Genomic DNA, 135,885 nt, shown 5'->3' on the forward strand with positions numbered 1-135,885 from the left:
CTGCATCATTTTTAAAAATAACCCTAACAGGCAGGCAGGCAGGCAGCTAAGCTTTCTCGAAGGCATGTGCAGAGTGTTTCCACGAGGTGAGTTATTCCAGGCAACTTCTTCTCTTTAGCACTGAGATGATGCTCTGTTTCACTTTTCTCTATGGGGGCGGCGGTGAGGCTGAACATCGGTTGACTTTAATAGGGGATGCGTCCCATTTCCCTCGGTCAGGTGAAAGATGCTTCGGGCTGTGTTGACAGAGACAAAGAGAGACAGAAGGATTGATGATGATGATGATGAACTGAGCCAGTTGGAGGCAGTCCGGGTCCAGCCCGCGTTCCTCTCCCTCCGAGTCCCGACCCCGCACCCCACCCTCGGGTCTTCGGTGCTCCCCCGAGCTCAGGGATTGCGCATGCTCGCCCGTGGACGGGCGGAACCGCACCGCGAACTCCGAAGCAGCGCGACGTGCAGGGAGGGGGCGAGGCGACCGCGGCAACCCCGATCACCGGCCGGCCGAGGAGGAGGCGCCGTCCGGGAGGAGAGCGCGGGCAGGGGAGAGCCTCGTGGGGCCGGGAGAGGGGAAGGCAGCTCGCCTCGCAGCCCCGGCGCCGTCGGCCTCGCTCGCTCGCTCGCTCGCCCCCAGCCCAGCCCTCCCGCTCGGCCGTCGGGGCGAAGAGCCTCGGGGCCGGCGAGGGCGGGCCAGGGGGAGGCTCCGCGAGGGCGTCGGCATGCGAGCGACGGAGGAGGAGCGCCGGGCACCTGCCAGGGACGCGGGCAGCGGGCAGCAGCAGCAGGCGCGCCGGCGGAAAGGGGCGCGGGCGGGCGGGCGGCGCGCTCGACGGCGCTGAGGGACGGGCCGGCCCGGGGGAACCGATGGGGCCGAGCGGAGCGCGCTGGAAGAGCCAAGCGGCGCCCTCGGCCGGAGGAGGAGCGGGAGGCGAGCCGCGGCGCCGGTGGCCATGCTGCAGGCGCCCTGGAGCAGGAACGCCACGCTGCGCGGGCAAGCGGGCGCCCCCCCGACGCCGCGCTCGCACGGGCTGCTTCCCGGCGCCACGGAGCCCGCCGCGGCCGGAGCTCCTCCCGGCGGCCCCGGCGGCCCCGGCGGCGGCGCGCCCATGGTGGCGGCGGGCAGCCTGCTGTCGCTGCTGGTGGTGTGGACCCTCCTGGGGAACGTGCTGGTGTGCGCCGCCATCGTGGGCTCGCGGCACCTGCGCGCCAAGGTCACGCACATCTTCATCGTTTCCTTAGCCGTCTCGGATCTGCTGGTGGCGCTGCTGGTCATGCCCTGGAAGGCGGCGGCCGAGGTGGCGGGCTACTGGCCCTTCGGCGCCTTCTGCAGCGTCTGGGTGGCCTTCGACATCATGTGCTCGACGGCCTCCATCCTCAACCTGTGCGTCATCAGCGTCGACAGGTACTGGGCCATCTCCAGCCCCTTCAGGTACGAGAGGAAGATGACCCCCCGCGTGGCTCTGGCCATGGTGGGCCTGGCCTGGGCGCTCTCCATCCTCATCTCCTTCCTCCCCGTCCAGCTCAACTGGCACAAAGGCCCCGACCCGCGCGCCCCCGGGACCGCCAGCCCCGAGCCGGGGAGCTGGGGCAGCAGCAACAGCACGGCGGCGGCGGCGCCGTCGGAGCAGTGCGACTCCAGCCTGAACCGGACCTACGCCATCTCCTCCTCGCTGATCAGCTTCTACATTCCCGTGGCCATCATGATCGTCACCTACACGCGGATCTACCGGATTGCCCAGGTGCAGATCCGTCGGATCTCGTCGCTGGAGAGGGCGGCCGAGCACGCCGAGAGCTGCCGCAGCGGCGGCGGCGGGGGGCGCCTGGACTGCGCGCACCCTCTGCACCAGCCGCCGCCGCCGCCGCAGCAGCCCCACCACTCGGGCCTCAAGTCGTCGCTGCGCAAGGAGACCAAGGTCCTCAAGACGCTCTCGGTCATCATGGGGGTCTTCGTGTGCTGCTGGCTGCCCTTCTTCGTCCTCAACTGCATGGTGCCCTTCTGCGACCGCCCCCCCGGCGACCCCGCCGCCGGCCTGCCCTGCGTCAGCGACACCACCTTCGACGTCTTCGTCTGGTTCGGCTGGGCCAACTCCTCCCTCAACCCCATCATCTACGCCTTCAACGCCGACTTCAGGAAGGTCTTCTCGCGCCTGCTGGGCTGCAGCCGGCCCTGCTCGGGCTCCCCGGGGGAGACGGCCAACCTCAGCCACGAGCTCATCTCCTGCAACCAAGACACTTTCTTCTTCCGCCGGGAAGGCGCCGCCACCGACGCGGACAGGATCCCCCACCTGGGGGGCGGCGGCGGCGGCTGGGGAGGCCCTTTCGACGGCGCGTCCCAGATCTCTCCCGACCCAGAGGGCGCCACCGAGTCGGGCGACTGCGAGGGGGACATTTCGCTGGGCAGAATCTCCCCCCTCACCCCCACGTGTCTACTTTAGACTTCACCCCACTTGGGAAGAGCCTTTAAAAAAGGAATCCTTTGGGCTTGGGGCAGACCCTAGTTGCGGCTGTCGATTATTCCTATTGCCATTATTTAATGCTAACCTGCAGGAAGTTCATAAACCAGCAGTGAACTGGGAACAGAGAGGAGAGGGGGCATTCCAGTCCAGTGGACCGTGGGGTGAAAGGCTGGGCTTACAAGGCCTGTCCAGAAGTGCCAAGGGAAACTGACACGAGCGCATTAAAAGGACAACTGTCCTCTCAGAAGACTGCTGTTTGGCCACAGTTTGGATTTTACTCTGACCAAAGTCGGAAGGTGTCTCAAGCTACTGTTTTTCTGTTGTGTTTCTGTTCCTGCAACTCACACTTTGGTGGTTTTCTGTTTTGGGAAATGGATTTTCTTGCTCCTTCCTGAGAACCAAAAACATCTAAATTATATCGGCAACCAGATTTGAAACTTGCAGAGTTGAATCATTGATAGTTAATTGTCCAGCTGCTACACCTTAGATTGAACCAGGGAGGGAAAAGAGTTTGACACAATACTGGTCCTGAGAAAGTCCCACTGAAATGAAGGGGGTATTGCGCTCAGGAGTGTTCTGGAGCAGCCTCCATTCATTTCAATGGAGGTGGTGCACTTCATTAAGGGGGCAATCCTGCTTTCCTGGGAAAGAGGCCCATCAAATTCAATGGGGCTTACTTCTGAGCTTAGTATTTATTAGGACAATCTTATGCACACTTACCTGGGAATAATTCCTGTTGAATGTGACAGGACTTACAAGTAAGTCTGCAAGGAACACATCACCTCCCTTTGTGCCCAGGAACGTTCTCCTCTAAGTGAACTAGCACTCATGTCCAGGAATAAAGCATACAACCTTTTTTTATATAAAATAAATGGTCAGTTGTCCATTAAGGAAATAAGAATACTACTGAGGCAAATCTGACCTACTCATTTTAGTATTCATACGTCAAGGTTCAATATTTATAATAAGAGTAACTTTCAGATGTTATAGCAATTGCTCAGTCATTTTTAGATTTGTAGTGTATATTACTGCTGCATTAATATTTCTCAGAACTATCTAAAGACATGAAAGTCTATAGCCTTTTTGTTTTTTAACATTTTGGCATTTTCATTTTACATTTAGCCCTTAGGAGAGCTCTTAGATGAACTTCTGGCTTTAGGAGGGGCTTATATTCATGTTTTGAGAAACATTATTTCAGAGGGTCTGGTTTTTTAAGTGTATTCTATTGATGTAAATGTTGGACACATATCAGCCAATATAAAGCACTTCTAAGCCCCACTGAGAGATTTAGGCAGCCGCCCCAAACTCCCTTGAAAGTTGTTGTAAGTAAGTATGTATAGGGGTTGTGCTGTTGGGCATGTATTTAATTTTCTTATTAAGATATATGGGAATTAGCAGTTATTACCTTTAGCTGTGTCAGACCCATTATAAACAATTCCAGCATTATGTGGAATATAATTGGTCTCAAGACCATGAATTAAGGAACAGTTTTTTCTGTACCTCTGTGGGAGTGATTCCTATTACCCACATTCATCGTCAAGTTTCATGGTGCTGTTTTGTGTATATGAATCGTGTTTTATTGTAAGCCACTCTGGAATTGTTTCTAATGGAGAATGTGATCAAAATATTTAAAACAAGTGAGTGAATGATTAAATAAATAAACATTCACACGACTGAGCTGCAATCAGACACATGTTTACTCTGAAGTAAGTTTCACTGTAGGACCACAGTTAAAGGTACTCAGAAGTAACTCTAACTGAAATGAAGAGTTGCGTCCTTCTGAGTGAGATGGTTGTTGGCCCATAAGTGGTATACCAAAGTAGCATGAATGCTGTATATTTTTTAAAAAATAAAATAAAAGCACAATGCCCACTGTTCATTTGCCACTGGAAGTTGTGCTGTGTGTTAATGTGTGTTAAGACTGATTATAAATAAGATTAACCCAACAGTGTTCAAATAGGTAGCAATGACAAACCATATTCTGGAGAATATTTAAAGGTCACAAACCTTTTGTTGTCTGCAGCACAATATTTATAGTTTAGTACCAGATACTAGCAATTTATTTTGAGATAATTAAGTGGGGGAACCAAATGCTGTTGCAGAAATAATAGTCTTGCCTTAAAGCGGCACAAAAATCTTAAGTCATTAATACTGCAGTTGTATATCTGCTTATATGGTAATCAGCTGGACTGAATTCATGGTGACAGTGCAATCCACACTTGTCTACTCAGAAGTAAGTCCTATTGATTTCAATGGAACTTACTCTCAGGTAAAGGTGACTAGGATCAAGGCCTTAAAGTGTGTAACTATTTGTGCAGTATTTTCAGTTTTACTGTCTTTTAAATTTTCATTCCTTACGTGATTCAGAAAACAGTCTTTTTTCCTCTTTTTTTTTTTATATAAAAAAAACTGCTCTAAGTAGCTGACGTGCAGGATACATGCTTTCTGCCATAGAAGGAAAATGGAAGATATAAAGCTGCATAGAACTCTCTGTGAGGCAGAATGGCAGATATGTAGCAAGGGATATTTTGGAACCCACATGTATCATATTTTATAAGTCAATATTAAGTGTGCCGCTATCTTGAAGGAAATAGGGGCTGTGAGGATCCTGCTCCCTTGAGAAGGTTCAGGGCCTTTTTAGACCAATATGAGGAACATTCTTTGAGCATCCCACCTGTAGCCATCTTTGAACTTGAGTTACCTCAGTCTAAGCTTTTAGCTACTAGGGATGCGGGTGGCGCTGTGGTCTAAACCACTGAGCCTAGGGCTTGCCGATCAAGGTCTGCGGTTCAAATCCCCGCGATGGGGGCTCCCTCGCCCAGTAAACTGAGATGAGCGAGTGAACTTAACTGTCAGGGGTCCTTTACCTTTACCTTTAAGCTTTTAGCTAACAAGGGATTATTGTTGGGTATAATGCAGAGTGGGAAACTCATCAAAAGACAATGGGGCCTCAGCTTGCCACCCCCCTCTGTAGGGAGATGGAGCACAAAGAGGTGTCCTGGGCCAAACAAGTGAATGTGGGGCTGTACTTTTTTTAAAAAAGGCAGCCACCCCTCTTATGGGCTGGAGGTTCTGCTTGAACAGAGCAGGGAGAGGAGCAATAGCAATGTACTCATGGGGCTCAGAATGGGCATTGTTAGGAACCATCTCTATGCTTCCTGGGGCAATGACAGCAGTGGGCTGATCCCTCCCCTTTGGCACATTTGGCACCTCCCTGGCTCCCCACATGGCTGGCTTCTCTTGGTCCTGCTAGGAGAGATGGCTTTGTGGGTTGGGAGGGGCCTGGGGGGGTTCTTGGGGCTCAGTGGCTTGTGCTCCACTCCTCTCCTTCACAGCATTCAAGGTCCCAATTCTAGCAGCAGCAGCAGAGGGCTTGTGTGACAGGCAGACATTCTCCCCTTCCTCCTCTTTCTCTTGCAATGGCCAAGGGTGGGCTGGCTAGGGGCTGCCTGTTCAGTCTTGATATCCACCCATCCTGGTTCTGGTGGGATGCAAAGAGGTGACATGGTTGGTGGAATAGCACCCTGGGCAGGTCCCTGCAGAGGGTTATAACAAGGTATAACAGGGCTGGGCTAGGGCTGTAGGAAGAGTCTTGCTGGCCAATGAAGTGCAGCATGTTTCCCAGTGGCCAAGCAGTTGCCTACAGGGCACCAGCAAATGCAAACCAAACACATGCCTTTCTTGCCACAGATATTCAGAGGTCTGCTGGCTCCGACTGTGGAGGGAGCACGTAGCCATTGTAGCTAGAAGCTTTGCTCTCCATCTTTTCTGCTGGAGTCACTGCAGAATCGTGGCTCACTGTGTAACTTGGGGAACATATAGACTGTAGCATTGCTGAAGCTATGCAGGTGTTGTCTAAGTCAGAAGTTCAGATAGTAGCTAATAAACATGCCCTATTCACCATCATATGCTTTTAATACCCCAATTATCTTACCATTGACCACTGACTAAGTCCCACTCCCAATAACTCGTTGAAAATTTCCATTTACCTTCTCCATGCTGTGTTCCCTGTTATAGTAGTTCCCCTCCCACTGGCTAAAAAGCCAAGAAGGTAAGGGAACTTTCAGTTAAAGGTATGTTAAAAAACTAACTATCCTACAATGTGTTCCCAAGTGTTAAAAACTTGTTTCAGCAGCTGCATTACATGAAATGGCACGAAGCACGTGCCTTGATATGACGTGCCCACTCTTTGTGGAAGGAGTTGAATCCTATAGATTGATAAATCCGGTCTCTCTTAGAACAGCCAAAACATCCAGCCAAGGCAAGACTTGAGGCAAGGAGAGAACCTTGCTTGGATAGGAGCAGCTGCTCAAGGGTGGGGCAGTCCCTAATGAACAGTGACATTCTTAAATTGAGAAAATAATGATGCTGAGGGCCTTTGAGTGGATTTGACATATTTCCATGGGAGAGTTACCTCCCATATGTCCTTCTCGACATGTGCATGCTGGCAAGTGGTGATGCACATGTACGCCCAAGGGACACATGTTGGGATTGTTAACTGAGAGCCATGGCCTGCCACGGAAAAACTGGGTCTTCTGAGAGAAGGCCTTAGCAACGAGACAGAGATGGGAGAAGCCGCTTTGGTGTCCTCCAGATGCTGTGGAGGCTGGCCCCGCAAGACTGATGGTGTGATGGTGTGATTGTGAATGGTTGTAAGTTGCCCTGAGTAGTACATAGCAGAAATGTTTATATATATAAAAAGCAAAAGCAAAATATTTGGAAGGCCGAATAGATCACCCCTGCCCGGTAGATCACACACTGACACTTCCAAAGAACTCCAAAGACTGGTGAGGCAGCAGTTCCCTTTTTAGGAGTGGGCTGACTTTTCCCTCAGTGTTGCTTGTTCTGCAATCTGCTTAACAATTTCCCCTTGAAGAGTGATTTCTACTGCACTGCCAGGAACATGGTCTGCCCTTTTCAGGAACTTTGGATTCTGTTGGCTGATTTCCTGTCTTCCAGGATGGAGGCTGTCTTTGGTGCTGTGGTGTCATTTTGCTAGATTATCAACAATTATCACTGGAATTCTCAAGTAGGCAGCCCCCAGACCTGGTGGCTTGTTCATCTGGACTGTTAATAAGTCCCAGGATCCAGTTTTTTCTCAAGATGGGTGAGTCACCTAATAAGCAGAGGCATTTTCAAAAAGAAAAGGAAAAAAGGGAGTTGTCTCAGCTCATTTCTGGACCAATTGATGGCTAGACGCTTGCAAACCTCCAGATCCCTTGGTGTCAAATGGATAATCATAACTAATTCAATTAACTACAATGAGTTTCTTCAGTCCAAATCCCATGCCCTCTGCTGATTAATATTCCACTACAGTTTTTTTCTAGAGGCACAAACATGGACTTTTACTGCAATCTCCTAAACACCATTAATTACTATGCAGACAAATTTTCTCTTTTCTTACCTTCCAGATCAATCAGTTCCTAAGACACTTCATTTCCAACGGATTTCTCTCCCCTCTCCTCTCCAGCTTCCTTGCATGTGCACATGTATGGTATATGCAGTGACAAGCACTTCGATGTGTGCAAATATGGCTATTTTAGATGTACACATAAACCTGTGCATGTGTGACACGATGTATATGGGGGACTCTTTGGATGAACTTGAGGTGTGTGGCATTTCTTCATATTGTGACTCACCAATGATCTTTGGGAGGAAAAATAATTTCACTGCAATGGCATAATCCGATGATAAAACCTGACTCTTTTAATAAGAGCAGAAACAAGCTTGTTTTAAATACAGATGGCATTAAATGAAAATAGAGCTTTCGCTATGTCCTGTGTTCTCACAAATCACCTACAATACATAGCCAGCCCAGCTATTTTAAGAGCCTTGTGCTTGTTAAGCACATCTCAGAATAACTAAAGGTAGATTATTCCACATGGGTGGAAAATAATATGCAGAAGAATTCTGCTCAATTATTTTTTAATTGAAAGCATTTTGAGGTAAAATGTGCAAATAGAGTTCAAACCAAAGCAGCTGCCCTGAGAATTCAAAAATGGGATAAAGTCATTTTTCAAGCCCATCCTTTTAGCTTTGAAAAACAGGCTTTAAGGAAAGCATTTTAAAAATATACATACAAGGTCTACCCAAGGCCTGCCCATTTCCACCCACAGTAGCAGACCAGACCAGCAGCTGAATGTAACTGGCAATGGGATAACACCTTCCTGATGACAGCAACTGAGTCTGGGGGGATCCTCTCCCCTCCCGATATCTGCTCTCCCTGAGGCAGTTGCCTCACTTTGCTTCCTGGCACAGCCAGTCCTGTCTTCTGTTCTGTCTGAAATGTGGAACTGTGGCTTAGTGTTGTTTCACTAATCAGGATCTGAAAGCATGGTTTGAGTCTCGTTTCAGATCCTGGTTATTCAATTGAAACTACACCTCAGCCCACTATATTTCATGTAACAGGAAACTGGTTTAAAGGGACTGAGATTGCAGTCATGTAGTTGTAACCCTAATGGTTGGGGAAGAGAGTGTCTGGGCCTCAACGCTCATCCCTTAGCTTAAGAAATCAGGAATAAACCATGGTTTATTAAGCCAGAATTGTTGCATCCAGACCAGTTCTGTGTCATCCAGAATCCTGCATCCTGGATCTTCAGGACTTCTTCTGGTTTCTTTGTTGAGTGAATTCACATTTTAAAAATTAAATAAAAAATAAAAATTGCTGTACAGGTAGTGTCAGGTGCAGAAGGGTGAATCTGTGTAAACGGAAGCTTCAAAGAAGGAATTGGGACGAAAAAGGAGAAACTGAAATGAGACACAAAATTGGGAATGCACACTTTAGAGTTTCGTAGACTCAAATTACATGTTAAACAGAATCTTGTGATCAGTGGGGAAAGGGTTAGGCAGCCTTTCTCTACTTGCTCTTTATTTGCTCCGACTGTGTATGCTTTTTAAAGATATTTTTTTTAAAAAAAATCCAAGGCGAGGCAGGCACCCTGCACCACTCAGCAGAGTCCCTGTGCAACTCCTTGCATTCTGCTGCTTTGGCTGCCTTTCGACAGCTTCATACAGAAAACACACAGAAGGTGAAGGAAAAATCTGGCGTGTTGGCAGGCTTCACAAGTCTGGGTGCAAATAATGATCAGCGCTACTTGTCAGAAAGAACAAAGCACCAAGTGTAAAAGTTTCCCTAAATCAATAGGCATTGATGAGTGATATCAAAAGCTTTGAAGAAAATGGCTTCTGCCATATTTATTTGCTGACCTTCAGGAAAGCATCTGTAGGAGATAGTGCAACATCAGATAAAAAAATTTGAGAAACAGAAAGACCAGCTGCACTATATGTGTGTGTGTGTGTGTGTGTGTGTGTGTGTGTGTGTGTTTGTGGTGCGTGTATGTGAGAGAGAGACTTATTTAGGCCACGTTGATTTATGAAGGCTAAGTATTACTGGTAGGATTACTGGTAGCATTTTCAGCAGTTCCCCAATTCGGCATTTTATGTATTGCAGTGTTATTCTACTGTTGCACGAAGTGAGAAATAAAATGCTGGTTCAAAGCAAGACTTTCTCTCTTATCTGTTACATAAACATAAGCAGCATAAAGTTTAAGAATCGTAGTTCTTTTCCAGGGTATGGATTTAATTGCATCATGTTAAACATAGGGTTCACATTAATAATATCATAATTTTTTTGGGGAGTCACCCCCTCAGTAGCACTTTGGGGGAAATGAAAAGGACAATGACAAGAGAAGGTTTGCCTGGTCTATTTATTGCCTGACTTCAGGGTGATGTCTGTTCAGGGTGAGGGATTGAGCTGTCTCCCCCTTAGCAGCTTTCTTCCCTCTCCCCAGTGACATCCCTCAACTAATTCTTTTAACTAGGAAATTAGCCCCATATTTCAGCTGTGCAACCAGGCCTCTCATCTCTCATCAGCCAAGAGCATAAGGTCAAACAGATTCCTCACTGGCCTTGCAGACAACTTCATTGTCCAGAAAGTGGGAGAAGCAACAAGAGGAACAGCCATTTTAGATCTGGTCCTAACCAATGTTGATGAGCTGGTTAGTGGGGTAGAAGTGGAAGGATCATTAGGCGCGAGTGATCATGCTCTTCTGAAGTTTACTATACAGCGGAAAGGAGCAGCCAAGCATACTAGGACTCAATTTCTTGACTTTAAGAAAGCCGACTTCATAAAACTTAGGGAAGTGCTGGGTGAGATCCCATGGACAGTAATACTAAAAGGAAAGGGAGTTCATGATGGCTGGGAGTTTGTTAAGAGGGAGATAGTAAAAGCACAACTTCAGGCAATACCAATGAGACGGAAACATGGAAGGTGCCTAAAGAAGCCAGGGTGGCTATCTAAAGAACTTTTAACTGAGTTAAGATTAAAAAAGGATGTGTACAAAAAATGGAAAAGGGGGGAAACCACCAAAGAGGAATTCAAACAAATAGCCAGCACGTGTAGACACAAAGTCAGAAACGCTAAAGCACAGAATGAACTCAGGCTTGCTAGAGAGGTTAAAAGCAACAAAAAAGGCTTTTATGGGTATGTTCGTAGCAAAAGGAAGAACAAAGAAACAGTGGGGTCACTCAGAGGAGAAGATGGTGAAATGCAAACAGGGGACACAGAAAGGGCTGAACTCCTCAATGCCTTCTTTGCCTCAGTCTTCTCCGATAAAGAAAACAATGCCCGACCTGAAGAATTTGGAGCAAATGATTCAGCAAAGGAAACACAGCCCAGAATAACTAAGGAGATAGTACAAGAATACTTGGCTAGTTTAGATGTATTCAAGTCTCCAGGGCCAGATGAACTGCATCCAAGAGTATTAAAAGAACTGGCAGATGTGATCTCAGAACCACTGGCAGTCATCTTTGAGAATTCCTGGAGAACAGGCGAAGTCCCGGCAGACTGGAGGAGGTCAAATGTTGTCCCTATTTTCAAAAAGGGGAAAAGAGAGGACCCAAATAATTACCGCCCAGTCAGTCTGACATCAATACCAGGGAAGATTCTGGAGCAGATCATTAAGAAAACAGTCTGTGAGCACCTAGAAAGGAATGCTGTGATCACCAATAGTCAGCATGGATTTCTGAAAAATAAGTCATGTCAGACTAACCTGATCTCGTTTTTTGACAGAATTACAAGCCTGATAGATGAAGGGAACTCAGTGGATATAGCCTACCTTGATATCAGTAAGGCATTTGACAAGATGCCCCATGATATTCTTGTAAAGAAGCTGGTAAAATGCGGTCTTGACTATGCTACCACTCAGTGGATTTGTAACTGGCTGACTGACCGAACCCAAAGGGTGCTCATCAATGGTTCTTCTTCATCCTGGAGAAGAGTGACTAGTGGGGTGCCACAGGGTTCTGTCTTGGGCCCAGTCTTATTCAACATCTTTATCAACGACTTGGATGATGGACTCAAGGGCATCCTGATCAAATTTGCAGATGACACCAAACTGGGAGGGGTGGCTAACACCCCAGAGGACAGGATCACACTTCAAAACGACCTTGACAGATTAGAAAACTGGGCCAAAACAAACAAGATGAATTTTAACAGGGAGAAATGTAAAGTATTGCACTTGGGCAAAAAAAATGAGAGGCACAAATACAAGATGGGTGACACCTGGCTTGAGAGCAGTACGTGTGAAAAGGATCTAGGAGTCTTGGTTGACCACAAACTTGACATGAGCCAACAGTGTGACGCGGCAGCTAAAAAAGCCAATGCAATTCTGGGCCTCATCAATAGGAGTATAGCATCTAGATCAAGGGAAGTAATAGTGCCACTGTATTCTGCTCTGGTCAGACCTCACCTGGAGTACTGTGTCCAGTTCTGGGCACCACAATTCATGAAGGACACTGACAAACTGGAACGTGTCCAGAGGAGGGCAACCAAAATGGTCAAAGGCCTGGAAACGATGCCTTATGAGGAACGGCTAAGGGAGCTGGGCATGTTTAGCCTGGAGAAGAGGAGGTTAAGGGGTGATATGATAGCCATGTTCAAATATATAAAAGGATGTCACATAGAGGAGGGAGAAAGGCTGTTTTCTGCTGCTCCTGAGAAGCGGACACGGAGCAATGGAGCCAAACTACAAGAAAGAAGATTCCACCTAAACATTAGGAAGAACTTCCTGACAGTAAGAGCTGTTCGACAGTGGAATTTGCTGCCAAGGAGTGTGGTGGAGTCTCCTTCTTTGGAGGTCTTTAAGCAGAGGCTTGACAACCATATGTCAGGAGTGCTCTGATGGTGTTTCCTGCTTGGCAGGGGGTTGGACTCGATGGCCCTTGTGGTCTCTTCCAACTCTATGATTCTATGATTCTATGATTCTATGATCTATAAGATGAAGCAATTTCTTCCCCCACAACCAAGCATAACCTCCTCCAACCCATGTTTTCCTAAATATCATCTCAGCATGTAACAATGACATCTATACATTCAGTACTCTTCTTGTTTCACTACTGAGGCTTATGTGGGGAAAGAATCCACGAGGTTAGCTTCCATGGTGTCAGTAGTGGGACTTAAAGCATCGACGTGGGCCTGTACAGCCACCGGTCCAAGATATTTTAGCACCTGAGGTGAACCATGACATGGTGACCTCCTCTCCACCAGGAAATAAGGGGTGAATGAAGATCTACATCAGGAACAAAGGGGGAATAAAGATCTACACTGGGATCTGCTGCCCCTGTGCTTTCTGCTGCCTAAGGCAGCTGCCTCAACTCGCCTCATGGGTGGGCTGGCCCTAACAGCAGCTTTCTTCAGCTTGGAGCTTTCCAAGAGATAAACAGCTCAGGACCACAATACCTCAAGGACCACCTCTCCTCATATGAACCAACCTGGACCCTGTGATAATAATCTGAGGTGCTACATTATGTGCCTCCTCCATAAGAGGAGGACAACATGAGAATGGGCCTTTTCTGTGGTGAAATGCTTTTCCCACAGAGGCCCACCTGGCACCTTCGTTACATATCTTTAGGAGCAAGGTAAAAATGTTTTTCTATAACCAGGCCTTTGGCAAATTAAGCTTTCTTCTGCATAATACATAAGAAAGCCCTGTGTCCTTTGTTTATTTACAAAAAATTAACAAACCAAAGCTTGTCAAAGTCATTGACTGTTAATGGAGCCAAAGGCAGGATTTTGGACCTTCTTTCCACCCTGACACTTCTGGGTATAGGATGGTATATAAATAAATAAATAAATAAATAAATAAATAAATAAATAAATAAATAAAAATATTATAATCTGATTGGCACCCCTAATTTTAAGGTCCCCCCCCTGGAAGCTTTAAGGTTATGCTTGAAAAGTATGAACAAGAATTATGCACCACATTTCTCATACGCAGACACTCATTAGGGAATGAGGATTGGTTCAGACTCTATAGCTGAAAGCCCTATGTCCTTTGTTGCTTTAACAATATAATACAAAAACATTAACAGACCAAGGCCTGGTTTAACAAACCAAGGGCAGGCTTTTGGACTGTCTTTCCACCTTAAAATCTGAATGGCACCCCTAAGTTTTGAGTCACCTGAGTTTTCTTGCACATGTCTAGAGTTGCTCCACTGCCCCATCACTGACTTCTTGCCATCACATAGCGTTTTGTCCTAAGCTTAGTGACTTACCCTCAAACAAATTTCCATAGCGTATTTTGTAAAATTAATGTCTCACAAAGTGGCAGGTCTGAGAGATACAGGCCCAGAAAGTAGCAACCTCATATGTTCAAAAGCATGTCAGGTGGTAGGGAAAATGATATTGGCTTATGTTGCTCATTTTTAAAATGAGTACTTTTGCAAAGTGGGCCTTTTGATTTCTGAGAACTACCGGGACTCAGTGTTGTTGCTTTGTGCATTTATAGCATGAGAGAGTTCTGTCGAGTTCATCATCTTTCCAGGTATTTCTTTCAATCATTTTCTTGGAACAGCAGTGCTGGGAGAGGAGTGCTTGACTTTCGCTTCCCCTCACAGAATGTCCCCACTGAAGTTGCTTCTCCTTCCCAAAGCTGATCTTCACCTCACTGCTGAGCTTGGCGGCAGACAATTCTCTGCATTTCTCTCAACAAGGGCAAATCACCGGGGGTGGGGTGGGGGAATAAGCACCTCACCTCCCAGCACTGTTCCTGTACTCGAATCCAGAGTTCCCCACAGCTTCGTTAAAGTTCGAAACATAGGGAAATCTACCCACATTTATTTTGGCCCTCAGCTGATTTTGTCATGTTGGTCAATAGATGGGGAATGCTGAGTCAATAACTTTAGAACAGTTTATAGATATGCGTGGAGCACTAGCTGTCTGAAGGAACACAAGGAAACAAGGACAGCAGCTTTTGATGCTTCTTGGATCTGAGGAAAGATCCTGGAAGGCAAGTTGGAGCCCTGCTATGGCCAGGGATCCCTCCCTCCCTCCCTGACGCAGCAGACTGTTTTAAAGCAGGAGGGTCATGGCAAGACCCGTTTCTGTGCTGGCTGCTTAGAATTACTGCCTTGCCTTAGCTGATTGTGTGGAAACTTCAGAGAGCTCCCCCTCCCAAAGGTGTTTTTATTCAGCCTAATTAATGAAGATAATGGCTTTCAAAATGTCATATGTAATAATATCCCCAAAATGTGTTAGCAGTCACATCTAGCAAATCCACCGAAGTACCGTATTTTTCGCTCTATAAGACGCACCAGACCACAAGAAGCACCTAGTTTTTGGAGGAGGAAAACAAGAAAAAAAATATTCTGAATCTCAGAAGCCAGAACAGCAAGAGGGATCGCTGCGCAGGGAAAGCAGCAATCTCTCTTGCTGTTCTGGCTTCTGTGGTAGCCGTACAGCCTGCATTCGCTCCATAAGACGCACACACATTTCCCCTTACTTTTTAGGAGAGAAAAAGTGAGTCTTATAGAGCAAAAAATACAGTAATTCCACAGATTAGTGATCACATCTTTTTCCACTTTTGCAATGCGTTAGTTTGCAGTCCAATGCAGCACTTAACATCCTGAATCATAAACCGGGCAGATACCCTATAGATCAGTGAATTTCTAGCAAAAAACTCTTTTCTTCAAACGAGGAAAAAGTTTACAAATGCTGGAATTCTTCTCTTGTTTGGATTAAAATCTGGCCCAGTGAAGAATTAATGGTTTCCCAGGCTGGCTAATGTTTGGTTCTTCTTGTGGGGAATTTGGGAGCAAACGATGCAGCTGACAGAGCTGTCAGTATACCTCATATTTAGCTGCCAAGGTCCCTACAAGCATTTCATGTATCTCAAGTTGCAGAAGGTGCCTCTGCATGATTCCTGGCAATTCTGCATTTCCACTATAGCCTCCAGCCCATAATGTTCAGGAAAGCACCACCCCAAGCCTCCAGAGAGAATTTCTGGGAGCCCAGGGGGCTGAGGAACTCCTGGAGAAAACTGGTTGCATGAGCGACCTTTTGCTCTCACAACTATATGCTATAAGCCAATGGATGAAAGCTCTTTTCTACTGCCTAAATACATCAGGAATGCCACAGATAGGAATGCAGTCTTTAAATATTGAAGAGGCAATAAAAATTCATGAGAGTAATTCAGTGAAACTGTGAGAATATCTGAATATATTTTATATATGGCAATCTAATATAAGCATATATAGAATAAGTCAGGAGTTGTCCCCCCCCCCCCTACAGGCTTTTTATAGAGTCCTAAATGTTTTATGTTGGTAATAGCTATTATTCTACTCTGGACAGTTTGAGGTTTATCTGTTCCTACATTTATGTAAATAGCTCCTGCATACAGTGCAAAATTTTGCTAGTGGATAGAGACTGATTGCCAGGCCAAATGTTTTGCAAGCTGGAATGAGGCACAGAGCACCCCAGCGAATAACTGATGGTCAAGGGCCCATCTACTTTGATCAACAGCATCCCTTGTGAATTCCAAGAAGACAAGCCCTTCTCAAACATCACCTACAATGCCTGCATTCACTTACCCAAGGCCAGCCGAAGACATTTTGTTTCTGGAGTAAGGTAAAGGACCCCTGGACAGCTCAGTCCAGTCAAAGGCGACTATGGGGTGCAGTGCTCATATTGCTTCAGGACGAAGGAGCCGGCATTTGTCCACAGACAGCTTTCTGGGTCATGTGGCCAGCAGGACTAAACTGCTTCTGGAGCAATGGGACACTGTGAAGGAAACCAAAGCACATGGAAACGCTGTTTACCTTCCCACTGCAGCGGTACCTATTTATTTACTACACAGGCATGCTTTCGAACTGCTAGGGTGGCAGGAGCTGGGACAGAGCAATGGGAGCTCACCTCGTTATGCAGATTCGAACCTTCCGATCGGCAAGCCCAAGAGGCTCAGTGGTTTAGACCACAGCACCACCCACTCCCTTCTGGAGTGAAGGACAAGGTGGTACCCCCCCCCCTTACAAGTACCAAAGCTGACTGGTCTAGCCAGTGCTTTTTCCCCTTTAAAAAATGTCTAGGGGTACTCTCATTTTGACTCAAGAAAATCACCATTTTATAGTTCAAATCGGGAAAAATAAATACAGCAAATGGACAAAAGTACGAAGATTCACAAAATGTTTAGGGGTGTGCGTAGCCCTGCATCCCCCCAGAAAAAAAAGCACTGGGCCTAGCATTACTTTACTGCTGCCAATGGAAAAGCAGCAAACTAGCTTAGGAAAAGCAGAGCAAGTTGTGTGGCAAACAAAACTCCAGCACCAGGCTGCCTTTCCCTTCCTCCTGGCATCAGCTGTCTGAGGGGACCGACTCACATTGCCCAATGGCAGGGCCGACCCTGGTCTCGTCTTAGCAAGCATATTATGAGATTGTGCCCCACACAGTTCTGTGAACTACTGAGAAAACGTTGCCATTTATGGCCCCATCTGCCCTATGCATTTTAAGCAGCACCATATCACTTAGAACAGCCACGGCTTCCCCCAAAGAATCCTGGGGGGCGGCAGAGTGTGAAGGATGCCAGTTGTCGTTAGGAGACCCTCTATTCCCCTCATGCAGCTACAGTTCCCAGGGTGGTTTAACACCCAGCCTCTCTTCCTGGGGAACTCTGGGAAGGTACTCATAGGCCTCATGTAGCGTTTAAAAATTCCGATCAGGCAATTTAAGGGCACAATCAGCAAGCGGGAAGTTCTGCCATGCAATCCTAACTTAAATTAATCACAGCTATGTAAGGCCATAGCAGTATTCTTGCAGGGCACCCATTCATTCAAAACCCATTCAGAAGGGTTGAGGACTTCAAAGTAATTACCCGTGAGTAGAGCTGAAGTGGGAGAATTGGATTTTTAACGTTTAATTTGGTATCGAAACGGGGAGGTTCAATACAGGAAGTCCGCCTTCCCCTTTTGTAAATAGACTGAAGCAATGAGGCTGCAAGCTGAAGTCTTGGAAAGCCTTTTGTAAAAGACTAAATCTCCATCGGCAAAGAACATTAAACCCCCCCTTGGAGGCAGGAGGGGGGGGAGTTGCGGACTGAGTATGCCTGTAGGAGAGAGCGAAGAGAGCTAAAATACCGCCGCTCTGACCCTGGAAACGGGCTGCTAGCAGGACTGACGTCTTTTTTTTTTTTTTTTTAATGTTCATTGACAGTGTTTAGAATGTTCATTGACAGCTAGCAAAATAAGAGAAATACATTGTTTCTACTGTCTCCGGTTGCTTTTAAAAAAGGATTAAAAGTAACTGAAAACTGAAACTAATTTTGGATTGTATGAGTTGTGTTTAAAAGAGGACATTATTGACTATTATAAATAGAAACTGTTTTCCCCTAGTGGAAGTCTTTGAAACTGGCTGCTTTACAAGAGCTGGGCTAGGGGAATTTCCAGCTGCAAGATAAAAAACTGTGAGTCTCTGGGACTGACCTTGAATCTTTTAAGTGTTATGGCAAATGGAAAGGAAAAAACAGCCAACTGCTGAAAAAACATTAAGGTCTGGGAAGACTTGGCAGCAACCCAGGAGAGGTTCAACATCAGGCCCCCCTGCTTCTTCTTCTGCTGCCTCTGTACCAGTACATTCAAAACCAAGAGGAATGTCGACAGAAGAGGCCTTAGCAGTTGCATTAAATAAGATAAATGATTCATTGGAACAACTTAACAAGAAAGCAGATGCGACAAATGCGAAAGTGGATGCGACAAATGTGAAAGTGGATGCTGCAACTACTAAAATCGACTTAAATACAGAAAGTATAAATAATCTTGGACAAAAGGTGAATACTAATACAGAAACCATCCAGAAATTGATACAGGAATCTACTTTGATACGGCAAACTGCGGAGGAAGCCAGGGAGAAAGCTGTTGCTGCTGAATGTAAAGTAACACAACTGGAGAGAGAGTGAGTCCCAGAGGCAACTTGATGAACATAAGTTGACGTTTGCTATGATTGAACTTAAAGAAAAACAGACGAATTTGAGGATCAGAGCCCTACCTGAATTGGAGAAGGAAAGCTTGATAGACTTTCTCACACAGGAACTTGCTGACTTTTGGGGCTTGGACTTGGGCCAAGAAGAGTTTAGAACTGTGAGGGCCTTCAGACTTGGAAGAGGAGGGAAAAAAGAGAAGAACAGAATAAGAGACTGTTTGATCACCCTTCGAACTAAAGAAGAGAGAGATAGAATTTTGGGTTGGCATTACCAGAAGAACTTAGAAGTACAACAGTCAAGAGTGGAAATTTTTAAAGACGTCCCGAAATACCTTTTGGATCTTAGGCCTAACTACGGAGATATTGTTGCCCTGCTGAGAAGGAATAAAATCATCTTTAGGTGGGAGTTTCCCCAAGGTCTATCTTTCAGTTTCAAAGGAAGGAAAATAAAAATAAGATCAGTAGAAGATAAAGTAAAGTTTTTGTATAAATACGAAGAAGATCTGCAGAAGGAACTTGGAAAAGAGCCAAGAGCATCGGATAGAAGATCACCAAACAGGGGAATATTGGATATATCAGCATTATCCTTTGGATTGGATCTCCCAGTGAACGTGTCACCACCACCACCAACAGAAGAAGAGCAAGCATTGGGTGCAGTTGGAGGAATGTCAGTGTAATTACATGATGGCGCTGCAGGTTTCGAGCTGGAATGTGAATGGATTGAACTCTCCAGAAAAAAGGCGGAGAGTCTTTCATTTATTGAAAAAAAGAACATTTGGACTTGATTTGCTTACCAGAAACACATGTGATAAGGCTACACAGGAAGATATTGAGTAATAAAAGACTGGGCCAAGAATTTATATCATCAGATAAAGTTAAAAAAAGAGGTGTGGTCCTTTATGCAAAGGAGAGCCTACAACCGTAATTCATATTCAAAGATGACCAAGGAAGATTTGTTGCAATTGAAATTCAATCACAAGGAGAGAAATTCCTGATTGTAGGTATTTACGCACCAAATGAAGGAAAATCGGAGTTTTTTAAGAAGCTACATGAGACTCTGATGGATTATATGGACTATAATATGATCTTGATGGGAGATATGAATGGAGTGGTGTCTACAAATATGGATAAGGCACAGAGACAGGTAGTCACCAAAGATGGTAGACTACCAAAAACCTTTTTTGACATGACTGAAAGTATGGACTTAGTTGACATTTGGAGAATGAAGAATCCTCTGGGAAGAGAGGGTACTTTCTTCTCTAAGGCTAAAATGACATGGACAAGAATTGATCAAATCTGGGTAACCAGGGGATTGGTTCCGAAGATCAGCAAAGTGGAGATTTGCCCCAAAACTTGTTCTGACCATAATGCTGTGAAGATGAAAATGAAATTGACGCCAATTGGTTCCTTTAGATGGAGGATGAACGATACTTTGTTCAGGAACGAAGAGGTGACCAAGAAGGCCCAAAAAACTCTAAGAGACTATTTCGAGATAAATATGAATACTACAGTGGAAAAAAGAGTAATTTGGGACGCAAGCAAAGCGGTTATGAGAGGATTCCTAATACAACAGAATGCAATTAAGAAGAGAACTCAGAATGAAAAAAAGGATAAAAACCTGGGGAAAATAAAGGAAGGAGAGAAGAAGCTGAGAGCAAAACCAAAGTCACAGGAGATCCTGAAAGAGATAAAGTTATACCAAGCACAATATACGAAGCTGACGAATCAGGAAATAGAATGGAAGATTAAACAGATGAGGCAAAAGACATTTGAATCGGCAAACAAGTGTGGAAAATTGTTGGCCTGGCAAATGAAAAAAAAAGACAAAAACTTGATACTATTACGAATTTGGAAGTGGAAGGAAAGAACATACAGAATCCAGTGGAGATCAGGAAGTGTTTTCAGAGGTATTTTAAACAACTTTATACACAGGAGAAGCAGAAAGAAATGGACATTGATCGATTTTTGAAAATAAATGGACTACACAAATTCTCTCAGGAAAAACAGCTAATGTTGAATTATAAAATAACGGATCAGGAGGTGGAAGGGGCTATCCAGAACATGCAGTTAGGTAAATCTCCAGGACCAGATGGTTTGACTTCAAGATATTACAGATCTTTGAAAGAATGGTTAATACAACCATTGAAGGAAGTCTGCAATGAAATATTGGAAGGGAGACAGGCACCAGAGTCGTGGAAGGAAGCTTACATCACACTTATACCGAAAATAGAGACTGAAAAGACACAGCTTAAGAACTACCGCCCTATATCGCTGCTTAATGTGGACTACAAAATTTTTGCAGATATTTTGGCTAAAAGATTAAAAAAGGTGTTAGTAGAAGAAATTCATAAAGACCAAGCGGGCTTTCTCCCGGGCAGACATTTGTCTGACAATACGAGGAATATAATTAATATTCTAGAAAGATTACAAGTGAATATCAATACTAAGGCAGTCTTGGTATTTGTGGATGCAGAGAAAGCCTTTGACAACATTTCTTGGAGTTTTATGAAGAAGAATCTACAGGGGATGGGGGTAGGTCAAGGTTTTGAAAATGGTATAGGTGCAATTTATTCAGAACAAAAGGCAAAATTAATTGTGAACAATGTGGTGACAGAAGAGTTTAAGACTGAGAAAGGGACACGACAAAGTTGCCCAATTTCTCCATTGCTCTTTATATCGGTCCTTGAGGTTTTGTTAAATATGATTAGAAAGGACCAAGAGGTTAAAGGTATACAAGTGGGAGCTAAACAGTACAAACTGAAAGCATTTGCTGATGACTTAGTATTGACTTTAGAGGAGCCAGAACCTAGTACTAAAAGGGTATTGGAACTGATTCAAGAATTCGGACAGGTAGCAGGTTTTAAGTTGAATAAGATGAAAACTAAGGTTTTAGAAAAAAATTTAACTGTGAATGAGAGAGAGAAGTTTCAGGAGGAGACAGGACTAACATTGGTTAAGAAAGTGAAATATTTAGGGGTTAACATGACTGCCAAAAATGTGAATTTATTTAAGGATAATTATGAAAAATGTTGGATTGAAGTGAAAAAGGATTTAGAAGTATGGACAAATTTGAAGTTATCATTGTTAGACCGAATTGCTGTGATAAAAATGAATGTGTTGCCAAGGATGTTATTTTTGTTTCAAACATTGCAAATTTTGGATAAGATGGATTGTTTCAAGAAGTGGCAGAAAGATATTTCTAGATTTGTTTGGCAGGGCAAGAAGCCTCAAATAAAATTTAAGATATTAACTGATGCCAAAGAAAGAGGTGGATTTGCCCTGCCAGACCTTAAACTTTATTATGAATCAGCTGCTTTTTGCTGGCTGAGAGAATGGCTGCTTCTTGAAAACACTGAGGTGTTGGATCTAGAAGGTTTCAATAATGCATTTGGTTGGCATGCATATTTGTGGTACGATAAGGTAAAAGCACATAAAGCGTTTAAAAATCATATTGTTAGAAAAGCATTGTTTAATGTTTGGATAAGATATAAGGATTTGTTAGAAAAGAAAACCCCAAGATGGTTGTCACCAATGGAAGCGAAGGCACAGAAAAAACTCAATATGGAGGCCAAATGGCCGAAATATTGGGAAATTCTGGAACAAGATGGAGACAGAATAAAATTGCAGAGCTTTGAAAAACTGAAAAACAAAGTGCGAGATTGGCTCCATTATTATCAAATAATAGAGGCATACAAATTGGACAAAAAAGTTGGTTTCCAGGTGGAAAAATCAAAATTGGAAACAGAATTGTTAGATCCAAAAATCAAGAATTTGTCAAGAATGTATAACTTGCTGTTGAAATGGAACACTCAGGATGAAATGGTGAAATCAGCTATGATTAAATGGGCACAAGATGTTGGACATAACATAATGATGGCTGACTGGGAACAGTTATGGACCACAGGTATGAAATTCACGGCATGTAATGCCCTAAGAGAAAATTTAATGAAAATGATTTATAGGTGGTACATGACACCAGTCAAGCTTGAAAAAATTTACCATCTGCCCGACAATAAATGTTGGAAATGTAATGAGACTGAAGGTACATTCTTTCACCTTTGGTGGACATGCCCAAGGATTAAGACATTCTGGGAGATGATTTATAACGAAATGAAAAAGGTATTTAAATATACCTTCCTGAAGAAACCAGAGGCCTTTCTCCTGGGCATGGTCGGCCAATTGGTGCTAAAGAAGGTTAGAACTTTTTTTATGTATGCAACAACAGCCGCAAGAATACTCATTACGAACTATTGGAAGACACAAGATTTACCCACCAGGGAAGAATGGCAGATGAAGTTGATGGACTATATGGAACTGGTGGAAATGACTGGCAGAATCTGAGACCAGGGAGAAGAGTCGGTGGAAGAAGACTGGAAAAAGTTTAAAGACTATTTACAGAAACATTGTAAAATTAATGAATGTTAGAAGAATGTTGGAATGAAGTGATATGGCTTTAGTAGAAATGCTATAAGGAATTAAGTACAAATAGATTAATAGAATATTAAGGGAAAAATAAGGTTAGAATGTGTTAAGACAATTATAGGATAGAAAACAGAGGAAGATGGAAAGGAATTGCTGAAATAACTAATAGAAGTGGAATACAAAAAGGGAGGTGTGAGGAGGTCGTGGAAATAAGTGAATGAAAGATACTGAAATTGTTTGATGTGTTTTAAACTGTTTTTGTTTGGTTAAGTTAGTTTAATGTGTCAGTGTTATGTAGTGTTTTTGTATTGTATTGTATTGTTCTGTTCTTTTTTTCTCTCTGTAGTGTTGTGTTTAAATTGTTGGAAAAGTAATAAATATCATTTAAAAAAACAAAACAGAAGGGTTGAGGACTTTGGCCATGGGGTGTGAACTCTTTCTCTCCCCCCCCATCCCCCTCTGAAGCTGCGATTTGGCGCCAATTACGCAGCTTTGGGATGGTGCAGGAGGAAAAAGTTAACCGACCCCCTCACATCATCCCAGTACTGAACGCCTCCATCAGCTGACAATTTAAAAGTAAAAAAACAAAAACCACTCACACTGTAAGCTTATCTATTAAACGGTTAAAATAGCACTATTTTAAAAGCATTTAAAGCATTCCTATCCAGTTAAACCACTTTCATGTGTTAAGTGGCAGTTAAAGGTTACCTTCTGCATCTGTTATACTCACAGAGCTCTTGAAAACAATGTTTTCTTTGAAACTGTTGTATTTTAGTCCCCACATATATTTTTATATCTCTCTATCTCTAATAATATTTTTATTTCTAATTCCAATTGCTTTACACACCAAAGACCACAGTGCAGAATATCTCCATAATTTTCTTTTCCTTATATATGAAACCGATCATCATCTCTTTTGACCAACTCTTATTTTTATCAGCATTTGGTAATGCTGAGAGCCAGATAACAGGCTGGCCAGATATATTTCAGTACTTGCCGTACAGCTTCCTCCGCCCCCCCCCGCGCATACATTAATAGACACAGAGGCATGATCTCCAATAGAATGTTCTCTTTTTGCAACCCTCACAAAACAAATATACCCTAGTTCCATTTTGTTGAACCAGGGCATGAGATGGGGGGGGGGGGGGAGAGATTGTATTTAAAAGATTGCAATGACACAAAACTGTAAGTAGCTTTAATTAAAAAGACTGGAATGCCCTATGGAAGGCATGGTCAGCTAGCAGAGGGTCCCTTCTGTCTCATGTTATGTTATAGGACACCCTTGAGAGCTGTCATCTGGGGATCTGGAACACAGATCCATCAGTATTTTGATGACATGCCACTCTATTCCATTGGAATTGGGAGAGCAGTGATGGGAGAGCACTGGAAGCAGTGATGGACTGGAAGGGGGAGGCAATAAGCTGAGGCTAAATCCTGATAAGATGGAAGTGTGCTGAGTGGGTCCCATGTCCAGGAATTAATTAGATGTGTGACCTGTTCTGGAAGGGGCTGGACCCCCCCCCCTTGAAGAACCAGCTTCATAGTCTGGTCCTGGATTCCAACTTGTGAGTCTCGAGTGGCTTCTGTGCCTAGGAGTGCTTATGCCTAGACTGAGACTGCTTTGCCCACTACAGCCATTTCTAGAGCAGGAAAAGTTGGCCTCAGTTGTCCATCCCTGAGAGACCTTCCACTTGCACTACTTGAAGATGGCTGGGGGGCAGGGAGGGGGAACTAGTGCAGAATGCAGCCCCCGGGTCAGTCAGCACGGCCGCCAATGAGACCGTGTCACTGTTCTGGAAAGAACTGCCCTGACTGCCGATGAGCTACCGGGTCCAATTCAAGGCGTTGGTACAGCATTAGCATTTAAGGTCCTAAATGGCTTGAGACTCAAGTACCGAAAATAACATATTCCTCAATATCAACCCATCTTGGACCCTACAATAAGCAGGTGAGGCCTTCCTTGGTCTGGTGAATTTGTTTCCATCATTATTAACTTTCAGGGGGAATTAGAAAACATTCCCTTTTACCCGTGGCAACCCTGAGATCACTGGATGGAAGAATGCTATTAACTGTACCTCTTTTTAGATGTTTTAACTATTTTTAACTATTTTTTAAATGCTGTGTGTGTGTGTGTGTGTGTGTGTGTGTGTGTGTGTTTGCCACCCAGGGCTCCTTGGGGAGGAGGAGTGCAATACAAATTTAAACAACGCCACCACCAACCTATTCTTTAGATGCACACATTAGGAATGAGGAGCATGATTTCAGCCTTAAAGTCTTGGTTTTATCAAGTCCATATCTGACTGTCACAGTAATTGAATGCAAAAACAAAAAGTCTTAATAATATAAGAACAGAAACAAATTTATTATGGCATGAGCCTTTGTGGGCCAGAATCTGCTTCATTGGGTGTGTCAAGTGTTATCTGCAGCTGTGTGCATATAAACACACATGCACACACACCAGGATGGGGTGAAGGACGGTAAGACATGAAGTCAAAGACAAATGAAATGTAGGAAGTACAAAACACTGGCAATTCAGCCATAGTCTGGATGCATGCAAAGAATGCACAATGAGCTTTCACAACTGCAGAGTCTTTTAAAGTGTCACTAAATGCCTTGCTGTTTTTTCCTCCAAAACAGAATGGAAATAATTTAAAGGTGTGTCAAAGGAAAAAGGAAAAACAAAAACAGGAGAAAACATGCACCATACAAGTGAAAATTAGCAGCTATACTTTAATGTTTTCTGGATTACAGTCATATAAATAACCTGAATCACACATGTAATATTGATCAAATAAAAATATTGACCCAATCATTTTTGGGCTCCAGTGCTACGGTTTTAGTTGGCTCCTGAGTAGCCTGGAAGCTAAGGAACAGAGAAAAATCAAAAACCTGAACGGGCAGAATCCCATCTGCTCAAAATGCAAGTCTTACTGAGTGAAATGGTGCTTACTTACATGTAAGCAGAGATGTAGGACTGTAGCCTTTCAGAATTTTGCGAAAGATAACCGAACATAAAAAACAAACATTCATTGGTTCCATTGTGGTCTATTAAGCACACCCGACAAGAATACCCACAACACATTCGTCCCTTTTTGTTGAAGTTACGTCAGCAAAAGAGTAAAACCAAGTAAAGCTGCAGGCTGCCTACTCCACAGGAACAGGATGAGACCTTAGAAGGTTCTTTATAGATATTGGGTATTTCCAGCATACCCAAAAATTGAACATAGCTGAAATGTGTAGCAAAATGAGTAACAATGATTATTATTGGGAGCCTGTGAAACTCTTGCTGGGTGACCTTGGGCTAGTCACACTTCTCTAAAGTCTCTCAGCCTCACTCACCTCACAGAGTGTTTGTTGTGGGGGAGAAAGGGAAAGGAGATTGTGAGCCGCTTTGAGACTCCCTAGGGTAGTGATAAAGCGGGATATCAAATCCAAACTCTTCTTCTTCTCCCCCCCCCCCCTTAATTATCTGGACTGCTGCCTGGTACCTACCTGGTCAACTCTAGGGCAATATGTGGGGAGGGAGCATTCACAGGGAAGTACAGAGTTTGACAAGGTACGGAACCTTGCTTTAATCTAGCTTCCCCACAACTATGGGGAAACAAAACAATTAATTTGACCTGGAGGAAAAAATGGCTTTCCACGGACCACCAGCTTACCCAGTACAAGACTGCCAGTTGAGTCTGGTAAGGGAATCATCTAATGTTGGTAACTGATGCTGAAGTTGGCAAGGCCAGCACAGCACCAACACCCATTAAAAGTTGGGCAGCTGCCCAAAGCTTTGGGAAATTGAAGGATCTGCTGCAAGCCCTTACCTGCCAGCTCCACTTCTCTTGGGAGAACAGGTCTGTTAGTCTTTAGGGAACTGAAAAGGATGCTACACACTGGTTTCAACGGAGGCTTATCTATTACCCACATAAGTTATTTTTACCATTGATCTTACCCCTCAATAGAATTGCTGTATTACAAAACCTAATTACCCCAGTGGCCTTAAATGGATCCAGGTATCTTAATATATTGGACACACATTTCTAATCAAGGCCCCAACCTGGTCACGCTGGGGCTGTTTTGAACTCTCAAGGCTCAAGGCATACCAGGTCCCAGTAAACGAACAAGCCCAGCACTGACAACACACACACTCGAAAAACAACCATAGATGGATGGAATGAAGTTCCAGCTCCAATCAGCAGTACTTTTCAAACAGGATGAATCTACTACCATCATCCTAGTTTTATATCAATATGATTCAAAGGAAGACAACAATACAATTGAACGTAAAAAAAATCAGAAGTCTTTCTCTCTCATATACAAACCACTTCCTTGGCAATGCTATTTCAGGCTAGGGACACACCTTTCATCTAGACAAGGCACCTATTGTGGCACCTTTCTTCTGAAATGCTGGGCTTCTTAGATCTTGTGTCTGTTATCAAGCTTAATATATGATCTGAGAAATTCACAAAGCCTAAATCAGATACACCGCAATCATGAACTATTTACATGATTAAACCTGGACTGGCTCAGGCTGAAGATAAGTGCACATGCTATACATTGTTGGTTAGATTTCAAAATATATACAGATTCAGTTGGTTTTATTTACAAAACAGCTGCACTTCATGAAAACTATTCTGATATACTAAAAGTTCTAATCTGGCTTGAATAAAAATAGCCCACAAAAGCAGAGTGGGGCCCTGATTTCGTTTAAAAGTAGGAAATGACACGGATTAAGCAGGTGGTAAAAAACCTGAGATTCAAATAATTCCTTAAACATGAACTTGGGTGTAAGAGTCCAAGAAATCCTTAGCATGCACAGTGCATATAAAGTCACCTGTTTAACAGTTCTTCCTTGAACACGACTACAAACTCAATCAAAGAGGTGAGCAGCTGTTGATCAGATTGTATACCATCAACATGGAAAATGCCACTTTTCCCTTAATGGAAGCACCAAAGTAACTTTGCATCTACAGGACTTCTTTGGGAATTACTTTCAGAGTAGCTGATCTCCCCACAGAACACGCAGCTCCACACTATAGAGAGGCAGCAGGAAGCTACTGGCTGCAGCTACCAGCCCCCAGTAGCCAGGCAGCCAGTTCTAATAGATCAAATTAATCCTTGTCTAGTGCCTTTGAAGCTTCCACTACAGCAGATTCTGCTCCTTCAGATTTTGAGGGGACACTGGATATATTACCAGGAAACATTCAAAGGCTTCTTGCCCCAGAAGTGGCAAGTAAGTGGCCAGGTCCAGCGGACAGTATCAGCAGCAAGGAAGCAGAGTGGTGAGTGATTCCTAAAAGGGCCCCCTGTGGCAAACTCCAGAGCCTGGAGCCTGGAGCAAGAATGATGGACCCTGCCTCCTATCGCTGATGCGCATGGAAGGTCCGAAACTGCAGCCAATTGGAAATGCTGATATGCCCTTTGACCAACTGCTTCCCACTCACCACCCTCTGCCTCAGAAAATAATTATCCGTTTTGAATTTGCATACATTTAAACGAATCAATGACCAGTTTCACTTCCTTGAGCAACCCTCCTCTCCATTATTTCCTTCTGTTAATTTTGAATTATACTTTGCCATCTCCTGTACCACAGATCAACCCTGGTTATGACCACATTGAGATCAAAAAATTGTCCAGGCTGAAGGAAGGATTGTGGTTAACAATACATAAGATGCAAAAATATTCCTATTAAAAATAATTTTAGACTATCCTGTTTTTGGATTCTCCATTTTCCAGGGTAGAAGACAAGTTGTGTTCTTGTTCTTGCATTGATTTGCTCTTGGCTTCAAACTGGTCCATTTCACGGATTTCTAAAGGCACCTTCTTCCTGGCAAATGCCTGGTTGATTTCAGCAAGAGTCTTGTTTTTTGTTTCAGGCAGAACAAAGAAAAGGAAAGTGGCACCAGCAAGACAGACGACAGCAAACACCAGGAAACAGTATGTCTGCAAGCCTTTCTGAAAAAACAAAGCAAAACAGACACCCCACCAGCATTACTAATAGTTCAAAAACCACAAACAGAAATCATTTTGAGAACATGTGAGGGGTACAATATAAATAAAAGAGCACTTCCTTTTTTAATTAACAAGGAGCCACCCCTGCACCTCAAGTCTGAGATTAGAGCTTGTAGCGCAGAGACCTCGACTCTAGAAAAGCTTCAGCCCCAGCTTCCTCTCATTTTAGAAACGGAGTCCTGTCAAAAGCCATGAGGCTCTTAGCAACAAGACCTATAGAAAACCACCCAGGAGTGAACTAAAAGGTAATTAATGCAACTAGTTTGAAATAGCTGTCGTTATTATCAACCACTGACTGGTACAAGCCATGCTCTTTTAAAACATGAATAATTCAATTATGAAGGAACCAACCAGGCAAGGGCAATCGTAGAATATTCTGGGGCACACTAAGGTTTGCCACTGAGTTAACAGCCAACAGGGTGCCACAACAAATCACAGCTGCCTTCCACTTATGAGATGCACAGCTGCAGGGAAATATTCCAGTTTTGTCACCCTATTTAGCAGTGGCTAAGGGCGGAAACTTCAATTATTTTTGGGGTGAAGTAACATTTGGGATGTGTGTGAAAATTACCAGTGCCCTCCTGATCCTTCATGCTGCCAGCTGACATTTCAAAAATCCCCACAATGCCCTGGAACAATGTGAGGTCATGTCAGCTTTTTATTATCTTAGGTTGTATCCAATGCTGCGCAGTGCCAGGTAGCTCACTGGGGCAAGACGGTTTGAGCATATGACACCGATCCTGGTCCAATTGCACTGACTGCCAATTAGTTTCCAGGCCCAGTTCACAGTGCTGGTTTTCACCTATAAAGCCTTAACAATTCAGGACCACAATACCTCCAGGACCGCCTCTGCCCATATGGATCCTGTGATCATCATCTGAGGCCCTTCTTTGTGTGCCTCCTCTGCAAGAGGTCCAGAGAGTGGCAACTCAAGAACGGGCCTTTCCTGCAGTGGCTCCCCACTTGAGGGATGCTCACCCCATAGAGGCTCACCAGGCACCGGCAAATGCACTCCTCTTCTCCCAGGCCTTTGGCTAATTAAGCAACGGCCTTTTATGTGTGTGGTGGTGGGGTTATTGTTATTGTTTGTTATTATGCTACGTATTTCTGTGTTAATTTTATACTGTAAACTGCCCTGTGATCCTTGGATCAAGGGCAGTATATAAAATAAATAAATAAATGATGATGATGATAATAACAAGCGAGATTCCACTCACGAAATGAAATGTCTCCCTCCCTGTCCTTTTCTTGCAGTGTCCCGCCCCCCCCAAAAAATCTGTTCTGGAGGATGCCCCAACCCACTGGAGCAGATTTTGAAGGTGCACACAGAGGAGGAGGGGGTCGACAATGAGAGAAAGACGTCCCATCACATGAATGAAAGTCTGTCCCACTCCAACAATGGCAGTGACGGGATACAACCCTCTGCTGGCAATTTTATGTTATTGGCTGCCTCAGGGGCCTGATTTTAGGTAGATCTGTGCAGGTGTTGAAGTTGCTGCTGTGAGCGTGCATTTTAAGCCTGTCTATAAGTAGTGCAGATGTAGCTGACACAGAAAGTCAAAGAGTTACCCAGTTTATCCCACCACTATGTGGTATACAGCACTCCTACATTTCTGCATCACGCTGACTGTGTGAGATTGAAGGAACAGGACTCCTGGTCCTCCCCCCCTGAAGGAAAGGGAGTCCTGGTCCATTAATGCATTGGGGGAAGTCCTTCCTGAAATTCCCTAGAGAGCATCTGCATCTGACACTCTTAGAACCACTGTCCAATTGTGTGGTGATGGTAGGAACTAGGGAGAGGGCAATTTATAAAGCGTTGGCAAGGGAGATGTTCCGTCTCTGTAACCAGATTTGTCATCCTCAAAATGTTCCACACTACAGCTGACAGAATGTTCTACTCATGCTGAAATACAGCAACGAGCAAGGAACTACATTAATTAAGGCAGCAATGCCTTGAAAAGAGTAGGACTTGCTTCTGAAGCATAAGACTTCGCGGCAAAATACAATCACACTGGCAGTGCTACTTTCGCAAGTTTATGGAATTACAAACTTTTAGGACACTGACCAAATGTAGCAAAGATCCTTGGAGGCTCCTTGCATTCTTTTCATAATTCACAGGGGGGAAGTGGATAATCTACTTCCTTTTTGCAAAATGAAAGTAATCTTTAAAACAAAATTCATCCACTTTTTAAAATAGCAGATTTCAGCAGTGAGCATCTGGTGCAAAAGGCGCCTTATTACTCATGCCTGGATGGTATTCCATTTGCTATGGACTATAATTTGCAGGGCCAGACCTTTAGAGACCCTAAGCGCTGAAAATATGATGGTGTCCCCATATAAAATTAAACATAAAACAATACTAAACCAGAAAATAAAATTACGTAGCAGAGTGTAAGAAAGTCTAAGTTCTGTTTTTTGCCCATGAGGATTAGTTTGATGCATTTTTTGAAAATGAAAAATAAAATTATGTCAAAAACAATCTCCTCAATTTTTTGGTGCCGCTGCTTTGCTGGCGCCCTAAGCATGTGCTGTTACTGGGCAATCCAGCACTGTCTACATGGCAAAAAGGGGAGGAGAAACACATTCAAATGCACTGCTTCACTTTCAGGGAAAGAAAAGATCTCAATAAAGAAATCCTGCGGTAGACAAGAGAAGAAAACGTGTGCAGAAAATGAGGTGTGAAGCAAGCTGTTAGTGCTTGGAGACAGATCAATAATAATGCTGAATTATAAAAACAATGCAAAAACCACGCTATTTGTTATTTAGCATGTATATCCTGCTCTTCTGCAGCTTATACAAAAAGAATAAGCAGAAATGTTAATGTGTCTATTTAATGGACTGTATATTTTTGCATTGCTTTAAAGCCCTATACGGCTTAGGACCCCCGTACCTACGGGACCGCCTCTCCTGGTATGTCCCACAGAGGAACCTACGGTCTGCAAATAAAAACATCCTGAAGGTCCCAGGCCACAGAGAGGTTAGGCTGGCCTCAACTAGAGCCAGGACTTTCTCGGCTGCTGCTCCAACCTGGTGGAACGCTCTGTCACAAGAGACTAGGGCCCTGCGGGACCTGACATCTTTCCGCAGGGCCTGCAAGACAGAGCTGTTCCACCAGGCCTTTGGTCAGGGCGCAGCCTGACTCCCTCCTCTGGCAATCTGCACAGAATCTTGCTTAACAGTTGCCATCAATTTGATTTTAATTAATTTTTATAATGAAATGTTTTTAGAATGTTGGATTATTTGATTGTTGTTAGCCGCCCTGAGCCCAGCTTTGGCTGGGGAGGGCGGGATATAAATAAAATTTATTATTATTATTATTATTATTTATTGCACTTGCTCTTACTTCACCTTCTGACCAAACTATGCAGTTTCAAAGACTCGCTTGTGAAGGAAGGCAATGACCAAGAGATACCCAGATGCCATAGAACAGGTGCCCTCACAAACCAGGGTTCCTGCTGCCATCTAATGATGAGAGACTGAGCCTATTTAACTCCTTGTTGGCATATGGAGACTTAAAAAAACAACAATCACATCAGGAACATCATGATGTGAACTGCCCCTTTATTTATCTGACCATTAACACTGTGTTTTGGCAGGTAACCAGTTTGAGGGGCTGAAACTCGCCATGTTGACACATTTTCAGAAAGAGACTGAAATACATTTGTGACTATGAGCTCATGCTAAACTCTGATCCTTTGATTTTCATAGATGCTCAGCCCATCTCTTCACTGCCCACATGCATCAGGATCAAAAGAGCCTTTATGCCTTGGGCAGATACACCTTTAAGCAGGATACCAAACAAATGTAAATATTCACTAGTTCATGAGACCTGAGAGTCCCTGGAATGTACTGTCAGGATTCATCACATCAGTTTCGATCTCAGCACAAGCTGAGCCTATGTATTGTTAGCAAGAAGCTCCACCGTTAGTGGATCCGAGAAGATCTGGAAAACTGGCTTATTACAATTCCTCTCTCTTCTGAATAAGAGCTGGGTCAACATGCCAAAATGAATCCTAATTGCATGTAGGTATAAAAATATTTAATTGTTTTACTTTTGAAAAACAGGACCCGGGGATGGGTGCTTCTTCTGTCTGGTGTCAAAACTCTGCTCTTAATAACTGGGTTTAATCTCAGCAAATTTAAGATATGCTACTCGGGTTTATGCCCTCCTTATCTGATAGGGATGACAATGTGTATCTGATGCGCAGGACCGGCCCAAGACATTTTGGCGCCGGAGGAGCCAAAAGGAGTCCCCCACCAGGAAAGATGCGGTGAGCGAAGTTCTATATCAGGAACGGAGGGCAGGGGAATAAAATCAACCTTATGTGATGGTTGAAGTGGGAATCAAAGGTTGTTGCAGTGGGGGAAAGGGCCCAGGAGACCCTGGAGGTCAGCCCCCAACATTTCCTCCCTAGGGGTGGAAAGAGACCAGTAGCACCTCCTATTTCCTGACAGGCCACTGTAGAGACAGCATTGGGAAGGAGGCTGATCCAGCCTCCAACGCCGGTGATGCAATCTTTGGAAGCCAGATCAGCTGCCCCCATGGATCCTGCCACCTGAGGCAGTCGTCTCCCCTTGCCCTGTTTAGGGAAGCTTTTAATATTTAATAGACTATTGTATTTTAATATTCTGTTGGAAGCCGCCCAGAGTGGCTGGGAAAACACAGCCAGATGGGCGGGGTATGAATAATAAATTGTTGTTGTTGTTGTTGGCCCTGCTTATCTGATGCTGACATGTGTTCCTTCTGTGGGGTGATCACAATCCACCTTCATCCATCCCAAGAAGCAGCCATGCATGGAGCTGTGGAGCTCAAGGAGCTGATTTGAAGTATATTTAACAGTATTGTCCAACAGTAGAACAGATTTGAAGTAATCCATAAGACGTCCTTAAGGGCATTAACTCAATGAGTTAATTGTACTTTTTCCTCACTGAAACCAGCAGGTCTTATATTTTGTCTAATTTGCCTTATTGATTTCAATTAAACCTAAATTTGGATCCAGTCCTTTGTCACACACATCCGAGTATTCTGTGCAGCCATAAGGACTAGACACTTTAAAAACAGCACTAACACTTGAACAACAGTGTCCAGTATTTGGGAGAGGAATGAAAAAGGCTGGCCACCTCCTTTACTCTACTTGGCAACATACAGAAGCTACAAATGTGGTAAATTTAAATCATCCTCCCTTGTGGAGGCTGAGCTGAATCAGCGGTGAATCTGAGTAGCCATTCTGTTCAGGGCATCTTCGCTTTCCTTTAGACTTTTTAGACCTGCTGCCTTTAAAAGCTGCAGGGCTGGAGCGACAAACAACCAGACAAAAGAAAGCCAGTGCTAGCTTGTATGGGTTTGGATTTGGTTTCATTCATTATCCAAAAGTCTTTGGGTTTATGGTGAGAATTAAGGCACTTTCCATTTCTGGCAACAGTCCAAACAGCTAAGTTAATGTTAAGACTGCTCATACCTGAATGTAAGGGAAAAGAAGTCCAACAGCAAAGTTACAGAGCCAATTTGTTATTCCCGCAATCATGAATGCAGCGGGCCTTTGAGACTGAGCGAAGAACTCTCCCGTAAGGACAAATGGGATCCCACCTGCAACAAAAAAGACAAGGGTACGATGATCAGTAAACATGTCTCTAATCTGTAAAAACCTGCACAAATTTTCATGTTTCAGCTCACCATCTCTGACTTCTTTTCACTAAAATACATTAGTAATAGACTTGGCGTTGGTGCAGAAACATCATTTATATCCCACATGTCTGGTCTGAACAAAGGGCCATCAGAATGGCTAACAAAACACCTTAAATCATATTAAGACTGTTGCATTGGGGGCTAAAAATACTAGCTAAAAATCTAAAGCAGTAGTGTAGTTTTAAAATGACATGACATGTAAGGAAAACTGAGATCCTTTTCATATTAGGCCCCTCTAGCCCTGCTGAGGCCCTGCTTTTCTAGAACCAGCTGAGAACATTAAAACTTTGATTCCACAGTACGTAATGTAAATTTGGGGGAAATATGTTTAGGATTGCAGCATTCAGTCAACAAAGCTTCCCTTTTACGTTGAAATATCACACATCAACTGTCAAAATAGGGTAAAATTTGCAAAACAATGCGTAGCTGAGCATGATGAAAGTGCCTTCTGAATGGGCTAACTGCATTAGGGCTGAGGGCTGTCTTCCCTGAATTTGCCACCTCATTTATCCATTTTTTTGGAGGATAGCAGGGAAAGTCTTGGAGCCCTTTCACTGCCTTCACAGGCTACAGCAGCAGTGGTTCCATCTCTCATTCTCTCCCTACTCCCTTAACAATTTGTTGCTGCTGTTTGCAGCAGCTGCTTGTCAGGGGGTCATTCGGAGGAGGCTTCTACAGGGAAAATGGAGACTGCAATGGGGGGGGGGGCTCCTACCCCTGAATGCTTCACAGAACGATGCTATTTCATGATGTAGTTCTCTGATTTCAGGAGCATTCGGCTGGCCACTGGGTAGGTCAAAGAGATCTGCTGCCCCTACAACCAGTAGCTAAAGTAAGTTTAAAAAGAGGAACTGTTGCTGCTGCCAGGTGCAAAAGTAAGGAATCGTAAGGAATGCAATGAAACATTTCAACCCTGAAAGTTCTGCTTGGGGAGTTTTCGGTTCAGCTTCACTTAGTGCCATCTTGCCAAGGTAAATGGAGAATCTTACTATACATCATATACAGGAATATGTCAAAATGCTTTCCCCCCTATCTAACCAAAGGCTGAGCTTCCTTCTCACATGTGTATCGGTGACCTTCATTAGGTTTTCTCTTCCTTTGTTTCATTCCTACCACCTACTAGCTTGAAACACGGACACACACACACACACACACACACTTTTCAATGATTACATAAGGATTACATACTATAAGTTCCAACTGCAATAACTGCAGTCTCCACAGTGTCGATTATTAGGGTGGGTGATACTGATTCACCATTCTTCTAAATTATGCGGTCTCCCACTCAAAATGAGCCACATATGATCATTAGATCAAGAGGTTTGTGCAGACACATTTTTAAAAGCTAAAACACTTCTTTCTTTCTTTAATTTTGTTCCAATCGTTGGAAAGTACAGTGGAAAGCTCTCTTGTAGGAGTCTTATAGCAAGATGGCTTCAAGATGAGTTCACAAAGTTAATGCAGCAAACGTAATTATCAGAGTGATTCACTTCAATCACATTGTCTTTTTCAGTATAAAGTTGAGCACAATGGAAAGAGGAACACAAGCCGAGGCTTCAAGGAAAGACAATCACGTCAATTAGGCTGCAGCTGTCATAAAAATATCTGATTTTAATTTTAAGCCTAAAATTCAAAGCATTAAAAAGACAAATGCACACAGAAGATAAAATGTGCACCATTTCATTTGCTGTTAGCTGCTGGGTAAATTTATTTTAAGATAACATGAAGTTGTATATTTAGCCACTGAGCTGGTTTGCACAACACACCGTGGCTCGTGGTTAGAGAGGAGACAGCTTCACTGCAAGCCTCAGTTGGACTTCACACTATGAGTAAAACATCAGGAAGCAGCAAAACAGCTGCAAGTTCCTTTTTGGGAGCTCCCAGGTTCATGTGGTCTTGCTAAGCCAAAGTTTGGTTAGCATGTCATGCAAACCACGTCACTGCAACAGATTTATAAATATCAATATCTGAAATCTGCACATTCATATAGTCAAAGATTGGTTCATACATCATCTGAGGCCCTTCTTTCTGTGCCTCCTCCATGAGAGGCAACAAGAGAACCTGCCTTTTCTGTGGTGGCTCCCTGTTTGTGGAATGCTCTCCCCAGAGAGGCTTGCCTGGTGCCTTCATTACATACCATATCTTTAGGCAAGAAGAAAACATTCCTCTTCAACCAGGCCTGTCGCTGATTAACATTCTATGTCCTTTCAAATGTGTTTGTGGGAGGGGGGAATTATGGGTTCACTTTCTGTTCTTGTTTTTATTATGCATTTTGTGTTTTTATTTTGTATTTTTATGCTATGAACTGCCCTGAGATCTTCAGATGAAGGAAGCTATACAAAATAAATAATAATAATAATCATTAAATGATAATAATAGATGATAATAATAATTATTGATCTGCATAATAGTAAGCTCACAGGTGAGAGTGAAAACAACCACCATTATTGATGTATCAAAAAAGAAAAGAGCAGCTTGTCTCATATATAATAGATGTTGTTATGAACTGCTTCCTAATAACTGCATAAGACGCCTGCCAGGTAAAGGGACCCCTGACCATTAGGTCCAGTTGTGGACGAGTTTGGGGTTGCAGCGCTCATCTCGCTTTATTGGCCGAGGGAGCCGGCGTACAGCTTCCGGGTCATGTGGCCAGCATGACTAAGCCGCTTCTGGCAAACCAGAGCAGCGCATGGAAACGCTGTTTACCTTCCCGCCAGAGCGGTACCTATTTATCTACTTGCACTTTGACGTGCTTCCGAACTGCTAGGTTGGCAGGAGCTGGGACCGAGCAACGGGAGCTCACCCCATCGCGGGGATTTGAACTGCCAACCTTCTGATCAGCAATCCCAAGAGGCTCAGTGGTTTAACCCACAGTGCCACCCGTGTCAGGCCAAAAGCCCATGTTCTCCATATTCTTGTTCCCAGATTAGCCAACCAGATGCCCCTACAGCAGGCACGTCCAAAGTCCATTTCGGGGGCCTAATCCCGCTGGTCGATTTAATCTGGTGGAAGTATATGTTATATGTCCTGGGGCAAAATCCTAAAAAAAGCTCAACAACTTTCGGAAAAAATTGTAAAAAAACAACTTGGATCGGCCCTCACGCATGTTCACTTCATCAAATCTGGCCCTCCACCCCTGCCCTATAGGAAGCAAGACCTGAGTGCAACAGCACTCTCCCCATTTATAATTTCCAGTAATTAAGTGGCATATAAATAAGTACGTACGTACGTAAATAAATAAATAAATAAATAAATATTGTCTTTAACTGTAGAAGTAGAACATTGCCACCATGATTATCAGTGCTTGATAGCCTTATTGCTGTCTAAATCACTTTTAAAGCCATATAACTATGTATTTTACTTAGCGATAGCTAGTCAAGCAAGAAAAATAGCAAAGTTTTCACTCTGATATATTTCTGCTCAGATTGCTTCAATGTGAGTGCAAAACACATTAGGAAGTTATGACTGACAGAGTCGTAATGGGAGAAAAGCTGTGCACCAAAATAGACTACCATTTGGAACAAAAGAGAGAAAACTGTGTATTTGCTTTTTAAAACTATGAAAGTTCTAAACTGTAGCTGGCATTAAATGATAAAATAACTTTCAGTAAGGGATTAAACTGCAGTGTCAAATGTATTTCTGCAGGTTCTATTAGAAAAGTGTAAGCTAACATTAACATGCATACTTTTTGCACCTCAGGCCTAAGGTTGTTAACGGTCCAGTTCCTACCCATATAAACTTCAACTACCTAAATGCATTAAAACATAACTACCTCAAGGGACCATTTTACACCAAACCCAGACAGACTCCAGGCATTGCTGCTTTTGCCAGAACTACAACCAGAGCTGGGTGCAAAATAATCACTTGGAAGATATGAAGCTGCCTTATACCAAGTCAGATCATTGGTTCATCAGGCTTGGTAATCTCTACAATGACTGGCAGTGGTTCCCCAGAGTTTCAGGCAGGGCGGTATTTGGGGGTGAAGCTAGATGCAAATTGGTGGTTTGGGGGGAAGAGCCATACTGCCCCCCCATGAGGAACTTATACAGATCTACACCTGAGGTCAAAGACTCTTTAACATCCTAATTTAGAAACTATATATAGCCATTTAGTTGCTTTTAACATGTGGTAAGTTCCCTAAAGCATTGCGCTTAGGCTGAAATGGTGGAGTATGAATCCACCTAAACAAGCATGTTGTTGATTGCTAAATGAAATTTCCATTGCTAAACTGGGAGTCCAAAACCTTTGTCAATCTGGGGCAATTCATCTAGCGATCCACCTGTAGATCTGCCTTCTTTCTGTCCAGCCCCAATTTATATCAGATTAAAATTCATCACTGATGTCTTGTGGATTATTCCATGAAGTACATGTAAATTACAGGAGGGTACTCAAGTTTGTCTATAAGTAGAACATTGGGTTTAGGAACATTAGATTTTATCTAACACTCTGTGAGCAGAGTTCCGCTCATGCAACAGGATTTCGTCTTCCTCTCCTCTCCCCTCCTGCCCCAAAATCTGTTCCAGAAGGTCTCCCAGCCCTCCGGAGCACATTTTGATGGTATGCAGTGGGCTGTAGAGAAGAGGAATTGGATACAACCCATTGTGAGCTTACAGCTAAGAGAGGGAAGAACCCACAGAGTTAGATCAATGGTGCCTTCCAGTGCTAACCTAGGTAGATGAATGTATCTACAATACACCATACTTCATATTGTCATTATAAACACTGAATTCTCATCTGTTTCACCACTCCCACCCTGATGGACATTCACAGGCTAAAACAGGAAATATACTGCCCCTAATACAACAGACTTCACCATGAGTGGCTGATAGTTCACTTAAATGCATTTGGAAAAAAAATGTTACCTGGTCCAATACAAAATGATGCAATTATTGCAAGAATGCAGACTATACTGAGGTATCGAAGCCAGACTGCTTGATCCTGGAAAAAAAATACATTGGAGAGGTATTACTAATGTGCGAAGTACTGATTATAGTAAGTGCAAACAATCATACAGGTTTTCTGTACTCTTGGATTCTGTAGTCATGCACACAGAAATGAAAGATCTATAGAAATAGATTACTAAACATATAGTAATAATATACTGGTATGTTTTAAACAGATTTTATATATGTGTCTTGTATTCATTGGTATTTTTATTATCGATTTCTCTGTGTTTGTATTTGATTCCTGTTCGGGGGGGAAAGATGGAGTATATATAAATATATAATATTTATAATATATAATAATAAAAAAGATGAACTCCTTGGTTTGCAAAGTAACACAGACCCTAAAGTGTGGTGACAGGAGGTTTATTGTTTCTGTGCCAGCGAATAACTACTCAAAACGGCATTCACAAACTAATACGTTCCTATCATGTCAGAAAGGCATGCAAATAAACCCAGTATATATCATTGGGTTCAAGAACTCTTTCCACTTGACCGCTTACTTCAGTAACAAAAAAGCAGGAAAAATGGAAATACTGTATGGATCACTGTAAGTCTCAAAGTAGAGATTCTGGCATCTCAAGTGGTGGAAATGAGTCCCCCAATCTCTGCTGCGCTGCAGCACCATCCATACAGTGGCCATAACTGGTGGAAGTATGGCTCTTCAGTCCAGCCATGACCTGAGGAACCAAGAGCCGTCTGCTTGGGTCTAACTCCAGGCTGGGTTCTTCAGCAACTCAATGGACTGAGAACCATATGGATGACCTCGCCTCACCTCCCTCCCCAATCTAGTGCTGATCGCCAGCCTGTCTTTGACTATAGTTTTTGCCTGTGGCACCTGCCTAATTTGATATATGACCCCATGTCTGCCATTCACCCTGTCTTCTGCCTCTGACCCCCTTAATCTTCTGTCTGTGCTGAAATACAACCCTGTCCAAGAAAGACATTTCAGCTTGGCCTATCTGCTTCTATTTTTAATATATCTGTATCTAAATGAAACAGAATGGCAGCTGATCTGTACTGAATAGTGAGTCTGATGACAAAGGTGTTACGCCACATGTGGGGAAGAGCTGTAACTCAGTCATAAAACACATAATGTGCATTTACAAGATCCCATCTTAAATCCTCAGCATCTTTACCTCAAAAGGGTGGCCTGAAAGTGGCCACTCTGGGAGGCTTATCTGGGTGGACTCGGTACAAGGCAACTTACTACATCCATGCTCTGGCTGAAAATGTAGATATGTTCATGTTTGCACACTACTTGAAGCAACTCTTTCCTGGGAGATAAGTGTTAACCTTTGTGTGAGGAATGGAGATCATGACTTTGCCTGGAGAAATACAATGTACTGAAAGTTCACCCAAAGCCTGCTGTTTTAACCTGTCAGAATTATAGCTTTCATCAGTTTGAGAGATGCCCTCTGGAGCAAAAGAAGCTGTACAATAATCGATGCAACAGGAGAGAAACAAATCAGGGATTAAAATGACTTCTACTTAGTTCTGTGACCTCCTTCAGAACCTTCTTTTGACCATTTAAAAAATAGCCACTTGGAAAGTAAATGTTAATAATGTCAGGCTCCTGACATTTACAGCAAATAACACATCTTCACATTTTTGAATCAAAATATTTAAAATGAAATTGCCAAAAAGCAACAGGATATCTAGGAGCGATATAATGTTTCAGATACACATATTTAAAACACAGAATTAGGGCTGCTGAAGAATGAATGCTGAACCATGGTTTAGGGACCATGGTTGTGTTGGGAATCATGCATTACCAACATTAACCTCACAATTCAAAGTGAATTGGAGTTATGCAATCTCTTCAGTCAGGGTTAGCAGCAATGCTCACACATAATGCAAGCCAGAATAAAGGAGGATAGGGAGAATACGTTTGATCTCAGATAGTTTTTACTAATCCTAGTTCAAACAAACCAGAGTTTGGAGAACCAAGGTTAGTTTAAAATAGTATTATATAACTCTAGTTTCCTTTTATACAAAGGATTAAGGATTAAGAGGGAAAAGGTTATAGCCCCTCGTTTTTCTCTTACACAATTAGGTAGTGAATGAAATACTTTATTGTTAAATCACTTAATCCCTAAACTGTCTCATCTTGAAACCTGCAAGAACAATTTCAGTTGTGAAGCTTTTGGTTTTCTCTTGGCTAAACATAATTTTAAAAGGACAAAAATAACTGACAGTGTAATAGATTCACAGTTAACCCACACATGACTTCAATGTCAAAGTTGCACATTAAAGATCACACACTGTGTACAAGAAAGATCAATGAGAATGGCCCGATATTTAAGCTGAGCAGGGCAGGTTTACATACCTGTAAAGTCATACACACAGTGAGTACTACAAAGAAGAGGACCATCAAGCCAAACCCCCCAATCAGAAGAGGTCTGCGTCCGAGTCGTTCTATCACTAGGCCCTGAGGAAGAAAAAGAAACAGTGTCTTATTGTCTAACAAAACCAGAGGCATCCTGGATTTATGTGGTCAACTCTTGTAACTCCTCATGGATCAATCTAAGGGCAATGGGGATCCATGTCTCTCAGGGAATCCTAAAGACGCTAGGATTAGTCACTTGGATCACAACGCTATACTTTTTACAACACAAACAAAAACTCTCCAAACTGGAACATAGATAACTTTTTTTCATATTCCAAGTGTTTTAACTGTCTATATGTAAAACACACGATTAGACCTGGTCTGCTGCATAAGCTGCACTGAAGTGGAATAATGGTTTCTGCCCACCATTTACAACCAAATTAATATACCATTAAGTCACACTAACAACAGTATTAATATTCTAAATGGTGCTCACCACTGTTTGTCAGAGTGAATTTTCAGAGGCTCTACACACATGGAGCAATGAGGACCCACTTTGTATTACTTTGGCCATTAGGCACACAGTGTTTTTGTTTTATCTGTGCATAAACTATTTCAAAAATTCTGCATGTTTTATATTAGAAATATTTAATTTAACCATGCATTTAGAGAAGTGTCATGGAAGCATAAGAGAGTATTAGGGAGAGTGTCAGCAATTACGGGCATCGGAGCCTCTGCCAGGGGGTCAATTCACACATGCCTGCACATCACATACACAGAAAACCACATTACATTTTTGGCTCCATGGTAAGTTGGTTGCAACTCCACTTTTAGTGGCCCCTGCAGCACACCCCTCTTATTAAGCATGTGTTCAAGCATTAATTAATTAAAAGTTGAATTAAACTGTGCAGCTTTTTCATTCCTTCTTGCTCCGATGCTCATGACCTCACATTCCATTTTTAGCTTTGCTGCTATGGGAACTTGCCTTCTGTCGGAACTGTATATAATATCAAAGACAACAAAGCAGCAGAATTTTCTGCATGGAAAGGACTAAAAAATGTCAACACAATAAATGGCATCGACTTCAGTGTTTGCTTTGCCTAGCTTTGCTCAGCTGCACTGATCTTACAATTTATTGACAGCAATGAATATGAATTATATTTATCAAGGCTGGTCTAGTCAAATGAAGTGCAAAAGCAAGCATGCTTAGGACTTGGGTAATCACTGAGCAGCCCATTTGAATAAATTCATCAAGTTGATATACAAACAGAGAATATGTCGTTCTTGGATCTCCCCCCCCCACCCTTGGAGGCTGCAATCCTATGCACCCCGACAGGTGAATGAGGCTCACATTTCATTTATTGTAGTTGCATAATCCCCCCCCCCCCGCTAAAATGAATGAATTAAAAGCACCCAAGGTAAGCAAAGAAGTCCCCACAACATCTTTCATCCTCAGGAAGAAAGCCAGCTGTGTGGCAATTTTGATTGTGACATATTTGTAAATTACATGTACACTTTTATTTTTATTTTTAAAAATATTTTTATTGAGTTTTCCACTTAAATCATATTCACATTTTGTTACATAATTCTATGACTTAATATATTACTCTGCAAGAGTACTCCTTCCCTCCCTTCCTTCTGACTTCCACATACCTTTCTATATTCTTTGCATTTCTATAATCGCTTATTTACCCTTTGTCAAATTATAATTTTTCACCTTATTATTGGTAAATTAGTTCCTTATGTGTACATTACAAAACATTTCAATTCAGGCCTACAAACGTTTTCAAATGCCTACAGTTTTCTTTTGTATAAAGTATAAATTTGTTCCAGTAAATGTACACTTTTAAATATATGACATGATCCAACCAAATTCCATCACTCGCGTAGCATAGTCTTAGGCAGGCTTTCTTACAAGCAAGTCCCACCATTTTCAGGATTGGAACTGTGAATGTTACTGATTTCAGTGCGGGAAAGTTATTCATATGCTTTTAAAATAAGTAAATGGGTCTGGACTGTGCATCCTTTCAATTGTATATGGCCCCTACATTTTAAAAGTAACTAGTTCTCAATGGTCGTGGTCATTTTCTAACATGAGGCCTTTTGTACCACAGAAAACAATGTCTCTCTCTCTCTCTCCTCCCCCCCTCCCCCCTCTTTCTCCTTTTGTGGCAGCATAGGCTAAAATAAACATTGGCCTAAATTCAATACCAAGGAAAAGAACTAAGTGCAAAGACCAAGAACTAAACTTGCAATTCAAACTATAACATATTTATTCACTGTTTACCACCCCCCTACTCTTCTTCCCTGTACTGGATTTTAGATAGTAAGGTTCACAGTACTGATGAGATGACTGCAGGACTCATTCCAACTCTGCAGTTTTGTGATTCTATGAGATACACACATTAATGGTGCTATTTAAATAAATGAAAAACTAATACAGCAATAAACCAGATTAATCTAATTTATTGAGAACTCATAATGACTGCAGACTTGAAATTTCCTGCATCCCAATCTCTTAAAATTATTGAGTAAAGTTGAATAAAGTTTATAAAACATAGCCCTTCTGTCTGCTTTTTACCTGAAAATGTCACATCAAATTGAAAGAGGAGGGAGCTAAAAGGATTCTACAGGGCGCAGAAGACACAGTACTTACGGAGAAAATGGCAGCCAAAATCTCAATCCCTCCTGTGCTTAAAGTAACATATGGGATTATTTCTGAACTCAGTCCAGCTCCCTTGAAAATGTCATTTGTGTAGAACCAAATCTGTAACAAGAAACCATTTTTTTCAGTTATTTGATTTCAAAACGGTTTTTAGAATCTAATTAAAATGTAAGACTACATACATATAATGCCTCAGTAATGATGGACTGGCCAAAGGATGCAAATTACTGTGTTGAGCATCTTGCCCAGTGACATCCAACCGGACGTTAACAGCACAACCCTATGCTCCAATTGTGCTGGAGCACTTTAATAAACCAAATTAGAAACATGCGACTGATTATAATATGTCGAGATTTTGTTGAACATTGTGGTGTTATATAAATACAATGAGCAGGGTATACCATTGCAACAATGGAAAACATTATGGCAGCCTTCCACCCCACAAAAAAGAAAAGTGCTTTTCTGAGGAAAGAAATCTGAATTTCACACAATGTAGGAGCAGCAACATTTGCTCTCTAAAGTGATCGTCTGGAAAGTCCCTTGACTGTAAATTTAAAGAAGAAGAAATAGTATGCTGATATATTATTTTTCAGTTTACCCTAGTTGGGAGCTCAGGAAATAAGCAAATGGCTAAATCTGGAAAAAGATATATGCAAACAACAGGAAAGTGTTATTGTTTGTGCTCTTAACACTCTCAAAGCTCCTCCCTAACCCTAAACCTATGATTTATCACCCTCTTCCAACCTAGCCCACAAATTTTCAAAAAACTAACCTCTCCCAGTTACCCAACCATTTATGTTCAGTTCTTTTTGCAACTCTCCACCCTCACAGGGATGCTCCCTCACAGCTTTTTCAAAAGTGCAGAACCCCACATGAAACGCACCAGTTCTACTGAGTCTTTAAACCTGAGTAACTCTTAGAGGGAATCAATACCACTTCATTTCTAGATTCCCCCCCCTTCTCCAAGAAGAAATCTTGCCATAATCCCAGATGTTCCCATTCTATTTCCAGTACTGCAAGTGCAGGACTGGGGGGGAAAACCCTGCCTTGGTTATTTCACTGCACATGGCACTTTTCTATTTCTTGTAAGTATAATTATAAGAAGAGCTGTAAACCGAATAGATGACAAGATAATTCCATATCTTTTCTCAGTAAAGTATCCACAACAAGGAACAGAACAAGCCTGTCATTAGTACTGAAATCCTGCAGTTAGTAGAAAGCTATACTTTTTGTGGGATGTCTTTTGTAGGTTTATTGAAGGTATGATGAAGTGCGATTTTCATCTTATTCACAGCAGACAGCGAAGAATTTCTCAGTAACATCTAATTAACTCTTAGAGAGATACTGCAAAAAATCGTTACAAATTGCTTTGGAAGGTGCAAAAGGTTTTCCTTTTAAAAAAGATATTACACCCATCATCTGACACAGAGTAATTTTCAAGTTATCCATTAATGAGATGTGGTCATGCCATCATCCCAGGCAGCTTATTTAGAGAGCAACAGAATTCATTTGGGGTGTTTGATTTCCTCCACAGATGTCAGTCTCTGTGAAAGAATGTTTTCCATGCATTTCAAAGTGAAGCATGATGATCCCATTTCATCTGAGCAACATGGACTGGGCAAATGCAATATATTGGGGCTGCCTTGGCTTGGTAGTTATGATGAAAAGAAGGCATCTACTGCATCTAAGAACATAAGAAGAACCCCCTGGATCAGGCCATTAGACCATCTGCTCCAGCATCCTGTTCTCACAGTGGCTGAAAGGAGGGAGACTGGCCAGCCAACAGCTATTCTGGAATTGCTGGCAGAATAAGACTGAAATCAGGTTGTTAACTTAGTGATCAGACTTGGACTTGAATTTGCCCTTCAGGAAATTTAATGGGTCAGGGAGTAAGGCATAACCAGAGAAAAAGAACAAAGATTAAATATTGTAACAGGAAAAATGAGTTAATGCATCTCTCTCACACTCAGTCACATACCAACACAACACAACAAAACACACCCCTACTTACCTACAAACATTATTACTGAGCTGAAGACAATGGCATTGATTCAGTAACTATGAGATCTATCCCCCCCAATACTAGGAAACTTAGGAATGTGTTTTGAAGAATTGATGCATCACATTTTGCCTTATGTTGCTGCATCTTTCTTCAAAGTTCATAGCATGAAGATAAGGGGCTACGTGGCATCGCACTTGTGCAACGATATCTGCTTTGGCAAATGGGACTTATCCTTCCACCCCTCCCCCTGCAGCCTCAAAGATCTGCTAGAAGGATAAGAGGAATTATCCAGAGGATTGGGAGCTGCAGGAGAAAAAGGAGTGAGTAAAACTCCCATCACGCCCACAGGTGTAAAGTTGCCCAGTGTTACTTGCTGAACATTGTGTATCAATAAAAACGCTGATTATTTTCGGTAACAGTGCTAAGTAGCAATGCTTCACTAACAAAACTAATACATGCAATGGTGTTTATCACCGGTTTTGCTCTACCCTCTGATCCACTGGGGGGGGGGCTGGCAGGGGAATGATGGTGCTGGATTAAAGGTCCTCCCAGGCTGAGCCCAAGCTTTCAGGGGAAGGGGGCTTTGGTCTGAAAGAGGCATTGCAGGGGGTTGGACTGGATGGTCCCTTCCAACTCTACAATTCTGTGATCCTATGATAGGACAAACCCTTTTGCCTTTCTAAACGCCCTTCCATTCAGAGATTTGAGGCCGTCGCCAAAACGTTCTAGAAATATCTTGAAACATTGGAGCAAACCATAGAAATGTATCTTTTACACATTATTTGCCGTCATCTCACTTACAGCATTAAGACCACAGAGTTGGTAGCAGGCCATGGTTACAATTACGGTGAGGATCTGCCATCGCTTACTGCTGTCACACAAAAGCTGAAAGATAGATGCTATCTGCATGTTTCTCTGCACGCGACTCTCTTCCAGCACGTCTTCTACTTCATACGACACATCAGATTTGCCAAGAAAGGTCTGAAATGCTGTAAACCCACAAGTCATATGTTTGTTTAGAATGCAAATTGTGGTTGCGTTCAGACCAAGCAGACACAATGGATCAAAGAGTTAATTTGCATCAAACATTTCCTTTTTTTCTGGCTAAAAAAATGGTTGTATAGATCTGCCTCCATGTAAATTATACCAGGCACTTCATATGAATTTGGTTCATCTCCTAGACTTTGTGTACACTTGAGGTCCATGGGAACACAGATGTAGTGCTGAATATGGTATTGATTCAGCTTCTGGATACAAATAAGTTAAAAAACAACACACACCTACAAATACATGCTAGGATTATTACTCTGTAGATTTGGAGAATGCGAACCTGTAGGCATAGCCATTGCCTATTTAGGTACTAATGTCAAAATAAAGGTAAAGATAAAGGTAAAGGGACCCCTGATCATTAGGTCCAGTCGTGACCGACTCTGGGGTTGCGGCGCTCATCTCGCTTTATTGGCCGAGGGAGCCGGCATGCAGCTTCCAGGTCATGTGTCCAGCATGACTAAGCCACTTCTGGCGAACCAGAGCAGCGCACGGAAACGCCGTTTACCTTCCCGCCGGAGCGGTACCTATTTATCTACTTGCACTTTGACGTGCTTTCAAACTGCTAGGTTGGCAGGAGCTGGGACTGAACAACAGGAGCTCACCCTGTGGCGGGGATTCGAACTGCCGACCTTCTGATCGGCAAGTCCTAGGCTCTGTGGTTTAACCCACAGTGCCACCTGCATCCCTGCAATGTCACAATAGAAAACAGTATTTAAAAACATAAAGCAACCCTCAAGTTAAACTCCATCATAAAAATTAAACCAAACCAGCAGAGCTAATAGTAAGTTGAAGAAGGCCTTTTTGAGCAGTCCTGTCAACAGTCACCTGAAAACATCCTAGGGATGAGGCCTGGCACACCACACATAGCAAGGCATTCCATATGGTGGGGCCACCACCAAGAAAACCCTAGTTGTAGGAGGCAGATACTTTGCATGAAACAGAGTTGAATGGTGGAAAAGCAGACTGCGACTGCCTCGAATGTTTTGATATTATGCAATTTTTGTAGGACTCTTGGAGTTAAAGAAAGTAGACTGCAAAACGAAAGGATATTTGCACTTTCAGGGGAATTCCTGTCTTTTGAGGCAAACAGACAAATGATGAAAAACAAAAGCACAGCACCTTTTTCTGCTGCTTTTGTGTCGTGTCTTTCAAGCAGCAAAAAGCGAGGACTTTCCGGAAGAAAAGGCAGGACTGCCATTTGGATAAGTGATGGGACAATTATCATCCCAAATAAATAGGGCCACATGGATTCCTGCAAGAAACAAACACAAAACAAAATGTAAAGGTAATGCTGGAAGAAAATATTGATACAAATGTAATGAAGAAATAAACATAAACATAGGGAACATTCATAATCCAGCAGCAGGCGCTCCTAAATTCAATCCCTGCATCTCTTTTTCTCCTTGGCTAGGAATATCTGCTTGATGACTTGGAAAGCCCCTGGCAGTCAGAATGAAGCACACAGAGACCAACTGCCTATCTTGTATCAAGGCACTTATTTATAAGGCCAGGCTCTGGTGGTGTTTTCTCTGAGAGGGAATTCCAAAGAAGTGACACCACAACTAAAACAGCTGCTCTGGATGCGACCACTGATGTGACGCCATCAGTAGGGTTGCCACCTTTGGTCAGGCAAAATATGGGACAGGTTGAGGGGGGAATCAGGGAGCTAAAAATCACATTCCCCGCTGCAGGTATGACTTCAAAGCAATCCATTACAAAGCTACTCGGGGTTTACATGGGTTTATTCAATGAATAAAAACAACAAAAGCACTATGATTTACAACTGTAAGAAAAATCCCACCCCCACTCTCCACTGAATGGGCAGACCAGGACAGACTGCACCCCCGCCATCTCTGTCTCTGACCCACTTCTTCCAGTGTGCCCATGCAAAAACTCTCTTTCCCTCTCTCCGACCCATCCGCTGCCCCCCTGCCCATGCAAAACTTCCACCATAGCAAGCCAGTGCACAGCAACTTCCTGTGACCCTCCCTCTGCCCATGCAAAAACTTTCTCTCAAAATCCTCCTCCCAGCCCCACCCTACCCCACCCTCTGCCCGCACCCCATGATAACTCTTAATCTCAGTGCTCCTCCTCTGCCCCACAAACTCCCACTCAGGCTCTCGCTCTCCTCCTCCCACTGGATCCACTCTCTGGATGTGCAGTTTGGAGGAGGAGGAGACTGAATACATGAAAAGATGTGTTATATTTGAAGTCTGAACAGGACTGGGGACACTTTTCTTAAAAAAAGAAAGGACGTTTTTCTAGAGATGGGTGGCAACCCTATTCACCGGTCCTAAAAGTGTACAGGCATGGAAGGCTACTTTCCCCAAGATAGGAGAGCCTGCACACAGAGGAAACTGCCTCACACCGAGTCAGACCATGGCATCCATTTTGCTCAATACTGTCTATGTCAGGCATGGCCAAAGTCCGTTTCGGGGGCCTAATCCGGCCCACCGGTCAGTTTAATCCAGCCCCTGTAGCAGTTTATTTCCTGGGGTAAAATCCCCCCAAAACCTCAACAACTCTAACCCTAAATCCTAAAAAAAAGGTTGGCCCTTTGGTCAGCCCCCACGGCCCTTCACTTCATCAAATCTGGCCCTCTTTGAAAAAAGTTTGGACACCACTGGTCTACGCTGACTGGCAGAGGGTCTCTGGGGTTTCAGACAGGGATCTCCCCCATTCTGGTACGGAAGATGCCAGGGATTAAACTTTTGGATGCAAGGCTGATGCTCTGTCACGGAGCCCCTAGAACTGTGACTGGAAGCAAATGGATAAGAATAAAATTGGGAGAGCCGCTCTTTGCTGGAGGTGAGCACTAGAACTTTGCACCGATCCAGCCTTGCTAATGTTACTAGCCCAGCCCCATCTGCTTTAATGCTTTGCAACACAGCAATAGCCACAGCACCCTTTCCGTTTACATAACCTTCTGTGTCTGAATGCCTGGAGGTTTATCTTAGCGAACAAAGCCTACGTGAAGGGCTATTTATATACCTGCCCAACTGCAGCTTCCACACACTTTCCAAGGGCAGCTGCGCAGAGAGTACATTGCAATATCTGAACCAAGAATGTCAACAGGATTTCCTGGGCCCAGGACACAGATGTGGATTGGGTCCTCCTCCCTTCTCTCGAAAGAGAACACAAATTTGCATAAAACTTTGAGCTGCATGCATTTTGTGTCATGTGCAAATCTGTTTCCTCTCTTGCAGGTGGGGGGGGGGGGGCCCAGAAGAAATAATGGGCCACACGCACGCAATACACTACCTCACAAGCAAAATCACACATCACACAAAATCATAGTTAAAAACTGTGGGAATGTTCAGGGATGCAGGAGAGGACATATTGTTTGATTATATCCTTTCCAACTTGTGTTAACAAGTTCCACAATTTAGTAGAGTAACATTTCCCCTTTTTAAACTTGCACAGCGGATGCGTTTGCTCAGGCTCGCTAAAGCCTCTAAAATGAGTTTTCCTTTCGGTAATTCCCCATTTATTTATTTTTTTTTAAAAGCAATTTATTAGGTTTTACAATAAAAATAAACATAATAAGCAGTGTAACTTTGATCTTAACATATTTTCACATTTTCTTTGGACTTCCTCACATCTCCCGCTCCCACCTTCATCGTTATAACATTTGGTCAGCAATTTATCATCTTATTTAAATTCTTATATCCCTTCTATATTTCATAATCTTATAATTCTCAGAAGGAGCAAAATTTCACAATCTTACTTATTTTCTTAAAAACTTCTAAATTTAGTGGTGCTCAGTTATTTTGATCTAGCATCTTATTTAACATTCACTCAGATTACAATACTTTTGTAAATAGTTCTTAAATTTCTTCCAGTCCTCCTCAATCCTCTCTTCTCCCAGGTCACGGATTCTGCCGGTCATTTCAGCCAGTTCCATGTAGTCTATCAGTTGTATCTGCCATTCTTCCAGTGTGGGTAGATCTTGAGTTTTCCAATGTTTTGCAAGAAGTATCCTTGCTGCTGTTGTTGCGTACATAAAAAATGTCTGGTCCTTCTTTGCCACCCCTTGGCCGACAATACCCAAAAGGAAAGCCTCTGGTTTCTTAGTGAAGGTATATTTAAATACCTTTTTCAGTTCATTATAAATCATTTCCCAGAACGCCTTCACTTTAGGGCAAGTCCACCAGAGGTGGAAGAACGTTCCCTCGCACTCTTTGCATTTCCAACACTTATTATCAGACAGGTGGTAAATTTTGGCAAGTTTGACTGGGGTCATGTACCATCTATAAATCATTTTCATTACATTTTCTTTCAGAGCGTTACATGCAGTAAATTTCAATCCATTACTCCACAACCTCTCCCAGTCCTCAAACATGATATTATGCCCAATGTCCTGTGCCCACCTTATCATAGCCGATTTAACCGTTTCGTCTTGTGTATTCCATTTCAACAGCAAGTTATACATCCTTGAAAGTACCTTAATCTTTGGTTCTAGCAATTCTGTTTCTAATTTCGATTTCTCCACCTGGAACCCTAGTTTCTTATCATTTTTAAAAACTTCTTTAATCTGAGCGTAATGTAACCAATCTCGCACTTTGTCTTTCATTTTCTCCAAACTCTGCAATTTCCAATTGTCTCCATCCTTTTCTAGTATTTCCCAATATTTTGGCCATTTAGCCTCCATATTGGGTCTTTTTCGGGCCTTGGCTTCCAAAGGTGAAAGCCACCTTGGTGTTTTATTTTCCAGCAAGTCTTTATATTTTGTCCAGACATTAAACAATGATTTTCTGACAACATGGTTCTTAAAGGCCTTATTTGCTTTAACCTTGTCATACCATAAATATGCATGCCATCCAAAGGCATTGTTAAACCCTTCCAAATCTAACACATCAGTGTCTTCAAGAAGTAGCCAGTCTTTTAGCCAGCAGAACGCTGCGGCTTCATAGTACAACTTTAAGTCTGGCAGGGCAAAGCCCCCTCTTTGTTTTGCATCGGTTAATATCTTAAACTTAATTCTGGGCTTTTTGCCCTGCCAGACAAACTTAGAAATATCTCTCTGCCACTTCTGAAAGCACTCCGTTTTGTCCAAAACCTGAAGTGTTTGAAATAAAAACAACATCCTTGGCAATACATTCATCTTGATAGCAGCAATTCGGCCTAACAAAGAAAGTTTCAATTTTGACCAACTATCTAAGTCTCTCTTGATTTCTGTCCAGCATTTTTCATAATTGTCCTTAAATAGACTTAGATTTTTTACTGTTATGTTTACCCCTAGGTATTTTACTTTTTTAACCACATTAAGTTCCGTCTCATTCTGAAACCGTTCTGACTCTGTATCAGTCAAATTTTTCCCCAAAACCTTGGTTTTCTGTTTATTTAGTTTAAATCCAGCCACCCGACCAAAGTCATTAATCAGTTGTAGTACTCTTTTTGTACTGGGCTCTGGCTTCTGCAAGGTCAAAACCAGGTCATCTGCGAAAGCTTTTAATTTATATTGTTTCTGACCGACCTGGATTCCTTCCACCAACCGATCCCCTCTAATCATGTTCAATAGCACTTCCAGAACCGAAATGAATAACAAAGGGGAAATAGGGCAACCTTGTCGTGTCCCTTTTTCAATTTTAAACTCTTCTGTAACCACATTATTAACTATCGGTTTAGCTTTCTGTTCTGAATATATCGCCTCAATCCCATTCTCAAAACCCCGTCCCACTCCCATCTCTTTTAAATTTCCCATCATAAATTTCCAGGAGATATTGTCAAAGGCCTTCTCCGCGTCTATAAAAATTAAAACTGCTTTTGTATTTATATCTGTTTGCAAAAGTTCCAAAATGTCAATAATGTTCCTTGTATTAGCAAACAGATGTCTACCTGGGAGAAAGCCGGCCTGGTCCTTATGAATTACTTCATTTAAAACTTTTTTAAATCTATTTGCCAAAATGTCTGCAAATATTTTGTAATCCACATTTAAAAGAGAGATGGGACGGTAGTTCTTAAGTTGTGTCTTTTCAGCTTCCGACTTTGGTATTAATGTGATAAACGCTTCCTTCCAAGACTCCGGTGCCCTCTTCCCCTCCATAATTTCATTGCTGACCTCCATCAAAGGTTGTATCAAATAGTCTTTTAATGTCTTATAGTACTTGGAGGTCAGCCCATCTGGTCCTGGAGATTTGCCAAGTTGCATGTTCTGGATGGCTTGTTCGATCTCCTGTTGTGTTATTTTAGAGTTCAGGATTGTCCTATTTTCTTGTGACAATTTAGATAGTCCATTTTTTGCCAAAAATTGTTTAATCTCAACATCGTCTTGCGGCCCTTGGGTGTATAATTTTTTGAAATATCTCTGGAAGCACTTTCTGATATCCACTGGATTCTGAATGTTTTTTCCATCAACCTCTAAATTTGTAACAGTATTTAATCTTTGTCTTCTCTTCAACTGCCAAGCTAGCAGTTTTCCACATTTATTCGCCGACTCAAACGTTTTTTGTTTCATTAATTTAACCTTCCATTCAATTTCCTGATTTATCAATTTAGAATATTGTGTTTGATAAAGTTTAATTTCTCTCAGAGTTGGCTGTGACTTCGGATTCACTCTTAATTTCTTCTCTAATTCTTTTATTTTATCCAGGATCTTATCTTTTTTCTCATTTTGTGTTCTTTTCTTTACTGCATTCTGTTGTATCAAGAATCCCCTCATTACAGCTTTGCTTGCGTCCCAGATTATTCTTTTTTCCACCATATTATTCATGTTTATCTCAAAGTAGTCCTTCAAAACTTTTTGGGCCTTCTTGGTAATTTCCTGATCTCTAAACAAATTGTCATTCATCTTCCATCTAAAGGATCCAGTTGGTAATAGTGTCATATCCATCTTTACTGCATTATGGTCGGAACAGGTCTTTGGGCAGATTTCCACTTTTCTGACCTTAGGTGCCAGGCCTCTAGAAATCCATATTTGGTCGATTCTTGTCCAGGTCAGTTGGGCTTCAGAAAAGAACCTCTCTTCCTAGTGGGTTCTTTGTCCTCCAAATGTCAATCAAATCCATATTGTCAGTCATTTCAAAAAAGGTTTTAGGTAGTCTGCCGTCTTTTGTAACATTTTGACTTTGTGACTTGTCCATGTTAGTTGATACGACCCCATTCATATCTCCCATCATTATGATGTTGTTGTAGTCTAGATAGTCCAGCATTGTCTCCTGCAACTTCTTGTAAAATTCCGATTTCCCTTCATTAGGTGCATAGATTCCTAATATCAGCAGTTTCTCTCCTTGATATTGTATCTCAATAGCCAAAATTCTTCCATGTTCATCTTTAAATAGGAATTTAGGTGACAGGCTCTCTTTTGCATATATCACCACACCTCTCTTCTTAACTTTGTCCGACGATACAAATTCCTGGCCCAATCTTTTATTTATTAACACTTTTCTGTGGAGCCTCGTCACATGTGTTTCTTGTAAACAAATAATGTCCAATTGTTCTTTTTTTAATATATGAAATATTTTCTTCCTTTTTTCCGGAATGTTACAACCATTAATATTCCAGCTCAACAGTTGCAGAGACATCCTGAACTATCTGGTTATTTTTCAAGGGGTGGTATCTTGTTCTCAGGATCTTCAGGTTCCACAGGTGCTGATGTTGGTACTGGCGTTGCCTCAGGCCCAGAAGGTAGTTCAATTCCTTTTTGAAGGTCCTCTCCGTGTGTAGATAGAAATTTGTCTCTCTCTTCCAGTGTTCTTACTTTAACCTTTCTCCCTCTAAAGGTAAAAGATATTCCTTGGGGAAATTCCCACCTGAATGGAATTGCGTTGCTCCTTAGTAGTTTAGCAAGTTCAGAATAGGCGGCTCTAAGATCCAGCAGTAGTCTTGGGATATCTTTATAAATTTCAATTCTTCTATCCAAAACCTCCAGTGATTTTACAAAATGTAGTCCCAAGATCTTATCCCTTTCCTCCTTTGATCTCAATGTTATCAAACAGTCTCTGGGCCTCTCCTTCTTTATGAATCTTCCAAGTCTGAAAGCTGACACGATTTTAAAGTCCTTTTCTTCCAAATTCCAGAACTTGGAGATTTCTTTGGTCAAAAACTCAGTTAGATGTCCTTCTTCTGCCTCTTGTAGAGATCTAATCCTCAAGTTATTCTCACGATTTCGCAGTTCTATCATGGAGAGATAAATCTGATGTTCCCCAACTTGTTTAGTGAGTGGTCTTACCTCTTGCTCTAAATTTTCTAATTTTTGTCTGGTGTCCTCAGTCAATTTCCGATTTTCTGCTGAGGCCTCCGTTAACTGTCCAATTGCTTGTGCATTCTGTACCACTTGTGTAGTTAATTTATTTAGACATTCTGTGTTTTTGTCAATCTTTGCTGATTGCGCATCTACTTTCTTGTCCAAAGCTTCCAATTTTTCAAAAATTTTGTCTAGAACAGAAACAGATGCTCCTGAGGCCATATCTTCCAATTGTAACTGCTCTGCTTCGCCCTCTCCCTCCACTTCTGAGGGCAAAGTAGGTACAGATGATCTACGTGTCTGTGAGGCTGAGGTTAGAGTTGTTAAAGTTGTTTGTTTAGCTCTCCCTCTTTTTCTTGTGCCACTCATTCCAACGTTATCTGTCAGTCAAGGTCACACTGAGTTATTCCCATGGGAATGGAAAGGTCCAGAGCAAGCAGACAACAAGGGAATCGAAAGTAAAATGTGCATGTAAAGTCACTGTTTTAATCCAATCCTCTAGAGGGAGCTTAAAATGTCTTTCAGAGTCTAATTTAATGTCCAAGAACCTTCAAATACAAATGTTTAGCAGAGTTTATAAATGGTCACTTTGTTACAGACAGTGGTTATTTATCTCCAAAAAGAATGTTTCAAATTTAAAAGGTCTCAATACCCTCAGATTGTTTCAAGTTCCAATATCAGTATCCAAATCTGCAGTACTGACAGCTCCCTTAGTGCTCAGGCAGCTCCTGACTCTGGGTTTCACCTTCTAATTTGTAATCCAATAAAAGGAGGAAAGTCAAGTGCAAGTAAAAATCCCAAATCTTTAGCTTAAAGTCTTTACTTTAAGATGCAAGTTCAATAGATGCTTAGATCTGTAAAACTTAGGGTCTTTCTTTCAGCCTCCACTCCTCCAGCTGATTGCTTTTTTCAAGTTCAATGGCTGCGGAAGACGGACTTCCTGCTTCCACGTCTCTCCGCTTTCAGCCAAGTTCAAGCCAATTTAAATTTTCCCTTTAAAGTCTCTAATTTCGAGTGACTCAGTCTTTTACTCACAAGTTAATTGCTTTTCGTCCGAATCCGTAATTTAGCAGGAAAAGGGATCAGCGCTCACCGACAGTAGCAGCGCGGCTTCGCTCCTCAGGCTGTGAAGCAGCTCTCAGCGCCGCAACCCCCCTCCGCGCTCCGGAGCCCCTTACGGGGTTCCTTCTGCGCTTGGAAGGTCGCTCAAGGCGCCCACCGAGCCTCAAGACCCCAGGCTCTTGCCGCCTGGGGTTTTCCAGGATGGGTCTCCGCTTCGCCGTAGCGGACGACCCGTTGCCTGCGGAGCCTCCTCTCCCATTCAGAAGAGGACCGCCATTGCCGTTCGCGCCGCCCCCGGAAGTCCGGTAATTCCCCATTTAGTCCCTCATAAAAAGATAGACACAACACAGTCTTCTATAAAAGTATAAAAAGAGTTTACTCACTCACATTCTGTTCACAATTGGATTCCAGAAGGCAGACTTAAGTTAGAAAAGTAATATCCCATAAGGAGACAGCCCCTTTGTCCTCTCTGCAAGCCAAGAGAGCATCTTAGGCTAAGCAGATGTTGCTTCTTAGATGAATGTGGTCAGAGAGAAAGAGAGATATGGCTGACCAGTCCTGCTCTTTTGTTACCTGGGCAGGTGAGGTCACGTCCACCTCTAGTCACATGCAGAGGAAGCCTGTCCCAGCCTAGGAGAAACAAGAAGTTCCGACTGGCTGGTCCAGACATCCCCTTTATGTCCACTCTAGGGATGCTGTGCTGATGCAGGGGAAGCAGCAGGATCGCTGAACTCCAAGAAGGGTTGCTGCTGGTGTATTAGCGCTAACCAACAGAACTTTGTGTCCATGGATCTGCAAACAATCTGGATACCTCCCAAACAGGGCTTCAACTGTCAGGTCACTCTGATTATCAGCCACTTTTCAGATTGCATTTTACATCCCCACATTTGAAAAAGATAGGAGTTGGAGAAAATATATAAAAAGCTCACCAACATAGTCGAGGGCTGGAGCAGAAGGAAAGCGGAAATTGTTTGGGATTTGCTTTATGGGGCGTGGGGCAATAAAGCAGATATTAATTCTATAAATTAAGAGTGGACTAGGGGGAGCAGAGAGATATTCTTTTTTCTCCAACTTTTACAATAGTAGAACCGATCAAACTTAGTGGCAAGGAAGGTTCAGGGAAAGATTACCTTCAAACAACTTACTGGGTCAACTGCCACAATGTGGTGATAGAGGCAACTAAACGGTTTTAAAACAGATTAGGCAAATTGATAGAGGGTTGCTCTATCAACAGCCACAATGCTCTTTTAGTAACCGTGTTAGTAAATTCATGTATCTGACTTCAAGGACTGGTATATTGCCCACACTTCTCTGTCCAATAAATGTTAATAGAACTTACATATAAATGAGTGAATTCACAGCACTGTTGGAGGACGAGGGGGGCGGGGGGAGCACCCTGCCCCCGGCAGTGCGATCCCGGTGGGGTTCCATCGCAGCTGCCCCCCCCCGCGCTGGGCACCCTGCCCCCAGAACATGCGCCAGCCCGCCCCCGCCTGCTCTCTGCCCCCGGTGCCGGAGCATAAAGCTCCGCCCCTGATTCACAGCTGGTTTGCATATTGAAGATGCATTTTTTTTCTTTCAACCCAATGATTTTTAAAAATATGATACAGACTTCTCTTTCTAATCAAGTACACAAGGGCCTATTTTCTTGAAAACAAAAAAATCCTGTTATTTTGATAGTATTACCCTAATAAATAAAGCACTCTATAGCTTATTTGGATAGCTTACTTTGATTTTCTAGCAGTAGTTTTACTTACTATTAAAATGCAGGAGGAACGATCCTTCTCCCATTCTTTTATTTGTTTCCCCCCCTTCTGACAGGTATTCTATATCACTTTTTAAAAATACTCAAATACTTCTACCAGTTTAATACATCTGAGACACAAATTAGAAATATGCTATAATTTCAGCATGCTTTTATTTCTTTATCTAAGCAGTATTACTCATGTGTGACAGATTCAACAATCGGACAAATTCATGCGATTCAATTAGCATAATTTCATCCTTTGCAAAGGCATAAAGTGGCAGCTGAATGTAAAACACTAAAAACGATGATTTGCCAGTGTCTGAAATAAAATAGTTTTATTTTCTCATTTTATTTTATAAAATGAGACTTTCTCATTTGAAATCAAGACCCACTATTCATTTTCTTAGCAAAATATTCAAAATTGTGTATGTTAAAAAACCCCCAACTTGGTAAGACTTAGATGACACTGATCAACCTGAACTCATGTGTTGAAATTTGTGACTCCAAAGTTCATACTTAATAGTATCCCAGTTATGCACTACTAAAAGGAAAGGAAAGGAAAGGTCAAGGTTCAAGGTCTGCTATGACAGACATATAGCGTATGACAACCTTCCCTACCCTGGCGGTCCACAACATTCAGAGGGCACAAATCCCATCATCTCTGACCGTTGGCCATGTTGACAGCAGCTGTGGTACAATGTGGAGGACAGCAGGTTGGAAAGGTTGATGCAGGACAAGAAATCTACCTGTGCGGACCATATATATGCTGGTTCTCCCCATTCTGCCATATGCATGCACAATACACATAAAAAACAGGGCTGAGGGTGGGCTGACCACATGAATAGGTGGGTCTACAGACAATGGCTGGGGCCACAAGGAGCAGCTTTCTCCCCCATCTCCATGATGTTTCCAGGTTAAACCTCTTTAGTTTCTCCTATATGGACACTGAGATCCAGTGCTGAGGGCCTTCTGGCGGTTCCCTCATTGCGAGAAGTGAAGTTACAAGGAACCAGGCAGAGGGCCTTCTCGGTAGTTGTGCCCGCCCTGTGGAACACCCTCCCATCAGGTGTCAAAGAAATAAGCAGCTATCTTATTTTTAAAAGACATCTGAAGGCAGCCCTGTTTAGGAAAGTTTTTAGTATTTAATGCTGTATTGTTTTAACACTTAAATGGGAGCCGCCCAAAGTGGCTGAGGAAACAGATGGGTGGGGTATAAAATAAAATAAAATTAATAATAATAATAATAATTTACTATTATTCACTTATACAGTGGTACCTCTGGTTGCAGACACGATCCGTTCTGGGGTGTCGTTCGCACCCCAAAAAGTCCGTAACCAGAGTGGAGCGGCGCTTCTGTGCATGTGCGAGGCATGATAGAGCACTTCTGCGCATGCGTGAACTGCACAGACGCTTCTGCCCATGCGGCGAAACCCGGAAGTAAACACTTCTGGGTTTGCCACATTTTAAACCTGAAAAAAACGCAACATAAAGCATTCGCAAGAAGAGGTATGACTGTACTTGGAGGTGGGAATAAGCGAATGCACACTGCCAGCAGCTGCCCTCCAAGAGCCCGCAAAATGTTTATTTTAGTGTCTTATTTCAAAATGAAGGCGTTTACATAATGATCTCTCACAAAGCATTGCGAGCTTTTGCATCTCCCTCTCTCTCTGTGTATCACAACATTTTTTAAAAAACCTTTAAAAGCAATACTGTACAGACCTTTCCTTAAATTGACTGGCTACGTGTCAAAAGAGCCGTTCTTTCCTCATTCTTCACAGGCTAAAGAGCCATGTCATCTCAGGCTCTCTTTCAGGTCCACTGACCTTCCTTCAGTAAACATTGCTCTACAGCTTTCCCCCTCTGGCTTAGAAACGGTGAAAAACTGCTGATATTTCCCTCCGTGCTGCCTGCTTATGCGCAATGTGGGGGTGGGGGGTGGGGAGGAGAGAAGCTGATGTTGAGGCATGGATTAGCAGCAACTGGGAGGTCAGCCCTCTGCCAACTCAGGCTCAGGATCCATGTTGCAGGCTACACTGATGGGCCAGTGGCATTGGGTCTCCCTTGTTGCTCCCACAGCCTATGCAAACCTAAGAAGAATGGGATGGAAACGTATTGTTTTCTTTTGATATCTGAAAATCAAGATAGCAAGTTAGGACGGCACTAAATTACTAGAAAATTGGGAGCAGGGGAGAAATATTTGTTGAGCTTTTCATTTTTCTGATCATATTTATTAATTGGGCAAATACAGAAGATCGTTTGACCTGTTGTATGAGAACGTAAGCGCTCCGAGGTCAAGCCAGAGGCCCATTTAATCCTGTACCCTGTTCCCAGAGTGACCAGCCAGGGGGAAGCCAGGGGGCAGGACCTTTGTGCCCCAGCAACACTCTCCCCAACTGTGATTCCCAGTGAATGTCGCCTCTGACAATGGCTAGTAGCAACAGATCTTCCACAAACTTGTCCTGTTTAAAAGCCACCCAAACTGGCAGTGGCCAATCACTACCAGGGCAGGTCTGAACCCTGCATGGAATTTTCATTACCACTTGTCAATATAATGCAAGGAGAAAGAAAGAAAGAAAGAAAGAAAGAAAGAAAGAAAGAAAGAAAGAAAGTCCAATGATTTTTGGCACCTCATACATTTAGTACAAGTCTTTTAAGGTTCCACAGGCTTATCTGTTATTGTTTTCTTGACACAACAGGCTAACATGGTTAATCTTCTGGAGCCATTTAGCTCGTTAATTGCTTTTTGCACCCTCATTCTTATGCGTCTGGTAGAGATGCAATGTTGCCAATTACTTAACCGCAATTAACCCCACCCTTCCAGAGTGCAAACTCCCACCAGCACTCTCAACTGAATGGCATTTTGGTTAAGGCTAACCAGGGAGTCCCGCTTAACCCGGGCTCTGAAATCAGAAATGGAAGCCATTTCGTGGAGGTTTTCTCCTGCGCCTCCTTCCAAGATGTAGCTTTAATTCTACAAACATGCCCTTAAGTGTTAATAGGCTTCCTGCTCCATTACGCTGCACTATGCTACAAATGACTTTTGCTGATGCCCTATTCCTTAACCAATTTCTGTACTGGGTATGTGTGAGTCAAGTTTTCCTCCAACCCCGAGATTCTGCACCTCGTTCTACGACCTTCTTGAGTTATTGGCATAATCATGAAAAATGTCTGCTCTCTGCTTGTGGGTCAAATTCAGGCAGGCTAGAGCAGGGGTCAGCAAACCTTTTCAGCAGGGGGCCGGTCCACTGTCCCTCAGACCTTGTGGGGGGGGGGGCAGACTATATTTCGGAGGAAAATATGAACAAACTCCTATGCTCCACAAATAATCCAGAGATGCATTTTAAATAAAAGGACACATTCTACTGATGTAAAAACATGCTGACCATCCGCGGACTGGATTTAGAAGGCGATTGGGCTGGATCCGGCCCCTGGGCCTTAGTTTGCCTACCCATGGGCTAGAGGGTCAAAGTCGCCACACAGTAGACTGGGGGAGCAGGAAGGACTAACCTATAATTTCCATTGAAGAGGCAGCTAATAGTAGGAGCAAGAGTTTGTAGGGCTGGGTGATATCTGGTTTCCAGCATCATGAAATATCACCAGCTAAACATTGTGATATACTGATATATCATGATGTCTGAAATAAGGATGGAGCTATAGAGGCACTGGCTGGCTTCACAGGTTTTCCTGCATCGTGATTTTTGAACAGCACACACACACACATATAATGATCCACAATGTATTGCCAGGTCAAAAATTAGGAAACCAGTTTCATGATATGGACTTCAGACTGGCATTGGATGACATATTGCTGTTTCACCCAGCCCTAGCAGTTAGCTCTCAATGCTATATTATTCACCATTTATCTCTACTAGTCTGTCTTTTTACAACTTGCCTGTGTGTTTCCCTTCACTAACGCTGTCCCCAATCATACTGTGTTTTAATTTGTTGGAAGCCACCCAGGGGAGCCAGGGGAACCCATTAAGATGGACAGCATATAAATAATAAACTGTTGTTGTTGTTGTTGTTGTTATTTCACCCCTTTCCCAGGGCTGAGTAGCCGCCCATGGCATTCAGTATACATTCTAGCTGAGCTTGTAATATTGTGGTTCTAAACAACTCTCAAGCATTTGGGAGACCCTCATGAGTCATGACTTTCCCCTGTCAACTTTCTGCTTCTCAATCCCCTCACATTTGGTATCTAAAAACTGTTTGGAATTTTCTTGGCAATTGCCTACTCTCATGCAACTATGATAGCGCTACAGTCACTGTTTCCAACTGGTTCAACAGCACCTACATCACGTACCAGGTCTGAGCTCCACTTAAGATTACGTCAAGAGTTACCCACAGTCTTTTAGTGCGACAGCCTTTACAACTCCATGCCTATTGACTTTAGATGTTTGCTGTACTCGCCTCAGCACCTGCTAAACCCCTTTTTGTTTAGGCAACCTACCTAGACATGTGAAGATGACATGTATTTTAATCTCTAATTTTAGTTCATAATGTATATGTTAGCTTTTGATTTTATACATAATTGTATTTTTTAAACAAACAAACTTATTTCTACCCTTGACCAAAAAAGCAGTGCAGTTTTGAAATTAAAATCAATGAAGTTTTGAAAGAGTCGGAAAATGGTACCCAACTGCATACCAACATAGACAAAAACCTGCCCTTCCATCTCTGGAACCATAATGCAAAATTTGGTTATGATATCTTAAGAGGGGTCCTCTTAAACACAAAGTGAACAAACAGCTTTCCAGAATATATGGGTTTGTATTCAGAATAGACTTTCTCACATTTGTGTTATTCATATCTATTAAACTCAGTGAGGACTCTTAGTAGGACTAGCATTGAATATCACCCATTGCTAATTTTTGCTAACCTGCTTAGAGGCTTTATTTACAATTAAGCAGTATACAAATCCTGTTCAATACATAATGTGGTTGACCTCCAAAATCTCCCCACATTCCAAAACAGTTACCCCGCTGCCCCCAGCCAACAAATTACGCCAGTCCAAACATTCTCCTTGGTTGCAAACTGCAACTTCTACACTTTTTGCCTGGCTAAGGAATGAGTTGAAGTAGCTGCAGAGGTTTGCAGGAGAGTCCCCTTGTCCTTCAAGGGCATAGCTTGCTAGCTGTGAAGATGAAGAATCTGAGTGAAGCACGAAAAGGATGCTGTGGCTGCAGAGAGGACCTCAAAGCCCCTGATAAAAGCCTCCTCTTTGGGGGGACTGTCTTGCCTTGAAGCAGGGAGCTGCATTTAACAGATTGTTTTTGATCCCTTTCAACTTCACATCCCGTTTCAGATGTCTGCCTAGGGCGCCACTTAATCTCAAGCTGCCTCACGCTTTTTACCCTTTCCAATTCCATGCATCTGCTATATATGGACACTAAAGATCAATGTCGGAATAAATGAATAAAGAATAACATACTGAGATAAAAAACCGCTCAAGGTATCAGATGCATTTACTCAGAGCAATATCGCCATCATGTGGTCATAACACCTGTTATCCGTTGCAGTCTGAAGTTAGGCTTGCTATATCCAAGACCTGTGGGCTCTTCCAGAAGGGCAACTCCTAACCTGATTCAGACCTTTGTTGCACTTCAACTGCTTTGCACACTTATCATTTATAGTTGGCCAGAATAGTTGCTGTTTGCTCCAAAGGTTTTAAGGGTGAATTTGCAGCTGATGACCTGCACCTTCAGTCACATGCCACTGTTACTGGGGTTTCCCTTTCCATGCTAATGGCAGGTTGCACCCAAACTGAGAAAAGTTCTGTGGCCGCTGTCACACCCCTTATGCGCCCTTGTGTTCCTCTAGTCAGTAAATATTGAACTTATGAGCACATGCATGGGGATAGCTCTTTTGCAGCTTTCTTATTTACTGTTTGCCTAGTACTGCAGAATTCTATCCTTGTGGGAGTTTGGAAATCGGAAGAGGAACTATGTGTCTGTCTGAGCTATGGAGAATCTGGTTATTGGGGGAAAAATTTGTCTGTGGCTAAGGACAGTTGCCATGGACAATACTTTGTCTTGAGTGCTGTCTGGTGTATCTCCCCCCTGAGCTGAGCGTGCCCTGGGATTCCTGCATTGCAAAGGGGTTGGGACCAGATGACTCCCAGCTGCGCTTCCAACTGTACAATTCTAGGATTCTAACTCAGCCTCATTACGACAGTAAAAGTGCAATTCAGAATATTACAGACCTTTCCAAATATCTCAGGTAGTCCTAAAACTTGTCCACTGAAGACACCGACGCAGATGAGGATTGCTGTAATTTGTCCTAACGAACCACGGATCTGTTTGGGTGAAATTTCACTCAAATACATAGGGAGGGCACTCAGAGATACACCTGTGAAAGGGGGCAGAGATAAAAGACAGCTTTTCGGTAAAAGAAGTTTAAAATCTAAAATATTATCAAACATTGTTAAATCTACTATCTTCATATAGGTAAGTAGGAAGATATGAAGCACGTTATATATTTTTAGCAGTACTTAATATGATTTTTTCCACTATTTTTTATTCATATGCAGAAGCATTTACCTGCAAAGTAACCCATGTGTTCCTAAAGAACTATATAAGCAAAATTAGAAATCTTTCCGGTATTTTTAGAAAGTGTAAGAAGCCACTATTGAAATTTAGTCATGGAGGCCCACCTTTGCATACTCTGTTGTATACTCTGCTGTAACCAGGCCATAATTTGCAGAACACTTTTTTCTCAGTTCTCCTGGAAGTGCTCATTCGTCAGAGCACTTTAGGTCTTTGCAGAATGTTCACAAAAAGATTGCAATGCCCTGGATATAATGTTATGAGGTACTTCTTGAGATCAGGAAATCCCCTTTCCCACGCAAGGGATAAGCAGAGAAATCAGCTAACCTACTCTGTTTTGAGAAGGATTACAATGTTCTGGTGATTGATATATCCTCTGCCAAGAAAACACATCCCACAGCCTGGCTCTTGCAGATACATTCTGTTTTTAAGCATTTGGGGTCTCTGACCCTTCTTCGATCTCGGCAAGTTCAACTGAAATATCAGGCTCTGGGGGAACAGGGATTGCTCAGAATATACTTGGCATGCAAATGCAACAAATACAAAACCATACCTCCATCAATGCCCATTATGAATCGGCCCAGAATAATCATTTCAAGGACTCCTGCCAGTTGAGAGAATGCCATCAGCAAGGCAGCCACAATGGCAAACACATTATTTAGCAGCAGTGTATGCTTCCTAAGAGAAAACAACATTACATGTTTGCAGCATCAGATAAACAGCAGCTTTTCACATACACAGTCAACCACATTTGTGATCAAAATACTTCAGTAGCAATTGCAAACACGACAGAAGTCAAAGGTGGCATGCTTTATGCAACATACCAAAGATGCACTAAACAGGCATTCTTCACTGAATCAATGGACAAGGGCATAGCAAGGGTGAAACTACATGCTGCAAGAAACACCAGTCACTTGACAAAATGGTGGCCTTATGCCCGGTCCTTCCCTCGCCCTCTGGAACATCTGCTGCACCCAGAACAAGTCTTAGGACATCAGTCTGTGTATTTCTCCACACTGCCATCACCGGCATCTGCTGGCATGGGAGGAGAAAACACATGGCACAAGGATATCTGGATGAGGTAATGGTGGACTCAAGAGATCGTGGGCAAGCTCAACACAGGACAGCCATTTTGGGTGGCAGCCCCATGTTTCTGTAGTGCATCGTTGTGCCTTTAAAGACACAGCTGGTTCTTAAATGCAAGGCAGCTGCACCTACGACCTCCAGGAACTATCCAAACACAGGCACGAAAACGGCTGAAAAAACCCATGCACTTCAAAGATACCGTTATGTGGCTAACAAAGTACATAACATAAAGTACGGTTTGGCCCTTTGTGAACATACTCCAATGTGCATGTTTATTAACTTAGATGGAAAGGTGCAGCCAGCCATCAGTCACAGACAGATCAATTGGGGGTCAGAAATCCTTGCTAATCTTCTTCAAAATCACCTGTAGATTCCAGTGTACCTTCTGCCCACGACTGACTACAAAGATATGAGTACTTCAGTACCAGATTGAGGACGTAGGATGTATGGTTTTAGATCTAGACAGTTTCTTGGAAACAACTCTTCTTCATTTATCACTATGTGCACAATTTGTCACCGTGTTGTCTGACAGGCTCACCACTATGTTGGATATTGAACTGTAAATGCTGTCAAGAAAAGACCTGGATAGAAAATCTCTCACTACGACTCATCTAGGCGTTTGGAAACCCCGATGCTATGAGGGTGCATCCATCAGAGAAACCTTACTGGCTACTGTTCCCTGTTGATTTAAGTGGCTAATCCAGGTTTGTTGTTGCATAATGTGTGAAATGGCCTCACTCGCTATCTGAACAGGGGATGAAGATCACATGCTTTGCATTCAGAAGGTTCAATCCTGGCATCTCCAGACACAGTGGGGCACAGATAAACTTTGTTAAACTAGATCAAGTCTCTCTGATTCAGCTGAAGGCAGCTGCATATATTCGGATGACACATTTTAAAAGGTGATTTTCTGATGTTCCAATAGGGAAGTGGTCAACTGAGCATCTTCTCACAGACATACACAATATGACAATGTTCAGTGCAGCATGAAAGATACAGCACAAAACATGCAGCTTTCCACTTTTGCGTTATTGGTAACATTTAAATGATAAAAATTAGCTCATTAATAAGACCAAATATCCAAGAAGCAGCATGACCATATAGGAGGGGGAACCCTTCTATTTCGATTTTTTAAAAACCTCATTCATTTCTTCATATAAGTTATTACTTGGTGTCAATGTAACCATAACTATTTGATCTTGGGAAGTACCTAGATTACATTTTTAAAGGCAAGAGTCTTGCATACAGAAGTAAAAAGAAGTGCAAAGTAGAGAAAAGCATTTGTTTTTCTTGCTTTTGAGTCATCATATTACAAAAGAAAAGAAAAGAAAAGGAAAGGAAATCACAAGACACATTTATTTGCTTACCGGCCAAAATACTTGACAGCTGGAGTAACAATTAAAGCCCCCACAAGCCCACCAATGGCAAAAATAGAAACAGATATAGTCCAGAGCAGGGTAACCGTTTCTTCTGGGATGGACTGGTTATATCTTCTTTCCCAAGTTTCATTGTAAAACTTCTTTACAAACTACAAACAACAACATTTAAAGTGATTAGAACCATGATGTCCAGTACAGATTAATATCATTTGAAATCTACCATTTAAAATTTTAAGTCAGGTTTATTTAAACTGATACTTGCGTTTTAAAAAATTTCAAGTTATATTTTGTGTCCTTAAAAACAACAACTAAAACCCTAATTTAATACAAACTAATATTGGTGCACACAATGAATGAGCACAGGGCATAGATGGAGGGCTCTTTCCACATGACCAAGAATCCTGCCAAATGAAAAGTCTGGAGACGCTAATGAACATGGACACTACGTGTGTTCTGATGACTGACATTTTGCCAGCTCTTATTAACTGTATTGAGATCGTGCTTTTTTCTACAATTGTTTAATGGAAGCAGTTTCTGAAGGGCTGATCCTTGAGCAAAAACATGCCAGAGCTCTTTGTGAAGCTGCCAGTTATCTTGTGTTTAACGTTAACAATATAGTCCAATATTATAGTAAAGCATTTATACTAATGAATGATCCTGGCAACGCACCCAGGGTAGCAAACCAAACAGCCGTTTACAATAGCATGGTGCTATTTGCTATTTTGTGGTATTTCATGAAACTCACAAGCTCCATACTGAACAAATCATGACTTTTATGAGCGGCTGATGTTTGAAACTTCTGTCCCCTAAGAGCGATGCTGATTGTATCATTCCCACTGCTTGAAGGTTATATTCTTAAAATTGTTCCAAAATAACACCCGGAATGTGCTGATAGGGGTTATGTAATTACCTGCAACTGCCTGGGGCTGACAGGAGTTATAGTCCAAAAAAACAGGTTGGCAAAGGCTGCTCTTGGGAGCGGCTTGAACAAATACTTTTGGGTGCCCGCATTTCACTTCCAGACAGAAAAGCACTCATCCCCTCAAGTTGCTACTGGAGGGAATGGTGCTGCTGTGGGTAGCATGATAAAAGTCCTGTACAGTAAAAATACCTGCTTCTTACAGCCACCTAACCTGCCACAATTCTACAGAAGAGAGGCCGAAGATATCACCTGCTGAATGTACTACTGCCAATGTTTACTGGATAAACTGTTGAAGCATGTAATGGATTTCACCAGCAAGCAAAGTGCAAGTAATGGGGTCAAAGGTGCGAGATAAACACAACTGCACCATGACTAATTCCAGCATTCCAGCTGAATAATAGCAAACTATACTATGTGCTACTATCAGAAACAGCTGGGCATGCAGAACCTGGCACACTGCTTCTGGCAGGTATGTGCTAAGCTTTAACTGCTGTGATGCAATGCAAGACTGACTGATTTCCATCTGAAAACCCATATGCTCTCAATTTGTTTCCCAACAGCAGGCTACATTTCCTAGGGAAGATTCCTCCCAAACCAGATGTTCGCCAGCTTCTGTCCGCATTCCCCCAGGGGTGAGTTTAAAAGTTGCTCCACAAGCTTTTCTTGATGTTCAGAGCCAGCAACGGAGAATGGAGTCAGACTGCTGGTACTTATGGAAAAGGTTGCAGAGCAGCTGTTAAACTGACCTCTGAGAGAAAGCCAACAAGCTTGGGAACATCCCGTTTGGCTCCCAGGGTCTGAGGGTGAAAGTGTTTTAATTGCTTAAATGAGGATGGAGTAAAAATAAACCATAGCAGAACACAACAGCCAGTCAAAGAAGCCAAAACCACAGAGGAAAAGGCATATGTCAGCTAGGCATTGGGAGAGGGACCCCACTTCCAGGTGTTTCTATGCGAACGCTAGAAGCCTGGGAGTCACTGCCGTTTCAACGATGGCCTCCCATTTTATTGTTGTATTTTACAAGGTGCTATATTTTATGGAAGTGGAAACCACCCAATGGTTTTGATAGGCAAAGGGCAGGATAAAAATGAGTAAGTAAATAATAAAGCAAACAAGCATCTGAGCCAAGACGGGAGAGCTGAATAATTGTTTTTAAAGGAGAACATAGAGTAAGCATTAAGTGAAGCCTGGTGGACTGCAGAGAGCCAATGGGTATGAAATCCATAGAAAGGGCAGAAAGGGACATACAGGAAGTGAGGTCATTCCATACTTCCAACTGAGCATCGTTTAACATCACTAGAACTCCCCAAAGTGACAGACTCTGCCACAGGAGCAATGAGGGTGAGAATATGAGGCCCAAAGCAGAGCGAACTCTTCTATCAGTTCTCCATTTGCTTCCTGGTAGCCGTGGAACTACTGAGGCTTCCAGAACAAGTGCATTTTGCAGCAATAAGATCTGCTAAATCAGCTTCCGTAGCTGCAAGTTTGAGAACAACATCTATTAGGCACTTGTTAGAAGGATGTGTCAAAGGACATTTTTTGCCCACTAATTTTTTTGGGGGAGTGGGGTGTCTCCCAGGCATAGAAGCAATCCTGGAGCTCCTGGATGAGCCAGTAACTATGGGACAATCCATCTCACAAATTGCTTTGTAGGTCGTTTGTGTCTTCATCTTTTCCCATGGAAACATATTCACATTTCTACTGTGACAAGTCAACTTATGTGAAACTAAAATCTGCTTTTCCACTACACAATCGTAACACAAAAAGGGTTTCTAAATCCATTACATGCCTTTGCACCGCTGTATTTGCAATGTATCATGGGTTCTGGGTTATCTCATTCTCCCCTGTCTTTTAACTCCTCTTCTGTGCCTATGTCCCCCCTTCCACCCAAATTCAGCCCTCCCCTCCCCACTGTTGCTGTTCTTCATTCTGGGGTACAACTTTCTCTCCTTTCTGTGTGGATTGACCTGGAAGTCTCTTTGTACTCAGGAGTGTCCAAGACTGAGTTGTTAGTTGTGTTAGTCAGTAAAGGTTGGCTTTTCCTTTATTGATGGGGGGGGGGAGTCTGTTCTGAGGGAATGACAGTCCCACCCTCTGCACATGATGTACTATTCTGCTGCCTATGAGCCACTGTCACAATCTGCCAACAGCTTCACCACCAAAAACAACTCACGGCAGAGCCACTGGTGCCTGCTTCTGTGACTGCAGAGAAACACCAACACCAGACCTAGAAGTTTATCTTCTTCTCCTTTAAAGGAAGAAATTATGCAGCTGACTCTCCCATGATGGGGGAAATCGTAGGGGTCAGCATACCTGCAAGTGCAATGGATGAGCCTCACCCTAGGAAAACCACCTTTTTACAAGGGCAATGGCATCTGCCCTGCCAGGGATTTCCTCCTCCTTAAAAAGAATCAACGTACTCACAGCAAACCACTTGCATGGCTGATAGAGCTGATAGCAGGGCAAGACAAGCGAGGCCGATTGCCGAAACCCATTTTTAGCTAGACATGGAAAATAAGTTTAATCAGAGTATAGTAGCAATCTAATGGTGCCATGAAAATATGTGGGGGAAAGAGAAGGAAGAAGAGTGCATATGGGGTTGGGTGGCAGTGTTTCTGTTTTACTTAATATATGTGTGGGGTTTGGTGTCAGCGTTGCTTGTGCAGGTTCTCTGCTGTTCACTTGTGTTCCTTTGGTGGTGAGAGACTTTGGGGTTGGCCTGGGGTGTGGTTGTTTATTTGTGGTTGGTTGTGGTGGTCTTTGTTTTCGTGTGTGAGTGGGATGGGTGGGTGTTTTGGATCAGCTTAGCCATATTGATTCGTATGCTATTGGTGGATTTTTGTTGTTGTCTTGTTGGGCTGTGTATGTGATAAAGGGGAGCCATACCGGGGTGAAGGCGTCTTCTTCTATTTGTCCCCGTGTCAGTTTCAGTTTATTGGTTAATTTTTCTAGTAAGGCTGTTTCCCATACTGTTTGGTACCATTGATCCATGCTTTCTCCTGACAGGTCTCTCCAGTGTCTGGTTATGATGTTTCTGGCTGCTGACAGTAGGTGGGTTATGAGTTCTTTGTGATGTAAATGGGCATTATTGTCTTGGAAGATGTTTAGTAGGGCCAATTCTGGGGTGATTTCTAGTACTTGCTTAGTTATTTTACAAATTTTTGTATGGCCGTTGTCCAGAATTTTGGGGCACTCCCACCACATGTGGAGGTATGTGCCTGTGGAGGTGCACCCTCTCCAGCATTTAGGTGAGGTTCCTGGGCATATTAGTGTTAGTTTTGTTGGTGTTAGGTACCACCTGTAGGTCAGTTTCAGAGTGAGTTCTTTCCTTTTTGTTGATATGGATTTAAAGGGGGGTTTAGACCATATTCAGGTCCACTGGGTGGGGTTAATCTCATAGCCTATGTTGTCCTCCCATTGTTTTTTTGATTGCGTCTAGGGGGTTCGTGGGGTTTTGGAGTAGTATTCACCACCAAAAACACCACCAAAAACATCAGTATATTGCTGATACCATCGCTTTGCCGTGTCCCTTTGTTGGCAAACTACAATTAATGCAGAATGTGGCAGCTACACTGCTGACTGGCAGTGGTCACTGGGACCATATATCAACAGACCTAAAGCATCTACATTGGCTCAAAATATATTTCTGAGCACAATTCAAAGTGTTTGTGCTGACCTTTAATGCCCTAAATGGCCTCAGCCCTGTTTAAACCCCCATCACTTAGTCCAGATACAGTGGTACCTCTGGATACAAACGGGATCTGTTCCAGAGCCCTGTTTGCATCCTATAGAATAGAATCATAGAATCATAGAATCATAGAATCATAGAATCATAGAGTTGGAAGAGACCACAAGGGCCATCGAGTCCAACCCCCTGCCAAGCAGGAAACACCATTAGAGCACTCCTGACATATGGTTGTCAAGCCTCTGCTTAAAGACCTCCAAAGAAGGAGACTCCACCACACTCCTTGGCAGCAGATTCCACTGTCGAACAGCTCTTACTGTCAGGAAGTTCTTCCTAATGTTTAGGTGGAATCTTCTTTCTTGTAGTTTGGATCCATTGCTCCGTGTCCGCTTCTCTGGAGCAGCAGAAAACAACCTTTCTCCCTCCTCTATGTGACATCCTTTTATATATTTGAACATGGCTATCATATCACCCCTTAACCTCCTCTTCTCCAGGCTAAACATGCCCAGCTCCCTTAGCCGTTCCTCATAAGGCATCGTTTCCAGGCCTTTGGTTGCCCTCCTCTGGACACGTTCCAGTTTGTCAGTGTCCTTCTTGAATTGTGGTGCCCAGAACTGGACACAGTACTCCAGGTGAGGTCTGACCAGAGCAGAATACAGTGGCACTATTACTTCCCTTGATCTAGATGCTATACTCCTATTGATGAGGCCCAGAATTGCATTGGCTTTTTTAACTGCCGCGTCACACTGTTGGCTCATGTCAAGTTTGTGGTCAACCAAGACTCCTAGATCCTTTTCACATGTACTGCTCTCAAGCCAGGTGTCACCCATCTTGTATTTGTGCCTCTCATTTTTTTTGCCCAAGTGCAATACTTTACATTTCTCCCTGTTAAAATTCATCTTGTTTGTTTTGGCCCAGTTTTCTAATCTGTCAAGGTCGTTTTGAAGTGTGATCCTGTCCTCTGGGGTGTTAGCCACCCCTCCCAGTTTGGTGTCATCTGCAAATTTGATCAGGATGCCCTTGAGTCCATCATCCAAGTCGTTGATAAAGATGTTGAATAAGACTGGGCCCAAGACAGAACCCTGTGGCACCCCACTAGTCACTCTTCTCCAGGATGAAGAGGAACCATTGATGAGCACCCTTTGGGTTCGGTCAGTCAGCCAGTTACAAATCCACTGAGTGGTAGCATAGTCAAGACCGCATTTTACCAGCTTCTTTACAAGAATATCATGGGGCACCTTGTCAAATGCCTTACTGAAATCAAGGTAGGCTATATCCACTGAGTTCCCTTCATCTACCAGGCTTGTAATTCTGTCAAAAAACGAGATCAGGTTAGTCTGACATGACTTATTTTTCAGAAATCCATGCTGACTATTGGTGATCACAGCATTCCTTTCTAGGTGCTCACAGACTGTTTTCTTAATGATCTGCTCCAGAATCTTCCCTGGTATTGATGTCAGACTGACTGGGCGGTAATTATTTGGGTCCTCTCTTTTCCCCTTTTTGAAAATAGGGACAACATTTGCCCTCCTCCAGTCTGCCGGGACTTCGCCTGTTCTCCAGGAATTCTCAAAGATGACTGCCAGTGGTTCTGAGATCACATCTGCCAGTTCTTTTAATACTCTTGGATGCAGTTCATCTGGCCCTGGAGACTTGAATACATCTAAACTAGCCAAGTATTCTTGTACTATCTCCTTAGTTATTCTGGGCTGTGTTTCCTTTGCTGAATCATTTGCTCCAAATTCTTCCTGAAGTAAACGCAACCCGCGTCTGCGTGTGCTGCGATTCGCCGCTTCCACGTGATGTCATTTTGACCATCTGCGCACGCGCGAGTGGCGAAACCCAGAAGTAACGCATTCCGTTACTTACGGGTCACTGCAGAGCACAACCCGAAATCGCTCAACCTGAAGCAACTTCAACTTGAGGTATGACTGTACTGAGATCCAGCTCCAAGGGCCTTCTGGTGGTTCCCTCACTGTGAGAAGTGAAGCTACAGGGAATGCGGCAGAGGGCCTTCTTGGTAGTGGCACCTGCCCTGTGGAACACCCTCCCATCAGATGTCAAAGAGAGAAACAATTCTACGACTTTCTGAAGGCAGCCCTGTATAGGGAAGTTTGTAATGTTTGATGTTTCATTGTGTTTTTATATGTGTTGGAAGCCACTCAGAGTAGCTGGGGCAAACCAGTCAGATGGGTGGGGGTACAAATATAATGATGATGGTGACAAATATTGTTCTTGTCTTATAGTTTGATTATGCTTTACTTTTTGATTGTATTTTAGTTCATGTAACTTGTCCTGGGAAGTAAGAAATACGAGAAATAAACATACAGTGGAACCTAGGTTGTCAAACGCTTCAGAAGTCAAACGTTTCTGCTTTTGAATGCTGACAACCCAGAAGTGAATGTTTCCATTTTTAAACATGCCTCAGAAGTTGAATGGCTCCCGAGGTGCGTTTCTCCATTTTTTCCAATTGATTTTGTCAACCGTCCATTGAGCCTCGGCTGTTGAATGTTTTGGAAGTTGAACGGTCTTCTGGAACAGATTAGGTTTGACAACTGAGCTTCTACTGTACTACAGTGTTTTTATACATGTGAAATGTTGTGGTTATATTGCCCTCTACTGGACTTAGGGCATGGTTCCTTTTAATTACAAAAATAAAAATGAATGAATGGCTACAACAAGGTTAGCAGTTTATTTAGTTTTGAATATTAGAAGATATTTGGTATGATACAAAGTAAGCGAGGATAAATTAATCATAAAACTATGCTTGTTCTTTGTCAAAAGTCCAAGAAGTGATGTATTTGCTATTTCAACTCATTTTACAGATATTTGTGGAAAGAGCTAATTACTCCACTATAATCATCTCACTGGGGCATTTAGCTGATTTTGACGTGGCTTTTCTCCCTTGCAGGCTGAAACAATGAGGTGACAATCAGGTCCACAATTTTTTCAGCAGCTGACGTGAAAATAAGGGTCACTATGGCACTTAAGACTCAAATTTGTATAATGGTTAACTTGGTAACTTTCAAAGTTTGATGTGCTATGTATATAAATTGCAGTGGCTGGTGGTTGATAAAGTATGATTCTGTTTCTCCATCAAACTAACAATCCCATATGTAACAAGAGAGATTGCACCAAACTGGGCCAACCTGGACTTAGAGGTTTGAGAACTTTTATTCACTCACCACGGTTGGAGCATTCACTACCGAAAGGTTGTAGCCGTACAGGAAGGAGGACCCAAAGGCTCCAGCCAAAGAAGCAACAATGAGACTAGCAGACCAGTCCTAACATGAAAAAAGAAAAATGGAAACGGTTGAGATATTCTAAATCAATCAATAATAATAATAATCATTATTATTTATTTATATGCCGCCCCATCTAATTGAGTTGCCCCATTGACTCTTTTCAAAGGAAAAAGAGGAGCCCATGTGAGGGCAAATCACACATGGCTTTTAATAAAAATATGGTTTACAGTTTTTACAACAAAGGATGCTTTAAAATCCATCCTTTGGAACAAGTACCATATCTTTTGAGCACTGTTTGTAGAAATAAATATGGGGGGCGGGGAATACCCTGCCAAATTCTATATGAGCTATAACTAGTACAATAAGAAATAATAATTTTAGAATAAGCATCTGTATTTAAAACATTATATCGTCTTTCATAATCAAAAGACATAATAAACATAAATTCTTCCAGTTAACTAAAATATTCTGGCGTAGCAGGTACTGAAAATATCTTCTTCAAAATGTTTGCACAAGCATATTATGTAGGGATGTTGCTCATTGATCAGCCTGTAAACTGAGAAATCAATCAATCAAACAAACAAACAAACAAGTAAATGCATTTAAATAAATGTGCATTCATTTCCACTTCCTGTCACAGTAATATAGCTGACCCAAATCAGCTTCAAAGACATGTCCTAAACTAACCATTTCACTCATTAACTGGTCCCCACACATTAATAAACAAGACCCGACTCATGTCCTGATCCAAGCTTACGACTTCTGGGTATGTATTATTTTAAGGAACACATTAGCAACTTTTGATCAACATGCTCTTGGAAATTTCTTCAAAACTTGCAAATCCCAACCTGGCCCTGCCATTTTCCATAAGAGTATTGGCAAAATGCCCTCAGAACCTTTCCGCAGTCCCACAAGCTTCTGTGGTTGTCAAAGTAAGCTTTTATTAAACTATTAAAGAAACACAACCACTTTTGAACTGTCTTGTAAGGTTGTGTCATAAAGCACCATGGGAACCAGTTGGCTGAAGGGCAGGATAAAAAACGTCTTAAATGCTATTTAAAAATGTGTAACTTTCTCTTAATGAGTAGCTAGACAGCCTAGAAACATGCCCACACCAATTTGTTTGCTCTAATCCACTGTCAGCATTAGAGCAGACTCCCTGAGAGTTTCAGATTAGAAATGAGATTTTGACTGTGCTTTGTCGTCTCATACAGATTTTCGTAGAAGTGTTTTTCAAGCAGCCATTTCCAGAGAGCGGCTAAAACTGTGGTGGTTCCTTCTCTCATCTTCACTTTAGCTATGTAACAGCTCAGCTTTCACCAGTTTCCTGGCACCTGTCCATTGCAGATCATTTGGGCCGACCTATTGTCATGGTGATGGATTTGATTAAAGTGACAACAGAGCAGAGTTATGAAAAGTCCATAGGTAATGTATCTGATTGCTGGTAACCATGAACTCAGCATACGGTGTTTCACCAAGCCTAAAGTCCAGATTTTGTGCTAATAATAGCCTGTCATAGTTTGTTAGCAAAGCACCAACACTGGGTGTTCAAATGCATGATATACATACATACAAATAAATAAATAGAAGGCAGATGGAGGATGAGATTGATACCTTAAGACGGGCCAGTATTTCCATGGCACAGACAAAATTTAACAAACCTTGAAGGATTGTTGTAAGGCGAAACTCACTACTCCACATTCTTCAAAAGATGCAGAGGTTCCAATTAAACAGTACAGTGGTGCCTCGCAAGACGAAATTAATTCGTTCCGCAAGTCTCTTCGTCTTGCGAGTTTTTCGTCTTGCGATGCACGGTTTCCCATAGGAATGCATTGAAAATCAATCAATGCGTTCCTAGGGAAACCGCCTTCAGACCAGGTCCGGGGACAGTCTGTCCCCGGACCTCTTCTGAAGGCTGGGGGGGGGACAAGGGCTTTTCTTCCCACCCCCAGCATTTTAAAAAACCCCAGGACAGCGGAGGACTTCTCCGCTGTCCAGGCGATCTTAAAATGCTGGCGGGCGGCATTTTAAAATCGCCCCGGACAGCGGAGGACTTCTCCGCTGTCCGGGGCGATTTAAAAGCCCCTGGGAAGGCAGGCAGGGGGGACAAAGACTTTCGCCCCCCCGCCCGCCTTCAGAAGGTGTTCCCGCCCCCCGCCCCGCTTCGGAACAGGGTTTTAAAATGCTGGGGGTCGGGAGCGAAGCGTTCACTGCCGACCCCCAGCATTTAAAAATCTCCCCGGGACAGCAGAGACTTCTCTGCTGTCCCGGGGAGATTTTTAAATGCTGGGGGTCGGCAGTGAACGCTTCGCTCCCGACCCCCAGCATTTTAAAATCTCCCCGGGACAGCAGAGACTTCTCTGTTGTCCCGGGGAGATTTTAAAATGCTGGGGGTCGGCAGTGAACGCTTCGCTCCCGACCCCCAGCATTTTAAAATCTCCCCGGGACAGGGGGAGATTTTAAAATGCTGGGGGTCGGCAGCGAACGCTCCCGACCTCCAGCATTTTAAAATCTCCCCGGGGCAGGCGGGGGGGAAGGCAGGCGGGGGGGAGCAAAGACTTTTGCCCCCCGCCGGCCTTCAGAAGAGGTCCTCTTCTGAAGGCCGGCTGTGGGCGAAAGTCTTTGCTCCCGACCGCCAGCATTTCCCTATGGGCTTTCGTCTTGCGATGCAAGCCCATAGGGAAATTCGTCTTGCGAAGCGCCTCCAAAACAGAAAACCCTTTCGTCTTGCGGGTTTTCCGTCTTGCGAGGCATTCGTCTTGCGGGGCACCACTGTACTTGTGATTGACAATATCCTTTATTTTAATCAGAAAAGTACTCTGTCGCTTAAACAGGGCACAAAACTTTGTTTTGATCAGCATGCTGCCATTTTTTATGTTCTGTTCTGACAACATATGTGACTGAGACATGTGCCACTGTGGCTAGGCCAGACCTCTCAAGGAATAGGAATAGTTGGTGCACCACCTGAAGCTGGTCAGATACCACCCTGGCTATAGCCACTTTGAACAGGACATAGCAAAAACAAGAGCCAGAAGGACCCCAAACTACAAATCTGCGTTGTTGTTGTTTTAAAGGGAAGAGCTATGCAATTCAAAACAATCTGAACCCCTGTTCCTGGGGAGGTCCTCTTCGCCACTCAGATAACTGAATTTTCTGAGTTATCACATTATAGAAAGGAGAAATCTGCATGCCACCCACATATTGATAACAATGCACTCTAAAATTGCTGTTCAATCTCTCCCAGCACATTCACATCGATGGGAGACAACAATGATCTCTGTGGGACATCAAAAGTCAAGGCGTTGAGTGGGGGGACTCAGAGAAAGGACTCAAGAACTTGGAACAGGAGCAGATGGTGTGGTGAGATGCCGGCTCTCACTTGACCTTGTCCTGGATGAGAGGGGGATGGGGCAAGGCGGTGGGAGGTGCGCTGTGATGACCTCCCTCCCCACCCCCTCTACCTTCTGGCAAGCACCAGAAACATGACTGACCAAAGGTCAAGTGAGCACGGCCAGCCCACCAGGCTGCCCGCTACTGCTTGGAAGAACCAGAGCAGAAGAACCAAGGTTTAAAGTGATCTAATTAAATTCAGTTAAAATAACATGCTATTTTCTGAAAATTAAAAATAAGGGCCCAATGTTTATCAATTATTGCAGTTTCTTTGCCCTCGTTGCCCAGGCACTGCAGGTTCATTCACAATACAATCTGCACATATAAAAGGGCTTTTATTTTTAAAATAAACTGAAAATTTGGGGAAGATACCTGGAATCTCCCTGAGCCCTCCCCACAGCTGTGGCCCTGCATGTAAAACAGGGAGTGTGGCTCAGAGGACAGGTGTGTGTACAAGGCAGCTGGAAAGTTTAAGGCTCATCCTCATCATGATTTGAAGGGAGAACTTCCTAGCTTATTCCTTTAACCGCTGATTACATATATGCACTCCGGATTTAAAGAATACCCCCCCCCCCAATAAAATTCTGGGAACTGTAGTTTGCTAAACTGCAGCTCTGGAACTGCAGCTCTGTGGGAGACAAACAATAGTTCCCAGGATTCTTGGGTGGAAGAATGTGCTTTAAATATATGGTGTGTGCACATGTTACACCAGTAATTGTCAAAATTCTGCAGGGGTAGATGTATGGTACTGTTCCTGTTCATGCATACTATGTTGATAAAGACATAAAGACCAGTAAAGGCACACTTTAAGGCAAGACAAGCAAAATACAGTGGTACCTCGGGTTACATACACTTCAGATTACAGACTCCGCTAACCCAGAAATAGTACCTCGGGTTAAGATCTTTGCTTCAGGATGAGAACAGAAATCGTGCAGTGGCGGCGCAGCAGCAGCAGCAGGAGGCCCCATTAGCTAAAGTGGTGCTTCAGGTTCAGAACAGTTTCAGGTTAAGAACGGACCTCTGGAATGAATTAAGTACTTAACCCGAGGTACCACTGTACAAATTCCTCCCCACCCCCAATTTTACAATGTTCAGCTTTGGCCCTGGTCTGGGGAAGCCAACTGGGCTCTTCTTGAGGCTGGCACTGGGAGAAGCAAGCATAATCCTGGAGGGATGTGCTTAACTGCAACTCGTTCACAAGCATGAGGCTTCTTTTCAGCCGGGAATGACAGCTAAAGGGTTAAGTCAAGGGCTTAGTGGAGCTCACAGGTAGAGATTAAAACTGGTGGGAGGGAAGAGGAGAGCAGAGAACTTTCTCTGCCTGCTCTGTTTACACTTCCTCTCTTTCTGCCCCTTCGCAGAGAGGGCTAATAATAACCAGCCAGCTCATTCCGATACAGTTCTTCTCCTTGGGCGACAGGACCCTGGGCGGGCAGTATTTTTAGCTCTGCTATCCAACAGCTGTTGCGCCAAAGCAGAAGTCCGCGTCTGCAGGGCTCTGGTGCAAGTCCCGCTGCCCCTCTGAATGTAGCTTGGAGCCCTGTGCCAGCCCCACTCCCCCCCCCCCAAGAGCCGGGCTGGCGCAGGACGAGTCCCCAAGGGATCGCGCCTGCTCTTCTGTCTCGGGGGATTATTCTGTGCAAGAATCTCCCCATTGAAACGCGCGCGCGCAGCCGCAGGTTGTGACGCTGGCCTCTGAGCTCGTGCAAAGCGCCCTTTCCAGTATCCAGTAGACCAGAGAGAGGGCAGCCGCGCTCTCGCCACCTGCCCCCCATCTGAAGAGCGTCTCTTCCGCGCCCCCGCCCGCCTTCCCGCCCCGGGAAATGCAAGCGCCAGCGACCTCCGCGCCCGCCCGCCCTCGGCCCAAACCGCCTGGCGCGCGGGTGGGAGCCGCGGAAAAGCCACGTGGAGCGCAGCTGTGCGCGCCGGGCTCCGCAGCCCGGACCAGCCAGCCCGGGGCCGCGCGGCGGGGCTCCTTACGTTTCGCCTTCCTCTCTGGCTGCCCGTGCGGAGCAGCGGGTCGAGGTTGGTCATGCTGGGGGCGGCGCGGGGCCTTCTCCTCCGGCGCGCCCGGGGCACATGGACAGTGGCGGCGGCGGCGGCGGCGGCGCCCCGGTACCTGCTTGGCTGCGCCAGGCGGGCGGGGCGTTGCAAAGGTGGAGCGAGGCGCGGCGCCGCCGGGCCCCGCGGCTCAGCAGCCCGGGGGAGGGAGCGGCCCTGCACCGCCTTCTCCGCCAGATCCGGCCAACGCAAATTCGGAGCGGCGCCGGAGTCCAGCCGCACAGCCACCGGGGCGCAGTCGGCGGCAGCCCGGGCTTCGCAGGCATGGTGGGGCGGGGGGGGGGGCCGAGACGCTTTGGGAAAGGGGCTTCCCTCTGCCGTGCGCCGCTCCAAATAGCTTTGGCTAGTTGCTGCGGAGCCACGGAGAAGGGTCGCAAGATCACCCCTCAATGTCGGGCTGCTTAGAAACATTCCCGAGTGGGTTGCCGGGGGTGGGGATGGATGCGAGGAAATCCCCGTCCACGAGACCGGGTGCGTCGGAGGCGCTTCGCTTATTGCCTGCCGCTTCCCTTCGGTGAAAGAATCCGATTGTTCTCGAGCACATGGCTGAGCTCCGCTTCTCAGCATGTTATGCAACGGCTGCGCTGCGTCATGTTACGTCCGATTAAGGAAAAGGGGGAAAAACCCCACACGCTTGTTTTGTGCACTGTGTAATGGTCTCAAGTCATGTCTGAAGGGGCAACATCTTCAGGAGTGGGGGGGGGGGTCTGCGTCGGGGAGTCGCGGCATCATCACTCTTGCAGGTTACCTCCAGGCTGTTTGGCAGGAGGGATTCAAGCGCATACCAGAACGCAACAAATCAACTGTAGAACATGAACTTTGCAGTCTGGAAAGCGATGGAGAAAGGCACTGGGGGAAATGTGGGGCAAACAAATGGTTAACAGGAAGACGTGCAAACATCCTAAAGCAAAGCCAGATTCATGGCCATGAACTGCCCCACATAGTAAGCACCCCTTTGCAGGAAATTGGATGTGAACTGGGACTTTTTCACTTGTAAGCTTCAAATCGGTTTATGCCACAAATCAATATATAAAACTCTGATTTAAAAATGTTGGTTATAATGTAGACACAACTTTTCTTCTTCCTTCTTGCTCCCATTAACAGTGTTTACATATAACACAAACACAACAATTCCCTATTGTAGCTGGATTGTTGTAGCTTCCAGTTTAGGAAAGGTATACTTTTTGTACTTTCTGCAATTTCAATTTTTACACTGTGGGGCCAGATTTGAATATTTTGAAACTATATCTGGTCCAGAATTCAACAGTGACCATGGAATCATAGAGTGGTAGAGTTGGAAGGGATCCCAAGGGTCATCTAATCCAACCCCCTGCAGAAATGCCATAGTGGATCTGCATCAGCACAGCCAGACACCTTCCTCTGCCCCGGCTGCAGCAAAATATGTCTCTCCTGTATCGGTTTCTGCAGCCACAGCAGGAACTGTAACTCTCAAATGGTTTGACTTCACCCCCAAAGGTGTACTCCTCCATTGTCTCCCAAGACAGAAACCAACAATAATAACATTACTGAGTCCTGGCCAGAAGAGGCAAGAGAATCCAACACTTTCTGTGTGAAACACACACACCATCCTGCCACACCCAGCTATAAATGCCTATCAGGCTGCCAGGAAAGGCAGCTAAAGGACACCAATCCATTCTCAACTACAGTCGTACATCGGTTCCTGAACACCTTGGGAGTCAAACGTTCTGGCTCCCGAATGATCGAAAACCAGAAGTGAGTGTTCTGGTTTTTTAACTTTTTTTGGAAGCCAAACGTGTGGTGTGGCTTCCGCTATTGTTCCCCGCGTACCTGCACAATCAGGAACCAATCAGAAGCTGTACCTTGGTTTCTGAATTTTTCAAAAGTTGAACGGACTTCTGGAACAGATTCCGTTCGACTTCCGAGGTACATCTGTACTTTGGTGTGTGTGGGGGGGGTCACATTACAAGCTTGTTTTTAGCCCAGAAAACTAACACAGAGGTCCCAAAAGTATAGGTGCCTTGCAAATCCCTGGATTGGGTTGACTGACATTTTGCAGTCATTTCTAGAGTTAAGGCAGAGTAGAATGAGTGCATGCCTGATTCTTTCAAAGTTTTCTTGTAGCACCCAAGGTATTAAGGAAGATAATACCCCAGGCCTCTCCAGAGTCAGACATCACGATTTGTTCTTGTCCTGCCACCGGGCTGGGTATACACATTCATGTTTTCAACACCATTTGTGCCCACGAAAGTTTTGTGGCAGCCATATCGCTTTGTTTACAGTAGGTGAATGACCCATAGTTTCCTACTAAAATCGTGTAACTTTTCATACTATAATTATTCTGGGTGGGGGAGGTGTCCCATTTTTGTTGCACCTCCCCTCCAGGTAGCAAAAACACAGTAACTTTGGAGAAGGATTGCAGAGCAACTAATAAAGCACAGTGATGTGTGGATGGTCCAGTATAAATCCATCACTGATGCACTATTGTTATGTCAGCGACAAGTTGCATAATACACCTTCAGAAAAGCACTAGTCTGGAAGGGCCTTAAGTGATTTTCTTTCTAGCAAAGTGGAAAGAATAGATAAAGCAGTCCTTCCTGGTCAGTCTTGCACAGACCTTCCATTGTGTTACTTTGCCGCCTGGATTCTGTTTTGAACAGCGCAAGTCAACTTCAACAGACTCATTGATGATAGAGACAAGCAACTGCGAGAAGAGTAGAGAATATTTGCAGAAGGGTCCCTACCCTCAAGAATTCTAAATTGTCTTTTAATTGCAGGTCTCCAGTGTTCAGCTTTGTGCTGAAAACGAGCAACAGAAATCACCGAGGATCATATTCTGAGCCAAAGAAAAAAAAGAATGACCCTCAGTGCCATTACTGGTTTTGAAGCCAAACCGCAAGTTCTCCACGGTGTTTTGGAATCAGCCCTTTTTCTTCCTCCGCAATACCTTCTGGTTGTGATGATTTATTTCTGTTTGCATTATTTATGTCGGGTGGTTTTTCCCCATAAGAGAGTTTGCACAGCAAATATCCAGAGGTCCACAATTGTGCTCACCATAGAGCGTGCCCAAATGACCTCTAGCATGTATGACAAGCCTCCATCTCTTTCCACAGCTACTAGGCTGTGGAAGCTGATCATTGCCCCAGCCCAGCCTCCCTGACCTGGTGGTCTGTTTTGGAAGTGCAGCACCAATCAGGGATAACACACGCAGAGAGAGAAAGAATTGTAGAGTTGGGAGGGACCATAAGGGTCATCTAGCCCAGCCCCCTGCAATGCAGGAATCTTTCGTCCAATGTGGGGCTCGAACCCACAACCCTGAGATTAAAAACCTCACGCTCTGTCAACTGAGCTATGTAGTATCTCATCATCCAGGCTTAAGATTCCATCAAAGAACTCTGGCTGTGCAGCCAAAACAAAGAAGATCAAGGACACAATCCAGTTCCTCCTCTCCTAGTGCCCAAGGTATGTAGACAAGCTAGAAGCTGTTGGACCACTCCAATCAATCACAGCAGCCTTGGCAGTTGTACCGTGTTCCATGAGGTCCATGAGGCCACTGGTAGCCCAGCTCCCATGTCTGCCAGCTCTCAGCTGCCCTTGCTGGCAGCTGAAGGGGGGAGCTGCAAATTTGCAAGTGTGCGTCAAGTCACATCCACACTGATGCATTTAAATCAGCAGTCATGTCTTACTCCCAAAGAATCCTGAGAACTTTGTGAAGGGTGCTGGGAATTGTAGCTCTGTGAGGGGTCTCCTCACAACACTCAGCACCCTTAATAAACTATAGTTTCCAGGACTGTGAGGGTGGGGAAGCCATGACTGTTAAATTGGTACAAGAGTGCTTTAAATGTTTAGTGCAGATAAAACCAAAATCTAAGCGACACTAGGAAAAGGTTGAGAGCTTGGCAAAATGAGTGCAAAACCCTGAAAAATCATAATCTAATGTCTATCCATTGTATAATATTTGAATTTAAAGAAATTGGCCATTATCAATAACTGCATCTCTTTGCTTCTAAACTGAGTGTACCATTAACACATTTAAGTACTGTATTTCAAAGTGTAAAAATGTATGACTTACCACTTTCTTCTTGACTGCAGGATTATCTTTAGTCTCACCATTACTTTTCTCTTTAATCTTCACTCCATCAATTTCCATTATGTTTTCTGTTGAAGACATGAAAAAGTTTTTGCAATTAATTCTCTTAAAGTCTGCTGGCAGGTATACTGCCACATGAGGAGATCTGCAAGTCACATCAATTGCTGGAGGTTATTTAAAAATGTAAAAATTCAGAATAGAAGGCCTTGGTTTTGTGCAGCAAAAACCTCACACAAGTAGCACCATCATTATACACAGCATCAAGGAACGGCATCTTTCAGGACCCTGTGGGTCTTGACTTTCATTTCAGGAGAAAAGGGGAGATTTATCTACATTTATAGATGGGGGGGGGGGATATTTGACCTTGCCTGATATCAGAACATTGGACCATGCAGACACAGAAAGGATCACACTTCATGTAGTTGCTGAGAAGAAGGAAATTCAGCAGCTGGAGCTTGTCAATTCCCTTTCCTAAGGAACTATTAAAGATGCAGGAACCAGCTGTTCTTCAAGGGCTAAGGAAACTGAATGCTACATATTGATTTTAATTAACCAAATCTTCTATCGGTGTTTCACTGTGAGCCTCTAGTATTTATGTAAGACTGGTGTGAGGAATCTTTGGCCTTCCAGATGTTGCTGAATTACAGCTTCCATCATCCTTGGTCAGGCATAGGCAAACTCGGCCCTCCAGATTTTTTGGCCTGCAACTCCCATGATTCCTAGCTAACAGGACCAGTGGTCAGGGATGATGGGAATTGTAGTCCCCAAACATCTGGAGGGCTGAGTTTGCTTATGCCTGTCCTTGGTCATTGGCTGTGTTTGCTGGGGCTTATAGCAAAAGCTCTCCACACTTGCTGTGGTGTATTAACATTGGGATAGTTGTGTGTGTGTATAACAGCAGCAGTTTTCAAACAGCGATTATGCAGAGTACCAAGAAATTCCATTCATATCCTAATTAAGCAGTGACGCATTTCTTTGCATCCTGGAAAGGAAGAATGCTTCATACAGTCGAAACCCCAGCAGGAATTAAAGTTGATGGCTCTAATTACAATGCTGAAGTTGTGTTAAAGCCAAGATGGCAGCACTGTTCTCCTGGAAAGGCAATCAAACATATGCTATGAGGGCTGCCCAAAAGCCATTACAATACGGTGCTTAAGATTCATTATTATTCTATGGGATGGGAATGCCATCTGTGTAACACTTGAGAGATCCAGCCTATTGATACTCTGCACCAACCTTTAGCACCCAAACTTTATTAGCCAGATTAAGTGGCAATATTTATGTATATAATACTTTTGCTGTCTTCAAAGATAACATCCATATTATTACCAGGAACTAGAAACTTTACAAATTAGCGCATACAATCAACCTCAGTTGATATTAGAAGTTGTAGCTTGATCTACTTTATGCCACAGTTAGGATGTGCTGTTCTGCTATCCCTTCAGTGCTGGATTTACATATAAGCTAAGCAAGCTATAGCTTAGAGCCCCACTCTCTTGGGGGCCCCCAAAAAAATTAAAGAAAAAAACCCTGGATGTTCATTTCCAAAATATAAGATAAAATAACAAATAAAATAAAACCTGCATATAGCAACAGTGTTTTCTGTTGTGTAGGCTCCTTTGATGTCAGTAATGGGTCGCGCCTGCTAGCCTGCTCCCTCAAATATCACTAGTTTGCTCATTTCTATATACAGTGGACGCTCAGGTTGCGAACGTGATCCGTGCAGGAGGCACATTCGCAACCCGCAGCGTTCGCATCCCGCAGCACCACGTCTGCGCACGCACGGGTCACGCTCCGGTGCTTCTGCGTGAGTGCTGAAACCCAGAAGTAAACCATTCCAGTACTTCCGGGTTCAACGCAGTGCGCAACCCGAAAACACACAAACTGAAGCATCTGTAACCCGAGGTATGACTGTAAAGGGTGCCTACATTCTACATGGACTGGTTGTATGACAACATGTGCAAATGGCTTGAGATACCTATGAGGTCCATAAATTACCATATTACATATGTTCAACACAAAAAACAGCGATAATTTGTTGTTGACAAAGGACAGCTGGACTTATAAAGGGCCACATTACCTTCAGTATCTTAGGGCCTCATCAAACCTAAATCTGGCCCTGTATCCCTTGCCCTTTAAACGAGAGGTAAAGGTATTTTATTCTCTCCCACTGACATTAACGGGGCTTACTGTGTCTGCCTGGATCTGCCCCCCCCCCTTCCCACTGCTCCTTCCCTGCCTCTGTCCTTGTACAATTAGGGATTTCAAATCCCACAGAGACCCAGGCTGTACCAAGACTTCTTCACTAGGTGGAGCTGCCACATTCTGCGTGGAGCTTCAAAGAAAGAAACAGAAAACCAGCAATGGATATTTCAATGTCTATGCATTGTTGGCATATTCCACAACATGCATAGGCAAACTCGGCCCTCCAGATGTTTTGGGACTACAATTCCCATCATCCCTGACAACTGGTCCTGTTAGCTAGGAATCATGGGAGTTGGAAGCCAAAGACATCTGGAGGGCCAAGTTTGCCTATGCCTGTTCTAGAAGAAGTATTTTAATTGCCAGCATCTTTATAACAGCCCTTTGAAGGCAGCCCTGTTCAGGAAAGTTTTAAATGTTTGATGTGTTTTATTGTGCTTTTAATATTCTGTTGGGATCCACCCAGAGTGGCAGGGGAAACTAGATGGGCAGGGTATAAATAATAAATTGTTATGATAATAATGATAATGATAAAAACACTTTCTTAAAGGGGACTTCTGATGGAGACCCCAGAAAGCCACCAGCACCAGTCGTCACTGGGCTAGCTAAACAACTTGTCTGAAGGAAGCTTCCTAGAGTCATTGAGTGATAACTTCTTTTGAGCACTCTGCACTGCTCAGTCACAATGGCTAAAGGGACTCTCCCCCTGCCCCAGTGACTTGGGTATGGTACAATGGATAATGATCTGCAAAGTTCTTGTGCATGTGTGGCCACTATCCTTTTGGGGGTACAAATCACCACTAACTTTTTTTTATTAAATTTGTATGCCACCCTTCATCTGAAGATCACAGTGTTATGTACTAAAGTTCTCACCCTGGGCCAGCAGGGGGATCCTGTAGATAGTTTTCACTCAGGTCAGCATATGCAAATAAGGAATTGAAAGTGATGTTCAGTGATTGGATAGTAACAGAAAGTTGTTACTGTTGTGTTGTAATGGAGCTCTATATTAGCAGGCTGGCTGAACCCTTCAGCCCAGTTCTGTTCTGGCCTGGAATAAACAAGAGCTGTTTGAAGAATCGCTGTGTCATCTGATATGTTCACCCACAACTTAACACACAGGGCGGTTCACAACACAAAGGTACAAAATGAGAACACAAAATTCACAATAAAACGACAACAAACCCATAACCCCCCTTCTGCAAGCTCATTATTAATTATTGTGTCAACACAACAGCAAATTCTCCTGAATTGCCATGAGTTGCATCTAAGATTGTCTCAAGTGCAGACTCATAATATAACACATACTGTGATTGCAGTGACAGGATGGGATACAAATTTTCTTATATTAAAAAAAATGTCGCTTGCTATATCCAGTCTTAAAATTGATATTACGTAAATTTATTCACAACACAATCTAGCCAGAGTGAAACACTTCAATATTCTCTCTGTTTCATAGGTAGATAGCTAAGCACGGCACAGGGTCTAAATTGCTAAGCAATTGATTTAACAGGCCTTCGAAATCTCCCCTGGTACTGATGACTGGCTGGCAGAACTACTAGAAATTCTATTCTAGGAATATTTGACACTTAAATGAAGGAATACCTTATATTCATTTAATAGCACGGGATGTGGGATATCTTTCTGTACTAAAGCTGTACATTTCCCCAAAGCAAGTCATTGTGACCCAATAGCTCATTTGCTGCTTGCCAGATGACAACCAACCATTTCTCTTTCCCTTTTTTCTTTTTCGTTTATCTTTTTCCGTTTATCTTTTTATTTACACAGATAAAGACTGGACTCTCAGCAAGTTCAGGGAGATCAAGCAGATAACAACGAGGACATAACTTAATTATAAGGTGTTTCTTTTGTTCCAGATAATTTCATATCTAGAAAGCGATACTGGGTGATACCCAACTAAGTCATACAGATTGAAATCAATGGGTTTAAGTTCATTGACATAAACAGGTTGACTCTGAATATGACTTAGTTGGATATCACCTGATGTGTTTGTATTTCTGAATTTCAAGTTTTGTTTTAATCTTAATATTATTTTTTAAAAAACACCAAAAGAAGCACGGAGCAGATTATTTTTTAGTAACATACTAAAAAACAAACTACTATTTAAAAAAATCTTCTGCAATTGAAATTAACTGAACTTTGACATTGTTATCTTTAAGTAGGTTCTTTCTGATTTTTACAATTTCTGCAGGAATAGAGCAAACATAAAGAAATAAGAATCATTGAATCAAAGAGGTGGAAGGGACTCTAAAGGTTATTAGTCCAGCTCTCTGCACTGCAGAAACCCCCACTAAAGCATCCATGACAGATGAAGGAGAGAATTTTTTTTAAAAAAAGACAGTATTCAAACTTTCAGAACATAGCACAGTATTTATTTGACTTTTTTAATGCATGTACTACTCTTCAGCAGTGCTTTTGGGGAGGTTCAAATATTTTTTTAAAAACCACCTCATACACATCTACTCAGAAGTAAGTCCTACTGAGATTTCTCAGGTTGCAGAGTTAAAAGCCTAGAAGCACTAAAGTACCGTATTTTTCACTCTATAACACCAGACCATAACACGAACGTAGTTTTTAGAGGAGGAAAACAAGAAAAAAAATATTCTAAATGAGATAGTGGATATGTGATTTTTGTGGTTCATGCTGTGGCCACAGACATGTGATCTGACAGTGAGTTTGGAGTAGCCCAATGCAAAAATCCTGAGGATCCATGTGGATCCATGCTTTGTAACCACGGAGGAGGGAAGGAAGCGGAACCATGGATCCTCTGCTCACGACTGCAGCAGATCCCCCTGCCACCCGCAGGAATTTGTTCCATAACATGCACAGACATTTCCTCTTACTTTCTAGGAGGAAAAAAGTGAGTGTTATGGTGCAAAAAATACGGTATTTGAGGTTGAAATATAGCTTCTGTTGGCATTAGGCAAGCCTCTCTGGCACTAACCCATCTACCTTAGATTGACGGGAGCCTCGGAAGACTTCAGTTCTCAAACAGGTTGACGTGGGAGTAAATATCATTTCAGATACCTGGGCCTCAAGTCATGCAGGGCTTTAAAGGTAAGCATCAGAACGTTTGATTGTGCTCAGAAAACAGCACATATTTTGGCAGCACAGTTCATAACATTGTGACTTGTTTTTCTTTATCACTTTGAAAAGTGACACTGCTTGAAAAGGCAAAGTGGAAAGGCACAGGCACGCACACACCCACACCCACCACACCCACTAATGTTGCATTTTGTGTGTTTTGGTCAATCTTTAATTGTCAGAATAATGCGCTCAGTTCATCATGATTGGAGGTTTTGCCTATAAATACCTAATAAATCCGGGGTTGTTCTTTGCTCACCTGCTGGGATTACAGTCTGGCTAAAAGTTATAAATGAGAGCCAGACAAAGTTCCATATTGTGCATCTTGACTTTTTTCTCAAAAACCAACAACCATTTACTTTTAAAGAAGTTAGGATTATTAGGTTCTATAAGAGAGTTGTAGCAAAAGTCAACAGGAACCTCTTTGTTTCAGTCTTCCCTGTACAGAATGGAATCTTCAAAATATCACTACCTACTTGACTGCTCAATTGCATATTTTTGGAAAGGAAATGAATAGTTACTCCTGATCATCCACTCCAGTAAATATTTCCCTTTCATTGCAGTTTATTTGAACTGTGCGATTAAATTGCAACCACAAGGTTTTAAAAATCCGACAAATTAAAGCATATTTCTCTAGCCTTTTCTATGCTTAGAGTCTTTGGGCATAATTAAGGAAAAGTTGAAAGTTGGTTTCAATGCAGCAATTAAACTTGTATTTAAATCTCTCCTTTAAAATGTTTTGATTTTAGCCTTTTGCTACATTTGTGCTTTTCCACTGTTAAATCGTCTTCACCAGGAAGCTGAAATCTTCGAAGTAATTGAAGGTGTATTATTACCAACACAAATACCAAATGCAATCTGGCCAAACCCTATGGGAACTCCTATTTATCTGAATGGAGGAATTAGGGTGAAGCAATATTTTAAGTGGGTGGATGTTTGCAAAATGGTTCTGGTCTGGTCCTTCCTGGAATGCCACTTACATGAGGTAGAGCTGGAAGATTTCGGACTGACATATCACCTGTGCTGTCCCACAAGTGTCCAGTTTGTTTCCTCACATTTCACATTTACATGAAACCACGGGGGAGATTGTCTGGAGATATGGAGAGCCATGTCATCAGCATGGCACACAGCTCTGATTCTGGCAAGGCTGTTATCTTGAACTTCAAAAGGTGACTGCAATTTGGAACCAATGAATTACAATTCATCAAGAGGTTTGACGCTATCTCCTATGGAATAACTGACGAAATGGATTTTTAAAAAATGACACTACATGTGTGAATTGGTCTACCAATGCCAGGATATCTGGGTTATCCACACAACAGTTATTAAGTTTGGCGTCCTTTTGTTTTGGCTTCCAGTGCCAGGTAAAGACAATTTTGTTCAGGTGTTGTTGTGTTTTTAAAATTGTCTGTGGTATTTTAAGCTGGGTGATGTTTAAAATTATCTCCCAAGCTGTGTGCGCTTTTAATGGTTTAAATTTTGATATTTTTTTTTCTTTGATGGTTAGCTGCCTTCTGCTTTGGTGAATGTTTATTTCAATAATTTATATCCAATGTGTTCAAACAAGTATGGTGAATTAGCTGCATGCATTAAACACACAGCTTCCAAAAGTGATTTTCTTTTGGAACAGTAAACAAAGGCAGTGCACTTCTTTCCAGGTGTAGCAGACATGTTTTATAACGACAGGTGCTTACAATAGACAAAAAGGTGACCATTCGCAATTTATTAACAAACTGAGTTTGCTTCATTGATTTTGGTACAACAAGAGTGAAAACAAATTATGGGTATAAGTAATTAAAAACCTTTCAACAAAAACTGTACCATTAGCAACCAGTAAATAAGACAATTCCTACTCTCATGTTTTAGATTTTTTTAAAAAATAGAAAGGAAAACCCTCACATACGTGTGTTGTGTACTAAAACTTTTAAGCGATTTTGATGAAAAGTTTCTTCACAAGAAAAAGGATATTCTGCATAGTATGCTTATTAGTAAAACATCTTTAAATGTTTTGAAGTTTTACACATTATTGACAAAATAGATTTTCATAAATGTATATCTATAAGTTAACCTGAAATAAGCAAGAACACAGATCAGGGAGGAAAAAGCAAATTTGAAGGTATGCTGGATAATACTTACAGCGCTCAAAAGGTGTTCCTGCCTGTAGTCACTGCTTGGAATTAAGTCACAGTCTAAAGAGCACTCATATAAGTTGCAGAGACGGAAGGGAAAAAACCCCCTGATGTGATTTAAAAAATGACTAATCAATCATTAAACCCACCTATTCCCACCTGCCACTTTCCCTTTTGTTGGCGTTAGTGAATGGTGAATCATTAACCTCAGCTGTATCTCCTAATAAGATCAACCAATATTTTTGTAAATCAGCATCACAAACATATGAGGAAATGTTTCCTATTGTTCAGCCAATAAATCTTGCCGAGAGGCCATTTAGAAATACAATTGTTTACTCTGGCCCTGCTCTTTACTAATAGCTTCCTCTTAAGAGACTCTTTGCTGTGAGATCATCTCAAATTTGCCATTAAATTGGTCACCAACATTGGTTATTGGACAGAAACAAGACTTTCCAAAGGAATGGGAAATGGCCTTCTAATGGGACAAGGTGTATGGTAACGGGCATTATTAAATAAAAGGTGTAACAGAAACAGAGCAAAATAATACCATATAAACATAATAAATTGTCAAGTTCTTCGTCTTAGCATATCGTCAAGGATTTTAATATTATTTCCTTGGGGTGAAGTTATATTAACCCTTGGGGTCAAAAGGAGTTGTAGCTTTCAACAGATTATTTTTTTTAATGAAAATTATCAAGTGGAGGTTGGGTCCATAAGCAAGAAAGAAGGGGGCAGAGAGTGCATAACCTTTCCTCTGGGTCTTCCTGATCAAAATTGCCTCTGTCAAGCTCCTGTTCTCCCTTCAAGGGAATAGACACAGGGAACCACATCTTTTTTCCCCCTTCATGGAGAAAGCAGCATGTGGAGGATAAAACAGGGGTAACCATCATGTATGCAACCCAGAGACTCTTACAGAAACTGGGTGGGGGCACATACAAATGCAACACACCGTAGCCCAAGTACCACTATCAAAAATTACACACCATTTTCCACCTCGAGAAAATCATTTTAACTTTTCAAAAATACTTCATTGAAAGAAGCACTGAGCATCTTTGGGGGGGGGGGCAAAGCTTTGGAACTCTTTTTAGCTATACAGGACCATTTTGCTGTCCTCCCTGTCATCTATTCCATCAGTCAAGGCATTTAGAAACAAAAACAGCACTTGCCTCCACTTAGCATTCAAGTTATTCTGAACTTAACCAGGGGAAGGGCCTCTCTCCTGAAAACACTCTGGAATAGCATGCAGCTTGGATCCCTATACCCTGCGCCATCCAGCAGCTGGTGCAGCTTTTGAAGAGCGAATACAGGGAAATGGTTAATGCAGAGTTTTGTTGCAACACATGCACAGGCCATCTATTTTTCTTAGCAAGTAAAGCCTAGCTAAGTATTTATTACAGAAAGAGACTCACACTGCGTCTGCGGTTGCACACCTTCTCCTTCTTACAAGCTCACAAAAGAAATACTAAGCAAAGCAAGGAAGGGCAAAACGGCTCAAAGTAGCAAGCACTCACTGGCTATGAGAATGTGCTAAGAGCTGCAAGGAGGCAAAGTCTTCAAGAAAACAGCTCTGAGCAGTGGCACAGCGTGGGTTGCCAGTGCCCGGGGCTGCGCAGAGGGGGCAGGTACGGAGTATGCATTTGCATTCAACTGCCTAATGGCGTCCACATCACCAGGTGATCACAGAGATAAGAAGAGTCGTTCCATTATCACTTTCTGGTTCACATGGAGAATCTGTTTTCAGCTGAGCCCAGTGATGTTGAAATTTTGCATTGCCTAACAATTTTGTGTCTGGGGCAACTGCCCCACTGGCTTTGAGCAATGCCACAACCAACCATAACTTTGCCCAGTACAAATCATATATTGCGTGCCCCACCCCCATCTTGCAATCCTTGTATATTTAAGTTAGAAGCATGAAAGTAGATTAAAATAAGTTACAACCAGAGGCAACTGGGAACATTTTAACTTGGCAAGGTTAAAAATTGAAGCCCTGCACGTTATCATAATAGGGTATGTACAGAACTGATGTAGGAAAGTGTGACATAACAGATGTCCAGAGTCCCATTGTACATCCATGGATTCAGGAAGAGCTTCCATGTTAAAGGGCGAAAGTTTGATTTTCACACAAGACTGACCTATTGTTTAGAAAGTAAGCCATACCATATAGCCTAAGTTTTTGAACCCATTTATTTATTAGTACCTACCACTTTAAAAAAAACCCTAAGCAAACACACTTTTAAAACACAAGGAACACTTACTTCCAGGTGCATGCAGTTTTCCACCACAAGAAAATCAATTTAACTTTTCATTATCCAAAGTACTTTCTCCTCAAAATTAGAAGAAAATTTTCCAACCAGTAGACCAAAATGAGTGTTTCATTTGAACCAGAATGCAGTAGAGCATAGCAGAACAAATTTACAATGGGTGACTCGGTCCTGAAGATGTGGCATAACCTCTGCTCATGTGCAGAGTCTATTACACCAGAATAAACGCAATCAGTTTATTTCAGGTTTGAAGAAGGGTGTGGAGTGTGATACCTGGGCAGGCACAGATCCAAAACTTTTCATTTTATAAATTCATTGACAAACTCACAAAAAAGCAAGCAAGAAATAATTCTTCTCCATCACACATTCAAGATATTCTGAACTTAAGCTTGCTGGAGCCAGATCAGAACACAAATTTTCTGAAAATATTGTGGCAAATGTTTTGGAATCGCACGTAGGTCAGATGAACCTGCCTGCCGCACCAGGGCGGCTGAGTGAATACCAAAAAATGGTTAATACACAATTTGTTGCACACTCATATACAAGCCATCGACCACTTCCTCCCCTCCAAATTCAGTTCACAAAATAAATGCAAATCAATTAAGTTTTTAAAAACATAGAAAATGACTCACACTATACCCACTGTTGCTTGTTTGCTTACACTTTCTCTCTAGCAAGGTCCAAAACAAATACTTTTTTTAAAAAAACCTCCTCAAAATAGAAAACACTCCATGATCCACACTACTAAAACATGCTAAAAGTTATGAGGGGATGTGGTCTTCAAGGAAACAGCTCTGAGCCTGCTCATGGCACAGGGCTGTCCTTCCAGGTTCTCAAGCAGCTTCTCCTAATCTAGGGTTACCAGACGTCCCCAGTTCCTGGACACAGTTCCCAGATTTGCAAATCTGTTCCCAGGAAACATGGCAGTGGCAGCCTCAGCAGCCCAGAGGCAGCCTGGTAGCACAGTTGGCTCCGGCTGGCTTCAGGAGCTGCTTGCTGCCCTGGCACCCGCCATTTTTCCTGCGCCATGGCAGCGAGCAGCTCCTGAAGCCAGCCAGAACCAACTGCACTACCAGGCTGGCCCCTCCTGGGCAATGCCTGCCCGCCCGTGACTCCCGAGCCTCCCCTGATCTGTCAAAACAAAGGGGGGAAGGGGCAGGAGATCGGGGCAGGCTCAGGAGTCACGGGCGGGCGGTACGCCGTTGCCCAGTTTTTAAAAAAACTCTGCGCATTTATGTTTCACAGGGTGCGAAAGAAGGGCTTTGCACCTTTATACAATTTGCATGTATGCTTGGGCCCAGGGTCTGTTGCCTCACTACTGACTCCCCGTTGCTACTCAACTTAAAAAAACAAAACAAAAACGTGTCCCCGGATTCATTGAAAAAAATCTGGTAACCATATCCTAATCTGATATTAGGGAATGCTGGATCCTTCTCCTAACAGCAGAGGGAGTTGGAGCTCACCCAGCAGAGACTGAAAAGCCAGCAGCCCTCCTACTAGTCAGTAACTCCAATAGCCAAAAAGCCTCAAAATCAAATGTCAGCCACATGGTTCTTCTTCCCAGAGACACACGGGAAGGGCCTCTTTGCCATAGCTATGCTTTGGGGTTAGAATTGGCTGTGAGGTGCAGAGGTCTGAGAGAACAGGAGGTTAGCATGAAAACCTCTGGACTTGTTTATTTTTTAAAAAATCAAACCGCAAAATTGAGTCTGCAATTGGAAGTCAGGAATGGAAAGGGTTAAGCAGCTCTTTCTCAAATCATTCCTCCACTAAAGCTGAACTCCCCACAGCTGCATTTCAGCTATTTTAAAAAGACTGACATCTGTTCATGTGTCTCCCACATATCATTAGGAGTATGCGAATTCCTACCTTACCATTCTGCAGAAAAACTGAGTCCCTGCTCCCTGCCTTGTCCTGTGCCACATGCAAAAGTGGGATATTGTTGGTCCTCTTTTTTAAAAAAGTAATTTTATTACAGTCAATGGCCAGTATCAAGATAAAAACACCAATTACAAAATTTAAAAGCTCGACTAGATAAAATGATATAAAATCACATATACATATAAAAAGCAGTTCTGAGTGGTCATTTATTTGTCAGAAAGGAAAGCCTTCTGACCTAGAAGTGTCCATTGGTCAATATATTATATGATATACTAATCCTGGGTGATAATCATTATAGCTCGTATTTTGATTGCTGATGGACAAAATTTGGTCACAAAATGTTCAGGGGTATGCATCCCCCAGTGGCGTAGCGTGGGGGGTGCAGGGGGGGCCGGCCGCACCGGGCGCAACATCTGGGGGGGGCGCTCGCACTCGCAGCTCTCTGCCCCTACCTGGCTCACTCACTCTCTCTCACTGCAGTGCTGGCTGTGCGAATCCGATCCGAGCCGCTGGGTCGCCGCCCACTGTGGAGAGGGCGGGTGCCAGGCGTGCGGTGCGGAGAGAGAGCGAGGGACTATCTGGGGGAGGGACAGTGCAGCGGCCGCCCAGCGCAGCGCGGAGCGCGGGAGAGAACCACACCAGACCAGACCAGGCAGCAGCAAGAAGAAGCTGGCAGCGGTGGCAGGTTAGGGGTTAGGGGGCGCAAATTACTTGCCTTGCCCCAGGTGCTGACAACCCACGCTACGCCGCTGGCGTCCCCTGCATCCCCCTAGAAAAAAGCACTGGTCGCACCACTTTCTTTATTAAGTATGTGGCTCTGCAAATTCCTTTCATTGGGAGAATGGGCCTTTGCATTATTAAAGAGTTTGCTAAGTATAGGTGACAAGTTGCCATACTGGCTCCAGATATAGGACGGTATATAAATTCAATAAATAAATAAATAGCTAAAAGTCAGAGGTGCACCTTGGAAGCAGTATCATCAGTATAACATACACTGCATTGTGATGATATGAATAAAAATCCAGCCCCAAACCACTCATTGTTTTTCTATAAAAACGGACAAAACATGGGAGAGGTCGTTCCAATGCAGATTTGGGGTGCTGGAACATCCCAAATTTGTGCAAGAATACATATTTGGAGAATTTATTTCACATTCTGGCATATAACTTAGTTTGTCTGTTACTTGATTTTTAATCAGAGCCCTTCAGTAAGAAACGTTTGAAGTAAGAAGCTATCAATAAATGAGGCAGTGGTTAAATTTAAGCATGGACCATCGCCAATTACATGCATGCTGGCATCTGCCCAAAATCATTGAATGGAAAAATAAAAATGGGCTGATTGCATCAAACCGAAACACATCTTATCTGCATTAACATACAAATCACTGAGGACCAAAATGATTGCTATGCTGTGCCAAGCTACACCTGCGGAATTGTTTTCTTCTACACAGCTATTATAGGGGCAGCAGCTCTGTCTTCTTTTCCACCTGGCCACTTGCAGGAGATTCCCTGCACTCAAACACACACACATACAACACACACTTGCTGCAAGCAAATTTGAAGCTACCTGGAGCTACATTGTGGTTTAAAAAAGAAACTTTAACAATCTAGTCCTAACTGAAGGAAGGAAGCTCCGGATGAATAGCTAAACTTGCACCACAACCTTATTCAAATCTTATTCCAAGGGTCCAACAAAAAAATAGGTTTTGATGTCCCACACTAGGGCTTGGATTCTAAGATACATTAACCCAAGAAAGTTCACAGAATACAATTCCCCAATGCAGTCCACTCCCTAAGAAAAGCCTCCGCAGAGGGTTGGGTCCCCCAAACCATGTGGAAACCTGGGAAGGTTAGAGAGGGGAGAACGGGACAAGAACCGTCTTTCTGTTAACATCCTTAAGTGAGCTGATCATAGGATCCAAGCCAAAGTCTGTCTTTTTACTAGCTATGTCACTGCTCTGCACCTTTTTATTACTTTATTACAGTAGATCTGCTTAGCCCGCTAAGTTCATACATTTTGCTGATTTTATACAACGAGAAGGGCAACTATCTGTACGCACAAGAGATAATATGTCATAAATCAAAGTAGGGTTGAAACAAAAAGCAATGTCAAGGACTGCTTCACACACATATTGCTAAAAAAAAAACCCCATTTAAACAGCAAACTGTTGACACTTAAAGGTCTGCCAGAATAAGACAACTCAGCCATAGGGAAATCTTTTGTTTTTCCTGAAACTCTCAATGTGAACCTATTAATTGTAGTCCATCCTTCCTTATGTAGGCTGTTTCGCTAGAGAGGAGTGTTCCTCATGTGTTGTGCAGAAATACACTGGTTTATTTCATTGAGATTTACTGCCCTTTTTCTTAAAATCATTCCCAAGAGTCATGTCTAGCTAGCAGTACACAGTGGGCAAATTTATTTCTAATTTATTTCATTTCCCCTTTGAACTAAAGTGCAAAATAGTTGTAGTTGGAATACGTAGCATGCCGTGCTTTTCAAAGCAGAATAAGGCCCTTAGAAATGCATGACTCATACACTTTCATCAACCTAATAAACCTAAATTTATTCTTGAATGCCAGAGAATAGAATAAAGAACTTCATTCTTTTCTTCCAAAACAACTTCCTTTCTCCCTCATGGCTGATCTAATCTTATACTGCCTAATTGAGGCCACGACCTTGCATTCTATTGCATTGCAGAATGTGAGTTTCCCCTATAAAAAATGTCTGACATAATGCTTGATCAGCTCTAATAAAATGCATGTACACATCAATGAGTGTTCCCTTCCCTTTGTTGAAGAGTGTGTAGGAGGAAGCAAGCTGAAATTCAGCTTCAGCTATGCTAGGTAAAACAAAACAACCCTCCTCTCTCTCCCAAAACCAAAATATCCTACAGAAATAATAATAGGGACCTATCCTTGGGATACAGTTTGTGGATTCTAAAATTGTGTAACTGAATTCCACTGTGACCTGGCAATTCTCAAGGAGCAAGCACAGTTATGTCTTGAGAGATCATGTGCTAGTTTACACCTGCAGGTAGATCTCTTCATTTCTCAGCACTTGACAAGTGCCATTGGGAGGTGTGAACTGGCCTAACAAGAAAACATTCAGTTTTGGGCAATATGAGCATTTCATCCAAGGTGTTGTATGTGTCATGGCTCTTTTGCATATGCCAGCCATATCACTTGACATTGCAGGCAGCAGGAAAGGAGATTCAGATGTAACCAATAATTTTTAAAAACAGTAACATAGAAGTGATTTGTGGTTACAGAGTCTGTGTTCACACTACTGCCTTAAAAGGCAGGTGGTGCTGTGGTCTAAACCACTAAGCCTCTTGGGCTTGCCAATCAGAAGGTTGGCAGTTCAAATCTGCGTGATGGGGGTGAGCTCCCGTTGCTCTGTCCCAGCTCCTGCCAATCTAGCAGTTCGAAAGCAGGCCAGTGTAGTAGACAAATAGGTGCCGCTGCGGCGGGAAGGTAAACGGTGTTTCCATGCACTCTGGTTTCCATCACGGTGTCTAGTTGCGCTAGAAGCGGTTTAGTCCTGCTGGCCACATGACCCATAAACTGTCTGTGGAGAAACACCGGCTCCCTCAGCCTGAAAAGCAAGATGAGCGCCGCAACCCCAGAGTCGCCTTTGACTGGACTTAACCTAAACCCTTTTTAAAAAAACAACAACACATGACTGCCTTAAAACACAGCTTGGTTCTGTTCTCAATTAGGAGATGGGGAAATGCATCAAAAATCAGTACTTCATAATAAATGACAAGATAGATGCAGCATAGAGCCATAGATATGGATTGTGGCTCATGTCATGTGTGCACCACTTGGGAGCGCACTGGATGCAGAAGCTGATCTTCCAGGTGGAATGCAATCCTGCCCAGAACAGGCTGAACAGCACTTCCCACTCCAGACAAACCACCAGCCTACAGCAACTCTATCTTGTATGGACTGAAATTCAGATTATTGGTCTCCACCCTGTCAGTTCCCTAATGCAATGATTCAGCACTTCCAGAGCTTTGCCTGAGTTTGATTTTTTTTTTTTTTTTTGTAAGAGAAACTAAAAGCAAGAGAAAGAAATAGTGGTGTGTTTCTGCAGAATACTGATGGCTCTTTCCTCCAAATCGTTGGATGACCTTAATGAGGGGCTTCAGGGAGATGTGAAATAGCACGGGAGTCAAGCCAGAATGCTGTGGAACATTATAAGATAACTGCCATGGGGCAGAGGAATTCAGTGTCATATTGGAACCCTGCCGATAATCAAGATAGGAACAGGACCGCTACAAAGCAGTGCCTCCAGTTCCCATCCTGATAGGAAACTTTGGGTGATGAGTCTGAATGCCACTAAGAGATCCAAATGAATAAGGACACACAGTTCTGGCACCTCTCAGGTGGGTGTCATTGTATGATAAGAGAACAAGAGAGGCGTTCAGGGTGAGTTCCAGCACCCGTTTTCCTATAAAAATAGCACTGGACATGCACACCCAGATGTATATCTACCCACCATGGCTATGCACATGTATTTATTTATTGGAATACTTGCATACCATTTTCCAACCCAAAGTTTTCAAAGTGGTTTACAAAGGTGACTTGCAAGCAGGTTTGAATAAAGTTGGGTTGTTTTTTTTTTACATTCTCAGCAGAGATGGGGTTCTGCATCTGGATCCATTCTGGAACAAAGGAAGAGACTCCTGCTCTGGCTTTTGTGGCCTCCGTGGGAGGTGGGGACAATGAGCAACTCTTTGCCCCAGGTTAGAATGTCTGTGTCCAGTGGGCAGGGCAGGGCTGTTGCTGCTATCAGCTGTGATACCAGTCAGCTGATTTGACGGCAGTTAGAATACTCACGTAGACAAGAGTGCCTGGCGTGCTCTGGTGCCTGGGGTCAGACACGACTGAACGATTAAACAACAACAAAAATACTCACAAGACGGACCTGATGAATTTGTCATCCTCCCTCACCAAGGCCAGTGGAGGTTCTGGCCACTTTTCCAACAGCAGCCTTCCTTCAAAGTTGCCATGTGCTGATTCCATTGCCACATCTAGGCAGTTGCAAAGATCACTGGCCCAGATCCTCCAAGTGCCCCTATTTTCTAGGGACAGTTCAGGATTTATAGAAGCTGTCCCAGTTTCTGATTTGATCCTGGAATGCCCTGCTTTTCCTTAAAGGTAAAGGTAAAGGTACCCCTGACCGTTAGGTCCAGTCACAGACGACTCTGGGGTTGCGGTGCTCATCTCACTTTATTGGCTGAGGGAGCTTCCGGGTCTTGTGGCCAGCATGACTAAGCGGCTTCTGGCGAACCAAAGCAGTGCGTGGAAACGCCGTTTACCTTCCCGCTGGAGCGGTACCTATTTATCTACTTGCACTTGACGTGCTTTCGAACTGCTAGGTTGGCAGGAGCTGGGACTGAGCAACAGGAGCTCACCCCATTGCGGGGATTCGAACCGCCAACCTTCTGATCGGCAAGCCCTAGGTTCTGTGGTTTAGACCACAGCGCCACCCACGTCCCCCCTGCTTTTCCTTAGGACATCCCTATTTTCATCAGAGAAATGTTGCAGGGTATGGAGTTATGTGACCCCTGGAGCCATCTGAGGGCAGCCCTGTATAAGGAAGTTTTTTAATGTTTAATGTTTTATTATCCTTTTATATATGTTGGAAACCGCCCAGAGTGGCTGGGGCAACCTAGTCAGATGGGTGGGGTATAAATAGTAAGATTAAAGTAATAATATTATGGAATAGAACATCCATGTTTTTCATCATAGAAATGTTGAAGGTTATGCTGGCCAATTAATAGGCAAAAGTCCAATCTATTCTGGAAATTTTACACAAAACATTGCAAAGAGCAGATTATGTCGTCTCCTCAATTTCATCACATTGGTCTCCTTAAAATCATAAAATGACTTTGCAGTCATGTAGAGCAATACTATGAATGACTATTCTGAAGTGAGGCCCAATGAGTGCTACCTACTCCTTAAATGTGCCTAGAATAGCAGCCTTAAATATTAATTTCATTAGTTATTGCAGTTGCTTCAAACAGCTTCTCTAGCAAGATTGCGGAAAAGGAAATCTAAATGTTTGTTTGAGGAATATATCAGTGGTAAAGTTTAGCAATGCATTTTGCATTTCATGGAAGTGTGGTTAAAATCAGTTAATTATTAACCTCTTCCATACTTGTGGTTGCTGATTTCATGATTCCTGTCTTCTGAGTAACATAGATGTTTTTGAAGTATTGCACACTCGGGTGATTTCATCCTACAGTTCTGATGTCTAAATACTGCATTACCTCACTGAATTCCTCCAACTGTATGTGACGACCTGCCTACCAATTTTCACCCCACACCAACCACAGAATCGCAAGGAGGAATATTTTATTACGTAGCTTCCTCTTTTCAGCATAGCACCAAAGGCCAGAGAAATTGCCTTGGCACACCTCAAGCTATTTCCAGCTAGGGATGAAGGGGAAATTTGGTTCACTTCACGTTAATGCAAATCAACTTAATCTGCACTTCCCAAAACAATATGAAAACTGGAACACAGCCATCCTTCAAAATATGCACTTATCCAAAGTTTATGATGCAGTTCTTCAATCAAAAAAATGTGTTCAAAAACGCAGTATTCCTAAAAAAAAAAAATGCATATCCTAGTAAAGCAATATACAAAAATATTGGGCAAATTGCTTGCAAATATGCTACTGGGGAGTTGCATACACCACGCAAACACCTGATTCTTCCACCTTAAATCAGACCCCAGTTATACATGAAGCAAGGCTTTGATTTCTTTCTTTCAGAAAGAACAGAACGTGACTGAAAGCAAGAGATGGATTTCATCTCTTGCTCTCCATCATTAGCAATGCCACTGCCACCAGGTATTTTAAAAAATGCAAAGCACAGGCCCAGGAAAGACATTTGCTTCTGGGTAAATTAAAATGACCTGTGGCTGGGGGAATACTTTGCTCAGCCACTTTGCACACAAAGTAAAAATAGATATCAAAAATAAAATGGGGGGAGGAGGCAGGAGATCCGGGATTCAGGGTAACAAGCCCGGGGCCCCTAGGCTACCCGCTAACAACACTAAAATTTGCACATGGAAGTGAACCAGCATGAACTGGAGGATGGTTATCTGCTTGCAATTGCATGGAGAGTTAACACAGAAAAAACTGCAGCCAGATTCAGTTACTGTGAAGGGAAATGCATTCTGTAGCCATCCAGATATATACTATGCCTTGGCATGAGCACATGGTCATGTGGGTGCCTGGAGAGCAGGTTACAATGCCTGCGCTCCTCACGGGGCATTTTGCTGCTGTGTCACACTAAACGAAGCCATGCTTTGATCTAGTGTAATGTGTGAAATCAAAGCTCATGGTTTAGTTCTCTCTGGACTAATCACACTCTGTAACCACACCTTGCTCTGTAGTTTACAGCTCATTCTGCCTGGAATAGCTGAACCACGAGCCAAACCATAGCCTAGCTCAGAACAGTGCGGCAGCAAAAGAGCTGGGTGGGAGTCAAGCAGATGTGATCTCTGCTCTTGGGGGCTACACCTTTGTGCTAAGCCATGGCTGGCTGGCGTGTGATGCGCAAAGTAGGCACCTGCCTTGTAAACTAATATACCTCTCCATCTTGGCCTAGATGAGATCAAACATTTATGATGTATCATTTATGATGGGGCCAGCCTGTGGCCCTCTAGGTGTTGTTGAACTGCAGTTCCTATCAGGTCCAGTCATAGGAGCCAACCTCTGGGGGCTGAGGCCCCTTCGCCCTCCCCAATAATATATTTGAGGGGGCAGCACCCCAAAGTTGGTGGGCATTGCCATTCAAATGTTGTGTGTGCACCGCACTATTCAAGCTGGTCCCCCTGAGTCCAGTTAACTTCACCAAATGGTCAGGAATGGCTGGAGTTGTATGTAGGTCACAACATTTGGTGGAGGACACAGGTTTCCCACAACTGATCCAAAATGTCCATCTATTGAAAACAGTGGGAGCCTATTACGGTAATTAATTATTATTCACTTTCATGCCCACCTGAAAATATTGCTGCACTTGATTGTGTTATCACATTTAACAACTTTGTTTTCTGACTGCATTCTTCTCTGATTCATTTGCATGTATATTTTCCAGTTAACTAGAAAACCTCAAACAAAGTCAAGTGTCCCGGATGTGATTTGACAGGCCACAAAGTCAAATAAACTGAGAAGGGGAAGGGGTCAGTAGGTACATGAGATATTGTTATGTGAATCTCTGAGTGGTGAGAGACTTCAGGGGTGCCAGCACTGACCCAGCCTTCAGTTTCCTTGAAATCAAGGTCACTGGAGACTGTGGTGACTTATGATCGATGGTTTAATTTACACACATCTACATCCTGAGCATCAGATGGCAGGGCTTACAGCGTTAACATGCCAAAGTATCTTGGTTCCTCATTAGGTTTCCAGAGAGGCCCCCTCAAAGCCATGGGTTTGGTTTCTGCACAGAGAGCAAGAGAAGTCTCTGCTGAGCCCCTGACCCATTGCTCTCCTGCCCCTAAAAGGACGTTGCCTCTAGCCGGGTGGGGTGGAGTAGGGAGACTCATCCCCTCCGTCTGGAGGGAAATAGTTGGAAAGTCACATGGGTTAAGTAAGAACGTTGTATACTATATCAGTTTTACTTCTGACTGTTCTGCGGCTGAGAGACCCTACCTGCCTGAGGAGGGAGAAAGGGGTGAGATCTTGCTAGCTGCTTTAAGTACCAAGTAATGCTTTCCTGGATGAAACCGGTGTTCTAGCTCCATAGTTCCTAGGCCCAATTTTGGGACTGAAACTGCCTTGGGCATCCTGTATCAGAAGAGATACAGATCAGAAGAGAGATGTCAGAAGAGAGACTGGGGGAGTATTTTAGGTTGTGTGCAGTTTTTATTGTTTATCTTTTATTCTAATTCTCTCTCTTTTTAAGTTGCTTTGAGTTTCACCTTTACCCCCCCCAAAAAGTAGCTAATAAATAAAATTATTGTTATTGTTATTATTATTATTATTATTATTAACAGTGTCAGCCTGAAATCTGTTTTTAGGCTGAAAAGTCAAACCAAAACAGACCTGACAGTGACAAGCAGAAACTTGGGCAGAGATCACCAGCTGCATCTGCTGCCTAGCTATGACCTCAAACAGCCTTTTGAATCATGACAGTTATCACAGCCCCAAATTACCAGAGGACTCTTTGTCCTTATCCTGCCAGAAGATTGCACTGAAAGGATCTGGCTATCCACTTCTCATTGCAAAGCCTCACAAAGTTTATATTGATCAGTTTGTTCCTGTGATGAAATTCCATAAAATAATTACTACCTCTTTCCTGGTATCTAATTAGACACAACTGAGCTAAGGATTAAGACACATGTTCTGCCTGGCTGTAGGAAAGTAAACAGTAAACAGGAAATATGAAGCAACTCCTCAGTGGATCCCTAAGTGCTGGTCCTTTACTTTAATAGCACCTTCTCTTGCTTCCTGTCAAGATGATCAGTCAGTCGCTGTCAATATGCAATTTCCCCCCCTTAATGTTTTTCATGGATCAGCCCCCCCACCCGCCATTGGTCATAATTAAAGAAAGCCAAACCCATTCACACATATGGAAGGAAGCAAGGGGGAACTTTGCTAATATTGCATCCTGAGTGAGGATAAAATTTGGTGCGCGCGAGCAGGCGTGCGTGCACACACGCTGCAATGACTCCAGTGGGGCTGCAGGAGGAGAGGTTCAAAGTTATCTACTTGGAAGTGGTGTTGGAGTGGCAGGGAGGAGAGCCACCTACCCAGTCCAGCCATCCAGGGCACACAAGGAGGTGCCAAGGGGCTCCTCCAGCCCTGACGTGCCCAAGACACACAAACTGGGGTCTGGGAAGCCCCCCCCCCCGGCTGTACCTCACAGATCCTCTCTAGCGGGGGCCTGGCACTTGTCTCCCACGCCATCCCCTCACCTCTGGAAGCAACCCCAGGATTGCGACCTCCCTGGTGGCTGCAGCTCCCTCAAGTGGCACCTGAGCCCGGTCCAGGAAAACAAGTCTCCTGGCTGTAGCAGAGACCCCGAGAGAGCAGGAGGAGGAGGAAAAAGAAGCAGTGACTGGAACAGCTGCATCAGATCTGACCATGAGGTGCCTCGTCGTCCGTAGGTAGGCCTCAGGGTGCTCCCTTAGCTTGGTACCCTGTGCAAGTGTACCAGCTGCGCCACCCTAATTCCAGCACCAGTGCAGAAGGAAGGAAGGAAGGAAGGAGAGAAGGAGGGAGAGAGGGAAAGAGCAAGCAAGCTTGGCACCAATGCACACTTTGTTTGCTTTTCCCTTTGTTGGGTGTATGGATTTTTTTTTAAGAGTGTGGGTGGGGCCACATGATTATTTATTTGGTAGGACTGTGAAATATCGAAAGATGATGTCTTCTGAATGATTTGCAAGGTGGGAGGAGGAATTATCAAATGAGAGCCTGGTTGCCTAGTACCCTTATTGAAAGCAGCCATGTGTAATTAAGGCTAAAGCAGGACTGCTCAGGTATTACTCTAAATTTATGCGGGGGTGTGGGGTGTGTGGTGGACATTTGTGCCTGCTGCCCTTGTGCTTCACTGCCCTGTTCTGCATGTGCAGCAGAATGAAGTAGAAAACATGAAACGGTACAGTGGACTGTGCCTGCAGCTCGCAGGGTTTCCTGCAAGTTCGAAAAGCGAAACAAAACAGCTCACACTTCAAGGAGAAAGATTCTCCTTTAAGCTACTTCTTGCTCTGCTATTTTTCTGCTTGCATGTTCTTTGCTTAGCGTGAGAGAAAATTAAAAACCCTGATTCCCACTTGTGACCTGAAGCAATCTTAGGGTTGCATCCTAAATGTGCCAAGGCTGACGCTGGTTTTCCTAGCTTGCCAGAACATATCAACCTAATTCTTGGCTACAAAGCAAATCTTAATAGATAATACTCCCTTCTCTCTTCTTTCTACTATTTCTTCCTTATTTTTTACAGAAAATAGAAATGGTGAGGAAAAAGAAAAGCTGCTGTCAAAAATGCTTTTGTTTTCATGATGCAGAGAAATCCTGGGGAAATCCACCACAGAAGACTTCTCTAGTGCTGTTTGTGACATCTTCATTCAAGCATAACATGTTTTTATTCCCTCCAGAACAACTCTTTGAAAAATGGCTTTTAGTAAGACTCTTGAGTGCCATTACCCACATCTTCTCCTCCCGCTGGTAATCTTTAGAAAAAGGAATGCATGCTGAGACACCATCATGTTCCATGTATCCCTGTCCCGCTGAAGGATTTGGATAAACTGTGAAGCAGGTTCTGATCTAACTCTCCTTTTCTACCTCCTTTTAACTGGTAATTGCTGCCACTGTTTCTTTCTGGAGGAAACACCTGGGAAGTGTACTGGGTTACTTTCCTTGGTCTCCCCTTCTGTCTTGTCTCACAGCCTTGTTGCACATGCAGATAGCTAAGCCTGAAGGCACAGAAGCTCCTGAGTTTGCCATATCCCCAGTCAGAGCAGATCTCCAAATGGAGAGCATTTAGGATTCAGGATACACAGTAACAAAAGAGGAAGTGGTCCAACAGCACAAATGAAAACAAAAAAGATCCACTTTTACCTTAATGCAGCGAAGCTGATCCATTAGGGCAGGCTTCCTCAAACTCAGCCCCCCAGATGTTTTGAGACTACAGTTCCCATCATCCCTGACCACTGGTCCTGCTAGCTAGGGATCATGGGAGTTGTAGGCCAAAAACATCCAGAGGGCCGAGTTTGAGGAAGCCTGGGTAAGGGCAAGTGGGGCACTGCCCATCGGCTATCCCTCCTTAGTCTTGGCTTTTCCTTTATAGAATTCAGTAGAAAGAAAGATGAGGGCAAAATGAGAATATGTTGGCTCCGCCTGCCATTGGCTCTAGCGCCACCTACTGTTGGGCTCCCATTGGGCACCATCCACTACTGATTTTATAGGGATGTGGGTGGTGCTGTGGTCTAAACCACTGAGCCTCTAGGGCTTGCTGATTGGAAGGTTGGCAGTGATTGGAAGGTCCTGCAATGGAGTGAGCTCCCGTTGCTCTGTCCCAGCTCCTGCCAACCTAGCAGTTCGAAAGCATGCCAGTGCATGTAGAAAAATAGGTACTGCTGCTGTGGAAAGGTAAATGGCTTTTCCGTGCACTCTGGCACTCGTCATGGTCCTCCGTGCACCAGAAGCGTTTTAGTCATGCTGGTCACATGACCCGGAAAACTGTCTGTGGACAAACGTCAGCTCCCTAGGCCTGAAAGCGAGATGAGTGCCGCAACCCCATAGTCGCCTTTGACTGGACTTAACCATACTGATTTTATTATATTTGGAAAAATGCAAGCCGGTCTAAACTCATTGGTATTTATGAGGGACAATATATTGGATATGGACTTAGTCCTACTTAATAGACATTCCATTGGTACGCTAGCCATGATAGACTTACGCCCTGTTGATTTCAACAGGTCTGCTCTAAGCATAACTAAGTCTTGATCCAACTCAACTTAAATTTTGTAGTGTAAATATGTCCTAATAATTTGCCTCGCAGGCCGGCCACCAGAGAGTCACTGAATTATATGATGCAGTACTTAAAAGAAGAAGTATGCATGTCAAGCAATGTAAACATGCAAATATGGAGCAAAAGAAGCAAGACACTAAAACCAGAAAGTTTTCTGCTGTACAGTGAACAAGTAAAGTAAAGCAGAGCACAGAACTTGCTGTTGTGTGCCTGAAGAATTTTTGCTTATGTTGTGGAAGAAGGCCAGCACACATGATAAATGACTTTATCTTGTTTAAAGATTTATTGCAGGCTACCCTAGCATTACATGACCATAACTTGATTATATCTAATTGTGCAGCTTATGATTTTATTTCCTGCAAGCATATGTAGAGATAGATAATATATCCTAACTGAGTTTCCTTTTGTTCCTAATTCAAGAAAAGGGACAGAGAACTGTTTGCTATCAAGAACAGTTAAGTCCCTAGGAGTCTGACTAGGAAAAAAGACAATAAACTGTTGAATTTAACTGAGTATGTACTGTGTGTACAACACAGAACATTGTTGACTCTGAACCAGACATACAGAATGCTAAATTCAATATTCAATGGGTTCATTGAGAAACTCAGTCTTTGTGAGTCCCAGTGTCTGCAACTGCCCTGATCTGCAAGTCCTGACCTAGACCAATGTGTAGATCGGAACTTAGACCACAACCCTAAACACAGTCACCTGGAAGTAAGTCTCATTCAACTACCTTCTACATGCCTCTTAAGGCAATTTACATATGTACCATAAAAATAACTAAAATGTTTTTAAAGTTTTTTTTTTAAATGTGGCTGATGATTTATTTGATTTCCTTCACCATACAGGCTGTGGTTCCCTCTTTCTTCTCTGATTTGGGCAAAGAATGAGGATCACTTGAGGACTCAGAGGGGGGAATGAGCCCTGATGAGATGGGAGACCCAGAGGCTACCCCCTCCCAGCCTGTGGCGAGTGAGCAGCGCCCAGAGGCTGTGACAGAGCAAGAGGAGGAAGAGGAGGTGCACCTGGCGATGTCTTCCAGAGGGAGGAGGTTCCTTAAGAGATCCCTGAAGAGAAGAGAAGAGAGAACCCCACCCCAAGAGAAGTGCTTGTCTTCAGGCCAGGAATTCCCACAGAGAGGGGGGCTCTCATGAGTAATTAAGCAATCCCCAGCTCTGCTTTAAAGTTTGATGAGTAGGTGGAGAAACTTGTTGGAACAACTTGGTGTCCTCCATGCATTCCTGGAGTCTTGCTACTACTCGTGAACTCTTGAACCTTGGTCTTTGTTCTTGGTCCAGATTTATTGGTGTTACTCTTCTGCCTTCTAAGAGCACTATCCCTAGAATTTTCATTTACTTTGCCACTGAGTTTTTTAACTGTTAAACTGCTGCAATAAAAGTTTACTACTTTACTTTGAAGTAAGCATTTCTGTGGTCTGGGCTTTGAAGATAAGATTCAGACAAATTACAGTCAAGAATGTTGTTGTTGTTGTTTAGTCATTTAGTCGTGTCCAACTCTTCGTGACCCCATGGACCAGAGCACGCCAGGCCCTCCTGTCTTCCACTGCCTCCCGCAGTTTGGTCAGACTCATGCTGGTAGCTTCGAGAACACTATCCAACCATTTCGTCCTCTGTCATCCCCTTCTCCTTGTGCCCTCCATCTTTCCCAACATCAGGGTCTTTTCCAGGGAGTCTTCTCTTCTCCTGAGGTGGCCAAAGTATTGGAGTCTCAGCTTCACGATCTGTCCTTCCAGTGAGCACTCAGGGCTGATTTCTTTCAGAATGGATAGGTTTGATCTTCTTGCAGTCCATGGGACTCTCAAGAGTCTCCTCCAGCACCATAATTCAAAAGCATCAATTCTTCAGCAATCAGCCTTCTTTATGGTCCAGCTCTCACTTCCATACATCACTACTGGGAAAACCATAGCTTTAACTATGCGGACCTTTGTTGGCAAGGTGATGTCTCTGCTTTTTAAGATGCTGTCTAGGTTTGTCATTGATTTTCTCCCAAGAAGCAGGCGTCCTTTACTTTTGTGGGTGCTATCACCATCTGCAGTGATCATGTAGCCCAAGAAAGTAAAATCTCTCACTGCCTCCATTTCTTCCCCTTCTATTTGCCAGGAGGTGATGGGACCAGTGGCCATGATCTTTGTTTTTTTGATGTTGAGCTTCAAACCATATTTTGCACTCTCCTCTTTCACCCTCATTAAAAGGTTCTTTAATTCCTCCTCACTTTCTGCCATCAGTGTTGTGTCATCTACATATCTGAGGCTGTTGATATTTCTTCCGGCAATCTTAATTCCGGCTTGGGATTCATCCAGCCCAGCCTTTCGCATGATGAATTCTGCATATAAGTTAAATAAGCAGGGAGACAATATACAGCCTTGTCGTACTCCTTTCCCAATTTTGAACCAATCAGTTGTTCCATATCCAGTTCTAACTGTAGCTTCTTGTCCCACATAGAGATTTCTCAGGAGACAGATGAGGTGATCAGGCACTCCCATTTCTTTAAGAACTTGCCATAGTTTGCTGTGGTCGACACAGTCAAAGGCTTTTGCATCAGAAGTAGATGTCTTTCTGGAACTCTCTAGCTTTCTCCATAATCCAGCGCATGTTTGCAATTTGGTCTCTGGTTCCTCTGCCTCTTCTAAATCCAGCTTGCACTTCTGGGAATTCTCAGTCCATGTACTGCTTGAGCCTACCTTGTAGAATTTTACAGCCAAGAATAGGTGGGTCCTAATATATCAAGTGTCCGAGGCCACAATAAAGAGGTGCATCTTCCGTATAGGACAAAAAAATACACAATGAAAGTTGCAGACACACCTCTGTGGGGAAGAAACTCCTTAACTTAGACACTGCCATAAGATTGCCACCCACAACGTCTGCAGAGAATTCCCCCACCCCAACTTAACCTACTGCTGATGTTACCCAGTTCCCATCATTTGCTGCGGCTGCTGCTGAAGCATCCAGAGACCATATTCCATAGAAGCTCCTACCTAGGAGAAAGCCGCCCACAGAACTTCACTTTGGGGGCAACACAGAAATGTTCATGAATTCATCCATGCAGGCCACAAAAGAACCCTACTGCATTCATGACAGATGCAGTAAGAATAGTGAAATAAATTCATAGAATTGTAGAGCTGGAAGGGACCAGGAGTTGTCCCCAAAATTGATATGCCGCACCTGCTCTACTTTTAAAGATGCAGAACGGGATCCATTGTTCATAGAATCACAGAACTAAAGAGTTGGAAGGGACATCGAGGATAATCTAGTCCAACCCCCTGCAATGCAAGAATCTCAAAGCATCCATTACAGATGGCCAACCAACTTCTGCTTCAAAACCTCCCATGAGGAGAGTCCACAACCTTCTGAGGGAGTCTGTTCCACTGTCAAACAACTCTTACTGTCAGAAAGTTCTTCCCAATGCTTAATGGGTAATGTCTTTCTTGTAGCTTGAATCCACTGGTTTGAGGAGAAAACAAGCTTGTTCCATCTTCCATGTGACAGCCCTTTAGGTACTTGAATATGACCATAGTATCTCCTCTGTCTCCTCCTTTCCAGGCTAAACATACTGAACTCCCTCAACTGTTTCTCATAAGGCTTGGTTTCCAGACCCTTGATCATCTTGGTCGCCCTCCTCTGCACACATTCCAGCTTGTCAATATCATTCTTCAGTTGTGGTGCCCAGAACTGGACACAGTATTCCAGATGTGGTCTGACCAAGGCAGAATAGAGTGGTACAATGACTTCCCTTGTTCTGGACACCATACTTCTGTTGATGCAGCCTAGAATAGCATTAGCATTTTTTTTTGCTGCTACATCTCACTGTTGAGTCATGTTAAACTTGTGGTCTACTAAGATGCCTAGATTCTTCTCACATGTACTACTGGCAAGCCAGGTGTCCCCCATGTTATATTTGTAAAGCTGGTTCTTCCTGCCGAAGTGTAAAAACTTACTTGTCCCTACTGAAATTTTATTTTGTTAGTTTGGGCACAGTTCTCCAATCTGTTAAGGCAGTGGTTTTCCAGCTTTTTGAGTCCATGGCTTCCTTGACCAACCACATTCTTTCTGTGGCTCCACTGGGGGAACCACTTAAACTAGGGGTTTCATTACAGGATGCACACAAGTGGGGATTCTCCCGTTCCCCCTCACCTCTGCCCTGCCCTGCCCTGTCCCACCCCACTCTGATGCCGTTTTTGGCGTGCATGTAAGTGGGAACGCACATGCTGCCAGGAACCCAAGCAATGCAGGCACCAGATCAGGGATGGAAACAACCATCTCCCCCCAAAATGGCGCACACAAGCCACTTCTCTCTCCCTCATTGGAGAGATCTCAACCTGCATCCCTCTTCCCACAACAGTGACCCCTTCACACCCAGCACAGGCTCTCTGAGGTGCAGATTTACTCCCAGGTAAAAGCCTTTTTTCTCCATTATGCCCCCTCAAGCAGCAGATCAAAGGGGCACCATTAACACTCCCTCCCCCCAGCAGTCACTATCAGCTGGCCTGACCCAGCCCAAGCAGCCAAATAGCAGCAGATCAAAAAGGCAAAAAGCCTCTGAGAAGCAAGAAGACACTGAAAATTTCTGGCTTACCCACACATTAACAACAGACAAGGGCAGCCAAATCTCTATTTAGGGACACCAGCAGAGGCATACTTTCCCCTTCTACGGGACATGCTTGTGCTCTACCTCACTCTGAGCTTGTGGAAGGAGCATCTATGTACCGTAAGTGCACCAGAAATGGAGAGCAGGGGGAGGGGAGAGACTAGGAATCTAGGAATCTGGGACTGGGAGGCAGTGAGGAAGAGGAGGACTCTAGGAAGCAAGACCACTGCAAGTTAAAGACACAGGCTCCTCTGAACGTTCCTTGGAGAGAAAGGGAGAGAGATAATGCAGGAATATATGGGCTGCAAGTTAATGAAAGGATGCCTCTGACCCCGGGGCTCCCTTGGATGCTCCTCAAGTCTCCCCAGGGCGCCACGGCACACTGGTTGACAACCAATATGTTAAGGCTATCTTGAATTCTGATTCTGAGATTCTGAAACTCTGAGAACGGCAATGGAAAATCAATCAACCGGGACGGCTATCAACTTTCCCCCTGAAGAAGTATTAAAGAAACTGGAACTAAACTGAAGTAACTATTAAAGTGTTAAAAGTTCTGCAAGCTCCATTATTTTATTTTGTGCTGCTTATTGGTCTTGCAAGTCCCATACAGGGATATTATGACGGAAAGATGATGAAAGAACAGCATATCTCCTATTCTGTCTTTGCAAATTTAGCTGCACTTAAAAGGATAAAGTAACATTTTGTAAACTCTTGAACATATCCCTGAAGAAACTCACAGGCAGCCTGGTTCTATATGTGTTTACTCAGAAGTAAGCCTTACTGAGTTCAGTAAGGACATATTGCCAAGTAACTGCATATCAAATTTTAAACATAGCTTTTTTTTAATCTAATGAAATATCAGTTTTACTTTAACTTATTTATAGTAAGAAGATATAGTTGTTTTATTTATTCATATTTATATGACTGTAGACACACATTTTCATCCATACATTCATATTTACATATAATATTTTAACCATTCTTACCTTATAAGGCCAGGAACAGAATACGTAAGTAACTCTTCAGAAATGAAATATGCCTGGGAAGCTCTGAACTGCTATAATTCTGATCACATGAGTGTTGCTAATAGCATTTGAGAAAAGAAAATGCATCCTATTGCTCCTCTTTCCTCCTTTCTGCCTTTCAGAAGGCTTTTTGGCAATTATTTTCCAATTCCCCTACTGGGCATAACAGCCATCATTCACTCATACCTTCCTAGCAGCTTTAAGGAATGTTCAGCTACCTTCAGAAACCCTTTCCACAATCAATAAAGGAAACACTACTGAAGAATCACACCCTCATTTAGGTTGCAGGCTCAGAAATATTTAAAAATTCCTTAAACTTCACCATCCACACCACACACTGAAATTGTAGAGAGAAATTTTTGACAAACATTATGAATTTTGGGACCTAGATTACTAAAATGTTTTGTGAAAATCCTCATCGTTTTGGTCAACTCAGCTTCACCATCCTTAGCTTAGCTGAACCCTGGGATCCATATATTTCAAGAAGTTTAAATTTATTCGATTTATGAGTTGCAGTTCACTGTATGACAGTATCCACAGGGTCTTGGAGGCTAAATTAGAAATGATAATAAATTGGCAGCGAGCCACAGTGCAGTCCACAAAGGCGGCACAAAAGATGGGAAGATAATGGCAATGGTGCTCTGCAGAGCTTTTATCTGCCCCATACTTTTAGATTTGAAGAGGGCCGGCCCAAAGCATTTTGGCACAAGGTGAACCACAAAATGGCGGCAGGGGGGCTGCCAGGGAAGGAGAGGTGAGTGAAGATCTATGTTGGGAACAAGGCAGAGAATCAAATCAACCTTCCATGAGGCACAGGGGAAGGGGAAGGAGTCCAGTCTGAATCACGTTGGTCAGGTGAAGACTCCAAGAGACACCAGGGGGGCAGCCTCCGTCATTTCCTTCCCAGGGGTGGGAGGAGACCAGCTGCCCCATCCAGAAGGTGGCAGATGCAACTACCTAGGAATGTGCCACAGACGTCATTGCATTTGGCAGGGACCAGATATGCTACCCCTGTTGATCCTGCCACCTAAGGTGGTTTGGTTGCCTCACCTTGCCTCTTGGGTGGGCCGGCCCTAGATTTGACAACAGTCTTGCAATTTTTATTTAGTGCTCCACTGAAAAATATGCTTTCAGAGTCTTCAAATGCTGTTCATATTAGAAGTAAGAAGTATTTATATTAGCGTGGGAAATATGGCCCCTTCAAGGTCAGGAGCATAGATGGCACTTTCAGCCTGCAAAACATTTTGGATTAGCAAACAAGATATGAAGGATTTAAGTTCAATAACTCAGGGCATGTCTGAAAAGGGAATGACTGTACCACTCATGTGGCTTCAATCCAATACATACTAGAGCTCCTGGCTTAAATGGGGACTCAAAGTAAGTAGCATATTTACTGGAACAGGAATACAAGGCCTTCCCATTAAACCAGCCATTCAGCAACGCTGTTGCACGAATGTTGCCACCATGCTTTCTGCCAGCTCTCCATATCATCCTCTAGAACTACCTGCTGTTTGGGAACAATAATTTAATTGATGTGTTCATTATACCTACACCCCATTCCTCCTTCAAAGAACCTCACAGCAGTTCCTGCAAGCCTTAACAGATGTCAGGGCCTGGTGGAGGCCTTGACAAATGTGTGGCGGAGGGGTTTGACCCAGGAGATGGGGCAGCGATTATGGGGTTTTCTGCCACCTGCAAGGCAGGAGCCGGGATGTGGGGAGGGGAGGAATGGCCACAGCTGCCACAGCTGGAGATGAATATGCAGGATGCATTGGAGGAAGAGGCTGTTCAAGCAAGGCACAGGCCGGTCGAATCTTTGCCAGCCTGTGTCCTAGAACCAGGAGGGGCTTGGAGAGGGAAGAGCAGTGATGGCTTTCATGGAAGAGAAGCCTCAGGTTGCACACGCACACCCCATCAGATGAAGGTGATATGAGTAAAGAAAACTGCTCCTTTTCCCTTATGGGGCACCAAGAGCCCATATAGAGTCCTTCTGTAGGTTCTCTATCAGTAGGAGAAAATAACAGAGACCAACCAGAGAATATTGAGAAGCAAAGCAGCTAGTAAGCCTGATCTTTATTAACTGTTGCAACAGGGTGCTCCCCCACACGCAGGAGAGAGGAGGAGGACCTAGAACAAAGGTGTGCCCGCCCTTATACAGACATTTTAAATTGCCTGCCCTGGAGTCCAAGACCACCCCCAGAAACATCATACATACATCACAGAAGGGGTGTAGCCCAAGACCACCCCCCAGATACATCGTATCTTCATCACAGAAAAGGCAGTCTACAGCAGAAATCTGAGTGCGTTGTTTTTACCCTGTCTGCCAGGTTGCCTGTTAATGGTCACTTGACTGGATTACCTGGGGAGTCTGGCTATTCTTTTGTAATGATAATACTTAATTCCTGAGCCAGATCACTGGCTCACCCTAGTCACACCTTAAGGCAGGATTTGTGAGGACAGAGACAATGGGGAGGTTTCTGCATTTCCTTCAACCTTGTAGAGAAATATTTGAGGTGACTGAAAGAGTCAAAATGGCTTTAGGACTTTTCCTATGGGTTTCAGACATGTGGTTTATATATTTATATATGTGTTTGCTTGGTACATTTATGAAGGAATATATATATATATATATATATATATATATATATATACATACACACATATATGACCTAAAAATTCTTATCACAAAGGTAAATATGCTGCAGTGGGAGGTTGCAGTCCCACTGATGCTGCAGCTGCTCTGCAGAGCACAGACCTGGGAACAGCTGCCTAGAGGCTAGGAGAGTCTTGCATGTGTGTCCAGGGCACTGCAGGAGTTGCTGTAAGGGCAGACTTTCGTTGATAAAGAATTAACTGTCAGGTGTGTGTCTTCCTTGGCTGGGGTGTGTGTGTGTGCCTAGGACAATGTATTATGGTTATTTAATATATATTATTAAGACTTTTCGTAATACATTAGAATAAAAGAACAAACTAGTCTAAACAAAAACAAAGAATCAAGAGAGAAAGAGAAAAAAGAAGAAGGATATTGTTAAGTTGTGGGTGAACATATCAGACGACACAGCGATTCTTCAAACAGCTCTTGTTTATTCTGAGGCCAGAACAGAACTGAAGGGTTCAGTCAGCCTGCTTATATAGAGCTCCAGTACAACGTAACTGTAACAATTTTCTAAAACTATCCAATCAGTGAACGTCACTTTTGATTCCTTATTTGCATAACTATCTACAGTATCCCCCTGCTGGCCCAGGGTGAGAACTTCAGTACATAACAGATATAAAGTCCTCCTTCACAGGTAGATCTTTGCTTGTCTCACACAGAGAAAGGTGAGCCCTCCCAGCTCTCACCTGAGAGCCTTCCTTTCTCCTCCCAGCCTCCCACCTGGGAGTTCTTCCCTTCCCTGCCTCTCACACAAGGTCCTTCATCACTTTCATCTGCATGTTAACCAGGCCTTAAGCCTGGGTTGGGGATCACGCACAATACAAAAAATTGAGATGAAAAAGCAAAAGCAAAAGAGAAAGAAACAATAGAGATACGGAGACAGAAGGGAGAGATGGGGGGAGGAGAAGTAAAGGAAGCGGAGGTGGTTAAGCATTAACAAAATTTCCAAAAGAGGTACTTCCGATTTTCCATTGGGTTTATGCCATTGGAACCATTGGTCAATACGAACGTCTGTCTACTCCACTTTCTGTCAGACACATTTCCTCTAAGTTAAAGCATCTCACAGTTATTCATTTCAGTTCCTGATGTGAAAATAAAAAGTTCAATGTCCATAATGCCTAATGCCAAATTATAATTTCCTTTAATAAAATCATTTGTGCAGACCTAAACAATTTCCCCTAGGTGGGGGAATTTCTGCCCACTTAATTAATGTACGTAATTAATGAACTTCCAGCCATAGTGGCTAGTGCTCAGTCAATCTGTCCTGCCTTCAAGAAACACAGCTTCATCAAAATACATCTCTAAAGGACTGCTTCTCTTCTTCTGAAGGTAGATGTCTAGGTCCCCTTTGCATTAAAAAGTATTGTATTATAACCCTTGGGTTACAGTACAATCCTGGCCATGTCTGCTCAGAGGTAAGACCCACGGGGGAAGTGTGTGTACATGGAAGATTGCAGTATTGGTCTCCTTTGCATTCCATGTAACTTAAAAAACCACGATTCTGCTTATTCTGCAAGCAAAGTGACACTTTTTATAAAAAGTCTACATTTCTAGAGAAGATTTTCCCCAAATAGTAACTATATTCATGATTTGCTGATATGTTACTTATCTAAGCAACTGATCCGGTGTCTTTTTAACATGACTTCAGGAAACTGCCACTCAGCACAAAAGAGTTTTATCTGGCAGATGAAAGCAGGACCACCCATCGCACTATGTTAATACAGTAATGGCATTGCACTGCAAGTTGCATCCCACACCCAATTTTTTCTTTTAAAAAAAAAGGATGGCAGAGGAAAATGTAGATAACAGCCAAAGACACTGTGAACAAAACCCAGATCAAAATCGGGTTGGGTTTAAACCAGAAAAATCAAAGGGAGGCAAATTAACGTTTTCCCATAATACTCAGATAAGGTGCTACACATTATTTTTTTTTAAAAGAAGTTTTTTAACCGGGGTGGAGTGGCGTGACCAGTGGCAAACATTTGCTATGCAGCAAAGAAATGCAAAGACCTTCTCACTTTTGGAAAAATGTATGGACTGTTATAAGAGAGGTCAACAGTTCTGGTAAACGGAACTGGTCATACTTGTCTATTGTTTCTCGCACTGCTAGGGCTATCTGTAGAGCAGAATATGATTAAAATAAATACAATGAAATTATAATTCCAGGCAGTTCTGGAACACACTGAATTGAATGCAGTAGCAGCCAACAGCAACAGCTATATAGTGCAGGGCTATAGATATTTCTGGAAGGGGCACCTCCCAGTGCCTCAGGTGAGTAGCAAAGGCTGGCATAGATTTCTGCAAGAGCGCTCTGTAAAAGACTGGAAACTGAGGCACGTCAGATGAGCCATGGAAGTTTATTTTTTGCTCAAGGTTTGTCTCCTACGTACCCCAAAGCAACCTACTGTGGTAGTGTTGGACTTTGATTGGGAAGATGAGAATTCAAGTCACTATTCAGCCATGATAGAAATTAGGGTGTGTTTCATGGTCCCCACACATAATCCCACTTTTGATGGTGAAATGGTCCCCTCATTACCCTTTATCTGGTATGATAAAAGGGCTAATTTGCTAGGCCACTACATTTAAAAGAGGCTTTCATTGGGCAGGGATATAGCTGTCAACAAAACCAATAGGACTGTAAACAGTCAATTAATTTTAATGATATCTGAATTTACCAGCAGGCTATTAGACAGAATGTGCTCATTAACTGTCCCTTCCTGGATGTCACCAGCCCATACCAATTAACTGATCTTTAGGCATTTGTGTGTCTTATGAGGCTTCCACGGTTGCCGAGGCAAAGTGTGGTTCTAAGATCCCACAGATATCACCCATACAAGTTAAGCAGATTAATATTGACCAAGAAAAAAATTCTTTACAAATTGGGTTTATGCCATTTAGATTGCTTATGGTTGAGAAGCTGGATGTTTTTATGGAGGTGAGGGTGGTGGTAAGAGACTTTACAGCTTGATTTTACCATAACCCCCCCCCCCAAGAATTTATGGTTTGATTTTCTCCAATATTGTTGAAGACAATCAAATAGGAGGTCAAATAGGAGGTTATGCTTATATCAGTAAAGCTAAGGCTGTTTGGACTTAGAATGCTTTTTAGCTACAATATGTACAAGCTACTAAAACTATATATTTTTTAACAAAAGCTGAAGTAAAAACTGAAAGAGACTAAAAATATATCCCTTTAATTTAATTGACATGGTACCATAAACTTAGCAGACATGGCAGGATCTAAATTTGACATTAATTGTAACATGTACCAGTACTAATAGAACAAATTGATTAATGAAATAGAAAAAAACCACAAAATTTGAAGGATCGGTAAATACAGTATTGCTAAACAAAGGGAAAGGAGGATAGACGGAAACCTAAACACAAGATTATTGAGCAAAGGTTTAAAACACAGTTATTACTTAACATTTTCATCAGCTCACTTAAAATTTCTTTGCATAACGTGAAGTCGTTTCCTCCCATAATGTCACATTTTAGGGTGACCAAGAACCCAACATGGGAACAGATGAAAAGATGAGCTGAGGCTTATTCTTCAGGGGCCGAGAGCACATTTGGCCCCCAAGTGGAGATATTTCCAAACTGTGTCTCTGACTGGGTCCTTGTGAATGAATGGCTGCCATGAATATATATGGGGAAATGATGACATGCTTCACCCGTTGCTGAGAAAATGCAGGCAGCCCTCACAGAAAGGGAACTGCAAGCAACGCACATCTCACCCCTGGCAATCTGCAAGCCTTAGCCCCACACACAAGCCCCACCCACTGTAATAATGAGAAATAAAAACAGGAATTTAGTAGAATTGAAGTCTGACAGACTGCATACTTGCCAGCACTTACTTTTTCTTTTTCAGTCCTTGTTCCTTTGCATCCCTTGTTCTTCAGACGAAAGTCTCTCTGCCATTCTTCCCAAGATGTGTCACGCTCTTTTATACATCTCTCCTCAGAGGGTTAAATGACCTTAATTTCAGTGACCTGGTTGGCTGAGCAATGCAATACGCCCACATTCTCTTTCTCCAAGGACAAATCTTTCATTTGAGGTTTTTGTCAGAGGTTGGATGGCCATCTGCCATGGACGCTTTAGCTGAGATTCCTGCATAGCAGGGGGTTGGACTAGATGACCACGGGGTACCTTCCAAATCTACAATTCCATGGTTTTATGAAATGGAGACAGAAGTCTCTTTGGCTCAGTGTTCCTTGACCCACAAGCACTAGTTTCAAGAGTCACTTCTACTCTCAGATTCTTTTCTCCTAGAAGTAGATCACGTATCCTAGAAATATTTTTTCTTGTGTTGCTTGGCATGGATATACGAGGAAGTTGGCTCAGCTGTGAGAAGACAAATTCATTACAGGAGATTGGTTCATTATTCACCCAACTGGATAGCACTCTTACATTCTTTACATTTTTAAAGAAAGTAAAACAAGTTGTGTGTATTCTATATGTTCTAGGTAATTTTCCAGTTGATATTATTTTTACCAGGGACTGACTTAATTCTCAGAACATGAACATGAACATTTCCAATTTCAAAAACTGGAAATGCTTAATCTTTCACCTTTATTTCACCTAGAAGCAGTCACATCATCTAAAGGCCATTTTTCTTGGGCCCGAGGTATGAGGACTTGGGAGGTGGCTCAGTAGAGACAAGACAAATCAGGTATTAAAGACTGATTTACTACCCATTCGAATAGCTCTCCTACAGTCATTCAACATTTTTTTAAAGAAAAAACAATATCAATGATATGTTCTTGGCAATTTCCCCATTGATATAAATTTCACCAATTACTGGTTTGATTCTCAAACCATGAACCCATCCCTGCTGAGAACAATGCAATGTTTTGTATTATGTAATTAGAGTGTATACATTTTAGGCAGAGACAGGCTTTCTTAACTTTAGGACACCCCGCCTCTAAATGTTGAAAGTTTCTATCAAAGGCAGTATCAGTCCAGGATCTCAAAACTTTATTCAGATATTTTACCTGAGGAGAAACCTCCAAATTTGTTTCTTTAAAAAATTGACATTTCTTTAAAAAAGTGACATTTCAGGGACAATGCTCACTTTAATCAGCAGTATAAAAGTAATCCATGCCAACAGTATAAAACTTGTACATTTATAAATGACAGGAATCCCAATATTTATGGATCTTTCATAAAGGTTGAAGAGATATTATTGTAGTATCCTCCCAAAAGCGGCTGATGTCCAGCATGCATAATTCAATGATTAAAAAAACCCCTGCCAATTTAATGTTGGCTGAAGCACCGCAAAAAAGGGGAACTTGCAAGCCAGTTTTATATCTGCCTTAGCAGATATAAAAAGGTAAAAGGTAAAGGACCCGTGGATGGTTAAGTCCAGTCCAAGGCAACTATGGGGTGTGGCGCTCATCTTGCTTTCAAGCCAAGAGAGCCGGCGTTTGTCCACAAACAGCTTTCCGGGTCATGTGGCCAGCATGACGAAACTGCTTCTGGTGCAACTGGACACCGTGATGGAAACCAGAGCGCATGGAAACACCATTTACCTTCCCACCGGAGCGGTACCTATTTATCTACTTGCACTGGCATGCTTTTGAACTGCTGGGTTAGCAAGAGCAGGGACCGAGCAACAGGAGCTCATCCCGTCACGGGGATTTGAACCACTGACCTTCTGATAAGCAAGCCCAAGAGGCTCAGTGTGTCCCTCAGATATACCCCACGGTCCTCACTAATTTTGTGCAATGCTGTAGATGTGCTAGCTTACAACTTATCTCTCCATGCACGCACAATTTGGCATCACATTTTAAGCTCATAGCCAGATAGGGAGGATGAAGCACTTGGATCCAGCAAATACGGCCCATATTATCCTGGTCCTATACTGCATCATGGTCTTCCTCAGTGCTTTTCTTCTAGAAAAAAGGTGCCGGTACTGTGTACCCTTGAGTACCCCCAGAAAAAAAAGCAGTGGTCTTCCTACATTGCCAGAGGGATTCTCTTGTGAGTTGCGCCATACCTGTTTGTTGCTCACATCAGTAGCTGGCAGGATGGCTTAACAGGTGGGAAATATGCGGGGCTCAGGGGATCCCCTTTGTTGCAGGTGGGGTGAGAGTGGTGGTGCCAGGGGTGCTAGTGGCTTGGTGTGCTGTGTTTAGCTGTATTGAAATTAATGATGATACTAGTCATGAAAAAGAACGAAGCAAGTTTTTAACACACTTAGGGTTGGGTGTGTGTGTTGGGGACAGAGCTGCAATATGGCACAAGCTGGTGGTTGATGGGGGTGGGGGCGCATGTGGTTGCGAAATGTAGTTTCCCACAACAGATTCTCAGGTTTCCAAATGGGCACATGGGCCACAAAAGGTTGGTCATTCCTCATCCAGCCATTGCACCACACTGTCATATTATCCCACTGTCAAAGAGAAAGGCATTGCACATAGTATCCACTAGGTGGTTTCCCCTGTGGGCATTTTTTTCACCTCATAATTTTAAATATGCACAAACCAATGAAAGTGTACCTTCCTCAACAAGCCTGAATTAAGCCCATCAGTAGTTTTCTCCAAATTTGGAAAAGAATATACAGTGTGCCTTTGTGAAAATTATAGTGTCAATGCGCCAATTTTCAGCACTTTAAAAATTGTTTTTCCAGTGGCATTTTTATTAGGCCAGTGTAAAATTTGGCACATTCATAGACCCCATCATATAGATGTATTTCATTGTGCAATACCATGCATGCTTTCCTTATCCATTGTTTGTATATGTTATGTTGGTTGAATCTTTATTCTGTTATATTGAAAACTAAAAAAAAAAGTGTGTGTGTGTGGTGGTGGGGATTAGGTAGAACATATTAAGGGAAAATCTAATCTGGATATTACCAAAGGATGCCTGACTGTGGTCAGGTCAGAACTCACCCCACAAACGATTCAGATGAAGAATAAGCAGCTAAAAGGCACTCTTGTGTCTTGACTGCCTCCTCCAGCAGCAGAGGCAGACCCAGAATAACTCCCAGGCTATGTGCTTCAAGGGGAGTGAAACTCCGTCCAGAACAGCCTTGATACAGAATGAGGAAAGGGAAACATTTCAATTTCCCTCACTTTCTCCTTTTTCCAATCTGAAGTACAGTTCTTCATATTTTAACACCAGTTTGCAATTTTTAGAAATAGTCCCCAAGAAAATTAATCAGCTAATCTTTCCCACTATTGCATATTTCTATGCATTTTTGCCTAATACACACTTCTTTTTGCAAAGCAATGTCCTCTAATATAATACATTTTTGTATGTTGTCATAATGAATAAATGTATTTTAATGGACATTTCCCTGCTAGCATATTCATTTTTGTACACGTTACTAGGTTGGACAGCTCTATTGCAAAATTCAGAGAAGTCCAATTTTTGAAGCGTGGCTGTGTTTTGGTTTGCATATTATTATTTCAGAAAGTACAAATAATGCAAAGTGAATCTTATTTCTCCCCCATCTTTATCCAAACCTGGCTCAGTCCCAGTCCCAGCCAATGGTACTGCTATCTTGTCTAAATTAATATTCAGTTTATTAGTCCAGATATTTGCTGATCTCAAGATTTTCATTGCCTTTCTCAGTCTGAAGGAAAGAGGGACAGAAATATATACCAAGACACTTCCAACTCATCTACTGTGTGTGTGTGTGTGTGTGTGTGTGTGTGTGTGTGTGTTGTTTAGGCTTTTATATCTGTGCTGTTAAAGTTTCTCAAATGAATCCAAGTTCCAAAGCTGTTTTTTTCCAAAGCTGTAGAATTCCTCCATGCCTTTGCCACCAATAATTTTCCTTCTAGGAAAAATTTGTTGTTGTTGTTTAGTCGTTTAGTCGTGTCCGACTCTTCGTGACCCCATGGACCAGAGCACGCCAGGCACTTCTGTCCTCCACTGCCTCCCGCAGTTTGATCAAACTCATGCTGGTAGCTTCAAGAACACCATCCAACCATCTCATTCTCTGTCGTCCCCTTCTCCTTGTGCCCTCCATCTTTCCCAACATCAGGGTCTTTTCCAGGGAGTCTTCTCTTCTCATGAGGTGGCCAAAGTATTGGAGCCTCAGCTTCACGATCTGTCCTTCCAGTGAGCACTCAGGGCTGATTTCCTTCAGAATGGAGAGGTTTGATCTTCTTGCAGTCCATGGGACTCTCAAGAGTCTCCTCCAGCACCATAATTCAAAAGCATCAATTCTTCGGCGATCAGCCTTCTTTATGGTCCAGCTCTCACTTCCATACATCACTACTGGGAAAACCATGGCTTTTACTATACGGACCTTTGTTGGCAAGGTGATGTCTCTGCTTTTTAAGATGTTGTCTAGGTTTGCCATCGCCTTTCTCCCAAGGAGCAGGCGTCTTTTAATTTCGTGACTGCTGTCACCATCTGCAGTGATCATGTAGCCCAAGAAAGTAAAATCTCTCACTGCCTCCATTTCTTCCCCTTCTATTTGCCAGGAGGCGATGGGCCCAGTGGCCATGATCTTGCAGTGATCCATGAAGGGGTCTAGGAAAAATACAATCATTAAATTTTCATTGTCTCCTTCAAAGAACCCAAGAACAGTGTTGTTTTTGGATCCTTATAAATATATAAGTTGAAAAGTTATTTGTTGACATCCTTACTCCAAAGAGTACTGTTTGTCTCAGCCTGCAGAATCATACGCCTCCAACGTTTTTGGTCTTGTGAAGATGCCTCCTATTTGCAAAGGCTTTTGCAAAATCTTTATGGATTTTCCTATATGCTTACTATGATAGATCCTAATGGCTTCTAATCAAGATTCTGTTTCACTGCTGTTCCTCAGTTTTGGAACCCAAACTTTACCCCTATACAATTGTTAACCCTGCTAGTGTCTCTGTAGATTCCCATATTGGTTGTTAATGGTTGGCCTGCCTGATATTTATGAATGGGTTTCTAATAAAATGTATGACCTGATGTGCTTGCCTTCAGCTGACTGGCTCTTGCCCCATTTTATCCTTTAAATGGTCTCAAGAGTGATGAACGATGCCATTTCCTTTACTGACACGGCTCTCTCGCTTAAAATAGTTTATGGTGTAGGAAAGTTTGCATTGGGGACCTTTGTGGGGCCAATTTCTTCGGCCTTTTCATCTGCACACGAAAAGTAACTTTTAGAAAAGGGTTCTCCTATCACCCTACTGGTTCTGCCTTTCACCATCAAGAATGATTTAGTCCTGACCTTACTTCTCACATATTTAGGATACCCCAAAACTAGCTATGGTTTATTTTTATATGCGTTAAAGTTGGTAATAAATTTACATGAGCTGGGAAGAGTGACAATACTGTATTTTGTTAGAGATCCCCAATTCCTCTTTGCTCCACTTTTATTTCCCTTCTTTTGTTTCCCTTGTGAATGAAAAAGTTGGACAATGTTTCCATAGTTTTCCTTGGAATATTCATAGAAAATACATGCAACAGGCATAACACCTCAGGGATCAGTCATGATATTCAATTCAAAGTATTCAATTGCTTTAGTTTTTGTATAATTGCTTTTTTATAATTGCCCCAAAGTTCATGTTCTTTAATTTTTCTAAGTTCTTCGCCAAAGAAACTCCAGCGGGTGCAGAATGCAGCAGCGAGGCTCCTCACAGGGTCTCTGCCATGGGAGCATATTCACCCAGTGCTTTTCCAGCTGCACTGGCTCCCGGTGGAGTACAGGGTCAGATTTAAGGTGCTGGTTTTGACCTTTAAAGCCCTTTACGGCCTAGGACCCTCGTACCTGCGGGACCGCCTCTCCCGGTATGCCCCACGGAGAGCCTCAAAGTCCATAATTAGCAACACCCTAGTGGTCCCGGGCCCTAAGGAAGTTAGATTAGCTTCAACCAGAACCAGGGCCTTTTCAACACTGGCCCTGGCCTGGTGGAATGCTCTGTCTCATGAGACCAGGGCCCTGCAGGATCTGATTTCTTTCTGCAGGGACTGCAAGACAGAGTTGTTCCACCTGGCCTTTGGCTTGGAGCCAATTTGATTCCCTCCCCCTCTTTCTTTTTTCTTTTTCCTTTCTCCTCCTGTGATGAGGCTGCATTTTAATATTTCAATGTTTCAATATTTTAATGTTGTATTTTAATCTTGTTTTTAAGTTGTATTCATTCAACTTGTTTTTATTATTGCTTGTTAGCAGCCCTGAGCCCAGCCTTGGCTGGGGAGGGCGGGGTATAAATAAAAATTGTTGTTGTTGTTATTATTATTATTATTATTATTATTAAAGGTGCTACCAATTCATTGTATGTTTCCAACCTTTTATCTTTGTTTTTTTTATTGAAGCAACTGCACTGCCTCCTTTCTCATGTTCAAACACATTTCATAATTAATATGAAGTCCAGAAAGCAATGCAAAGTCCTCCCATTTTGACATTACACTTTGGCCTTTTCCAGACTTAAGAACGTTAAAGCAATGTCATCCACAGATTCAATATCTATTGTGTATTCTCTATCTGTATTTCTTTATCCCTCTAGTACCTCTTATAATGTTTGCTAATGGTTTCCTTGAAAATGCAGTGGAGATAATAGACAGCCCTGTTTTGTTTCCCACCTCAGGTGTTAAGTCCAGATCATTTGTCTACACCACCATCATACTATCCTTGTACAGTTGTTTAAGTAGAGGTTTAAACAGATTATCCATCTGCATACTTTTACATAACTCTAGCAGGAAATTCCATTCTACACTATCAAAAGCTTTGGCAGAGTCAGGAGATATAATTGCTAATGGCTTCCTTGTTTCATTGCTAATATAAATGGTATTTAAAATTATCTATATAGAATCTGCAATGTGTCTCCTTAAGGTCCATTCTCCCCAAGTTTATGGTTCTTTGTCTTTAAAGCACACTTGGATTGAACAGCCCTTCAGAGTCCAGATTGCTCTCTGACATGCTTTTAAACAGAGAAGTACAGGTGGTGGCCATGACTGGAACCTTGGCAGCAGGCATTTCACTACATGGAGCACCCAAAATAAATGTTTAAAAATGGAAAATGGAATCACCTGGTAAAATAGGAGAGGGAGAAGGAAAATGGAGTCACTAGAGCAATGGGGGGAGGGGTGGGCCACCCAAGGGCAGTGAGGGAATAGGAGGGGTTGGTGAACTGCTCAGGGGGGTGGAGCACTGGGGAAGGAAAGAAGGAATGGCAGAACACAGTGGGAGAAACTGGTGTTGCAGGGAGTTGATTAGGAAAGTGGCCTCAAATGGGCATTGTCATTGCCCATACTGCTGCTTTGAAAATCAAGCAAATGTACTTGGGAAAGGAGCACTAACCATTTTCTCTTATGCCGTTTCCCCAGTGTAGATTGCAAAGAAAAACATAACAATACCGTATAGGATATATGTTTTCCACTGTGTAGCTATCAGCCGTTCCACTAGGGGGAGAGGAGTGATTTATTTTGATGACATGGTGTGGAAGCTGGTTATTCTTCTCTGAATGCTGCTTCTTCAAACTTTATAGTAACCAGTTGGGACAGCTAATTAATGAAAAACCTTTACCCCATCAGCAGCTTGAAGATGATCTCCCACATCATACCTACTTTTGCCCCAGGTTTAGACTAAACCTGGAACTGCACGCACTCCATCCAAGGCGCTTTGACAATGAGTTTATCTAGATGGATTTGATGGAAGCTTGGAGGGTAAGGAGTGGTTCCCAATCCTGCATGTGTTCAGGAAGGGCCAAGAAAAATCTTGCCTCAGCCTGGAGCTAAGCGACTGTCAAATTGTTACACTGAGTTAACAGAACTTTAAAAATAAAAATTCATCGCTCATCCAGTCATTTATTCCTTAGGTCAAACATTAAATGAGAAGCAATGGGCTGTTATTTTAGTTGACCTGCTTATAAAGCTGATAAATTAGGGTACTCTTTGGAGCTAATTATTTTTTCTGTGCAATCAGTTTCTTATTGATAATGGATATGCTAATGAAACTTGCCTTACAATGACAGGTTAAAGAAATATACTTGAGAAATCTTCTCTTAATTGCTGTAACAGAAATGTTGATGGAAAAGACACCATGCCAATTATTTTTTATTTCCTTTCCAAATTATTACAAATCAAACCAAAGTACGGTAATTCAATTCAATACAGTTTCCAAAACAGGTTTCCCGCTCCTGTTACAAGGTATGTCCAGGATATGCCCCTGCTGCTGCGTCAGTTCTCACTTAATCTCTAGTTGACATCACTTCACAGTTTCCATTGATGGAAATACGTTTATTACTAATGCATCGGAAGCATGCAAGATTCACAAGCACCCACACATTGGCGGCCAGCTATGTGATTAGCAACCTGATTCATGATCTAGTTAAATCATTATCCTTGGATTTAAATATTTATATCTGTTTGAAATACTTCAGTGTTTATATGACTGGGTAATAAATTGGGCTGTAGGTATGAATGTTCCTCTAAATCTTTTGGCTATTTAAAATTAAAGTAGAAGAGAGCAAAAGGCATAAACTTTCTAACTGCCATTTTTTGTGATGTCCTAATGGTAAAAGGGACCCCATGAATTTTCTTTCCTCAGAGGGCTTCACAAGAAGGGAGGTGTGACAGGAGTTATTACCACATGTGCAGAATTCAAGAGGTACCAAGAAAGATATATTTTCTTGCCACAATATGTCACTGAAGATTATTCTTTTGTGAAACTAGCATTCAAGTACGTTGTCTGTGAGTGTGCTTTGGGGGCACGACCAGAAGAAGAAAGGACTAAGAAGGGGGAAATTGCAGCTTCCATCCCAGCCCCTCAGCTGGAACTGCTCCTGTTGTGCTGGTAAAGATGGGTTTTATCCATCCGCCTGTCAGGTAACTTGAATGTTATACTGCTTGTTTGCTTGCTTGCTAGAGTGTTTGCCCATATTACTTCAGTCTGACAGTTTTCATTACTTGCAGCTGGTGTGGAGAAGTTTTTCTCCACGTGGACCAGTGTCCCAACTTCAGTTGGCTGATATAAGAGCAGGCCAGTGGTGGTACAGCAGGGTTAAACCAAAAGTGGGGAGACACCAACAGGACTTACCCCCTTGGACTGCTACCTGTGTGGCTGAACCATTGAGCAAAATAAGCATGTACTTAGGGCATCAAGGGAAGGGGGGCACCACAGAAATTTTCCATTGCCGGATTTACCATGGACCCTGTGGTGCAGCTGAAACAGGCTCCACAAAAAAGGCTCCCACAATATGTGCCTCATGAGTTCAGTGCAACAAAAAATGTAAAAACAAGATTCAGTCATGCTGAACTTTATACAAATAATTGTAGAAGACAATATTTTATGGTTTATTGTTGTTTATATTTTGAATTAGATATATATGGGGGCACCAAAATATTTTCTTAGGGCCTGTAAAGGTCTTAATCTGGCCCTGACTGCTACTTTGGTGAGGCATAAGGACACCCCCCCCCCATCAGTTAGGAACTGAATTGTTGGCCATGTCCCAGAGAACAGATTTATGATCCTGATCTGTGGGGGGAGCCTGGGTGGGGGAAAGTCTGGTTCTAACATATTCCCCCCTGAGTGGGAGGAAGACACAGCATAGTTACGGATATAATAGTCCTTAGACTATCATAGTCCTTATCTGGACCATAAAGAAGGCTGATCGCCGAAAAATTGATGCTTTTGAATTATGGTGCCCATGAACTGCAAGAAGATCAGACCTCTCGATTCTGAAGGAAATCAGCCCTGAGTGCTCACTGGAAGGACAGATCCTGAAGCTGAGGCTCCAATAGTTTGGCCACCTCAGGAGAAGAGAAGACTCCCTGGAAAAGACCCTGATGTTGGGAAAGATGGAGGGCACAAGGAGAAGGAGATGACAGAGGACAAGATGGTTGGACAGTGTTCTTGAAGCTACCAACATGAGTTTGACCAAACTGTGGGAGGCAGTGGAAGACAGGAGTGCCTGGTGTGCTCTGGTCCATGGGGTCACGAAGAGTCGGACACGACTAAACGACAACAACAACAGCAAAAACAACAATCATCTTATCCCTAACTTTTGTACTTCATGTAATTTTATTGTAGGATGGTGTCAATATGTGTTTGAATGAACCTATAGCATGGAGTTACCATGACTCTGTCTCTATTTTTACATCAGTTCCAGTGTTTATAGGCAGGAGAAGGTATAGCTTGGGCATCGGAACTGATTATTATTTGGGATCAAATAGTAATCCCTGAACTGATCTCATTAATTCCCCTCACCCCCAGCCAGTTAATGTAACTGCATTTTAGAAGCTGCATGCTCAGTTGAAAGAGGCGTTTGATGCCACACATAATTTTGTCCTCCTCAGAACAATTCCTGAGTGACCGCTGCCAGATAAGGCATCCTTTGTGTTGTATGGGGACAGTATTTGGATTAATTTGTTGTGTGAAAGCTGGAAAGGAGCTAGTACGCTCTGGACAGTGAGCACTTTAGAAATCACTGGCAATTCTACCTGGAGAACTCTGGAAGCATTAATCTGCAATTTTATTGCACAGAGAAAACCATAATTACACAGAAAATGGATGCTATCTGCAGAATAATCTCTTTCCAAATCAAACAATCAACTTGACTGATAAGGCATGCACAAAATGGCACTATAAAACTTCTGTAACAAAATATGGATATGAAAGGGATTTGCTACCATTTGACGGATGGCAGCAAAGAAGTTACCTGCTGACCTAGGTGAATTGCGCGATTTTATGCAGGGAGAGTTCTATGCAGGCCTCTGAAGAGGCCTGTCATTAGGTTTGAGAGACCCTGGTCAAAATCCCCTGTTGATGGGTCTTGGCAGATTTACCTGGTGACATTGGTGACCCAAATAGCACTGCCAGTTGTGTCTAGTCACTATTTAAACTTACCACACAGCCCCAGAACACTGCTATGTCAGGGGAACATTATGGGTTATTAAAATGGCTGGTGGCATTTTAAGGGCATTAGTGATGGGCACCGAAAGAGCCAGAAGCTGCCTGAGGATGCCAGATGCTGACGCAGAGCCCCTCGATCTTTCCCCTAAATACTCTTTGCACATAAGCATTGAAAGATACTGAACGCCGTTGGGCTTTTGAGCCAAGCCTCTCATGCTTTTGTCAAAGGTCCACCAAATAGCTATCAGGTCTTGCTGCAGCTGCACAAAGGGTGGAGACCTTCTTTTCCTGACAGAATGCACCAGAACGTATTGACACAGCATACACATACCATTTGAATAGCAATGCCCATAAACTTGACAAGGGCGGTCCCCTCAAATATTTTAGGGGGGGGCAGAAGGGACCTCAGCCCCTGGGGGGGTGGCTCCTATGGCCTCTTGCTACATGTTATACATCTGAACCACATGAAACAGGGGACTCTCATGGGTTTGATAAAGCTGTGACTCCGTTTCTGCATTAGGCTCAAGATAATAATCTATAATCTGATAAAAGTCCTCTAAAATGGGCAGGATCTTTGTTTTTGTTTTCGCTTGGGCAAGGCTTTGAAATTTCAACAAGACACGCTTAGAATTTTATTGTTGCAATTTGTAAAGAATGTCAATATGTTTTAACAATGTGCCTATTCACAGCGTTTTATAGCAAAGCCATTCTGGGCTGGTCATGGGAAAAGATCATAGGGCCGGAATTTCTTAGATGTCAAAGATAAGAAGAGGATAAAGACATTGTTTTGTAATGGAAGAAATTATAATGTTTGCTTATTAGAAAGTCCAACCAGCCAGCGTTTTACAAGAGGACACACCAACGGCGTCCCACATGCCTGTTCCACCCATCCTCCTCTGAATTCCAATCGCTACCAATAATGTTCTGCTACATAGGCTGCCCTGCATTCAGCTCAGGCAGGTTTAGGTTTAGGTCTACTGTATTTACGAATCACTTCCCACAAGGAACCGTTCCAAAGTGATATGCAAGTATAAAATGCAACACACACACACACACACACACACACATATTAAAAACATAGTCCAATCATTGGTGTCAGCCAAAGGCCTGGGAGAACAAAAACATATTTGCCTGGCACCAGTAGCATAGCATGTGTTGCCAGTGCCTGGGCCACGTGGATTTGGGGAAAGGAGTACACATGCGCATTCAACTGCCTGACAGCGTCCACATCATCCAGGAGATGGCAGCCACAGAGATAAGAAGAGTCATTCCGTTGTCTGGAGAGGTAACTTCCTGGTTCTCATGGAGAAGCTGTTTTCAATGGAGCCCAGTGACAGAAGCACGAAGCTGTACTGAGGCAGCACCAGGTTTTGAAATTTTGTACCCATTAACAATTTTGCACCTGTGGCAACCGCTCCTGTGTCCGCCCCCCCCCCCCCGCATCTGTATCAGCTTTGAACTTGTTTTTATTGTCAAATCACTTCAGGGAGTTTTATGGATAGTGATTCGTTAAATCAATAATAAATATTGGCTGCGGGTGATGATAGCTGGAATTCAACATCATGTTAAGAATCACAGGAGCATTCTAAGATGGGCATTGTAGGCAGCAACACACAACACACACACACAACACACACAACACACAACACACAACACACAACACACACACTTCATATTAGGAAATACAGTATCAATAAACTAAACCTGAAGCAGAAGTCCCAACTGGGCTGGAGATACATCTTGTAGAATACTTACGATAATATTTAATTCAGCCCTGCTCTAATCACCTTTTAATAGTTGTGTACCACTGCAAACTTTGTTGTAGTTTGGGTGTTTTTTTTAAGTGTAGCTGATGCTTCTGATTCCACCTGTTGTTTTTTTTTTTGGAGGGGTATTTATTAAGTATATATGACAACTTAGTCACATAGGTAGCAAATCCCTCTGATTTTATTTGGGCTTGTCTATAAATAGGCAAGACTTTTCATTTCTATTTCATTGTACAAGGCCAAGTTGTGATTTTTATACCCCATTTATAATTTTCTAATTGTATTCATTCACCTCTGCTCCCCCCCCCCTTTTCTTTTTTACTTTTAACAAAAGCTCCTTGTGTTGAACTTTTTTGTTGTTACTACTTTTCTCTTTGTGGGCACAAACAAACACTACTTATGTGGGCAAGAAACACTGGAGGGAAGAAATAAAGATGACTGGGAAACAGCAGAACTTCAACATGGCATTATTGGAAACAATCATTTTCAGCCACCACAAAGCGCAGAGCAAAAGCTGCGATCAGGAGGCTGCTGAATGCCCCATGCATAAGACAGGATGCTGGGAGATTACTGCAGGGACAAGTGGAGTCACATCGGAAAAGACATGTGACCCTGCTTAAGAACTGGAACAGCAAACAGATTATTGCCACTGAGACAGAATCCCGTGTTTTATTGGGATCATTTAATCAGGATGTAGGTAATTATGCTATATTTATGGGGGCAGGTATAACAAGGTTGGTCAATGAATGGAGCTATTTAGTTAAGCAACAAAACCACAGGGCAACTCAGGTTGCTAAAACCAAGAACATAACGAACTCAGAACTGTACTGCCGCACAACTCTTATTATGAGGACTCACTAGGTCTGTTCATTCAAATTCTTGCAGTGCAAGAGGGTTAAACCAAGTGGAACCAATGCGCCATCTGGTGGTGGGATGCCAACATACGTGTCACTACGGTACAGTGGTACCTTGGTTTAAGAACAGTCCTGTCTAAGAACGATTCGGTTTACAAACTCCGCAAAACCGGAAGTAGTGTCCCGGTTTGAGAACTTTACCTCAGTCTAAGAATGGAAGCCGAACAGTGGAAGGGCACTGGCAGCGGGAGGCCTCATTAGGGAAAGCGCACCTTGGTTTAAGAACGGTTTCGGTTTAAGAATGGACTTCCGGAACAGACTAAGTTTGTAAACTGAGGTACCACTGTATGTAGAAGAGGTGACAGTGGACCAGAAGAGGACAGTGATTGCTTACCTCATTTCTTCCCTGCCATTTGCCCCTTCAAACTTACCCCCTGGTTGGCTAAGGGATATTATCTCCCTTCCCCTCTGGAAAGAAAAGCTGCCCCATCCTGTTCCCAGTTTCTTCCTCCCTCATTGCAGAGACCTGCCAGGGATGACATGACTCCCCATAACATGTCGCTTGGGCCTAAGGGGCAAGACACACTCCTCGTTTCGCGCCAGACCTGTGTACCACAATACGCTCGTCCAATGTGCAAGGCATGGTTTTGTCATGCAAGGAGTCTACACCAGGGGTCAGCAAACATTTTCAGCAGGGGGGGGCGCGGACTATATTTTGAAAAAATAATAATGAACGAATTCCTATGCCCTGCAAATAACCCAGAGATGCATTTTAAATAAAAGGGCACATTCTACTCATGTAAAAACACGCTGATTCCTGGACTGTCTGCGGGCCAGAGTTAGAAGGCGATTAGGCCGGATCCAGCCACCGGGCCATAGTTTGCCTACCCATGGTTTACACAAAGTGTATATATGTAGCTATGTTAGTCTGAGTCTGGAAAAAGAAAGTGT

The 135,885-nt window shown here is 43.1% G+C and overlaps 2 protein-coding genes and 2 long non-coding RNA genes across 7 annotated transcripts; 2 read left to right on the forward strand and 2 right to left on the reverse strand.

The window, feature by feature from the left end:
• Positions 1-840: 840 nt before the first annotated feature.
• On the forward strand, positions 841-4,339 carry DRD5 (dopamine receptor D5). The gene has a single exon (XM_081022177.1). It carries the CDS (start codon positions 948-950, stop codon positions 2,430-2,432), a length of 1,485 nt encoding a protein of 494 aa, XP_080878303.1. The 5' UTR covers positions 841-947; the 3' UTR covers positions 2,433-4,339.
• Positions 4,340-8,140: 3,801 nt separating this feature from the next.
• LOC308485954 lies at positions 8,141-16,619 on the reverse strand. Its single transcript, XR_013990889.1, has 2 exons — positions 16,320-16,619; positions 8,141-9,200 (listed from the first exon to the last, which is right to left on the reverse strand). It is a non-coding gene; the product is annotated as an uncharacterized lncRNA (long non-coding RNA).
• Positions 16,620-25,831: 9,212 nt separating this feature from the next.
• SLC2A9 (solute carrier family 2 member 9) lies at positions 25,832-114,843 on the reverse strand. Of its 4 annotated transcripts, none has more exons than XM_081021532.1 (13): positions 114,827-114,843; positions 85,158-85,243; positions 75,596-75,694; positions 67,792-67,952; positions 65,892-66,016; positions 64,996-65,141; positions 48,919-49,051; positions 47,551-47,738; positions 44,739-44,849; positions 42,083-42,184; positions 39,673-39,748; positions 34,584-34,711; positions 25,832-29,067 (listed from the first exon to the last, which is right to left on the reverse strand). In XM_081021532.1, exons 2-13 carry the CDS (start codon positions 85,233-85,235, stop codon positions 28,813-28,815), a joined length of 1,602 nt encoding a protein of 533 aa, XP_080877658.1. In that variant the 5' UTR covers positions 85,236-85,243; positions 114,827-114,843; the 3' UTR covers positions 25,832-28,812. The 4 variants fall into 4 exon arrangements, with proteins under 4 accessions (XP_080877658.1, XP_080877659.1, XP_080877657.1 ...); XM_081021533.1 differs by lacking the exon at positions 114,827-114,843 and adding an exon at positions 92,616-92,636; XM_081021531.1 differs by lacking the exon at positions 114,827-114,843 and having other exon boundaries at positions 85,158-85,511.
• LOC308485699 lies at positions 80,969-85,151 on the forward strand. Its single transcript, XR_013990687.1, has 3 exons — positions 80,969-81,070; positions 82,583-82,840; positions 83,863-85,151. It is a non-coding gene; the product is annotated as an uncharacterized lncRNA (long non-coding RNA).
• Positions 114,844-135,885: the final 21,042 nt, after the last annotated feature.

The sequence above is a fragment of the Podarcis pityusensis genome (genome assembly GCF_964106645.2).
Source record: "Podarcis pityusensis genome assembly, chromosome: 9".
Taxonomy (NCBI): Eukaryota; Metazoa; Chordata; class Lepidosauria; order Squamata; family Lacertidae; genus Podarcis; species Podarcis pityusensis.

Excerpts from the sequence above, each read along its gene's own strand:
- SLC2A9 (XM_081021530.1), bottom strand. The coding sequence starts at position 81,673 with ATGCTGAGAAGCGGAGCTCAGCCATGTGCTCGAGAACAATCGGATTCT. Across the intron at positions 44,850-47,550 it reads AACTCTGTGGTCTTAATGCT|ATTTGGTTCTACACAAATGA; the intron begins GTAAGTGAGATG and ends TTCTTGTTACAG. Across the intron at positions 39,749-42,082 it reads CTGTGTGTATGACTTTACAG|GATCAAGCAGTCTGGCTTCG; the intron begins GTATGTAAACCT and ends TTTTTTTTCCAG.
- DRD5 (XM_081022177.1), top strand. The coding sequence starts at position 948 with ATGCTGCAGGCGCCCTGGAGCAGGAACGCCACGCTGCGCGGGCAAGCG.